At 40.0% G+C, this 144,179-nt stretch overlaps 1 long non-coding RNA gene across 1 annotated transcript; it reads left to right on the top strand.

The window, feature by feature from the left end:
* Positions 1-68,205: 68,205 nt before the first annotated feature.
* On the top strand, positions 68,206-140,298 carry LOC144454461 (uncharacterized). Its single transcript, XR_013482854.1, has 3 exons — positions 68,206-68,362; positions 86,544-86,667; positions 139,891-140,298. It is a non-coding gene; the product is annotated as an uncharacterized LOC144454461 (long non-coding RNA).
* Positions 140,299-144,179: the final 3,881 nt, after the last annotated feature.

Below are 144,179 nucleotides of genomic sequence, written 5' to 3'. Positions count from 1 at the left end.
TAATAACAGCACGTACCTCACAAGGTCTTTGTAATGATCAAATAAGATAATAATTGTAAAGCACTTGGCACAGTGCCTACCACATATATAAGTAGCACAGCAAAGTCTATATAAATATTAGCTAAATATTTATTATTATTATTATTATTATTATTGTAAAAAGATTCTTCCTTCCCACCAGGTGCTAGCCAGTTTAAAGTCCAAAGTACTCCACTGACTTGTCAGAAAGAAGTATTCTTTCTACATGCAAGTCAGAAATCGGAAGTCTGTGAGCTGTTTTCCTGGGCATTTTTGTGGCCTTACACTAATAATCCATTGTTATTTATTAAAGAATAATTAATTAAAATAGAAACCTACCAATGCCTGCCTAAAGTGAACTTCCACTCTGCCCTTTCTTGCTGCCAGGATATGGTGGCCTCTCCAGCAGTAGCCTTTTGCTATGATCCCAGAGTCTCTGTCTTCTTCCTTATGGCAATGAAGGTCCCATTGAACCTATTCCAACTGAAAGGCTCATACTTGCTGCACGTGTGATTTGTAGTACTTGTTCCAAGTGGAAAAAATTTCCATTTTGAGCTCAGCTTAAAATAGAATCTGAAATACCTTACTCTCAGCTCACCATAACTCTGCTATTGGGTTTCAGTATAGCCTTAAAGAGATAATTTGAATGTTCCTGGCCTCCGTTTCCTCATTCATAAACTGAAAGTAACAGCACTGACTTCCCTTAAGGAAAGGTCTATGAGATCAAATTGTGGTCATTCTGCAGTATCTCCCAAGCAACAAAGGAAATTAATTAAAAAGATAATCTAAGAACTAGCTTATTCCCACAAAAAAAATGATCCTTAGTTGGCATGGTGTCACTATGAAGAAATATCGAGATATAATCTTTGTAATATTTACAACAGTAAATCAAAGATGTATTATGGCACCACCCACCATTTCCTAATTAGTTGGAAGTATCTTTCTCATGGCTGTATTCTTGTAAAAGTAGTGAATTCCCAATAAAGCTACCCCTGCAAAGAGTAGGTGGAACTAAGTGATTGGTAGTAAACTATGGATATGAATGGGATCCATCATAAATTAATTTTATAGAGATATTAACATAGCTCAGTCAAACATATCAGTCTCCTCCATTCCATGTAAGTCCTGATGAATGAAGAAATGAATGAATGAATGAATGAATGAATGAATGAATGAGCATTTATTAAGCCAGGCACTGTGCTAAGTATTGGAGACATGAATAGAAAAACCAAGGCAGTCCTTTTCCTTAAGGAATAATAGTAAAAACAACATAAATAATGGTATTGGTGTGAATGGAACGGTATTTTGGTCAGGGCAGTCTCAAGCATAGTGAATGTAATCATAGAACATTTGACAAAATGATAAACCATTTCCAGGAATACTATTATTGATTTGATTACTGTTCCTGGACCTTGTAGTGGAAAGAAGAGGATTGTATCAGCTTGGTGACATCTTGTGAGAATGACCAAGTGACAGGAGATTAGGTGAGGCTAGAAATGGTGAATGATCCCTGGTCAGAAGCCAAGGGACCCTCGATGGTTAAGTAGAATGTTGATGAACCTGATTTGTGTGAACAACATTTGAGCAGCTTAGATTTCAGGTTATATAATTTTTCATCACTCCTGCCCAATCCTATCTCTGCTTTCACCTTTACAGGGTAGCAATTAGGCAATGAATGTTATTGAGACATAGCTCAGATCACTGAACGATCAAATGCTTGGCTCTCAAATGTTTTTGCAATCTGGTCCCACTGACTCTAGCTAGCCCGATTACTTCCTGTTGTGCAATTCAAATCCAGTTCCAGCCAGAATCTCCTTAGGCTAAACCTAAGGCTGTGAATAATCTAGCTGTCATCTACCTACCAGCCTAATCTTACATTATTCACCTTTAAATGTTTTATATTCCAGTAAATTTGGTTTATTAGCTGTTCTTAGAGCTCAATTTTCTATCTTCCACCTCCATGCAGTGGCATAAGCTGTCCTCTTACCCGGAATGTGCATCCTTCACTTCTTAGAATCATTATCTTCCTTCAAGAATCAGCTCAGAAGTCACTTCCTCTCCAAAGTCCTTCCTAATCTTCCTAGTTGTTAATACGTTCTCCCTCCACAAATTTCCTTTCATTTACATACCTGTGCATGTCTATCCCCTCAGCTGGTGTAAATTCCTTGAGGTCAGACACTGTCTCATTTTTGTCTTCGCATCCTCTGTATGTAGGGCTAGATTGCCTTTGAGAAATTGCACAGTATTTTTAATGATCCCAAGCTTCTCTCTAAGACAAAGGCTCATCTTTTTGCAATCAATATTCCTCCAGAGATATTGTCATGGAATACCACAGTCTTCAAAGAGAGAGTCACAAGTCGCCCAAACAATAATGGAGGAGTAGATAGCAGGTGCGAGGAGCATGTTACCAAGTCAAGTCAAATGAAGGAGCACTTACTAATCACTAATGCGCTAGCAGTGTGCTTATTGCTGGGGATACAAAAAATGCCCCCCAAAATGTCCCTACTCTCAAAGAGCTCACAGTCTAACGGAGGGGACAACATGAAAACAAGTACAAACTATATGTGGGATAAATTAGAGATAACTAATCCACAAAGAGAAGTCACTTGCATTAAGGGGAATCAGGAAAGGTTTCTTACAGAAGGTAGAGTTTAAGCTGATACTCAAAGAAAGCCAGGGAGGCCAGGAGATGGAGATGAGAGAGGAGAAAATTCTAGGCATAGGGAGAGCCAATGAAAATGCCTGAAGTTGGGAAATGGAGTACCTTATACAAGGAATAGTAAAGGGTCCAAGGTCACTGGATCACAGAATAGGTAGAGGGGAATAGGTATAAAAACACTGAAAAGGGAGCCAGACTATAAAAGGTTTTAAATGCCAACCAGGATTTTATATTTAATACTGGAGACAAATAAGGAGCCACTGGAGTTTAATGAAAAGGGGTGCTGGAAATCATAGCAATAGCAATCAGAAGGGGAAAAAAAAGGAAAAAAATAGAAGGAAATCAGAATAAAGAATGAGGTAATAACATTATATCTTTTTTTCAGATGATGTGACAATCAATATACTTGGAAAATCCCAAAGATTCAACTAAAAAGTTAGTTGAAACAATGATTTTAGCAAAGTAGCAACATAGAAAGTAGTCCACATAAATCATCAGCATTCCTCTATATAACAGACAAAACCAGGAAAGAACAGATAGTAAGAGGCACCCCATTTAAAATAACTCTAGGCAATATAAAATACCTGTAGTATACCTGCCAAAACAAACCCAGGCATTATATAAGCAAAATTGTTTAAAAAAAAAAAGAAACTCATACAAAAAACTTTTTATACACCCGCCCAGACTCATACTTTAGGAAGATCACTTTGACAGCTGATGGACTGGGCATGAGGTGGGAAGACCAACCCATCAGATTCTTACAGTAGTCCAGGTATGAGGTGATGGGGGGCCTGGACCAATATGGTGGCAGTGTCAAGGCAGAGAAGTGAATAATTTCACAAACAAAAAGGATTTCATTTTAGAGTGTATGACCTAAAATCAATGGGCTGGTTGGTCATGGAGCAAGAATGGGGGATAATCAATGTTCCATTGGTTTCTATGCCACATCAAGAGAGGTAGGGGAAGGCTCTCAGCACGCTAGATGGACTTTCTGTGGGAGATTTAAAGGGAAATGTGGACAAGAGAGACACAGGATATAAAGGCATGGATGGCTTGTGTTCTGCACCAATGGAAACAGAACTTATAATATTAAGTATCAAAGACAGGTTCCAATTCAAATCTCTCTTGGCCTTGGTTCCAGTGATCTTTCCACTAAACCATGCTGTTTCTCAACCTATAGACTAGATGGGAAAATATTTGGAGGTAGAGAGGCCAGTAGTTCATGAACCTCATACTTTAAGAAGCCATGACTTCATCATCCTTCCACTATTGTAGATCATGGCCCTACTAGGCCCCAGTCAATGGTCATGAGTTGTCATGGCCAAAAAAATTAATCACCTGAAGGCCAGCCTTCAAGTGATGAATGAGCCTCTCTGAACTTAGCTAAATCAGTCTTCAGACAGTCATCCATCACCAGGCCCATATTTGAAGCTTTTCCAGCTTGGTGGGACCTGCCAAAGCTTGTGTTTCTCTGGCATAGACTTCAAGAGCCCAGGGTCACCTCTATCCCTTAACCAGGTGTCAGAGAAGAACTTTACTGCAGGGTTGAAGGGAATGAAAAATGTGGAAGTAAACAAGTCTGCAGCAGTGATTAATTACTCAAAAAGAGAGTGACAAAAAGTTGGAAATGTATTAGAAGTTAAAAATGTAATCAAGGCTAGGAGAGGTGGAAAGATGTAATTTGTGAAACAGTAGTTTGTTTTCACAGATTATGAGAAAGATTCAGTATTTTATTGTATTTCAAAATTTTTGTGGTGGGCAAGGAATGCCTCGGAGCAAGTCCAAGTCGTAGGAACTATATTCATAAAAGTTCTTGGGCTTTTTCCTTCACCTCTCCCTTCTCAACATCCCTGTACCTTCATCCTCCTAACCCATACTCATAAATTCTTTCCAAGACAAAAAAATATTCTTGCAAGACTCAAAACAGAATTTATCATGCTTTGTTCTTTGTCAGCCCTCCATTGATTATTAACTCACTAAATATTTACCGTAGCTTTTTCAAGGCAAGAATGATATGAGTTCAGATCTATTGGGCCACACCACTAGCATAGCAAGGTGTGTTACATTCTGCCTTTACTCACTGACTTTAAAAAAAAATCTCAACTTCCACTGCCCCTCTTTTAAAGCCAAATCCTTTTCCCTTTCCTTGTATTCTGTACTTCAGCTTTCTCACACTTAAAAAAAAAATCGATCAAAACACATATATTGGGGACTACCGGCCAGAAGAGGGAAGTTTCAACCTGGAATGTTGAATCATAGGGAGGACTTACCAAGAATAAACAAAGTACCCCCCAGTGCTTGTGTGAAGTGTTGGTTATCAGGCCTAGGCAAGAGCCAGGATGGAATGATATGATCCCGACCCTTGTATGTCTACCTGTATATTCACTGGACCTTTGAGATTCCCTCACCTTGATATTTTGAGAATAATAATAATAGTTTACTTCTTTTTCACTGTAAGTAGTTGATTGAGGGCACAGAAGATGTGATCACGGGAGAGCCAGCGGGGCCAGCCAGTGATCTTGTGGTTCAAGTTGAAAATATTTTATCCTCAGACAGTCTTATTGGGTTGTGGCAGGAAAAGTGACCAGAGGGCAACTCAAGAAACTTTCTATTTGACAGTGCCCCAGGAAACTGCCTCCTACCTGTTTACCTTCATTCTTCACCTTCTTTTCTTTCTGCCACTACATATTTGAGTTCTCCTCAGCACCAGATAGTCAGGAATAACCTTTTCATGATTTGCCATTATCTGCCTGTCTATTCATTTCAGAATAAATCTTGTGGTGAGGGAATCATGAAATATATATGGCTAGTAAGCTATTTCTCTTTTTAGGATATAGCCCTTCTACTCATTTTAAGTTTGGAGAAGCCTAAAATGTTAATGGAAACTTTTTTTTCCTTTCCTAAGGCCAACCTGGAACAGGGGTAGTGACCACCAACACTACATCACTATGGCCATGAAGTAGTAAATTATAATGAAGGACATGTAAATCTAATTTAAAGTCTTTTGAGAGAAAATTTTCCATTTCATTTAAGGAGGGACAATTGTGACTGACAGTAAAATAGAATTCCAGAAACTCAGAACAACCTTGAATGGAGATGGAGTGGGTGTGTATGAGGAGATAAGTTATAAGAAGGGTCCACAGGAGGCTAGGGTCAGCACAAGAACACTGAATGCTTAGGAGAGCCTTACCCTGGGATATAGGTAATTACAGAATCAAGTGAGCAAGGTAGAGAACCAAACCAAAACAAAAAGTGGGCAGAAGTCCAGGTTTGAGGCAGACTGGCATGCTAGAGATTAAGACCCTTACCATGTCCCATGATCTGAAGTGAGTCAAAGGTCCAGAGATCAAGGTAGCAGCTGGATTTTCTGAGGCCTCTCACTCTGCAATAAAATTATTTATTCACGTTAAAGAGATGATTGAGTATATGTAGTGAGGATGAACAAGGGTCATGGAATATATGAGCCTGAAGCTCAAAGGAAAGATCAGAATATTCATGGTTTCCATTGTAAGGGTAGGAAAATGTGGATGAACTAGAACACCAAAATAGAAATGAGATAGACCAAGGTAGCTTTGGTTTATTGAGAGAAAATCAAAGTTCTAAGACCAAATCAAAGTGGAGAAGGGAAGGAGCAAATAGGTAGACTAGTCCAAGGAAGGCAAGTGTCTAGAGTCCTGGATATCAGCCCTGGTCCTCAGGAACCATAGTCATCAGAATCCAGGCATGATTTAAGTCCTGGGCTTTTCACTTAGATATCTTCTTGCTGAATACGGTTGGCTTTGAGCTAACAGGTGCATATGAGAAGTAATAGCCACACTGAGCTACAATTAGGTACAATAGTCCACTTTAGTCCTGGAAAGCAAATGATGAAATACACTTTCCTCTTCTTGGTTAAGAGGTGCAGTCTACAGGATGTTGCTCTTGGACATGGTCACTTTGTCCATTTTTATTTTTTTGCCAGGGAAGTTTCAGTGAAAGGCCAGGGTATCAGAATACGCCTGTAACATAAAAACAGGCATCGACATAATTTGAAAAGAAAAAGGATTTATTGCAACAACTAGGAGAGTAGGAGCACCATGTCTTCAGGTTTCTGTTGTTTGTTCTTCATTTTCAAAGAAGACCAATGTCTAATTCTTACTTACAACATCTGTAATGTGAAAATGTTTAATAAGAATGTATATGTATAGCCTATATCAGATTGTGTGCCATCTTGGAGAAGGATGTGGGGAGGGAGGGGCAGAAAAATTTAAAACTCAAAAGCTTATGGAAGTGATTGTTGATAATTCAAAATAAATTAATTTAAACAAAGAGAGGAACCAGGAAAGGACTTTTCAATTTCCTCCTTTCATATTTTGGAAATTGAAGTTAGGATATTAGGGACTAGATCTGTGTAATCATTAATATAGGGGACTCCCAGGTGAGAAAAATCTCTTCTACAGATGAAAGTCATCAGCATCTCTGTATCTCATAATCTTAGAAAGCCGCCCAGAATGATAAGAAGTTATCTGATTTGCCCATGGTCACACGGTTAATAAATGTCACAAGCAAGATTTGAACCCAGGACTTTTCTCTCTACTACACCAACCTGCCTTTCTTGTTAACCTTTAAAAAATATATTGTTAATCTTTTAAAATAAAAAAAACAAAGAAGACCAATGACATCACAGGGTGATGTCTTGACTCACATGTGAACTGAATTTAAGTGAGGCAGAGGTGCACAAAGTCACCAGCCTTACTCTCTTTTCCAGAGTCATCAAAGTCCAGGGGCAAGACAAAAGTCACTGACAGTGGCCCAGTATGCAGTGGATGACTAAGCTCTAAGCATTCCACAATCCCTGCTTCAGGTGCCTTAATGGCTGTTGGATTAAACCATTCTCATCCGCCCATTCAGCCAATGGCAGCCTTCACTTACTTGGGATAGATGTCCTGCTAACTCACCAATGGATTTGAGGCCCGTTGGTTGCCATAAACCTGGTTTAATCTGCCTGCTGACACAGTTTACCAGAGCGTGGCCAATGTGCATACTGTAGCTTCTTGGAGCCACAATTAAGAGTTGAGTGTAGGTAGACACCAAAGGTGGGTAACTTGTCTCTGCGTATTCACACAGCGAATACACAGTGAAGGGGAAAATCCAGAGGAGATGTCAGAGAAATCATAGGATGATAAAATGGTAGAGCTGGAGAGGCCTTAGACATCATCAAAGAGCATGTTACTGGCAGTGCTATCTTAGGCCTATACAGCGTTAAAGCTAAAAGGGACATTTCTGATCATCTAGTCTAGGTGAGGAAACTGGGGTTCGATGAGAAGTGACTTGATCAAGGTCACCTGGCTATTAGAGAATCTACATCTCTTATTCTCATTTCAAGCACATTTTCCCATAACAAGACATCTCCCTTTCTGCAAGAGGAAGGATATATATTCCCTAGTACAAATGGGGAAAAAAACACTGAGATGCTCAATTCATTAATTCTTTAAAAATCATCCCAACTCCCAGGGTAGGAAAACATAAAAATGGCAATTAAGCTATGCTATGATGGAGATATTAATAAGGGAGCTATCTTGAGTGTCATTATCATATTCTGTTGCATACATTGTGCTCTTACTGACTGTGCCTCCCTGCTTTGGGTTTTTAGGAGCCAACCCCTTTTAATTCTCTAGCCCAACAGGATCATCCTTCCTCTTATTGGCCTGTTGAAACTCTCCCTGGAAGCTTAAAAATACTCCACTGAGCCCAGGATGAAGCCCGGGTCAAAAAGCCTGGTTGAAGCCTGCAGTTTAATAGTCTTGACAATAATCTATGTCCTTTTTCAGTGTCCCAGGGAGACATAATGATATTAATAGTGACAGCAGCAGGCACTGCAACCATTGCTGAATTACTGCATATCTCCCATCAGAATAGTCTGGTTCAATGAGAAAACCAGAGACTGCAAAATGCATCAATTACTGAGGCCAATCGGGATGGCTGAGAGAGAAACCTAAGGGGGCACCGTTTTTTTTTTCTTATTGCTTCATCTGCCATTGAGAAGTTTATTAAAATTATATATAATAGAACTACGTGGCTGGGAGATACTTTGGGAGGGAGACCCATTAGATGATAGCTCTCTTCCAAGTAGAACAGCCAACCTAACCCTTTCCAAAAGGGATATAGAAAAGTAGATTCCAGCATTTGAAATTTTTTCTTCCTGTTTAACCTGATTACCTCCTGCTGCCACATAAGTCCATTTGGGATGTTTCCAAAATCAATGAACCATCTGGTCACCATGTTTTACATAAAAACATTTCATGTACTCAAAGGATCCTTTTTTTAAAAAGTCTTTTCCCTTCCTCCCTTCTTCCTCCTCCACCTCCAGTATTCTTGTTTATGGGCCAAAAAAGCACTAGTTTCTTTGATCTTCCCCATGTGAGTTAAAATCTTAAAATCTTATTTTTGTAGGAGTAGAAACAAGAACCTAGAGAGTAAAATGACTTATTCAGGGTAGTACAGGTTTCCTCACTTCCTTCCCAGTTATCTCTCCATTATACTTCATTATTTCAACTGCTTTGCAGTATAATTAATATATTTATGTCTCCATGGCTTGTGTCTCCAAACATTTCCTACCATTGTGACTTGCATATCACAGAATTATTTGTTAATCTAATGATGATAGAAATCACCATGCCATGGAAAGAATTTAAGCCCCAGATGATGTACTATTTTATTTCTAATAATATTTGATAGATAAAACTCTGGCTGAGCGAAGCGATTCAGGTCTGGATTCAGAGACCCTTAAATAAAAGTCTCTTATGCTTCAAGTTAGCATTTATCCATTTTTATGAAAAGAAATGCTTTATCCTTTCAATGAAAGTGAGCAGTCTTTTCAGTCTCTTATCTCTGGAGCACAGTCATGGGAGCTCTCATTTTGCACATTATAAGATATTGATAATTTCACTGAAGGAAGATACAGCTTAAGAAATAAATATAAATGAAACATCTTTATGTAAAACATGGTGACTAGATGATGCATTGATTTTGGAAACATCCCAAATGGACAAAAAAAGGTAATTCTCCTAAATTTGATGCCCCCCAAATCGGAAGTTAAGTCTACCTGGAGACCTTGCTATTTAAGAGAATCAACCATGAAGCATGAGAGGTAGTATGAGGTAGGCAGTGGAAAAGAGAACTAGACTCAACCTCTAGAAGACCTGGGTTCGAGACCTGCCTCTGACCCCATACTGGTGGTATGACTCTAAGCAAGTCATTCAACCTTTCAGTGACCTAGGCAACTCTCTAAAATTATAAATAACAGAGTAAGAGCTCATTTACATTAGTAGAGACTTTCCATACACACACACAAATAGAATATCAAGGGGAGGAGGAAAGGAATGATCATTTAATAGAGTGCCTTCTATATACCAGTCACTGTGCTAAGTGATTTACAAATATCATCTCATTTGATCCTCATGACAATCCTGGGAAGTAGGTGCAATTATTATCCCCATTTTACAGATGAGGAAACTGAGGCAAAGAGAGGTTAAGTGACTTGCCCCAGGTCACACAGTTTGTAAGTTTCTGAGGTTAGATTAAACCCAGTTCTTCCTGACTCCAGGCCCAATGCTCTACCAACTGTGCCACCAGCTGTCTCTAACAAATTAAGACTAAACAAAGACTATGATGAATATTCTTCCAATTATAATATAAAATCACCATGTCATAATGAAGTCTGAAATGGAGTAGGAGTCAGGAAACTTGGATTTGAATCCTGACTCCACCATTTCCTAGCTGGATGACTTTGGATATTACGTCTATTTTAGAGCCTTGGTTTTGTCATCTGCAAAATGTGGATCATGATAGGTGCACTATTATGTCACAGTGTTAGTAAGAGGTAAATATATTACAAATATACAAAGGATCACAAAAAGGTGAACTATTAATATTAGTTTGCTATTTAGATGCTTTATGATTTCATTACTTTGGTTGTTCATAACAAAAAGATTCCAACCCATTCCTACCTATCCACACTCTTTTCTGTGTCCACCCAAAAGTTTGCTGCATTGGTTCTACTCTATCCATTTTTTCCCCCCGATATCATAAGAATGTCAGTGTAACCCTTGGGATGTCCATGAGTTACCCTTCATTCTTGCTATACAGCCAGTCCATTTCCATTTTAAATCATACATTCCAATGGTATCCCTTACTCTAATTCTTCAAAGCTCCTTGCTTCCTAAATGTTGTCATCTACTTGTATCCACCATGCTCCTCTCCATTTGTCCCTAGTAACCTATAAACTGTGGGCAGCTAGGTGGTGCAGTAGATAGAGTGCTGGGCCTGCCTGCTGTCAGGAAGACTCATCTTCCCGAGTATAAGTCTGGCTTCAGACATTTACTAGCTGTGCGACCCGGGGCAAATCACTTAACCCTGTTTGCCTCAGTTTCCTCATCTGTAAAAGGAGCAGGAGAAGGAAACATCAAACCACTCCAGTATCTTTGCCAAGAAATAAACACAAAGAATAAACAAAAATTCCAAAACTTACTTTCAAAATAAATATATAAGCTACAAAAGAATAGGCTATGGGAGATACTACTAGATGGTAATTTGTATGAAACAAAGTTTTGGGGAATTTCAAGCTCAATATGAGTAAAGAGTGTAAAATAGCAGCCAAAAGATCTAATGTGGCCTTGAATTTTATTGATAGAACCATTGGGTTCAGAATAAGGAATGGGATACATCTGCTGCAATTTGCCCTGGTCAGAACACATATGGAATATAGAGTGATTTAAATTATTAAAGCTTAAGTTTGCACTATGACTTTGGAGACTCCCTGTATATGTTCAGTTCTGGGCATCACATTTTGGAAAGACTTTGACCGATGGAATGTGGCCAGATGAGAGTGACTAGGAGAACAAAAGAGGAAAAAAAAGTATGGTTTACAAGAATCAGTGGAAGAAAGGATGTTTTAGCCTGAAGAAGAGAAGATAAATTTTGAAGCACAGGGAGGTTGTCTTCCAATTTTCAAAGGGCAATCCTAAGGAAGAGATACTAGAATAATCCAAGAGAAAAAACTGGAAACAATTAGTGGAAGCCACAGAGAGATAAATTTTGTCTTAATGAAAGGAAAAAATGTCCTTAGAACTAAGCAATCATTCCAAGATTGAATCGGTTATGTTGGGAGATGGTGTGGTGGATTCCTAATTATTGGAGATCTCCAAATGAAGATTAGATGACCAAAGAACTTCATAGAGCTCCAGTCTGAATGGAACTCCAAGGCCATCTAGCCTAAGCTAGACATGAACTCTTTGCTCTTTAATATACCCAACAAGGAGGCATCCTTCTTGTCATTTATGCTCTATCCTGTTCAGATATGGCTTTTGAGATCATTTCTAATACTGAGAATCTTTGAATAAGTGCAGGTGACAGAGAAATAATGCTCTAAGAGGTTTGAGGGGAAGGACAGTTACACTCTTAGAGATGTTAAGAGAGGAGAGATTAAGGAAGGAAGAAGTGGATGAGGTAGGAAATACAATAGAGGGATCAAGAAGATGAAGACTAAAGAAGGATCCTTGTATTTTGTGTTAAGGAAATGGCAGGGGATCTCTAAGAGTCAGTGTGACATACTGGAAAGAGCATTGGCCTTAGACCCTGAAGGGCTGAGTTGGGTGTCTTTGAGTAAGTCACTTCAATAAACCTCAGTTTCCTCATCTGTAAAATGAGGATAGTAATACTTGTGTCATCTACCTCATAGGGTGGCTATGGCAAAAGTATTTTTCATAAACATTCTAGATACATATGAACTATTATTAATTCTATGATTTTGAGAGAGCCATACCAGCCAAATGGTAAGGATTGAAACCAGATTTCCAAGGATTTCTTTCAATAAGTTAATGGATGATAAAGAATTGGTAGCAGTGATCATAGATAGCACTTGATAACTGACATGAAAAAAGGTAGAGATTTGCGCAACCACAAATCCAGGGGATGACAGGGAAGGGCAGGCTGCAGTCTAACTCTGAATATGACAGATTGCATGTGGTTAACTTCCCTACTACAATGGAGAATTATTTTCTAGCTGATTTAAGATAATTTATATTCCGTTCATAACAGAAGACAGAAATCATTGTAGTGATGTTTAAAACAATATTTTAGGGTGATAACTCAATGAACTCTGAAGAGTAGCATTTCTTGAGAAATTAATTTGAGGGGTACAAACCTTTGCTGACAGAGTTCAGCAGGTTTCAAATTTTAAATACCAGAACTGTGATTAACCTTGCCAGAGATGAAATGGCTGACGTCAAACAATACCAAATTATACCCCTGCTTGACCTGCTATTCTCCTGAAGGCTCCCATTACTATAGAAACCCATAATCGTTCAGTAGGCACAAATTGAAAGCATTTAATAAACCTGTGATTATAATGTGCTACATAATTAGACCTTTGATGAGAGTTTAAAATAATGGGACTCATACCAAGATGGAGCCCGGGCCACTACAAAGGCAGAAAGCACAATTAAGAAAGCGCTTTGTGTTAAGTTTGTGGTTGGTGGTACTGAATGAAGTTTCTGACTCTTTCTTGAGTGTTATTACAAGGGTCTCTCAATAGATTTAACTCATATACACGATATTAGAGAATAATCCCACTAGATGTCAAAGACATCTCAGAATGACAAAGTGCTCATGTACACTGGGGGTGCATGATAAAGACTTTTAATTAACTAAAGGAATAGATTTGGCCTTACATATATTCAGCCCTATAATAATATAAATTCCTTACAGTATAAATCTAGAAATTAAAGTAGAATATTTTATAGACTTAAGTAGTACTTTTTAGGGTACTTTACCCTTGAGGGGGTAAAATAATATGTGTAATACCAACCGGGTAAGTGATTTACTTAGTGGATATACTTGGTGCAGGAACTTGCTGACCACTTCTTTATCTTTCTCCATCTTTATATTTATCTATATCTTTATATTTATTTATATCTTTATCTTCATATCTGTCTCTATGTTTATCTGCCTTTGTATTTGCTATATCTCTATGTTTATCTATATACTCATATTTATTTATATCTTTATTTCTATATTTATCTATATCTTTATATTTATTTAAACCTTTATCTTTATATCTATCTCTTTATGTTTACCTATGTCTTTATATTTGCTATATCTCTATGTTTATCTGTATATTTATCTATTTCTTTATTTTTATATTTATCTATTTCTTCATATTTATATTTAAGAGATTCTTTCCGGTCCTCCAGTGCTCCAAAGATCATTGACTTGGCAGGTGTGCTGCAGTTTAAGTAGATCCTGGAATTAAGCGAACACAGTGGACCTCAAGTTTTAAAGGAACTTTGTGGACATATTCCTTTATAACTCAAGTCCATTTCAGGTGATGAAGGCAAAATGGTGGATTAGCAGGAAGATGCACCAGGGAGCTTCTCCCCATCTCCCTCCAAAGAGATCTAGAAAATGCACCGCAGTGAATCTTGATCAATAAATCCAACAACAACAACAACAACAAAAACCATAATGAGTTATTTTTTCTAGGCCAAGTTGGCATAGAGAGGCAGATAGAAAGGTCTAAGGACACTGGGAATGGAGTCTGGCCAGAAGCATAGAGAAAAACAAGGTAAAAAGAGGACCCAGATGCAAAAAAAAAAAACAAAAAAACAACCACTTGATCTTTCTGGGGCTCTTTTTCCTCATTTATAAAATAAGAGTCTAGACTAGATAATTTAATATAAGGTTCTTGTCAGCTCTAACATTCCGGTTTTTTAAGTCTTCTTTCTAATGACATTCCTGAAAGTCTTATTATCTGAAAGGGCATCATGGAGTATCATTTGAAAATATAATCAAAACTGTTATCTGGATAATCTTTGGATATTTCTGTAGTCAAGAGCTTTGTAATTGCAGAGAGGTCTATTTGTTCCAGTCAGTGGGTTTAAGGAGAAGGAGATTCTGCTAAGGGTTAGTCCTTAAGTGCACTTAAGCCAGAAGTATACAGTGAAAGCAAGAGAATTAGCCTTATAATCCTTGTGGGGTTGCAACAATTGTTGGTAATTCAAAAGGCAGTAGAGAGACTTATAGAGAATGCATAGAAGCTGCAGTATGTCATCCATGGCAACTTGGATGCAAAATGTGGTGCACAATATCTGAGTCAAAAAGTGTTAGATTAGAAAAGTTGGGAGACCCAAGTAAGAGGAAGTGATAACATGTGGACAGGCTGCATGGTACACTGGGACCCATGCAATGACAAAAGACAGGAAGGAGGAGTTCTATCACATTGGATAGAGGTCCTCTGGTGTATACATGGGCAAGGACAAGAAAGCACAGGATTAGAAGAGGAGGATGGGGGCTGTGAGCTCCATTATTGGGGGGTGGAGGTGGGATACCAGTATATGACCATGGGATTCTTTAAAGTATGAGAGTACAGGTACACAACCTATAGACAGACTTCTTGATAATAAGACTGCTTTATAATGACATTGGTGGTGCAATGGATAGAGCAATGGTGTTGGAGTCAGGAAGACCTGGTTCAAATCTTGCCTCAGAATCTTGATAGCTGTGTGACCTGGGCAAGCCTCCTAATCTCTCTCAGCCTGAGTTTCCTCATCTGTAAAATGGGGATAATAATAATACCTATCTCTCAAGGTTATTGTGAGGCTCAAAACAGATAATAGTTATAAAGTACTTTGCAAACTTTAAAGCATTATATAAATGTTAGCTATTACAACACTCTAGCAGTTCTCACTAATGAACCTAATTCCACATCGCCGTTACTAATGCATTCTGCTGGGCACAGTATCAAGAGATGAAAGGAGCTTTCTCCTGTTCCGTGTCTCTAGTCACCCCTCCACTCATACATCAAATCTTGCTATGGCTTCTTAAGCATATTCAAGCAGTTTTATATTTTGTCTATATCACTATTATTTCAAGAGGAGGTGCTGCTTCAAGTGCCAGCCTAAGTATAAATATGAGTTTCCCAAGAATTAAAGGCATTCAAAGTGGAATGGAGTGCCTTGTGAGGTAGTGATCTCTCTATCACTAGAGGTCTTCAAGCAGGTGTGGTAGGATCCATTTGTTGGGGATAATGGAGAACAGAGCCATGCATCAGGTATCAATCAGATTGGACTAAATTACCTCTAAAGTCTCTTTTAGTTCTTAAATTCTATGGGATTTGCCCTTATCTTATAGAAAATAGGGCTAAATGAATAGCCAGATTAACTGCCAGGACAAATGTAAATCCACTCTTAGAGACACTTTCTGATAGTCATTCCAACCATTCTGATAGTCATTCCACAGGCAATGATTGGATAGAGGAAAAGAGGATATTGTTCACAGATAATTAGACAGAGGCTTATCAGAGTCCTTCTCCCAAATTGTATAGTATTTCCCATGCTTTTAGGATTAATAAAATATGTGCTGGCTTGAGGTTGGTAGACAGAGAAGTTTCCCCAAGATTGTGACCCAATAGTTCTGAGCCAAGTCCTCTCTTGGGTAGGCAAAAGAGTAGCAGCATGATTTCCTCAGTATGTTTGATGCACACTTCCCACGGGACTAGTTATCAGATGCAGATGCAGAAACTCCAGAGTTTAGGTCTCTGATCATTGGTGGAGTGTGGAATACAGGATCTGATAGGAATTAGAATGCAAGACGGTTAGTGTTTTCACTGTCTTAGCTGTGTGGCTGCTGATGGGGGGAGGGACTCTATTCTCATCTAGCTACAGTTAATCCATCATAGTTAATCCCTAAAGGAGCCATACCACCATCACAGATTTTACATGCCCTCTTACCTCTGGAAGTAACTAACTAACTAACTCTCTCTCTGTCTCTTTCTCTCTGTCTGCCTCTGTCTGTCTCTCAGTCTTTGTCTCTCTGTGTGTCTCCTGTCTCTCTCTGTCTCTGTCTCTCTCCCTGTGTGTCTTTCTCTCTTTCTCAGTCTGCCCCTTTCTCTCCATCTCTGTCTCTCTCTGTGTCTCTGTGTCTTTCTCTGTCTCTGTCTCTCTCTCCCCTCTGTCTCTATTTCTGTATCTGCCTGTCTATCTGTCTCTATTTCTGTCTCTTTCTCCTCACTTCCTGTTGCTACCCCTCAGTCCTAGTCCCTGCTGCTCTGCACTCAGAATGTGAAACAAGTGGACAGAGTTAAGGGGGTGTTATATCTGTATAGCATGTAGCTATGACCATGAGAATTGCTGAGGTTTCTACAATGTTTTTGAAACAAAGCATGAATCAATTTCATGTCTCTTCCTTTTCATGAGGAGACAGGAAGGCAATATAAGATATGGAGCTTCCAGGTTAGCTCTCATTCCTGGGCTGGGAGACAAGACAGAAAGATGAACTCTATTTTAGAAAAAGTTTCAGCCTTTGGAAAGACCAGGTTGAAGGACAAATGGAATATGTAATACGTGTTATTAACAAGTAATGCTCCTGCTTTATTACCTTTTACACATACTAATTAAATTGCTTAGTAAGACGTGATGACTCCAGGGTAGGGGGTATCTGGGTGGTGACTGTGAAGAGGAAGGTTACAGTTGTGGAATGGAGGCTAAGAGGTTTGATTGGTAGACACATTCACATTCTTAGATTAACTATCAAAACCCAAGCTAGCGTAACAGTGGGGAGAAATACTGTATGAGTAATAGCCAGCTGCCCTTAAGGTCTTGACTGAAGGTACAGGTAACTTGGCTAATATAATGCCCCTGGTGCCTACATATCATTGATTTCAAAGCCATGAAATAGATCACACTAAGATGTATGGTGTAATGAAAAAAATATTTGGAACTTGAATGCAGAAGACCTGGGTTCAAGATATAACTCTGACATATGCTAGCTGTGTGACATTGGTCAAGTCACTTCCCCTAATCGAAGTCTTAATTTCCTTATCTACAAAATGATGGTGTTGAACTAAATAATCCCTAACATCCTTTCCTACTCTAATATACTGTTATTCCATAAAACTAGATCAATAAATGAGTGTTTCTTGAAAATAGCCACAGCAATAACAATAAAAACCTGAATGACTCAAAAATTCTTTTCACAGCAGAGGAAAATAACATGGACAGGTACGCTGGAAATGTTCTTGAGGTTCTGAATAATAAATGAATGAATGGAAGTCATTTTAGATGCTTACGATGTGCCCAATATTATGCTAAGTCCCAGGGATACAGAGGAACAAAAACATTCCTTGCCAGCCATCAGCTTACATTCTAATTAGATAGCACATAAAGGGGAGTAATGATCAGGAAGGAGTATTTTGGCTTGGAAAGTTACAGAGATAGTGAATGGAGTCATCAGAGGATAGATTTATGCACCATTTCCAATAGCAGAAGCACCATTGATTTGCTGATTATGGCTCCAGAACTAAAGGGAGCCGGGGGAGATGGAAGTGTGGCAGCAAGGCACAGTATTCCTTGATGTTGGCAGAAAAAAATGTTGTGGACATAACATGAGACATGGCCAGAGTAGTTTGTTTTGATAGAGTGGACCACATGTGTGGCACTCACCAATAAGGACCTGGGACCCCCCCTGGAGAGTTCTGGGGCTGAGATGGTTAAGTTTCCCAGGGCATGGCCTCTGGTTCTCCTCTGCACTATACTGTATTCCCATCAAGGTCAATGAGAATTCAATTAGAATCATACCTCTGAGACTAGAAAGGACCTGCAGAGGCTCCAATGCTGTGGGTATAGTGAATGCTCAATAAGTTTTTTATCTATATTTAACCTTGGAAATCATTTTTAAAACTTCAAAATAAAAATATGGCAGATTGCAAAGTCTGTACAGGAGCAGTTATGGTGTAAAGGCTAGGGAACTGGCCTCAACAACATGGAGACCTGGGTTAATGTCCCTTTTCTGACTCATACTGGCTGGGTCTCCCTGGATAAGTCACTTAACCTCATTGCTCTAGCCAGCAGTGTCAGACTCAAATAGGAATGGATACTTTGAGCCTACATATTGACTAAGAAAACCACAAATTAACATTGTCTATATTTTATTGTATTTTTATTTCTTTTATTATTTCTCAGTTCTCAATTATATTTTATCTGGTTCAGGCCTTTTGGTAGTTTTGCTGCTAGATGCAGCTGGTGGGTGATAAGTTTGACACCTCTGTTCTGGGCAGCTCTCTAAGACAGAGCTTCTTAACCTGAGGTTCATGGACCCCCAAGTGATCTGAGGTAAGATATCAGGGGATCTGTGCATTTAAGTTGGAAAAAAAATCACATCTCTATTTTCACCAATCTCTAACTGAAATTTAGCATTTCTTTCAATTATGACTTTTTTAAAAAAAAATATTATTCTAAGAAGGGTCCACGGGTTTCACCAGACTGCCAAAGGGGTTCATGATACAAAAATGATTAAGAACCCCTTTTCTAAGACTGTAAGTTGCAGCAAAGGTGCTGACCTGAGTTGGTAGGAATTTTCTCATCTGGGAGTTCCTTACATCAATTAAATTACAGATCCAGTCCCTATGCTACAAAATTTGTATTTGCCCCATCCTGGGTAACAAACCCACTCCCTCTCCCTTTCTCTCTCTCTCTTATGTTTTCCTCCTTTCCCAGAAACAGACTTAAACAAGCAATTAGTAGACCTCAGGAAAGAGATCCTTTCCTAGTCAGGACTGCACATTAGGCCAATATTTTATTTGTATGACTCCCCAGTAAATGCAATACTTAATAAGATAATTATACAAAATCTTCAGAGAGGAGATTATGGCCCAGCGTCTTGATCCTAGACTGTAATGACTAAACTCTGTACTCTTTTCCACAAAGGGACCTCTCTTCCTGATGATCTGCTATCCATATGCTTTTTCCTGTGGCTCCCATCCAGGGCCTGACTCTCTCCCTCCCTCTCTCTCCTTCCTTCCTTCCCTCCCCTCCTTTCTGTCTCTGTCTCTCTCCCTGCCTCCCCCCCTTAGTCCCTCTTTCTTCTCTCTCCCTCCTCTCTTTCCTCTTTCCTCTCTCTCCCTTCCCCCTCTCTCCTCCACTTTTCTCTCTCCTCTCTCTCCCTCTGCCCTTTTCTCTCCCCCCCTTTTTTCTCTTCCCTTCCCTTCCTCCTTCCTATCCCTTCTCCCCCCCGCCTTTACTCTCTGCTTCCTTCCTCTCCTCTCATTCTTTCTGTCTGTCTCCCTCCCACATCCTCTCTCCCTTTTCTCTTCTCATTTTCATCGTTGAGGCCTCCTCCTTTTCTTCCTCCTCCTTTTTCCTTCTCCTCTGGTCCACAATTGCCTTGTCTACTTTAGGTGATCAGGCACCACCTTAGAAGAAACGTATTTTGCCTTTTCCTGAGGACCCTATTAGAGCCTTTGAAATCCTTCCTCCCCTGCAAGACTCCCTCCCTGGGAAGGTCTGGATGGGGTTTCTATTTGTTTTCTTTTGAGAGCCACACACCCAGGGAAAAGACAATGTACATATCAGTGTTAAAAATGTGAGCACGAGTTATAGGTCCTTGGAGAAGAAAAAGGTGTTCTAACTTGGTGGCCAGTTTCCTGGATTCCTTCCCCTTGGTCACCCTTCTTCTCTGCTGTTGCTCTTATTGAAAAAGTTTCCAGAGTGTTTTTGGTTTTTGCCTTAGGAGGTGACAGAGCACTTCCACCCAGTCACACTCCAAGAAAGCTGATCCTAATCTCATTACTGTTAACAGTTCTGGGACAATGGGCAAAAAGGAAAAAAAAGTGTTAAGTGCTTCCTCACAACAAGCCTTTTGGTTTGTTGGAGTAATAGCTTTCATTCAGGAGCCTTATCAGTTATAGAATCATTCAGGTGAGAAGAGCAGCCTTTGAAAGGTGGGAGAGAGTAGAAGAAAGAATTTCAGTGTTTCTATTGGGTCATCTTCATTGGTAGCATGTCTCTGCTCTGCTGGATGAACTCTGGGCAAATCACTGAACCTTCCCATGTCCCTTGTTCTTTCCTTCATTCTAGTGCTATAGACACAATCGACGATTCAGTAGCACACTAAACACTTGTTGAGCTGCTGGCATGGACAGATGGATACCTGAGTGTTCTTCCTTTCTGCTATCTTTTTGTTCTCTACACCTAGAGCCATAGGAGCATAGATGTAGAGTTAGGAGTGACCTTGAAGGTTAGCTAGTCCAACCCTGCACATTACAAAAGAGGAAACTGAGACCCAGAGAGATTTAGTGATGAGAACAGCAATAGGCATTTGTATTTGAATTTTCAGAAATAGTTGTCCTGATGACTGCCAGTCCCAGGATCCTTCATGGGAAGGTCTTATTTTAAATCAGATGATTGCTTGCTTTTCTTAGTAGAATCTGAGGCCTCTGAAATTTCACCCAGGGTCTGCTTCTCCAGGCAGGTATATTCCCAAAGCTAATGGCAGATACATCCCTGAGGCAGCTTTAGGGACAAATGCAGGGAATGTATAAAGTTGTTGTAAGGCTGAATTTTAATCCCCCAAACACACTTCAGATATTCCCTTCCTTATCCTTTGGTAATTAATTAATGAACAGATCTCTGGTGAGGAAAGGGTTTTTCCCTTTTCATGGGTCCCCCCCCCACTTTTCATGGGAGGGAGCTCCTTGGCAGTATTTATCCATATTCATATGTATTTTGAATAAGACTCACAGCCCCAGATATTCCAAGTTAAAGGGTCTCCAATTAATTTGTTCTGGCTTAGTTTTAGGCCCTTGTGGAAAGATGGATATGAAGTTTACTAGAACTACAGAAAGAAGAGGGAAAATTAAGGAGCAGAAAATTAGGGTCTTTTGTCTTTACATTATTATTTACAAGTACAATGGGAGACTGTCAAGGAGAGCCCAGTTGTGTAAACCTACACTGGGGACCGATATGGATGCTTGGTGAGCCTGCTTCTGGGCATGATCCACAGAAGGCCTTGATCTCTACTTCGAGTGTTGTTTGGCTGCTGAGCTAAAATTGGCTGTGTGTGCAGAAAACATGCTCCCTGGCCTGGCCTTTCATTGGCCAGTCCCTCATTACCCTAGTCAGTGGATTTCTGTGTAGGAGCACAGAGCTTGGTGTCTGACCCTTGAGTCCAGGCTAAAGCTAGTTGGCCATCATTTGGGACCCAGAGGAACTGCCAGTCAGTTCACTCCAGTTGAACTAGTTGCTTTGATACTCCAAGCCTCCTTCTGAATAGAGTCACTGGCTGAAGCAGATCTGAGTTGAGAGAAACTGAGGTCTGCTGCCCTGAGTAAATGGGAATTTTGATATGGTGACAGGGCAGGAGCAAAGGGAAGAGTAATAGGGGAGAGAGGCTATTGTCTAGGAAGGCAGGCCTGGACAGCACACAGTAGTGGGAGGCTCCAGGAAGCCAGAAATTATTAGGATGGCACTGAATACCTAGGGGGAAGGGGAATGGCAAAGAAAGCGAGGTAGGAGAATGTTACAGATCTGCTTTGAGGGCTTCATTATTTTGCCTAAGGCTGGCCCTGAAACAGAACGTAGAATTCCACATATATTTGATTTTGGGAATGAGTCAACATCTCTAAAGGCAGCTGTTGTTTATAAAATAGCTGCTAATGCTAGATTTTGTGATGACCCAGAAGTAAATGAGAACGTTCTCTTACCCAGACAGTTGTAGCAAGAGGACCATGTTCCTGCCTGGAAATCTCCTAGAGCAGAGATGGGGAACCTATGGTCTCAAGGCCACATATGGCCCTCTAGGGCTGCACTTGAGGACCTAGAGGGCCATATGCAGCCTTGAGGCCACAGGTTCTCCACCCCTGTCCTGGAGCGATGCCCCTAGAATATACAGACAGCTCTCTTGTACACTCTGGTACAGCTGCTACTTTCAATTTGACTCATTCTGGAGTCAAAGCAAAGTCTTCTCAGCTATCTAGGGACAGGTTTAATAATGACCATTTTTCATTTTTGATTTCCTATTCTCCTGTGTCTTATAAAACTTCCATTCTTTTCCAACTGCTTCATTCGGACTATCAGCTGCTCCTATTCAAGAAGCTCTCAATTTGACAATCCATAAGCAGGCTTTAAAACCGAGTGTCTCCCCATTACTGTCTTGCAGAGAATCATTAAGTTGTAGAATTGGAAGAACTCTCAAAGGTGATCTGTCCCATCTCCTGCCCAAAGCATGCGTTCCCTCGTCAAAAGTCCCTATAAGCAATCATTCACCATCTACTTAAGGGAGAGTTTTCATTGTTGTATAAATTAAGTATATTATTAAGAAAAATAAGTCTAATTCTTCTTCCATATGGCAACCCTTCAAATACTTAAAGAAAAACAATCATTTCCTCTAAGTCTTCTTCCTTCCATGCTGTCTGAGCATTCCCAGTTCCTCCAATGGATTCTCATGAGGTTAGGTATCCAGTTTTCTCACCATCCTGATTTTACTCCTTTGTTCAAGTTTCACCTTGTCAATGTCCTCTATTAATACAGTATACAGATCTGGATGGTATCTGACAAAAGTAAAATAATCAGTAGGACCATCCCTTTGTCTATTATGGATATTTATTTTTCATCCAGATTTATGATTTCATTGGTATAGAGGAAAACTACCGATGAGGAAACTCTCTGAGAATGCAAATCATCTCTGGTCTTCGAGCACTGCCTAGGGCACTGAGACCATAAATGACTCACCATCCAGCCAGTATGCTTTAGGAGAGGGACTTGAAGCAGGATCTTCCTAAGTGAGGACAGATCTCAGAGTTGTCTGCAGGACCATGCCTTTATAATCATAACTGACTTTGCTACTATATTCTAAGGTTTACAAATCACTTTTCCCACAATAATCTCAACAGACAGTCAGAATAAATATTATTCCCCAAATTTTGCTAGTAAGGAAACTTAAGCTCATAAAAGTGAAGTGACTTTCTGGTGGTCACACAAATAATTAATGGTATAGCTGGGATTTGAACCAAATTCTCCAGAATCTCAGTTTAGCTTTAGTTCTTTGTTTAAAAGTCAAGTCTCCAGATTCTCCTGCCTTCACTCTCTTTGTACAGATTGCTAGATTCCAAAATACAGCTTTGATCTTGTCATTCACTTGAATGAATTTGGAAATTGGGGTTGGAGCTAATTAGAGAAAAAGTTTGGCATTTATTTTTGTAAGTTCTGATTATGTTCCAGAACATACCCTTTTGACTGCCTTTGAACCCAGAGAGAAAGTGAATAAAGAAATGAACCTGTGGGGTGTGGGGGTAGGGTAGGGTGAGGGGGATGATGGTCCTAAGTGCACCCCATAGCAACAGAACTTTATATACATTTAATATGCTTCTAGCCTCGCACTCTGCACACCCACACACCATACTTCATCTCATTAATTGGTGAGTCTGTCAGCATATTTTTGAATCTTAATTTTGTCACTCAATATATTAGTTTTTCCTTGTAGCTTCTTATTATCCACAGATATAGTACATGTACTGGCTCTCTCAATCATGTGAGGATCATTTGAAATAACTGGAGATATTTAAGCAGGAAAATAAAAGACTCAAGAGGTTCCATCATTGTATGGGAAAGACTGCTCTATGGAAATAGGATTAAATTTGTTCTGTTTGTCCCCAGAAGGCAGAATCAAGAGCAATGAATAGAAGTTGTAAAGAGACAACTTTAGGCTTGATGTCAGGGAGAACCCATTGAAAGAACTGGGAATGCTCAGACAGCATGGAAAGAAGAAGACTTAGAGGAAATGACTGCTTTTCTTCAAGTATTTGAAGAGTTGCCATATGGAAGAGGGATTAGACTTATTTTTCTTAATTACATACTTAACCAAACTTCCTAACAATTAGAACTTTCCAAAAATGGAATGGGTTACTTTGGGGTGTATTAGTGTAGCACAGTGCCTGGTACACAGTAAGTGCTTAATACATGCTTGTTCCCTTCCATTTCCCTTCGCCCTCCTTGTGAGTTTTCAAGTAAAAGCTGGATGACCACTTGACAGATGTTATGAAGAAGATTCTTTTCGGGTATGGTTTGACCTAGATGGTTGCTCAGGTCCCTCCCAAACTCAAATTCTGACATTCAAAATCTGTGATTCTCTGATCTAAATCCTTGATAAACAGGTTGAACAGAACAGGACCAAGAACAAATCCCTTGGGGCAGATAGGTGGCACAGTGGATAGAGCACCAGCCTTGGATTCAGGAGGACCTGAGTTCAAATACAGCCTCAGACACATAACACTTACTAGCTGTGTGAACCTGGGCAAGTCACTTAACCCCATTGCCTAACCCCCCCAAAAAAAATAGAATAAATCCCTGTGACACTCAGGTTTGTTTGTTTTTTTAGTCCTCGATGTCACTAGCTAGCATGACTTTGAGTAAGTTATTTAACCTGTCAAAGAGGAAAAATACCTGTGTTCATCACAAAGCTGTGGTATCAAATGAAGTAATGCATGTGACAATGCTGGCTTTTTAAAACCCGAAAGACTCCTCGGACATTAAATGGTTACTGTCAAATAACACTTTGATGATGTAAAAGGTTAGAGAATCCAGGATTACATCTCTCGTGAATTTTACTAAGGCTTAAAAAATTAAGGAGGAAAGTTCTCTGGGCAAAATGTGCCTTGGACTTGATTGAATTGATGTGTGAAGAAACTTGAGAGATGCAGCTAAGGTTCCCTGACCCTTAATAAATTGTTCTTTCCTTTTTAATTTTATAGATGATCAGCGTGACCTCAGAGGACTTAATCACAGGGTCCTTGAAAAGAATCAGGCTCTTTCTTTCTGTGGCCTAGAAAGAATGTTTGATTATCACAAGTAGATGCACGCAAGCAGCTTCCAAAATATTAGAAATCCCAGGGGGATTTCTAATATAATTTGCCATGATTCCAGGACCCCTGTTTTTTTCACCCAGAGAAGGCTAAATGTTCTCTAATGTGATGAATTTATTAGGCATGAACTACTTAAGACAAGGAGAGTTTGACTTTAGAGAAAGGAGAAAATGCTTGCCTGTAACACTGGAAACTCCAAGAGAATAAGCCTAACCTTTCAAATATTCATTTTCCTCCTCTATAAAACATGGGAAAGAGCTTTTGCTCTGTCTGCCTCGAAGGGTTGTGTAAGGAGGCAATTTGGAAAGCTTTTTAAGGGTTATTCTCCAATTCTCCACCAATGACCTCTTGAAAGGTCCCTTTCAACTTGAAAGCTAAGATCCTTTGATCCAGTAGATCTCTGATCTACAGTTGTCGCTCAGTCACTTCAGTCAGGTCCAACTCTTAATGACCACATCTGGAGTTTTCTTGGCAAAGATACTGCAGAGGTGTGCCATTTTCTTCTCCAGCTTATTTTACAAATGAGGAAACTGAGGCAAATAGGGTTAAGTGACTTGCCCAGAATCACACAGCTAGATTTGACTTCAGGAAAATGAGTCTTCCTGACTCCAGGTCTGGCACTCTATCCATTGCACGGTTTAGCTGCCCTGTGACATGCAGAGACAGAGATAAGAATTCATCTGTACCTGCCCATCCTATTCCATTCTTGTCCCTGCTCTCCCATCACTCTACCACAAGGTCACCACCAATGTACCCTAGGCCTTCCTCTAGAGCTCTTGACATAGAGTGGATACCAGTGTGAACCCTGTGCTTATCATGCTCTCTCATCACACCAACCGTGAAACCAAGTCCAACATAGACGTGATTTATTCGTATTTATATCTGTTGTTGTTTTGCTAAATCTCACTTGGCTCCCGTGAAATCCACCTACAAAAACGGGAGCTCATTCTAGCTTTGGTGACATCTCTTGGTGCTCCGTTCCTTAGGCCTAGTAGGTGGAGCAGAACCCACTCAGACCGTGCTGGTTTTTCTCACATTTGACTGAGTTTCAAGGAGGCAGGGGAGAGGGGGGAGGGGAGGGCTCTGGGCAACCACATGTTCTGAATAAACATCATCATCATAATAGCAGCTAGCATTTATATACCACTTCAAGGTTTAAGCACATGTTCTGTATATTCTATCTTACTAATACATCCTCACAACAATCCTGGGAGGAATATGCTATTGTTATCCTCATTTGACAGGTTAGGAAACTGAGGCTGAGAGAAGTGAAATGATTTGCCAGGGTCACAAAGCCAGTAAGCGTCTGAGGTCAGATTTGAATTGGGTCTCTCAAGTACGACGTAGTCTCCAGAGCGAAATCACGACCTCTTTGGAAGGAAGGAGAAACAAGCCTTGAAAAAGAAGCCCTGAGAGTAAAAACCCCCACTTGAAGACCATGACAAAAAGCAATACAAAAAATGATCCCCCTACACAGTGGCTTATATATTATCACTGGGAGCCAGTGAGCTCCCTGGGACACTTTATCAAATAGCAGCGAGGTGGCCTAGCACATAGAGCCTTGGGCTTCAAGTCAGGAAGACCCAAATTCAAAATCTGCCTCAAACACTTTACCAGCTGGGCAACCAGCCTTGGTTTCCTTACCTATAAAATGGAGATAATAGGAGCACATACCTCAAAAGGCAAGGATCACTTAGGATAACATGTGCCAAGTGCTTTGCTAACTTTACAACACTGTATGCATGTCGACAAAGATTAGGCATCAGTAAGTCATCGTTAATAATGATCACACTTTTAAAGTAGTATTATAAGGCAAGAGATTTCTATGATCAGAAGAGAAAAAGGCGACTGACTTCAAAATAAGTCGAATGGCTAATATGCAGAAGGGCATGTAGGTGGAGGAGTGGTTAGAGCCCTAGGCTTGGAATGAGGGAGACTCATCTCCCTGAGTTCAAAACGAGCCTCAGACACTTATTAGCTGTGTGACCCTGGGCAAATCACTTAACCCTATTTGCCCCAAGTTCCTTATCTGTAAAATGAGCTGCAGAAGGAAATGGCATACTCTAGTATCTTTGCAAAGAAAACCCCAAATAGGATCAGACAGATTCAGACATAACTGAAACGACTCAACAATACGCAAAGGTCAAACGACTCTAGTTGCCAAATGTGTCAGATGGGCATTATTTTTTATTTTGAAGTGCTGCTGTATGGGAGGAGTCTGGAACTGTGATTCCTTAGTGGAGTAAACTCCCAGTGAAGAAATCCCCTTTTACCCATGCATGTTGGTAATTGCACTGAAATATAGTCCCAGAGAGTTAGCTGGGGTGTTGTGATGTTAAGTGACCTGCCCAGGATCACACAGTTAGCAGACGTCAGAGACAGGACTGGAATCTAGATCTTTCCAAGTCCAATGCAAGCTACCTCCCCACTGAGCGATGTTGCTGCTGTATACAGTAGGAACTTAATGATGCTTGTTGAGTGAGTCATATGGCAGCTGACCAGTCATCCTTAACTATGCAATCCTGCTTATTCGAGGGGAATAAAGAAATGGTTTTCTCCATAATAGAATGTACAGGGTGTATACACAACTTGTATAACTATTTGGCAAGAATTGATAAGCATGTTTTGACTTTTAAACAAAACTGAATTGACTGCTTTGACCCTTTTCAGTGGAATAAATTGATAAAGCTTTATTCAAACTAGTTTTGCATGTAAACATACCCAGCAAAATGATCAGCCTTACTTAATACAATATCAGACTATGAGATAATAATACCTCACATTTAGGTAGTGCTTTAAACCTTAAAATGCGCTTTCATAGATGTTGTCATCTCATTTCATCCTCATGACCCAGGGCGGGTTTTATAACCCTCCTCATCTGACAGATGACAAGACTGGGGTTCAGAGAGGTGAAGTGATTTGCTGCAGGATGTACAGCTAAGCAAGGGCTAGGACAAAACAGCAGCAAGAGTGACAACAAAACCCCACGTCTTCTGTTACGTCTAAGTCTGAAGTTCTTTTTGTTACGCTTCAATACTATCTGTGAGAAGAAAGGAAAGGGCTTTGTTTTTACAGCTGGTATTAGCTCTTTCTCAGCTCCTTTTTAAAAAGTACTCTGACCAGTTGCTGTATGGGCAGCTAGGTGAGGCCATAGTGCATTGAGCTCCAGGCCTGGAGTCAGGAAGATTCCTCTTCCTGAGTTCAAATCTAGCCTCAGACACTTATTAGCTGTGTGACCCTGAGCAAGTCACTTAGCCCCCTTGCCTCAGTTGCCTCATCTATAAAATGAGCTGGAGAAGGAAATGACAAACCATTCCAGTATCTATGGCAAGAAAACCCCAAATGGGGTCACGAAGAGGTGGACAAGACTAAACACCAAAAAAAAATGGAAAGTTAGATGATACAGTGGACAGAGCTTTGGGCTTGGAATCAGGAAGACTCATCTTCATGAGTTCAAATGCAGCCTCAGACACTTGCTAGCTGTGGGACCCTGAGCAAAGGACTGTAGATCTAAAACTGGAAGAAACTTCAGAGGATATCTAGTTCAACCCCCTCATTGTACAATTGGGGAAACTGAGGTCCAAGGAGATTGAGTCACTTGTCTAATGTCATAGGTAGGAAATATCAAAGGTGGAATTCTGGGCCAGGTCTTCTTCTTCTGGACTTAGTATTTATTCTGTTATCAGTCTGACTAAATGACTCTGAGCTCCCTTCTTCAAAGGTTCCATGACAACATACTTATTCATTTTCTGATTCCATTGTGTTAGGGTGGATAATGCCCCCTGATATGTTGGAAATAGGCTTGATTAACAGTTCTCCCTTTTTAATTTCAATAGATTGATCATGGATAAAAAGCTGGGACATCAGAGGTCATCTATCCAGCTTGGGATTCAGGCTCTGGGGAAGGGGTCAGCCTAGGGCCAGAGGATAATGGATGGAATGGGCATCAGAGAAGACTCCTTCTCTTGCAGATGAAGAAACTGAAGCCCAGCAAGGTCATATGGGTGATTTGCCCAAGGTCATACAGGTGATTGGGAGAAAAACCACAATTAAGCTCCAGGTCCTTCGACATCAAATCCTATGTTCCTCCCCCCAAACCCACACTGCCTTCCATAATTTCCCCAGAATTGTGAGTGAAATTGCTGGGAGGGTGGGGGGCAGGAGGAAGCAGCTTATTGTGTTGTAAGTGGTTTCTGCTCCTTAAGCCTGAGCCACAAGGGACACCATTGTGACTTTTTCTTTAAAAAAGTCTCCGATTTAGAGTAAGGGACATCAAATGCTATTTGACGCTGGGGTTTGTTTCCTAGTCACGAGCCTGGAAAATGCATTTGATTTTCCTTAACTATTAATGAATGTAAATTTGCCAAGAAATCTGCATGGGGCCAAACATAAAAAGACCCTGGGAGTGAAGTTGGTATTTGGCTGCAGCAGATGAAGGACAGATTCCAATCAGCAATTAAGTGAATTGAGAAAATAAAGCTGCAGGTGTTTGCCAGTGGGTTGTATACATCTTAACAGAATTAAAAGGACAGCATGCAATGCCCTATTGATTCATTTCCACGTTACCTTTAAATCTGCCCCAGTGTACACGCCACACCATCCATATACAGTGTTCTGGAGGTGTCTCAGCAGCTCACACACTGGAATGGTTTCCAAGGAGATGCTATAATGAAGCCTATCACCCTCTTAGAGGAGTCAGGCATCTTAATAAACAACACTGAATCACCTCCCATCTACTCTAGGCTGAACTCTTGTCCCTTTTTCTCCATTGCAAAACACTTGCTTGGAAAACATGGGTTTGTGCCAGGACTGGGCTGGCTCCAAATCTCAGTCAAATCTGCACTTCAGAGTAATAATCATTCCTGGTGATGCAGTAGCCATCTATGATTATGAATAACAAAGTGCTCAAGGATGGTCTGCACCAGCAGCATCCAGGGTCTCTTCCTCTTCACCTCAAATTTCCTGTAGCCTTCATTCTGATCTTTCTTTTGCCCAAAGCCCACTCTGCCTTAGATTCTAGTGCGTCTTTCCTTAGTGTGACACCATGGGGTCCTGGAATCATTGGACCTGGGTTTGAATCTTCCCTCTGATACTTACTACCTGTATAATCCAGCTGTGTAGCAAGATGGTACAGTTGCTAAAGCATTGAGCCTGGAGCAAGGAAGATCTGAGTTCAAATCTAGCCTCTGATACTTACCAGTTGTGTGGCCCTGGGCAATGGTTTTAAATGCATAGAGTTACAGAGGAAACAAATTATACTGAAATATAGTTGTCCAAATACTATTATTTTTAAAAAGTTCACAGATCCCAAGTTAAATCCCCATGACTTAAGGACATTCATGGAGACTTAAGAGAGAATTGGGGAGAAATCAAAGTGTTTTGTCAAGCTTTTAGGCTTATCACTTATATAGGAGATATATGACCTGCTATAAAAGCTTAATGGGCATCTAGGTGGTATAGTGGATAGAGTGCCAGGCCTGGAGTCAGGAAGATTCACTTTCCTGAGTTACTTATTAGTTGTATGACCCTGGGCCTGTCACTTCACCTTGTTTGCTTCAGTTTCCTCATCTATAAAATGATTTGGAGAAGGAAACAGCAAATGGCTCCAATTTGCCAAGAAAACTCCAAATGGGGTCACAAAGTGCCAAACATGTCTGAAAAACAATTCATTATATATTATATTGTAATATATTATATATTTTTATATATTATATTATAATATCATATATTAGTTAGCTATTATTAAGTAACTTAACCTACCTGGGCCTCAAGTTTCTTCATCTATAAAATGACAGGGTAGAATTAGTGGTCTCTTAAGTTTCCCTCCTGATCTAAGTATATGATCTTTCCCCCTACCCACAGATTGTACGTTACCAGAAACCAAGCTGTTTTTCTTCTCTCCGTCCCTAATACTAAGCACTGACACAGAACATTGCCTTAATTTGTTGAATGTAATTTATTTTATTCAGGATGAAAAAAGCACACCAACCAAGAGGAGGTGCTTGGGTAGCACCAAGGTAGGTTTTTTCCCACAAACTTCTCCAACAGATGTTGAAAAATACCTCCCACCCTCTGCCTGTAATAGAGTATGACCATTTTTGCCCTATAAACTTTTTCCCTCTCATCTTCAATCGGCATTCTTCAAATATTCAAGTTTCAAGGGAAGGTCAGAGTGGTTGAGTTTCCCAACAGCTGTTCAAACCTTGACACTTACAAAGAAAATCCTGGCTCTCTTCTAAACTCCAGCATGCGACCTCAGAGCTTGATTGTTTTAATAAGCCCCTAAAGCTGGATTCTCATCGCTTGTAACTTCAACAGTCTCCCTCTTGGATTCCAGGGCTGTGGTTTCAGAAGACAGACTTTTGAGTTTGCTCACAACAGGCTTATGGACAAGGATAAGTCAGGGGCTATCATTTGGGTGGGGTTCCAAAAATCATTGAAGATTGGATGATAAACAAGTGAGCAAACCTCTCATCCAAAACTTGCCTCCATATAGTCAAGGAGATGTTTATTTTCTATTTTAATTTGGCCTGTATTATACTGCCTATTAGTACCTCTGCAACTAGGAATTCTGGTACCTTGAACAAATCCAACTGTAGGATGCAATGGAGACCTTGAGGAGAGATTTCTGCCTCAGTCTCATGAAGGCATATCAAGAGAATGGGTAGCTTGTCTGCCAAATGGTATGGTAGAGGAAAAAAAACACATCACTAGCTTTGAAGTCAGAGGATTTGACCACCTGTTAAGTCATGGATAAGGCATTTCTATCGTTCTCAATTTCCTCATCTCTAAGATGAAAAGGTTGGACTAGGTAGGGCTTAGTTCCTTTTCAGCTCTAAATCTGTGATTGTTGACCCCCAAGGCACCAGAGACTGGGAAGTAGTAGTGACAAAGGCAGAACCAGATGAAGGGGAGGAAGGGGGGGGAGGTACTACAGCAAAGAGACTCTGGACATGGCAGCTCAGGTCTCAGCAGGCAAGCAGGGGATGGTTGAACTGCTGGGCTCAGGATCAGAAGAATAAAGCAAGCCACATGAGTCATGGACTGAAAGAAGCATGCCCCCTCCACAATGTCAGCACCCGGAGATAAAGGCCAGGCTACCCTGTCCTGGTTAGAGCTCTACCTGCTTGTCTCAGACTTTTCTAGTCTCTGAACTCCTATAATCCTGGCTATTGACTAAAGGAGTCCTACTCATCTAACACTTAGCAGGGGTTGGCTTGTATTGTTAATTATCTTTTGTGTGTATATGAATGGCTTCTTTTTAAGCTCCCTGCAGACAGGAACAAGGCTGATGCCTCTTTATATCTCCTACCCTGCTACTATTTGGCATAATTGTAGAGATTTAGGAAATAACTTCTAGCTGATTGAGAAATATTGAAAAAAGAAATAACCAGAAAGTATTAGTAATATATGACCTTTTTATAGTTATTTAAGGTTTTCAAAGTGTTTTTTTCATACATTATCTCATTTAACCTTCATAAGAATCCCAAGATATAAGTACTATCAGTATCATAAAAACCCATAGATGATATAAATGGGATTTAGTGGCTTGACTATAGTTAGAGCTAGGACTTGTCAGAGGTGGGAACGAATCCCTGGTCTGTCTTACTCCAGGCCTAACACTTGTTTTATTATATACTGCATTGTCATGAGAAAACGTGATTGGAGTGGGCAGGATGGTACTACGCGGAAAAGGATGCCAACTATCGCCATCTAAACCTAGAATGAAAATATGAAAATCTTCACCTAGTAAAAGGGTTTAGGAACCTGAATAACAATATTGATAATAGAATTATAATAGAATGTAAAAGTTGAAAATAGAGATGAGCTATTCCTGCCCCCCTCATTTTATAGATGAGGCATCTGAGACCCAAAGACATAAAGTATTTTACCCAAAGCAACACAGAAAGTTTATGGTAGAACTGTGATTCTCACACCAAAAATTAAACTCATTTTCTTTCACTCAAACCTTTCCCTTTTCTTTAGTTCCCTATTAATGTCAAGAGTTCCAAAATCGTCTCAGTCATCCGGGCTTGCAACCTAGCTGTCATCCTTGACTACTCATTCTCTCTCACCCTCCCCCACATCCAATTAGTTGCTAAATCCTATTAATTCTGTCTTTGTTCCATCTCTCCTATATGTACCCTTCTCTTCTGTGCCACTTCCACCCCCTGGTGCAGGCCCTCATCACCTTATGCATAGACTATTACAATAACCTGCTAGTGGGTCTGCCTGCCTCAAGTCCACCCTTCACTCAGTGATCAAAGAGATCTTCCTAAGGCATGAGTCTGTCACATATCCCCATTTAATAAACTCCAGTGGTTCCCTATTGCCTCCAGGATCAAATATAATTTCTTCCATTTCTTTCTAAGTTTTTAATGATGGCTTTTGTCTTTTACTTCCTCATAGTTTTCCCCACTATCTTTCCCTTTCCATCTCCCAAAGAGCCAACCACATAATAAATACTGTTTAAAAAGAAAAAAGGGAAAAAAAATCAGCATAACCAATCAATATATTGAAAAAATCTGAAAATCTGTGCAATGTGCAAAACCTCTGGACCTCCCCTCCATGAAACGATGGGTTAGGAGTGTCCTCTCATATTTCTTCTTTTGAGTCACACTCAATTTTTATAATTTTGCTACGTTCACTTTTGATTTTTTGGCATGTTGTTCTTTCCATTTACATTGTTGTAGTTACTGTGTAATGTTTTCTTGGTTCTACTTATTCCACTCTGCATCAATTTAAATAATTCTTTCCATGCTTCTCTGTATTCATCACATTCATTTCTTATGGCACAGTAATATTCCATTGCATTATTGTACCATAATTTGTTTAGCCATTCTTCGATCGATGGACATCTATTATGTTTCTGCTTCTTTGCTATTACAAAAGGTGTTGCTATAATTAAATATTTTGGCATATATGGAGACTTTCTTCTTTAATGGTTTCCTTGGGGCATAAGTATAATAATGGAAACCTTGGGTCAAAGGATATTGACATTTTAGTCCCTTTGCATAATTCCAAATTGTTTTACAAAATGGCTGTAACAACTCACAGTTCCACCAACAATATATTAGTGTGCTTCTCATCCCACAATCCCTTCTACATTGACTATTGTCATTTTTGTCAACTTTGCCAATTTGCAGGGTTTGAGGTAAAATCTCAAGATTATTTTGACTTGCATTTCACCTATTATTAGTGAGTTGGAGCATTCTCTTTTGAAAACTACTTATTCACATCCTTTGAATGTGTTAGGCATTTGAAGTCCTTTATAACCTGGCCTCTTCCTCCCTTTCTAATTTTCTTATATCTTGCCTTCCTCCACATACCGTGTGATCAAGTGACAATGGTCAAACTCAATACTCCATGTCCAGAATTTTATTCCTCTTCATCTCTGCTTTCTGGCTTCCCTTGCTTCCTTCAGGTCCCAGCTACATCTCATCGTCTTCAAGAAGTCTTTCCCAGTAACCCTGGTTGCTAATGCCTTCCCTCTGATATTGTCTATCTCTATCTTGTTTGCATACAGTCGTTTGCATGTTGTTTCCCACATTTGATTGAGAGCACCTTCAGGGCAAAGACTGTTTTTGCTTTTCTTTGCATGCCTAGCTCTAAGCACAGTGCCTAGCACATAGCAGGTGTTTAATAAATGCTTGTTAAAGCAACAATGTTCAGTGATCAACTATGAATAACTTAGCTCTTCTCAGTAATACAATGATACAAGACAATTCCAAAGGATTCATGATGGAAAATGCTATCCACATCCAGAGAAAGAACTAATGGACTCTGAAGGCAGATTGAAGCATACTTTTTTCACTGTATTTTTTTTTCCTTTTGGTATGCTTCTTCTTTTACAACATGACTAATATGGAAATATGTTTTACATGATCGCACGTACATAATCTATATCAAATTGCTTGGGGGGAAGGGAGGAAGGGAAGGAGAAAATTTGGAATTCAAAATTTTTAAAAAGTGACTATTAAAAATTGTGTTGGCATGTAATTGAAAAAAATATCATTTTGAAAAATAAATGCTTGTTAACTTGACACAGTATAGATATTGGACATTCCTGAAAACCTGGATTGATAATAACCCTTTTTGTAGGGTAACCAATACCTGTTCTAATTTCTGAGTGAGTCAGAATTTATACAAGCAATAGTGTTTTTTTATTAGAGTTTACAAAACTAATTTTCTAAAACTAATTTTTTCCTGGGTATTTGCTTGTAATTTGGTAAATTGCCACCAGGTGGATAGTAATGCCAATACTACATAGCTTCTTAGTGAAAATTCCTAGGTTCTCTATAGATATGGGTAGGGAAGGAGAAAGTAGGTTTTCCCTAGATTATTGTAATAACTTCCTAACTGGGCACTTGGCTCCTAGTTTCCTCCTGTCCAATCTATCCTTCTCACAATTGCAAAATATTAATAAAACAGAAGTGTAACTATGGCACTTCCCTAATCAGAACTCTTCAGTGACTCACCATTTCTGTCATAATAAAATGTAAGATCTTTAGCTTAACATTTAAAGCCCTCTGCAATCTAGTTCTCACTTGCTTTTCCAGACATTTCATGTTGTAACTCCTCTCCTTCTTGGGCCCTTTCAGCTCATATTGGGCTATTAGCTGTTTCCCAAACTTCCATGTCATCTCCTACCTCCATCCCTTTATCCAGATTGTCACCCATGCCTGGAATGAACTCACTTCTCGAATGCATGTTGAAGAGTTCCTAGCTTGCTGCAATGCACAGGCTGGGTGAAGTACTTCTAAGGATCTTTAACTTGCCTCAAGGCTTAATTCAATTGTCACCTCCTACATGAAACCTTTCTACACTAGTTCTTAATGCTCTCTCCCTTTTCAAAAGAACTGGCTTTGGGGTACATATTGAATAGACCCCTTAGAATGGAAGCTATTTGAGTCCAGAAACAGTTGGTTTTTTGTCTTTGTATGCCCAGCACCTACTGAATTTCCTTGGACAGAGTAGCAGGGGTAATATACGTTTGATAGTGATGGTGTGGTAGATAGAGCGTTGTACAAGGAGTCAGGAAGACCTGAGTTCAAATCTGACCTCAAACCTTACTAGCCGTGTGACTTTGGGCAAGTCACTTAATCCTATTTGCCTCGGTGTCCTCATATGTAAAACAGGTGTAATAATAGTACCTACCTCCCAGGATTGTTGTGAGGATCAAATGAAATAATAACTGTAAAGCACTTAGCACAGTGTCTGGCATTGAGTAGGTGCTATATAACTGTTAGTTATTATTATTATTGAATCAAGCTGAATACAGGATTGAGGTACTATGAAAGGAAAAAAGAAGGGTCATGTGGAATCTTAATAGGAATATATTCACAATAAGAATATATTTAATAGATTTTTCCTTCTGTATGTCACAGGCAGGGGAGGGGTGTTATATAATCAATGTCACCTGATATCTGGACCTGTGTAAAACTTATTGCTCTCGTTGCAATGCTGTGGGAGTTCATTGGCAGACCCTCCTCTCTGGTCAATGAGGATTTACATAATTTCTTGTTTCTCCTTTGGAAAAATCAGAGGACCAAAGTCATGCAGTGCTTGGATACCATTTTTCACTGCTCTCTTTATTAAAAGCCCCGTCTTGTAGAGGTTCACGTTGCTGTTATTGTTCAGTCATTTTTCAGTCACAGCCAACTCTTGATGGCCCCCTTTTGGGGTTTCCTTGGCAAAGATACTGAAATCATTTGCCATTTTCTTTCTCCAGATCATTTTACAGATGAGGAAATTGAGGTAAACAGAGTTGAGTGACTTGCTCAAGGTCACACAGCTAGGAAGTGTCTAAGGCCATATTTGAACTCAGGTCTCCCTGCCCCCAGGACCACTGCTCTCCATAGGGTCTCTCAACCTCCCCCAGAATAATACTTTTCCAACATTGGACTGGCTTTCTGCTTTAAACAAAAAACAGTTCTCCCAGATTTGCCCATATTCTCAGTTTGTTCTTTCTGAGTAAATAGGAAAGGAAACAATGGTCATTTTGCCTTTGTATCCTCAATGCCAAGCACAGTGCTTTGCACATAGTCAGGGCCTATTAAATGCTTGTTGTCTGGTTGACTGATTGAAATATATCTATGGAAATTTCCTATTCACATGGACAGCTAGGTACAATTGACTCAACATATCAGGGATGAGAACCAGCTATCTATTGTAGAACCTGAGTGCCCCAGTTATAGCAGCACCTGGATCCTTGGCCCTGTTTCCAGCTTAGTGCCTGAAGCTAATTTCTGGGGAACCTGCCATCCTCATTTCCACCATCATCAACTGCTATGGACAGGTAAGTAAGCCTAAGTGCCTGAGGAGTAACCTCACACCTAACCCCACCTCCTAGGTACTCTGTGAGCCAGTGACACTGGGCTCCTTGCTACCTCTCACTCACAACACTTCATTCCCCAACTCCAGGCATCTTCACTGGTGTCTTCTGTTGAGTTGAGCCTGGAATGTTCTCAGTCCTCATCTCCTTTCTTCCTCTGGCTTCCTTCAAGTTCCAGCTAAAATCCCACCTTCTATAAGAAGCCTTTTCCAACCCCTTATGATTCTATTACTTTTCCTCTGTGGATTATGTCCAGCTAACTTGCATATATCTTGTTTGTATGTAGTGATTTATATGTTGTCTCCCTCATTAGATTGTAAGCTCTCTGAGGACAGGAACTGCCTTTGCTTTTCTTTGTATCCCCAGTGCTTAGCACACTGCCTAGCACATAGTAGATGGTTAATAAATGTTTATTGACTGAATGACTGACACTTTCTCCTTATTACTACCATCCCTCCTTTTCAACTGGTCTCCATAACTATTAATCAGATCAGCAACCCTTTTGGAAATACCACCCAGCAACTGTTTCTGCAGGTGCTGTATCTCCTAACTCTAGAGTAATCAGAACTTTTTCAAGACCCAGAAGAGGAAGTCCTTACCTCCAATGTCCCTGTAAATTATAAATTGGTTTAACATTGGAAACAAATATGATTTTTTGTCAGTGGAAATTATATTAAAGAAGATATTACAATGTGCTTTGCCCCTGTGCCGTAAGGACCACCGAGTTTTCCTATTTTTCCTACAACTGAACTGTCCTACAGGTGCTGCCTACCCTTATTAAAATGTGAACACCTTTAGAGCAGGATCTATATCTCCAGGGATTTGTGCAATGCTTTGAACAGAGTGAGCATTCAGTAAATTATTTTCAGTCATTCATTCACTCATTCAATCATTCATAGGAAGTAAAAATAAGCCCCAAATTCATATTTGTGAAAGGGGATTGGTATAATTTAAGTATTGCATTCATGTCTACATTCGTTTCTTTTTTTATATATAAATTCATTTATTTTTAGTTTTCAACATTTACTTTCACAAGATTTTGAGTTTCAAATTTTCACCCCATGTCATCCCTCCCCCTACCCCAAGATGACATGCATTCTGAATATCCCTTCCCCTAGTCTGTCCTCTCTTCTATCTCTCCCCCCTTCTCTTATTCCCTTCCCCTTCTATTTTCCTGTAGGGCAGGATAGACTTCTGTACCCCATTCCCTGTATTTCTTATTTCCCAGTAGCATGTGAAAACACTTTTTTTAAACATATGCTTTTAAAACTTTAGGTATCAAATTTTCTCCCTTCCTCCCTCCCCACCCACTCTCATTGAAAAGGCAATCAACTCAATATAGGTTATACATGTGCAATTATACAAAACACTTCCATAGTAGACATGTTGTAAAAAACTAACTCTATTTCCCTTAATCCTATCCTGCCCTCCATTTATTCTATTCTTTGACCCTGTCCCTCCTCAGAAGTATTTACTTCTGATTACCCCCTTTCCCAATCTGCCCTCCTCTCTATCATCCCCCTGCTCTCTTGTCCCCTTCTCCCCCTATTTTCCTGTAGGGTAAGACAGCTTTCCATACCCAATTGAATGTGTATGTTATTCCCTCCTTAAGCCAAATCCTATGAGAATAAGATTCACTCATTCCCTCTCACCTTCCCGTTTCTCCTCCACTGTAAGAGCCTTTTCTTTTCTGTTTTTTTATTAGACAATTTACCCCCCACTACCTCTCCCTTTCTTCTTCTCCGAGTATAATCCTCTCTCATCCCTTAATTTTATTCTCCAGATATGACCCCTTCATCTTCAACTCACTCTGTGCCCTTTATCTATCTATCTATCTATCTATCTATCTATCTATCTATCTATCTATCTATCCATACATACATACATACAATTTTTTTCCTCCAACTACCCTACTACTGACAAAGGTCTCATGAGTTATAAATATCATCTTTCCATGCAGGAATGTAAACAGTTCAACCTTAATAAGTCTCTTATGATTTCTCTTTCCTGTTTACCTCTTCATGTTCCACTTGAGTCTTGTATTTGAAAGTCAAATTTTCTATTCAGCTCTGGTCTTTTCATCAAAATGCTTGAAAGTCCTCTATTTCACTGAATGACCATTTTTTCCCCTGAAGGATTATACTCAGTTTTGCTGGGTAGGTGATTCTTGGTTGTAATCCTATCTCCTTTGCCCTCCGGAATATTATATTCCATGCCCTCTGGTCCTTTAATGTAGAAGCTGCTAAATCTTGTGTTATCCTGCTTGTGTTTCCACAGTACTTGAATTGTTTCCTTCTGGCATCCTGTAATATTTTCTCCTTGACCTGGGAACTCTGGAATTTGGCTATAATATTCCTAGGAGTTTTCCTTTGGGGATCTCTTTCAGGAGAGATCGTGGATTCTTTCAATTTCTATTTTGCCCTCTGGTTCTACTATATCAGGGCAGTTTTCCTTGATAATTTCTTGAAAGATGATGTCTAGGCTCTTTTTTTGATCATGGCTTTCAGATAGTCCAATAATTTTTAAATTCTCTCTCCTGGATCTATTTTCCAGGTCAGTTGTTTTTCCAATGTGATATTTCACATTGTTTTCTAATTTTTCATTCTTTTGGATTTGTTTTACAGTGTCTTGATTTCTCATAAAGTCACTAGCTTCCAATTGCTCTATTCTAATTTTTAAGGAAGTATTTTCTTCAGTAACTTTTGGACTTCCTTTTCCATTTGGCCAATTTTTCTTTTTAGGGCATTTTCTCCTCATTGGCTTTTTGGACCTCTTTTGCCATTTGGGTTAGGCTATTTTTTAAGGTGTTATTTTCTTCAGTATTTTTTTGGGTCTCCTTTAGCAAGCTGTTGACTTGTTTTTCATGATTTTCTTGCATCACTCTCATTTCTCTTCCCAGTTTTTCCTCTACTTCTCTTACTTGCTTCTCAAAATCCCTTTTGAGCTCTTCCAAGGCCTGGGACTGATTCATATTTTTCTTGGAGGCTTTGGATGTAGGAGCTTTGACTTTGTTGTCTTCTTCTGGTTGTATATTTTGATCTTCTTTTTCACCAAAGTAAGATCGAATAGTCTGACTCGTTTTGCACTGCTTGCTCATGATCCCAGCCAATTACTTGAGTTTTAAACTCTTTGTTAAGGTAAGAGTCTGCTTCCAATGTGGAGAATGTACTGTCCCAAGCCTCAGGGGTTTGTACAGCTGTTTTCAGAGATACTTGTAGGGACCTGTAAATTTTCAGTTCTTCCAAGGTGGTATGATAAAGAGTGAGGTGTTTACTTCTTTCCTGGCCTGTGACCACCAGCACTCCTTTCTGTCCTGTAACTGTGAGGAGGATTTACTCTTCACAGCCACTACAAGCTCCACCAAGCCAGTGCTCCTCCTCACCCCAGGACTGCTGCCCAGAACTGTGACCCAGATCCAAACACGGGCAAAGCAAGAGATTCCTGCCTCAGCACTGGCAAAGAGATCCCTGCAATCTCCCTCTGATCAGCCAATTGATTCCCCCTCAGTCTGTGGGCCGGTAGCTCAGGAGGCAGCTGCCCCGCCAGGGCTATGTTCTTGAGGAATGGAGCTGAGACTCGCATTCTTCTCTCAGCACCGCAGAAACAGACTTTTCCCACTGACCTTCTAAGTTGTCTTTGGTATTCGTGGATTGAGGAGTCTGAAAACTGCCACAGCTGCCCGCTATTCAGTCCTCTAAGTCCTGCTCCAGGTTCACTGAGGCCTGTGCGCCCACGCCGCACTGCGCTCCTCTTTCAGCCTGGCATGATATACCTTTCTGATCAATCAAATAATCTGTCTTGGGCTGGAAATTTGTTTCACTCTGTCTTTTTGTGGGTTCTGCTGCTTTAGAATTTGTTTAGAGCCATTTTTTTATGAGTATTTGAAGGGGTTTGGGGGAGAGCTCAAACAAGTCATTGCTCTGCCCCTCCCTATATTCATTTCTCTGATGACAACAGAACCCCCTGTGTTAGTCTGATTTGGGATTTCCAGGGACATTGCTAAAGGGTCAGATCTAGCTGACTTATAGTTCATCTCATGCAATGGGTCACCCATAGCCCAAGGGAAGAAACAATTCATTTAATAAAAATGTATTCAAATACTCCCAAGTAAAATGATTGGGGGGGGGGTGTTAAAAAGCAATCCAGGAGAGTAAAAGCAGATATAAGTCTTGGGAAAGGGGATTAAACCCAGTCAGCAAGAAGATTCCCTGGGCTCTGAGAAGCTTCTTGCCAAAGTCCTAAAAAACACTTTTATATTCCTGCACAAAGGACCCTCAGCTGGGTCTCAGGCTAATGCACCCGGAGGCAAAGTTAGCCCCAGCTGACCCAGCTCTGCACTGTATGTTTCTTGCTCACAGCAGTCTAGGCTGGTGTTGTGAGACTGTGGGAGGTTGACTCACACCTCCCTAGTTCCATTAGCATCCTTGCCCTATGAGATTTCTTGAATAATACACAGATCACTGATACAGAAAAGGTACAAGAAGTTAGATATGTTTTTGGTCCATCTTAAAACCAGTTGTTAGGTCCCCATCTTTGTCTGACCTGGGAAAATAGGACTGCACATTCAATTATTCCCAAAAGGTTAGCTCTATCAAGACAATTAAAAGCCCAACCACCAGATAGACCACAGGTCCTAGGGGTTATGAGATATTATACTGAGTCAGACAAAGGAAGCTGGAGTCTCTTGTAAGTACATCCAGGTTAAGCAAAACTGAACATAGGGGTCAGTGGGATTTTGGGGGAGTGAGAAACAACACTCACATCATAACATCTCTGTCTACCTAGAGAGGTGGCATGTTGTGGTGGAGTCAAGAAGGGCTGGCATCAAAGCTCATTTCACATACTTATTATCTGGACTCACCATTTCACCTCTCTCAGTTTCCTCATTTGTAAAATGGGGATAATAATACCTCTAATCTCTAGGTCACAGTATTATGAAGATGAAATGAAATAATAAGTCTAAAGTGCTTTGTAAACTTAAAAGCAATATATAGGGTCAGCTAAGTGGTGCGGTGGATAGAGTGCCAGCCCTGAAGTCAGGAGGACCTGAATTCAAATCTGCCCTCAGACCAAACACTTGATACTTACTAGCTGTGTGACCCTGGACAAGTCCCTTAACCTCAATTGCCTAAAAAAAGAAAAGCAATATATAAATGTCTGCTTTTGTTACTATGTCCAGCTCCAAGATATGGATGTAACCACCCTCTTGAATCTAAACCACCTCTGAGAAGCTCTAGACCCAGATGAAGAGGGGGACCGTGGCTCCCTTGAGATGGTGAGATGAAAAACATCAACAAATAAGTGAGCAATAGTGACTTCCTAATGACTAATTACTTGAGATGGCTATGTCATCTATATAAAAATGAAAATTGATGGAAACAGTTGGAGTTACAGGCAGCACAAATTGGATGAGGATAATTTTGATGTCAAAATAGATTTTTCAAATATAGACATCAGCCCTGAACGTAACAGAAAATTTTTGTCAGCTTAGGTCAGTGGCCATTTGGCACTGAGCTAAATCTCCCTGAGTTGAAGATGGATCCTCTACCAGCAGAGTTCAGGATGAGGGTGTATATGATACCCATGGGAGCATCCTCATGGATGAGGCAACTTGTCTGGTAGATGTTCTTCAATTTCCTCATTTGTAAAGTGAGGTGAGCTTTTTAATGCCCTATCCAGTTAGGAGCTGCTGTGAAGTTACGTAATACTTGCAAGGAAATAATAATTATCATTTTGTTCATAATATTAAAGGCTTGGGAGTCTGAGGGCCATAGATGTAGAATCTTCAATGACTTCTCCCATAGGGGAAAGGAATAAGGATTTATGTAGCACTTACCATATGCTATACACTGTTAAGCACTTTTTACAGATATTATCCCATGTAATCCTTATAACAACTCTGAGAGATAGGTAGTATTATTATCCCCAATTTGCAGATAAGCAAACTTTGGCAGACAGCAGTTAAGTCACTTGCCCAGAGTCACAAAGCTAGTATGTATCAGAGGTGAGATTCGAACCTAATTCTTCCTGGTTCCAAAGCCTCTATCCATTTCACCACGTGTCTCACAATAAGACAGAGTATTTCTAATTCATTTCAGTTCACTTCAGTTCAACCAGCATTTACTGAGCATCTGCTATGTACCAGGTACTATGTAAGGTTCTGTTCTACAAAAGTAAAATGAAGAGTCCCTACCCTTCAATAATTTGCATTCTGCTTGGGGAAAGCAGCATGTACACACGTAAATGTAGCAGTGACTACCCTGGTTCCCCATTGCCTGAGAGCCAGCTATGTTACATTTTATTCCCTCTCCAGGGTTCTCCTGTGTCCTTAAGTGAGGTCGAATATATCACAGAGTCTCACAAAGTTCTAGCTCCAAAGTCTCTGATGGACTCTACACACACTCTAGTCTTCACGGCTTCCCTAATGGGCTAATAGCAACACTGGGCCAAAATATGGTTTCCAAGTTCACTGTGGTCAAGTCTGGGTCAGGTGATGACTCCACTGCTTTTGCTTAGAACTGAAAAAGACAAACAGACCAGAACAAAACCCTCAAAGTGACTTGCCCAAGGTCACATAGCCAGTAAGGTCAGATTTGAATTCAAGTTTTCCTGACTCCAAATCCATCACTATCTATTGAGCCACCTTGCTGACTTCCTATTGTATCTCTTAAGTATATATGGAACCAATATAAGGAAAATAAATGCAAATATAGACAAGGTAGTGTGAGAGGGAGGGCGCCAGCTGTTGGAAGAAGGTCAGTACAGATTTCATGAAGAAAATAGTGCTTGAGTTGCAAAGTAAGAATAGTCTTTTTAAAAAATATATACAGTACTGATAGGGTGAAGAAGGGGAGAGATTAGAGGACTGTAATTGTGAAATTAAATAACCACAGGGTGTTAAAACCCAGGTGTTTGGAAATCACTGGTGTGATTTGTCCCAGCAGAGATTCCTCACACCTTACAGTTCCACAGGGAAAGACTCACAAAGGAAGAAGAACTGATGATGTCCATCAGGGGACATACATTGAGGACCTCGAAGATCTCTTCATTTGATGCTTGAATATTAGTAAATTTCTTTCAAATGCAGTTGCTTATCTCATTTATGTTGCATTGTAGTGCTGACATGGGGAGAATCTCATCTTGGTAACCCTGGGGATCTCTCAAAAGCCATGCTGCAGGAAGATGTGAGAAAGTTCCACAAAGGTGGAAATTGGATTTTGGTGGCTGGGTCCAAGGTCATTATTTCATTTTTGAGCTGTGAAGTTATAAAATGGAGGTGGATGTCAAGGTTATCTCAGGCACCCCCCCCTTCCTTGGGCCATCTGGGTGCCTGCCACTTCCAATATCAATGCAGTTGAGTTCATTTTAGTTTTGAAACAGAAAGCTTCTCTTTAAAAACAAGTCATGAGATATTTCATAATATTCACAGAATTGGCTTTAATCTGACAAACATGATGGGCCACATAGTTTAGGGAACCCAGCCGGATCTCCAGATCAGTTCATTTTTTTGGAGCAGTAAAGAAACAAATTAACCATATATCTTCTCATGCACGATGCCATATCAACAACAATCAGAGCAATAAACAACACTTTTTGTACCCGAGACAAATGTTACAAACCACATCTGGAGTAAACAGCACCAGCGTGCCCTCAAGGGAGGAGGAGTGGGCATAGGAACTGCCCTGAGCAGGAGCAGGAAGGGTAGAAGGGACACCAACATGGGACTACTGTTAGAGAGGCTGGGGGAGTGTAGGGAGAATTAGGGAAGACTGAAGGGTAGGATGGGAGGATTTCCTTGCAGTTTACTATTTGGTGACTTCCTGTTTTAATTATCTTGCTGACTAGGTGCTAAATGGCATTATATCTATACCACTGGAAGCTCTCTTCTACACTGGAAAAAGTACTGCTTTGGGAGTTGGAAGGCATGGGTTCAAAATCTAACTCTACCTACGTGACTGTAGGCACATCTCTCAACCTTTCTGGACAGCTAGGTGTCAAGGAGGGTAGGAGTACCAGGCTTGGCCTAGCCAGATTCATCTTCCTGAGTTCAAATCTAGCCTCAGACACTAGCTGCATGACCCTGGACAAGTCACTCAAGCCTGTTTGCCTCAGTTTCCTCATCTGCAAAATGAGTTGGAGAAGGAAATGGCAAAGCAATCCAGTATCTCTGCCAAGAAATTTTAAATGGGATCGTGAAGAGTGGGACATCTTACTTTGATATCTTGACCATTCGTACATCCAAATGAATTTTGTTATTACTCTTTGAGCTCAATAAAATAATTTTTGGTAGTTTGATTGGGGTGGCACTGAATTGTTTAACGTAGGTAGAATTGTCATTATTATTATATTGACTCAGCTCACCCACAAACAATTACTATTTCTCTAATTATTTAAATGGGACTTTATTTGTATTAAAAATGCTTTGTAATTATGTCCATGTAGTTCCTAGATTTCTCTTGGCAGATATACTCCCAGGTATTTTATGTCATCTATGGTTATTTTGTATTTCTTATTATCTCTTCTTACTGGGATTATCTGCAATATATACAAATATATACAAACGCTGATGATTTGTGGGGGTTATTTTATATCTTGCTGCTTTGCTGAAATTGTTAATTGTTTCAACTGATTTTTAGGTTGAATCCCTAGGATGTTCCAAGTATACCATCATATCTTCTGCAAAAAAAAAAAAAGATAGTTTTATTTCCACATTGTCCATTCTGATTACTTCAATTTCTTTTTCTTCTCTTATTGATATTACTAGCATTTCCAGTAGAATGTTGAACAATATTGGTGATAATGGGCATCCTGGTTTCATTCCTAATCTTATTAGAAAGGCTTTTAGCTTATCCGCATTACAGATGATGCTTGCTGGTGGCTTTAGGTAGACATTTCTTATCATTTTAAGGAAGAATCTATTTATACCCATGGTTTCAAGTTTTATTTTTAGTAGGAATGAGTGCTGTATTTTGTCAAAAGCTTTTTCTGCATCTCTTGACATAATCATATGATTTTTGTTACATTTCTCCTCTTTTAAGAGGGCAACAGTATCTTTCAAGGATAATGGCAACTTCACTCTGCTCCACTCAGGGTACAATGGTAATATCCACCTCAGAACCTGCCCAAGAAACTGGGCCCAAGTTTCTGGAGACACGGCCAAGTTTGAGGCTGAATTAGAGCTCTCCAATTCTAATCGTCTTACTATATACAACCTAGTTCTTTCTGTCTTTTTTCCAGCAAGGTGACCAGTCTCTTCAAGAACTGTATCAGGAAATGGATGAACCAATTGTGGTGTATAAGATATATAAGAAATGACAAATATGTGGGATTCAGAGAAGCTTAGGAAGATGCATGCAAAATGATGCAGAGTGAAGAAAGCAGAACAATATACACAAGGTGTAAAATAACATAAATGGTAGCAGCACTGAAAAGAAGTCAAATTCCAGTGAATTACAGTAAGACATCTTGGAGCAAGAGAACTGATAAAGAAAGACGTTCATACTCAAATTAGTGATATTGAGACTATGGATGGGAAATGCGGTACATACTATTATAGCAACATAGATTTAGGGCTGGAATGGATCTTTGAGATTATCTAGTGCAGGAATTCTTACCCTTTTTTGTGTCCTAGTCATCTTTAGCAGTCTAGTGAGGCCTATAGATACTTTCTCAGAATAATTTTTTTTAAAAATTCATAACTGTTGGGAGATGGGAAGGGAATAAGCATTTTTGGTGTTGTTCAATCACATAAGTCACGCCCGACTCCTTGTGACCCCATCTTGGGTTTTCTTGTAAAAGATACTAGAGTGGTTTGTCATTTCCTTTTCCAGCTCATTTTACAGATGAGGAAACCGAGGCAAACAAGATTAAGTGACTTGACAAGGCTCACACAGCTAGTAAATATCTGAGGTCAGATTTAAACTCGGGAAGATGAGTCTTCCTGACTCCAGGCCTGGCACTCTATCCCCTGTGTCACCTAGCTGCCCATTTATGAAGCATCTACTATGAGGCACTATGCTTGCTAAGCACTTTAGAAATATTATTTCATTTAATCCTAACAAGAAGCCTGTGAGATAGGTGAGGACATGATAAATTTTAATTAGAGGTTAGTGAAAATAAAGACATAACTTTTTTTTCCCATCCAAGTTCAAAGGTCCTCTGAAATCTATTCACTGACCCTCAGTTAAGAACCTCTCTTCTAGTCCACCCCCCCCCCAATTCTATAGATGAGGAAAGTGAGATCAGCAGAGGTTAAATAACTTCCTCATAGTCACACAGGTAGAACATGATAGAGCCAAGATTCGATCTCAGGTCCTCGGACTCCATATCTAGAGGCAATCACTGCACCTGGACTGTCTTTTTGTTTAAATGTTTTTACTTGTTACAAGGAATGGAGGGTTCATGGGGGAGACAAGGGGAGAACTAGGAATAGGGTATTTAGGGGGAAATTACTACAGTGTAAAAATAAAAGGCGACAATAAAACTTTTTTAGTGTTTGAAACAGGGGGTGGTTTATAACCACTTTCTAAATGCTTCTCCTACCCAACTGTCTCTTTAGGAAATTTGATATATAAGATATATATATCCCATGCAAAAAAAGAAAAATTCGCATTGTCCAGCATTTACAATATCTTCCTTCTAGAATATTCTACTCCTATCCAGAGATTCCAATTCAATCTGCAGGATCTGTTTAATTGTATCCTCATCTCTGTCTAATGGTATTTTCAAAGGCAATAATGCTTTATGTGACCCTGCTTACCAAACCTCAGTCTACCTATATGCAACCTGCCTGCACTGTCCCTAGTCCTGCTGTCTGGATCCAAAGAGAAAGAATCAAATTCCTCTTCTGAATGACAACCAAATGCCAACTTGTTTTCACAAACTTATGGAAAGCTATGAGATCCCACCCAGTCACCCCAAGCCTTCTTTTCTCTAGGCACAACATTTTACAAGGCATGATCCTCAGTCCTCTGGATCACTCTCCTCTGGATGTCCCCCAGTTGTCAATGTCCTTTTTGATGGGGCACTCAGAACTGTACACAAAACTCCAAATGTGATTTGACAACTGAATTTGAATTCTGAATTGTCACCTCCTTGATCTTGACTGTGTACCACTTCTAATGCCATCTAAGCTGTTGTTAACATTTTGGCTCCTTTTTTTTTTGCATTATTGACTAAAATCCTTAGACTTTTTCCTTTCCTATGTCCCTCTAGTTACCATTAGTTACCACCATCTCTCTATGACTCTTTTACTGTCTCTTCAGCCCTCCAACGTTTACCATTTTCCTTTAACAGTAGAAAGGAAAAGAGAAAGGAAAGAAAATTCCAGCACGGAGTATGGCTGTAATTACATCTACTAAGGATTAATCTGCTCTAGGATCTCATTGTACCCACCAAGCCCTAGCACACCTTTAAAAAATTATTCATCCCCACAGCTTTCTTATATAATCTAATGGCATATAAGAGTCTAAGATTTGGGGCAGAAAGAGATGAAGGGAAACTGATGAACACAGAACGATTTTTCAATCTTTTATCCGTACTTACTGCACCTTCAGAAAAAAGTGTCATTTTTTTGGAAAAGGATATAAGATTTTTCAACAGAAAAATATATTAAAAGTAAAAAATGAAAGCTCTCTCCTGAATATGAATGTGTCACCCAAGCCTTTTATCTTTCGTTCTCCCCCCTGAAAATAATCCAAAGCAAAATTCAAAAGTGATTATTGCCAAGGAGATGCCACCCCTGGAGCATTGCAATGAGACCTCAGGACTTTAAAACTCAGTATTTATGACGAGAGCTCCAGATCCAACTGCCTTTGTCCACAGTAATGAGAATTTGTCTAGCCCTTTAAGAACTGCAAAATACCTTGATCCTGAAAGGTGACTCCTATACAAATGTTTATGACCATTTTACAAAAAAGGAAACTGAGACCCAGAGAGATTAAGTGACTTTCCCATGGTCATTTAACCTAGTGTCAGAAGCAGGATTTGAACCCAGGTTTCTCCTAACACGAAGTCTTTATATTACACTTTTCTTATGCAGTACAGCTCGGTTTGGATCCCTTGCCTTCATAATCTTTAAAAAAAAAAATTAAGTTAAGAACATGGCTGTTTATAGGGGAAAATTGCGGAGTTTCCCCATGTTTTTACTAAAATAAGACACCTTAGCAGGTGCTGGGCAGGTACATAAAATATAGGATAGCATCTTCCCTCAGGATCTTGCATTCTGTTTGGAGACACAGACCCACATGGGAAGACAATTACAAATAGAAGGCAATGTATATTAGTAGATTGTTAAAATAGTAAAACAACAACCTCAATAGCAACAACAAGCCATGTCTGGGAGTCAAGAAATCTGCTTAATAAAAGCCAGAATGTACATAGCATTTAAAGGTTTGCAAAGCACTTGACAAATATCATTGCACTCCCTCGCTACTCTTGTGTCTTGAACTCTCTTCAGTCCTATTCATCCTCAAAACCTGTCTTCCAGAAAAGAATATGTTATAACTAAAACAGCTTAAATTTTGTATGACTTTTGACAGATTATAAGACACTTAGACATGTATGATGAATATGTATAATGCAGATTGTTTCCAGTTTTCTTGTCCTGTCCTGTGATGATTTCTGTTCGTACAAATGTCTGTAAGGATCTAGACCCATTTACAGTTTAAGGGGTGCTATGGAACTGTGACCAACTTAAAGTGCTGAGGCTGTTTTTAGGTATTTTGTTCCCTAGGTTATTATTGGTTGGTGGAGAGAAGTGGGAGTGGGAAAGAAGAGAAGGATGGTAGGTGGCGTACTGGGCCTATTAGCTGCTTGGATTAAGTATGAAGTGTCAGAAGGCCTTCTCCTCTCCAATACATCATAACAATTAAAGCTCCATTGGGCTAATTCCTTTTATTTTATGGGTCTACTACTCTCCAGGAGAACTGAGAAAACATTGGGAAGAAATTTCAGAGAGGCAAATGTAAGCTTAATATTAGGAAAAATTTCCAAACAACAAAGTAAGGGAATTCCAAATAATTAGTGTCATCCACAAGAGGAATGAGATGCACCATAAGGTAAGGGGTCCCCCTCACTGGAGATGTTGTAGCAAAGGCTGGGTGATCACTTGTTGGCTATGGGACAGAGAGGATTCTTGTTCAGGTATCAGGTATAAGTGGGACCAGATAGTTGCTAAGGTTCCTTTAAGTCTTGAGAATCTGTGATTCTGCCATCTGTACAAAAATCTTGTGAGATCAATAGCATGCAAAGTACTATTTTATAAGCGAACAAACTGAAGGTCAGAGAAGTCAGGTGACTTACCCAAGTTTATGGCATCAATAACAAATGGATCTGGGCATCAATCCTAGTTCTTCTAACTCCAATCCAGTGTTCTTTCTACCAAGTCATTACTAGTGGCTGCCTAACCCACATTTGCTGAAGGCTAACCCTAGCTCCCAATGGATAAAGAGGTTTTCAACTGTCAGTGAATGAATGAATGAATGCTTGGGTATTTGAATGAATGAATTGAAAAATGGAGGAATGGAGAAATAAATGAATGGATAGATAAATGAGTGAGTGAATAAATGCACGAATGGATGGATGGAGAAAAAAGCATTTATTCAACTCTCACTACATGCCAAGCACTGAGTTTTCAAATAGAAAAAGTAGGTCATTCCTTGCCGTCAAGAAGCTCACACTCTAATTTGGAAAAACAACATATAATAGAAAGTTCAGCTACAAGAAGAATGGAAAGACGTGGAAATCCAGAGGGTTCGGTGTTTATGGAGATAGAAAGGACCAGGAGTCCGTAGGTTAAATCACAAGATCAGATGGTAGTGCTAAGGGCCTGCAAGGCATAGAGGCATGGCAGACACTAAAACTTGGAGGACTTTGAGAGGCAATGTTACAGCAAATAGTGAAAAGAACTGGGGACTCAATCACAGGATCACAGTAGGATTTAGAACTGGAAGGAATCTCATAGGCCATCTGGTCCAACCCTCTCATTGTATTATAGATGAGGAAATTAACATTCAAGGAGGTGAACTAACTTATCCAAGGTACCACAGGCTGGGAATATCAGAGGCTAGATTTGAACCCAGATCTAATACTCCATACTGCTTCCATTCTGAATCATAGTAAGGCCACAGAGCCACATTTACAAAGTAGCATTAACCAAGATAGTACAACATGATGTCTTAACACAAAAGTTGGAGGTCTTGTTGGGCCAAAACTCACATGTGAAGGAGCCATCCAAAGTTCAAGGGCAGTAGTATGAATGTCCTTGTCCCTACTGCTTCCATGGTAGGCAATTGGCTAATCAGCAAAATGTACCAATGCTGACAAAGCCTGGAAGCTCCCATGGCTCCCTCCTTTCCTCACTCTAGCTACCCTTAGGACCATGCACGATACACAACTGAACACAAGTAAAGAAGAATATGGGCCAAATGTCTATTTCTTAAAGCAGACAGATCAAGGAGTCAGAAGAGCCACAGAATTATTCAGTGTTGGTAGAAAAACATCTTAGAAAAATGCTTAAGTCAGCCTGTCCTCCCACCTTTTGTCTTAAGTCTCTTTCTGGGCTTTTCTTTTTTCTTGCCTTTCTCTCAATGTTTCAAATGCCTAAAAAAGCCACTTTACTTACAGTTTCAATTTCATTCTTATTCATATCTGAAAGTAAATCCATCATGTATGCTTAAGGAGTCACAGTGTTCCAGGAAGGAAAAAAAGGGGACAGAAAATAAATTATTTAAAAGGCATTCATTAAGCTACCACAGTATTTATAATATGCATTATTAATTTTATAAAGAAAGATGTTATTTTAATTTATGTGGATAACTCAACAACGATCTAGCACCAATCCCATAAGAAAGGAATATTTGCCTAGATAATCCTAAGTATGGGAGAAGCTACAGAGCTGACCTTAAGAGTCAGAAAGACATATACTGGCTGTGTGGCCTTGGTCAAATCATTCTCAGTGCCTCAAGCAACTCTAAGTATAGGTTACAGACTAGTTGTCAATCTACAGCAGCCAGAGAAAGGTTCCCAGAGCTATGCTAGTGCCACTTCCAACAGTTGAATAGAGCCCATTGATAAAGTTTTCATGTGAAAAAACCTTGGAAATCGGCAAATGTTACAAATCAGGATTTGATTTATTGTTTTGTGGATTTTCCAGACTAAAGAAATCAATGGAGAAAATATAAATGATAAAGTTTAAATGTAAAAGTGTGTTGTATATACACCTCCCTACCTCCCACTTGAAGCTGGTTGTTAAAAGTTTATCAGCACACTAATGAAGTTTCCATACCAGGGACTCCCCCTACATGGATGAAACCACAGGTCTTGACAAAAAAAAATCACAAATAACAGATAATTCAAATATAACGTTTCACTCTAGAATACATTTTTGTTTTTATGTTTGAGTAAGGATGTGTCTACCTCCAGTCTTCTCTTAGATTGTAAGCTCTTTGTGAGTAGAGATGTTTCAATTCATTGTATTTGCATCCCCAGTGCACAGAAATTAAATAGGATGATGGTTCATTGATTAGTTGATCCACCCTCCACATGGTTGACAAATGGATATTCCTAAAACATGGATTCTGAGTACATTGTCCTCTCTACTCAAAAACCTTTAATGAGTTGTTATTGTCTGTAGGATAAAATGCAGATTCCTCAGCCTAGCATCTAAAGCCCAGCACTGGTCCTCTTTGGGGAGGAAGGATGAATAACAACAACAGGAACAAAGCCCATCTCAAGCCGGCTCCCACCTTACCTTTCTGATCTTAACTCATAGTATTCTGACGAGCATTCTAAATCTCTGTTCTGGTCAAACCGACATGCTAACTGCTGCCTGTACACAACATTCCATCTCTTCAGATACTTCCCCATGTCTGGAGTGCATTTATAGCTCCTGGGTGTTACTGTCACATCTGGCTCTTGTTTTTCTGTAATTTTTTACGTGACCCACACTTCCAGCCAGAAAAGGGGAGGGATAGTTAAAGACCTCATAGACTGCCCTGTGACCACCCCTAGGGCCAGCTTTCTCCTCTAGTGCCTTCCCCTAACTCTCTCTTCCTTCCTTCCTCTCTCTAGAGACTGAGGGAGAGGGAGAGGGAATACCTAGTCTCAGGAGCCTAATAGGTCACCACAGCCGGCTATTGAAATCAATAGAAATGAAAGCCAAGCTCATGGTCTCAGGATAGACAGAGAGCTCCAAATTTCATTCTAATAATGTCCCTGAGACTTTAGCTTTGTATAGGATTAACAACTCAGATAATATGACTCACAGGTGGTCTCCTTGACCTTCAAGCCAAACTGTCTTAGCTTATGTATTATGTGAAATGTAAAACTGTCTCCGAGTTGCCCCTCTTCCCTGAGCACACTCTAATGGCGTGTGTAGACGTATTCAGTAAAACAGTGGAGAACACAGTAACAACAGCAACTATTGCACAGTGAAATATGAATGTTACAAGGGAGAGAAACTCCAGGAGAAAAACATCTTCATGTGCAGACTGAGAGGAGGGAAGAGAGGAAGAGATAAGTCAGGCGGAATCTCTTTTTCACACAGATGAAAAAGAAACAAAGTCCACTTTTCACTTGTGCTTTGCCCCTGGAGCCACTTTTTGCAGACTGTTCTCTGTAGGAAAGGATCTGGTCTCTGGGCATCTGCTCTCTCTTTTATCTGGTCCCTCTTCTACCTGTGTTTCTTCCTCTTCCTGCTTCCCTCATCTCTCAGCTAAATTTTGTGCAGCAAAGGCAGGCTCTCTGAATACAAACCTGGCTCAGCTGTGGCCACGTCTTTGCGCAGGCAGCTATTTCATTAGTCCCTGGAAGCTTGCGCCAGAGGCTACATATTCCCTTCTCACATTGCTCTTTATAGCCTCTAGATTCCTTCAAAGGATAGTTAAGGACTCCTTCATGAATCTTTTCCCCATCCCCCACCTATCATTGACTGTCTCCAAATTACCTTATTTTGTTTAGTTTATATCTTGTGTGTACATTTTTTTTTTGGCAAGGCAATTGGGGTTAAGTCCAGAGTCCAGAGTCATACAGCTAGTAAGTGTTATGTGTCTGAGGCCACATTTGAACTCAGGTCCTCCTGACTCCAGGGCCTGGGCTCTGTACACTGTGCCACCTAGCTGCTCCTTGTTTGTACTTTTTAATGACTTATATAGGTACCTGTTGTCTCTTTGAATAGACCTGTACTTCTTGAGAAATGTTTCACTTTTGTCTGTATGTATCAGATCCTAGAACACATAGTAGCCACTTAATAACTGCTTGTTGATTGACTAACCAAATGTTGCTGCCTCATGGCCTTAGAATGTAAGCTCCTTGAGGGCAAGATTTTTTTTCATCTTTGTTGCTATATTCCCCAGCACCTCAAATGGTACCTGCCAATAGAAGGCACTTAATAAATGTTTAATCAGGTGACCAGATTTCAAATCCCAGCCTTTACTAACTATATGACCTTGGACAACTCACTTTAGTTCTCTGGACCTCTTATCTCATCTCTAAAATTGGGGATAAAAATACTGACACTACCAAAGTGATTGGTGTTCTCATGAGGAAAACATTTCATAAACCTTGAATTGTTCTACAAATGTGAATTAGATAGAGAAGCAACTACAGCATTGTACCTGGAGTCAAGATAACCTGAATTCAGATCTCACCTCAAACAATTGCTAGCTGTGGTAACCTGGGTAAGTCACTTACATTCTGCTTGCCTCAGTTTCCTCATCTGTAAAATGGGGGTAATAACAGGATTGTTATAAAGGATAAAATAAGATAATATTTGTAAAGTACTTTGCAAATTTTAAGGTGCTATATAAATATTATTATTATTACTTCCATATTCTGAGAATTCACTTCATTTGGAATAATAAAGTGACACTGTGAAGCAAGAGGGAGAAACTGTACTTATGTCCACCTTCTCTATCCTCCCTCCCGTTCCACTGCTTCCAGCTCCCTGCTGTATTCTAGGAAAGGACAGAATCAATCCTGACTGATGAAAAACCATTGCCCAAATACAGATACCTTCTCTCTCTTTCCAAATTGGCTCTTTGTCTAAATAACACTTTTTCTGAAGATTAGGAAATAATAGTGTTTTGTCATAAAAGGAAAGGACCTAAAGTTTCTTTCCCTTCTAGTCTCTGCTGAGATTCAGGTCAAAAATTAAAAAGAGACTGGAGTTATGCCAACAAAGAAGTTACATGTTCTGAAGAGATAATAATGTCATAAAAAAATTAAATAGAGCAAATGAGCAAAAGTGGCAACATTACACATTCTCTTCGTCCTAAAGCTTCATTGACCCTAGACCAGAGGATATAGTCTGATCTGTACCCTGAAGTTTTAAAAAATGAATTCTAAAGAGTTCAGAGGAAAACAGGATACAAAGGCCTAAAATGCTCCAGGGGAAATAGGCGGAAGAGGGACAGCAAGCTCTTATATCTATATCTATCTATATCTATATCTATATCTATATCTATATCTATATCTATATCTATATATCTATATCTATATCTATATCTATATCTATATCTATATCTATATCTATATCTATATCTATATCTATATCTATATCTATATACAATTAGAAACAAGTTCATGAGAGGAATGGGGAAGAGAAGAATGCTCTGTACAAGGTCCCTGGCAAGGCATCCTCCAACCTTTGCTTGAATAGCAAGGTGAAATCCACTATCTCCCAAGAGAACCATTCCACTTTGGGAGAACTCTAATTGCTAGGAAGTATACCTTATATACCGATACCAGTCTCTCTGTGGCTTTCACCAATGGATGGCTTCCAGATTTGCAAAATCACAGAATTCACAGAAGCTTGGATAAAGCTTCATTGGTGATCTAGTCCAACACATACTAAGCAGAATAAATCAAACACTTCTTTCAAACATTTGAATATCATGTCTATGCTAGGTCATCTCCTCCTGGGTAAAAACCTTATTTCTTCAACCTTGTCCTTGCATGATAGGCCCTCAAAGCCCACCTGACCATTGTCTTCTGAATGTTTTCTAGCTTATCACTGCCCTTCCTAAATATAGCTCTGAGTACTGAACAGAGGACTACTACTGCCCTTGTGCTCAGTACTATCACTTTCCTAACACAGTCTCAAATCCTGTTTACTTGTTTTGGTTGCCTAATCAGACTGATGACTCATACTGATCTTGCAATCCCCTAATAAAAGGTCTAGATGTTTTTCACATGAATTCTTTCAACCATACCTTCCTCATTCTATACTTGTGAAGTTTTTTTTAGTACCACTATAAAATTTTACATTTAGATCTCTTAATTTCATTGTATTAGATTTACTCCATTGTACTAAACTGTTGAAGTCTTTTCTGATCTCTGCCATCCAGTGTGCTAAGCTATTATTCCCACCTTCATGCCCTCTTCAATTTTGATAAGCACAGTATTCACAGATTCACCCAATTCATTGATAAATATGTTGAATAGCACAGGGCCAAGAACAAATCTGAGGGGTTATTTCCGTAAAGCCCTCCCTCCATAATGATATTAACCCAATGTTGAATTCCCTTTATATTTAGTCACTAGACAAGTTCCAAATATGTCTCTCTACACTATCATCTAGCCCACATCCTTCCATTCTGTCCACAAGGATAACATTAATTGTTGTTGTTCAGTCATGTTTGACTCTTTATGACCCTATTTGGGGTTTTCTTGGGAAAGATACTAGAGTGGTTTATAATTTCCTTCTCCAGCTCATTTTACAGATGAGTAAACTCAAGCAAGTGACTTACCCAGGGTCACACAGCTAGGAAGTATCTAAAGCCAGATTTATTTGAACTCATGAAGATGAGTCTTCTTGACTTTAGGTCTAGCACTCTATCCATTCTGCCACCTAGCTGCCCATTGAATGCTTTGTTGAAAGCAATTGCCTTATCATCCCTCAGATGCATCACTCTAGTTAGTTACCCTGGCAAAAAAAAAAGGCAATAAGTTTGGTCATACAGGACCTGTTCTTGATGAAGTTATTCTGTCTTAGTTATCATTCTGTCCATTTCCAAATTCTCACATACTATTTCATTTCCATCATGAAATTTTTAACTTTTCCAGGAATAGGCATCAAGTACCCTCACCGCTAACTCGCAGATGCCATCCACTTCTGTTTTTAGAAACTTAGGACATTTGTCCTTTAATCTTGTCACACCTTTCCCCTTCTCCAGAGTCTTCCACAGATCACCAACAGCAGCTTAGTTATTTCACATTAGTTATATCACAGCTCTTAGTTATTTCAGGATCCTACTAAGTCATTTGAACTGATCTGTGAACATGAGCTCACCAGGGCAGCCAGGGACCTGCTCACTATCTTCTAACTCATCTTTTCCACAACTTCGTGTTAAAATCTGTGTTCTAGTCTTCCCAGTCGGAAGATAATTCTCCTTGGCATAAAAAAAATCCGGGTGCAAAATGAAAGTTGAGTTTTTCTACCTTCTCATTTTCATCTAATATCATTTCATCTCCCCAAAGTAACAGACATCCATTTTTAAACCTTTTCCCCCAACAGTAATAATCACTCTCTTTTTTTTAACTCAGATTTTTTAAAAAATCATATATAGAAGACAGAAGCAAGGACAAATAATGAAGGCTGAAAACAAAGGAGTAGCACAATTCTACAAGAAAAGTATCAGAAGGGACAAATCTCAAAATGAGCTGAAATAAGCTATGAATACAAAAGGAGGGGGAGGGGATTTTTTTTTTTCTGGTATAGAAATATTCCCGGTATAGAAATAACATAAGTAAAAGCCCAGAGTCAGATGTGTTGGGGGATGGGACATGGTTCAATTAATAAAAGTTATTAATTCAATTAATAAAAGTTCAAGAAATACAATACATAGAAATTAGGGAAGACCTCTCCCCATCTCAGATGCAAGTAGACTATTTAGAAGGGAATCCATCCCCCTCCCCCATGGGCTACTTACAAGAACACCAGTTTGGGGGCAAAAAATTCGGGAGACTTGGCAAAGAAAGCAAGAAATGTGCTCTCCCCCTGAACCTCTGAGTCTGAGCTCTCCCTCAGGGCAGAGAATGGATTCTGTCTTTGATTAACCTTTGCCACTAAGGGTCTCGCATAGTCCCCTGCATTGGATGGTTATTCAGTAAATGTCTCTCAGAATGCCTTCATCTGGCAAGAGAACTGCTCTCCTTCTATTTTCTACCCAAATCCCAGTGTATAAAGTGACACCTCATTAACAGGATATTAGTTCATTCAATATCAGGTTTAAATCTGAGCAAGTGCGATTCCCCAGCTCACCAGATAGGAGTTTCTTTTTTAAACTGTCTGCTCAGCTTGAAGTAGTCTAGCCCAGTGGCTGGCCTGATGAGAAATTTAAATCTTTGTATAAAGAAAGAACAAAAAACATCTTTTGTAAAAGGTTCCTACCGTTCTGGTAGAACATTAGCTTTGTAACGGGAAGCTCCATACGAGAAAGCAGTTCCTGAGCAGTAGCTGTTGCTAAGAGGAATGCTATTATCCATAACAATCCTAACTCCATTTATGTAGAACTCTGAAGTTTACACAGTACTTTCCTCACAGCAACCCCATAGGTAGAAAGCAGGAATATTATTCTTCCCATTTTACAGAGGAGGAGAGCAAGACAAAGAGATTTGGAGTGATTTCTGCAAAGTCACACAGCTGGTAAGAAACAGAGATAGTACTTGAACCCACATTTTTCTGAGGCCAAGTCCAACGCTCTCTGCACCAGGCTGCTTTTCCAGCTACACAAAGTCAGTAGCTACAATAAGAAATGCCTATGAAAAAATATGATGCTTAACCGTTAAAATTTAAAGTAGAAATTACACATAGCCTTTAACTAGAAAGAAATTTATCGTGGTGGGGGATAGATAATAATTTTATTCTTTGTCCTTTCAAATTCTGAGAGAAAAGATGTTAAGGAGATGAAATCGATACAACATCCCATGTACAGCACACTGTCCCCTGCCTCAGAGTCTTGGATAAGTAACCAGTGATGTTACAGCTGCTACCTGTATGTCCTTCAAAGAAGTTCAACTTAATTCAAGAAACATTAGGTGCCCCCTATTTACGAGGTACTAAGCTAGATGCTGGGGAACGAAGGCAAAATAAAGCAGTCCATGTCTTTAAGAAACAAATGGTCTACTTAGGGATACAACATGCAGGCAAATAAGCAAATACAAATATATAATACATATTTATGTTGCGTATAAATATAAATTATATATTACAAATTATATAATACGTGATAAACTATAAATTATATAAATATTTATATATTATACAAATTCTATATATCATAATATATAACATAATAAATTATATATTATACATAAATATATCATAACATATAATTCATATAATAAATTATATATTATATATAAATATATTATACAGAGAGAAACAGGCAGATAGACATATGGATCTAGACATAGATATCAATATCAATCAGTGGGTGGGGCAATAAGGAAAGGCTTTGTGTAGGGGAGGGGACATCTGAGCTGTGCTTTGAAGGAAATATAAGGGTAGAGTTGAGTGCTACTCAGTCAAGTCACCCCCATCTCATTTAAAGTAAGTGATAAAATCTTCAATCAAATAATCATAATCTTTAGACTAAGTGTGCAGAATTCATTTGATGATGTGAAATGCTTCCAGACAGAAATCTGTTTAATGGACTAGAGACTTGGTCAGACCCTCTGGGTCCTATATAAAAGCGTCAAGTTAGCTGGAATCCAAGAATGTTAGAATTTAAAATAAGTTTTATTTTTAAGGTAAAGAAAAAAAAACCCTGAGTAGGAACTCCAGGTGAGGGTGAGGGGCTCCACTACTACGGCCTTGACAGAGTCTCCTCCCTACCTCCCCTTTGGCTGGAGATGGATCTTCTGTCTTTGAAGAGTCCAGAAGATTTGTACCTCCCATCTCATCAGCATACTAGCATCATGCCCCTGGGACAGCAGCAACTGGTAGCAGTATTTTTATCAGGGGCCAAGGAAAGACTCTCCGTACTTAAAAGGGATCATATTGTACCCCGTAAGTGTTAGAAAAGGACTTTCTGCACTGAGGCACTCTTACCTCTTTGCTGTGTGTTCATTTCCCACTGTACTCTGCAGGTATATCTAGGGGAACGTGTCACAAACTTTGGGAGAGTGTTTTGTACCAAGTGTTTTTACTATACTACTTTTGTACTATGATTTAATGCTATTACTTAAGCTATTTAAGGCTGACTGACTAAAGGATTCTCAATTTATGATCTTGAGGAGAAGCACACTGGTGGGGTCTCAAGCCAATGGTATTAAAGACTCTTCCCCAGCCCCTCAGGGGTACCTCTAGAACTCAGAGGGAGAAATGTAGGTTTGCTTCGTGCCCCTCCCAGAGATTCATCAAAATACATACTCCTTCTTCAACTCTGCCTTGTAAATTCCCAACTGGTTATTTCTTCACAAGGGCATAAGAAGATAATCACTTTTTCTTCCCTTACTGACCAGGTACATTCAAAAAGTCTTTTGTTTGAAATAGCAGAAATAGCATCCTTCTGTGGAAATAACAGAACCTTGGAATTTTTAGAGCTGGAAGAAACCTTAGAAAATATTTAGTAAATGGTTTCTTAGCCTTATTTCAACTTCCGCTCTCACAGATGTCTCCCATTATGAAATAGGGCTGCATTTCCCTCTCAGTGCTCTAGGGGTACCCCTGAGGGGTTGGTTGATGGAGGTAATTTTCTAATGCTGTTGACTTCTTTGTGTCATGGACCCCTCAGGTAATATAGTGAAGAATATGAGTCCTTTTCCAGAATAATGTGGTTTTTAAAAAAAAAATAAATCATAATTGAAAGAAATACTAAACGTTAGCTAAAGGTTGGTGAAAATAAAGATATAACTTTTTTTTTCTCATCCAAGTTCAGAGGCTTCCAGAAATCTATCAGTCTGTGGACCTGAGGTTAAGAACTCTTGATCTAGTGCAACTTTTTCTTTATTCAGTTGAGGAAATTGAGACCCAGAGAGATAAAATTACTTTCTCTACTATACAGAGCTAGTTAGGGTCAGAATTGGCCCTGGGAGTGGGAGGCTCCTAACCCCTGACGTAGCCGTCTTCCCCTGACACCATGATGACTTCAAAGTTGAAGTATATGATGGGGGATTGATGCCTTGAATTTCTAATTAGCAAGATTTTCTTGCACATTATGAATGGATAATAGTGTGCTAACATATTTTAAAACACTAAACATTATTAGATCTGGCTGCTGCTGCCTTCCAAACCAGAAACACTGCTGATTATTGTGTTATATGTAGCTGCATAGGTCAGATCAGTGAGGTTTCCTATAGAACTCACTGTACTCTTCTATGTCCTGAGCCTCATTGCATGGGGAAAGAAATGGCAACCTTAGGTATTAGATATATTAACCAATCAACATTTATAAACACCTACTATGTTCCAGGCACTGTGCTAAGTACTGAGGATACAAAGCAAGCTACATATAGGATTAATAGAAAATAATTAATAGAAGAAGAACACTAAAATTGAGTGTAGTCTCCCAAGGGAGCCCAGTAAGGACATTGTATGCCATGAGGGAGATAGAAGCAAAAATTGGATCCCTTAAGCAGCAGTTCCTTTATGGTCCATATCTTTGGGGTGGAAAGTATCTTGTATAAGAAAAGGAAAATGATAAACGTTAGAGAAGATGTGGGAAAACTGGAATACTAATGCATTGTTGATAGACTTGTGAACTGATTCAACCATTCTGAAGAGTAATTTGGAACTATGCCCAAAAGGCTATAAAACTGTATAGCATTTGATCCAGCAATATCACTACTAGGTCTGTATCCCAAAGAGATCATAAAAAAGGGAAAAGTACCCACATGTACAAAAACATTTATAGCAGCCCTTTTTGTAGTGGCAAAAAATTGGAAATTGAGAGGATGCCCATCAATTGGGGAATGCTGAACAAGTTGTGGTATACAAATGTAATGAAATACTAATATGCTATAAGAAATGATGAGCAGGGGGAGCTAAGCGGCGCAGTGGATAGAGCATCGGCCCTGAAGTCAGGAGGACCTGGGTTCAAATCTGGCCTCAGACCAAACACTTGACACTTTACTAGCTGTGTGACCCTGGGCAAGTCACTTAACACCAATTGCCTAAAAAAAATAATAGAAAAGAAAAGAAATGATGAGCAGATGGATTTCACAAAAACCTGGAAAGACTTACGTGAACTGATGCTGAATGAAGTGAGCATTACCAGGAGAACATTGTACACAGTAACAGCAACATTGTACAATGGTCAGCTATGATGGATTTAGCTCTTCTCAGCAATACAATGATCCAGGATCATTCTAAAAGACTCATGATGGAAAATGTTATCCACATCCAGAGAAAAAACTGTGGAGTTTGCATGTAGATAGAAGCATACTATTTTCACTTTTTTTTGGTTTTAGTTTTTTCTTTCTCATAGTTTTCCTCTTTTGTTCTTATTCTTCTTTCACAACATGACTAATGTGGAAAACGTTTAATATGCTTGTACATGTATAACCTTTATCAGATTGCATGCCGTCTTGTTGGAGGGGGAAGGGGCGAAGAAAGTGAGAAAAATTTGGACCTCAAAATCTTATAAAAATGCATGTTGGAAACTGTTTTTCCATGTAATTAGAAACAAATAAAATACTATTGAGTGGGAAAAAATCTTGTATAAGAGAAAGACAGAGACATAGTTATTATTGTTTCTATAACTCACAAGGATTGGCACCAGAAAAAGGTTCAAAACTCACTGCCTTCAATCATGTAGTGGAAAAAAAAATCTTCTAAAGCTTTTTGTGTTTAAAGTCAAATCTGTGGAGCAGGTAGGTGGCATAGTAGATAGAGCTCTGGCACTGGAGTCAGGAGGACCTGAGTTCAAATCCAGCCTCAGACACTTGGAACTTACTACCTGTGTGACCCTGGGCAAGTCACTTAATCCCAATTGCCTCACCAAAAAGCAAATAATAATGATAATAAAGTTAAGGCTATTCACTTTGCACATTGGTCACAGAAATATATTGGAGCTTTTCTCTAACACTATTTTCCCCATATCCAAATGGAGAATAAGGTAGCCCTACCAGTAGAACTTCAATAGTGCTTCATTACCAACACATCTAAATGACCTTATCATAAGGCCATTTTATCTGTAAGAGTCTTACGGCATGGATGCTAAGGATAATGTCTTAGTGAATTTTAAGGTCATTAGTATAGAGGAATTTATCTATTAATATAATTCTGTTACTGATATTAACAACAGATGGAATGTAAAAGAATAAGCCCTAGAGACCCTTGCTTATTATATTTTAATTTGAGTTTAGCTAATAAGTGAATACTCTTGGCTTATAGCTATGCCTGACTCATGTTACAGTTGTTTCACAGCCAAGTACCGTTCAAGATGACTGACTTAGAGTTTGGCCAGATTATAGTTTCAGAGTGTACTGAGCAGAATTATGTGGCAGTGTTACCTTCAATGGTCTATCAGCTTTTTCCCTTCCCCCTTTGATATTTCTAGTATTTTCCTGAGGCTTCTCTAAGCCTCAGCATAATTTATATCATCTGGTACCAAGGGAGGGAGGGATAAAGAGGATAGAAGGCAAAAAGGACTGCTAGGTGGCACAGTGGACAGATTTCTGTCCCTAGAGTCAGGAAGACTCATTTTCCTGGGTTCAAATCCTGCCTCAGACACTTACTAGTTGTATAACCCTGGGTAAGTCACTTAACCCTGTTTGCCTCAGTTCCTCAACTGTAAAATGATCTAGAGAAGGAAATGGCAAACCACTCCAGTATTTCTGCCAAGAAAACCCCAAGTGAGGTCATGAAGAGTCCAGCAAGACTGAAAAATGCCTGAACCACGTAAGACAGGAAGACAACAAGAAAGGGAGAAGAGTGTCTTTCCCTTACTGTAAAAGACTCAATGGGAAGTGCCGATCATGGTAAAGTGGGTAGAGGACCTTGCTCAAGTATTGAGACTGGGAAGAAATAAATTGAACTAAGTCATCCTAACTTAATTATGGGTGAGAACCAGGAATGTTTGTTTAAGAAAGATGAGTGGTTTGGGCAGCAGGATTTATGGAACTGAGTAAAAAGAAAAGAAATGGGTTAAATGACTCAAAACATTCTAACCCTTAGTCTACCTGAAAGAACAAGAAAGATGTCAAATAGGCCAGAGGCATGTTACATTTCCTGACTTCTTACACATTATTCTGCTTTACATGTTCATGGTTCAGTCACATTGGCCTACTCACTCTCCTTTACACACAGCTTTCCATACTGACTTTTCAAAGACTTTCTCCCATATCTGGAATGCCCTTCCTTCACCCTTCCATCTCCCAGAATTCCTCCTATCCTTCAAAGCTTAGCTTAAGCACCGTATGCTAATGAGGCCTTTCCTGCTGCCCCAGCTGCTTTTCTCCCTATTTAATCACCTTGTACTTATTACATATTTAATATGTATGCATATTTTGCATCTACTTGTACACCTACATGTTTTTCCCTTGATAAAATATAAGCACTTTAAAAAAAAAGTATGTAGGTTCCTTGAAGGGAGGGACTACTATATCATTTTTGACTTTGTGAAGCTAGAGATATAATCAAGTCCCCCCAGTAAGCTACTTGATGGGATTACAGAGGGTAAGGATCAGATAAGGGAGGTAGTGGGGTGTTCAGTTTTGACCATTTTGTATCTTGTAAAGAATGCAAGTGGCTCACAACCTGAGTGACAGATTACTATAAAGTGTGTGATGGGATTGGCCTATTTACAAATTTTAAAGGAAGTAGAAAGAAGCTTTTATGCTTCTTGTTCCTTTAGAAAATATGAAGAGGCTCCTCCATCATTTTAATTATGGGGTGATTGTCCATTGGCTGTCTGAAGGACAAGTGGGCTTCAAAAAGCCAGCCAGCTCTGCAGGCACATACTCCCTTAGCAGTGAGTTGAGACAGGAGGATCTCAGCCATCTCTGGCAAGAAAGAAGAGAAAAGGCTATGGTGGGAGAACCCAGATCTTGAGAAGTAGTCAATTTTACTCTTGTCCCATGAAACTCCTCCAAAATCCAATGGGAATAGGAGGAAAGGGAAGTGATTTCTCTCTCCTTCCTCACCAATTTCATCAATAATATTCTACCACAGAGTAACTCCCCCAGTGGGACACTATGCATTAAGCAGAGTCCAGACCCAGGGAATCACCTTTAGAATCAGAGGTTGAGCTGTGGACAGGAGCAAGCCAAGGGAACTCAGATAAGCCACATGCCCAGCAGAGACGTTACAGGCAGGGGGAGCAGCACGAGGTTCCTTCAAGAAGAGCAAGGATATTGGGTAGCTAAAGAGCTGGAAGTGTAAGTTTCCTCGTCCATGTGCGTTTCTTCTCCTTGGTCAATACGTGTCTTACTACTACTACTACTGCAACCTACGACCACGACTACGACTATGACTATAACTACTGCTGCTGCTGCTGCTACTACTACTACTACTACTACTACTACTACTACTACTACTACTACTACACTGCTGCTATTACTGTTGCTACTGCTATTGCTACTGCTACTACCACTACCACCACCACCACTACTACTGCTATTTCTACTTCTACTCTATACTATTATCACTATCACTATCACTACCACCATCACTACTACTACTTCTACTACTACTTCTATTACTGCTACTACCAAACTACTACCACCACCACTACTACTAATGCTGTTGCTACTATTATGACCACCACTACCAAAATTACCACTTCTATTGCTACTGTTACTTCTCCTCCTCCTCTTCCTCCTCCTCCTACCATTATGACTACCACCACCACCATCACCACTATGGCTACTGCCACTACTGCTTCCGCTAATGCTACTACTGCTATTGTTTCACTATGACTACTACTACTATTACTTCTACTACTACTACTACTACTATCACCATCATCCCCACCACTATCGCTACTACTACTACTACTACTACCACCACTACTACTACCACCACCACCATCATCCCCACCACTACCACTATTACTACTACTACTACTACTATCATTACCACTATCACTACCACCACTTTGCGAATTAGGTGCTGTTTCATCTGCATTTTACAGATAAAAAAAATTGAGAAGAGGAGAGATTAAGTCACTTGCCCAGAGTCACACAGCTTGTAAGTATTTGAGGCTTTAGGATAAGAATTCAGGTCTTTGTGACTCTAAGTCCCATGATCTATCTATCCTCTGAGACACTGAGCTCTTCCCATCCCAAACACTGGATGCAGAAGCTTTATGGGAGGAATATTTCATTACTGCTATTCATGCTGTGCTCCTTCAGTAATGCTTTCACTTTGAGCTAATTGTGTCAATTGGCTAACTATTAAAGGTTAAAAAAAAGTCAGTAAGGGCTCATGAACTAAAGTGTTAGAAGGATGTATCCACAGAGTACCTTTAACCTGAACTAGTAGCTCCCTGTCCCCCAAGGAATTTAACCCATGAGTTCAAGTTAGGGAAAGTGATCCCAGAGAATGCATTGTGTCTTTGATGCCTGACACAGTGCCAAGGCATATAGAGCTTAATAAATATTTGTTGGTTAATTACTTGATAGGGACTTCATCAGTATGAGTACTTTCTCCACTAACACAAATCACAGCTCCTCCATACTCTAGTAGATGATTTGTTGAGCAATTTCAGCCAAAAATATTTGTCTAATATCACCTAGTGATGAGACTCTCTGATCTTAGCAAGCCTGGTCCTTAGACAATCATTTGTCTTTGGACTCATACTCAAAGTTTTTTAAAATTTAAGCTAGCACATAGCTTCAGAAACAATAATAATCACTGATACCCAAATATTGCTTTCCAATCTGAAAAAAAAATGTTTTTGCTCTTTAAAAACCAAAGAATCAATCAATAAGTATTTATTTAACACCAACTGCATGCCATACTGGGCACCATGCAAGGTGTCAGGGATACAATGACACAAAATGATACAATCTCTGTTCTCAAGGAGCTTATATTCATTATCTTATTAAATCCTCCCAACAGATCTGTCCCCCAGATCATGGGACTTAGAGTCACAAAGACCTGAATTCTTATCCTAAAGCCTCAAATACTTACAAATATTATTACCTTTAATTTAAAATGAGCAAACTGAGGCTGAAGTAACTAGTTCAAGGTCACAAATCTAGTAAACATCAGACTCAGGATTCAAACTTGACTCCAAGCCCAATGGAACAAGTTTATCCCAGCAAACTACCTCTCTGGTCCTCAGTTTCTTCATCTTTAAAATGGAGGTAATTACAGATATTATCTACCTCACCAGTTTTTTGTAAGAGAAAGACTTTGTAAAATGCTATAAAATCAGTGTGAGCTGTTGTTATTGGGGTAGTCTACCTACTGACCTAAAGCTTGAAGAATCTCTAGGGAGAGTTATTGACAGACTTAGGCCAGGGCAAGTTTATTGGCAGCCATTCCTGCTCAAGAATCGGTCATTCCATCCTTGTTTGGAATGATGAATGGAATATTTGTTTCTCTGAAAACCGTTGCCTAGCAGCACCTGATCATGCCCATAATCTGTCATATGCCTGAATCCTGTTATTCATCAGTAGTAAAACTCATGCCCGTACTCATAAGGCTGTCCAGGACAAAGAGGAGAAGGAGTCAACCTATTTACTTTAGTCTAGAGATTGTCTCACATGCTGGTTGTAAACCTAATAAAAGGTGAGTGTAGAGATAATGAAGCCTGATGTCAAAAGCCCTTCACAAACTGACCAGTCATGATCATAACAAGTGATCTGGATAAGTTGATGATGACTTTGGGGACACTTCTTCCTCTAGTGACAAGACAGTACAGTGGTCAACAAGGAAGGAGGGGGAAGAATTGGGTCATTTCTCTTTGTCCTCAGGCCCAAACAGTGCAGAGTCCTCCTGTTGGAATTAGCTTGCTTTGTATTCTGGAGTCAGGAATCTTAGGGTCTACAGTAATAACCTGGCTGATTTGTAGGACTGAGTTGGAGGCAGCTTGTACCTGGCTCACAGAGCATTTATACTTCGGAACCACAAATTAGGTTTTCTTTGTTAATTGTCTAGACCAGGGGTCTGCAAACTACATAGGGCCTGAACCAAATCTGGCCACCACACAATTTTTTACAGAGAATGTGTTGGGGTTTTTTTTTCCGTTTTTAAATAAATAGCTGGATGTGGTTTTCAGGCCATAGTTTGTGGACCCTGATCAGGACTTAAGAAAGTAATGGGAAAATGTTAACAATGTAGATTAAATTTAAAAGTATGTTATCTGTACATTTTTCCCCTAGAGAACAGGTTGTTAAACGTTTATTGGCACACTCCTGGTTGTTTGGGATAGGAAGGAAGGAAGGAAGGAAGGAAGGAAGGAAGGAAGGAAGGAAGGAAGGAAGGAAGGAAGGAACAAAGGAATGAAGGAAGGAAGGGAAGAAAGAAGAAAAGAAGGGAGAGAGGAAGGGAGGGAGGAGAATTTATTAAGTACTTGCTATATTTCAGGCAATGTGCTAAGTGCAAGAGATACAAATACAAAGATGAATAAAGATGAAAGAGAATTGACAATATTTTAAATACCTAATGAATGCCTTCCCCTGGGAGACAGGTGACTTAAACGTATATGTCCTGTAAATAAGAAGTCACCCTTGTGAACAGAAAATCCTTTGAGCTTTGTAGGCCCTTACCAATGGTGACAGGGTTGTGACTTGAGGAATCAATGATGGGAAAGAAAGTGGTTCTGCCAAAGCAGTGGGGCCACCTCCATAGCCCCCCATTCCCTACCAGATCATGTGTTCCTCTGATGACTTTTTTTTACTTTCAAGGCCACCTTAGATGCTTAATTTAGCTTGATTTTTACCATGGGTGAGAGAGGTAAGTGGTGAGGTGGAGGAGGAGAGTGGAGGACCACAATACTCAGTGTAATTAGACCTAACCAGCCCTACAACTTAGGAAGATCCCAGCAGGCTTCTCATGTATTTCCCTAATGGTAGTAGTTGAGTAAATGCTTATCTCTACAGCCCTGTGTGAATGTAATTTTTAATACCCTGATTATTTGGCTCAGTGTTCTTGTCACATGGGAGGTAACGTGGAGAGTCTAGTCAGATCCCTTCTCCTTAGCTCTCTTCACAAAGCCCAAAATAGGACAATAGAAAGAACAGTGACTTTGTAGTCAAAGGACCTGTGTTCAGATCCTAGCTCTGATGACTTACCACATATGTGACCTTAGGTCAGTAATTTCCATACATGATAATGTTCTAAAAATCCTTTAATGGAGGCTCAATCAATTAACAACTGCCCAATTACATGACATATATATTTTCCTCTATGATAAAAAGCATGTGTACATTGGAAGCATTATAAAGTTGTTTCTGCAGCAATGAGGAGCTTTTGGGGGCAAAGTTATCATTGTAGTTATAAGCACTTAATGAATAAATCTGAAAGAATATTATGAGTTGTATGTTAAACTACCCTGGGGTTTGCCAACACATTTTGTTGTTGTTGAAAGATATTCTCGAAACAAAGAAACCTTGAAAATCCCTGACCTGGCCAGTCACTTAACCTCTCTAGACCTCAGTTTACTTATCTGTATAATGGGGAGGGATTGCAGATTTAGATGGCTTTTGAAATGCCTTCTAGCATTTCAAAAAAAAAAAGAATCTATGATTCTTTTCCTTTTTTAGCCTTTTTTTCTTAGCCCCAGACTCTCCTTATCTCCAGGGCAGGATGAGAGGAGGACCAATCACTTTGTGCTAAGCCCTTGAGGGTCCCCTCCATCCCTTTCTCCAAAGTCAAGACCTCTTGTGATCAGATTCCTTTGTTTCACAAAGGTTCTATGTGAGGTTCATTCTTACACTCTTGCCAGGAGAAAATAATCAAGTTTCCTAAAGCAGTCACCGTTTCGAAGCCTTCTTCAATTTAAAGCCACAGGGAGGAAGTAATTAAATTGAATAGAAGTCCTGGTATTTAAAATGCTGATATACATTGGGATCTCTTTTTTTGTAATTCTTTCCTTCTTTTCAGTGTATTTGTGAACAAAATTAATCACAAGGCTTTTTTATGGTGGCTGCTGACTGAGCTTGAGTTGAGACTGAATGTCTTGTGTGGAGAGAATCTTCAGAACTATTCAAATAAACATTTAAAATATTCCATCTAAATGCATAGAGTCTGCCATATCAAGATTCCTCCCTTCTGGCAGGACTGAGGCACCTGGCTGAATACCTGACCAACTCGAGGAAGTTGTGCCGGGAACAGAGCATATGAAAATGAACCATTCTTATTCCAGGGGGTTTATAAATAAATGTAACAGTGAAAAGAATCTACCCAAGTCAGCACACACTGACCAAAAAAGGGCTGTTTGACCTTGTTTGCCTATAAAAAGATTTATATAATGGTTCTGTCAGTCACCTGTCCTGCCCTCCCTCCCTGTGTGTCATCGGAGCAGCTGCTGTTGCCTTGGCAAATAAATATGTTGCTCTTTGGCCATCTGTATCCAGTCAGGATGATAGCTGACTGAGCGGCTTATTCCCCTTGACTGGGTTGAATCCAGAGGAAGCCAGGCTTTGTTACTTCAGTCTTTTGGGTAAATACATCCAATCCACTGGTGGTGTTCTCAATGAGAAAATTACCATACAGACGACTACAGTCTTTCCACGTAGCTTCAAAAGCTACTTATACACGTTCTAAATCACCATAGACAAAGCCTATTTTCCTCAATTTTTCATTTATTGCATGAGAGATACCAGTGATTTTTTTATATCTTAAGTGGTTAAAGCAAAGTGCTAATGTTCTCTCCTATAGGCCAGCATAATTCCATAAGCACCTTGAGGACAGAGATTTTTCATTTCATTTTCGTCTTTCTATTTCTGACACCTAGCATGGGTATTTTTCAATTTTTGATCCCCACTTCTGTTTTTATAGGCATAGGAAATGTCTGGTGGAGAAACTCCTTCTATCAATACAGATGAACAATTGTTCTGAAAATTATAGTGTTAGAGAGTTGTCCAGACCAGAACACCTAGAGGAGAAGTGGCTTGCTTAGTCAAATAGTCACCATGTCTCCGACACAGTGCTTAAACCCAAGGTTTTCCTGACTTCCTATGAATGTGGTGACCAAAACTGAACACAACACTCCAGATATGACCGGATTAAAGCAGAGTACTAATGAATCATCGCTTTCTTGTTCCTGAAAGCTATGCCCCTCTTAATTCAGCCAGCTTAATATTTGGAGGGACTGGGGGCAGAAGACAAAGGGAGAAAGGCCTTGCCTAGGCAGAGGCAAGAATATACTGTCACATGCTGTAAAAACATAGACATGTTTCATCGTCATCCCAATTATGTGCTAAGGAAATCTCTCTCAAATTGTAGTAAATTCTTTCTCCCCACCAGACCAGGGGAACAAGCCAGTAGGTCTTATTAATCCTCAGACTGGCACGTATAGAAAATGTCATGATATCAAAACACAATGACTTACTACGATGTTCATGTGTATAATGGCCTTGTGATTCCAAATCATGTGTTTGAGTTGTCAACTCCAACTAAGATAAGCTAAGTTTTATTTCTTTACTTCTTCTCTATGTCTCTCACATCTGTGGCCATTCTATCCCTTCCTTGGCCTCTGCCCTAATCCAGGCCTTCATTGCCTCACAGTGGGCACCTAAGTGGTTATCCCACACTTCCAACCCCTTGTCCTTCCTGTCTATTCTGCATACAGCCACCAGATTCACTGTACTAAATCATCACTTTGATCATATTACTTTCCTATTCAAAACCCTTCCATAATTCCCCATTGTGGTCCCGAGTGATGTTTCCAATCTCGGCTATTACTTCCCTTCACCTACTCTATACTGCAGCCAAAAGAAAATACCAACCATCCCCTTGTAGCCATACTCCTGCTACTCTGGAAATGTTCTCAACTTTGAGTTCAAAATAACTCAGTTAAATCTCATGACTCCAATCATTCTGAGTTTTTCTCCTTCCCAGGCCAATTGAGTTACATGACTCTGTAGCTCCTGAATCAGAACAATTTACTGAAAATAGAAAGGCAATGAAACACCAAGTCATCAAACAGCAGATAATATCTAGCACTCTCATCAATTTTACATCTCCTTTATCCCCTTGAGGCTGGAATCCAATCTCTCCACACTCTTTGTGCCTCTTCCACACAATGGGAGGGGAGCTCCAGAAGTTTGCTTTTCCCCTCATCGACTCCTCTGCCTCACAACATAGTGAGAGAGGGAATGGCTTAGTCAGTAAGGAGGATAACAAAGAATTATTGTAGACATCTTGGGCTTCCATGATTGTCATACATGCCCCAGATGCTCCTGACAAGGTGCCACCATGCTGCTCTGCTCACTCCCGGACCATCTATCTCTTTCCTCTTCTTTTATCAGGACCTTCCCCCAGTCCTGGGTCTAGAGGACTGGGATTATTTTTCAGTTTGTCTTTGTATCCTGATGACTAAATATTGTGTTATTCACTAACACTGAGCACTAGGTGCTTAGTGAATGCTTATTTTAGGAGATTTGGTTGACTTGATGTAGGTGAATGCTTCACTGTCTGAGAAAAAGTCCTGAAGGGGTCACCTTTCCTTCTCTTTTGACATTTTACCAACTTTTTCCACTTCTGCCATCTCTGTCATTCTCCACCCTTCCCCCCCTCCATCTTCCCCTTTCATCTCTCATTGTTTCTGAGCCATTCCCCAAAGGGAGACTTTCCTATGCCAAAGCATCATGAAACATGTAGTTCCAACCAATCTCCCAAGGAACATGTCTTTCTAGTCCTAAAGCATCATGGGAATATGGAAAACAACACCTTCAAAAAAGTTCAACACATAATATGAATATTCCTTGTGTTTCTCTGCTGACAAAACTTTATGCATTTTGGACCCTTACCTTAGATGGAATTTCCTTCCCATTCACCTACCTCATAATCTTCACTCCTCTTCCAAAGTGATGTCTCTCTCATCTGAATTCTCAAAGCCTTTCCTCTTAGTTACTTATCACACACCACCTTGTAATATAATTATTTATGATATAATATCTCCTCTACTAGATGGTAAACTCCTCGAGGGCAGGGATTATATCTTATGCATCTTTGTATCTCCTTCATCATATAGCAGAATCCTTTGTTCATAATAGGGATTCAATAAGTGCTTTTTGAAAAATGAATAAATGAACTCTGTAAGTGCAGACAACACCTTTATTGTCTAAATTTCCATTTGCCATTGTTCTCATTCATTAACCTCTCCCTTTTTGCTTTAAAGACTTCCTTCATTTGTTATTCTACCACATGATGAGAAATATGATAATGGCTAAAAGACAATGGACGCTTTATGCAGGGCCTCTGGTGTTCTATTTTCACCACAGACCCAGCCAGCTAAAGAAACAGAAGCTAACTCAGAAATCCCATCCCTGGAATGCCAGGCCCCTGTTCCTAGGATGGTGCCATTGTGAGAAAGCAAGGTAAAGCAAGCCTAGCTTTGTGGATTCTGATCCTCTCTGCCACAGGTCCAGGAGAGGGGGAGAAGAGATGACAACTTAAACTCAAGTGCAAATAACTTTCGGTGTGAAAAATGTGCTATTCCAGGAGTTCCCAGAGAAGACTTCAAGCATCAGATTTCTCCTTCCCAACCCCCCTGAAAATCTGTGATGGAGACATGGACTATTATTAACCTTCTCATGCTCTACTACATACTTCTACTTTTCATAGTCTACTAGAATGTCTCCTGGTCTCTGATCGAGTGAAGGTAGGAAGGAAAGCTCTTCACTGATGTTCAAAGGCAGAATGCAGCCTCTCCTCTGATGTAATTCTTCCCACAATGTGCATGGATTCCCAGGTTTACTTCAACTGGCTCCTCTACTTGGTATTGGTGGAAATTAATTCTTTCCAATCTACTACTTAAGATGTATAATGATGAGAAGGACAGGGGAAAAAACGTTCACATGACTGTTATTTAAACAGGTGATACAATGGGAAAATCACTGGATTTATCATTCAGTCAACAGTCAACTAGCATTTATTAAGCACTTACTATGTTCCATGCACTATGTCAAATTCTAACAATACAAAAAAAGGGAAAAAATAGTCCCTGCCCTCAAGAAATACATATTCTAATGGAGGAGATATATAAATAACTAGGTCCATAGAAGATTAATGTGAAAGGGGCATTTAGAATCTGAGGTCCCGACTCTTCCATTGATAAGCTATGTGCCCATGGAGGTCTCTGACTCTATCTGTGCCTCAGTCCTGTCATCTGTAAAATCAGAGTAACAATACCTCTCCCAACCTGTGTAAATTTTTGTGAGGATAGAATGGGATAATCTTTGTGAAGGACTTTGTGAACTATAAAATGACAGAACCTTCCCTTCCTGCCCCATTACTCCCACAGAAACCCACCCTCAAAGATCCTTACCTCCCTCCCCTCTACTCCCAAACAAATGGAGGAAAATGACTCTTTGTCCACTATGGTTGGTTGATCCAATCATAATGATAACTGTGGTTGAGTGGACAGAGTGCTAGACTTGGAGAAAGAAGATCTAGCTTCAAATCCTGCCCCAGACATTAGCTTTCTGTCTCTGGGCAAATCACTTAACCCCCTCAGCCTCAGTTTTTCCCCTCATCTCTAAAATGCAAATAATAATAATACCCACCTTACAGGGCTGTTGTGAAGATTAAATGAAATACTATTTATAAAGTGCTAGGATGACATATAAATACTAGCAATGATGGTGTGATGAATGCAAGTATCTCTGAGTATTTAGAATACTACACATACTGGAGAAAGCCACAAAGGCTTTCCTTAGCTTTACATGGGCTATGGGGCTAGAACCTGACAGAGCATAACCTTCAAGAACCCAGGATGGGGGCAGCTAGGTGGCACAGTGGGTAGAGCACTGGCCCTGAAGTCAGGAGGACCTGAGTTCAAATCTGACCCCAGACCAAACATTTGACACCTACTAGTTATGTGACCCTCAGCAAATCATGTAACATCAGTTGCCTAAAATACAAAATAAATAAATAGGTAGGTAGGTAGATAGATAAACAAATAAATGAATGAGTGAATAAACAAACAAACAAACAAACAAACAAATAAATAAATAAATAAATAAATAAAGGGGGGCGAGGTGGTGCGGTGGATAGAGCACCGGCCCTAGATTCAGGAGGACCTGAGTTTAAATCCGGCCTCAGACACATAACCCTCAGACACATAACACTTTACTAGCTGTGTGGCCCTGGGCAAGTCACTTAACCCCAATTGCCTCACAAAAAAGAAAGAAAGAAAGTGAAGATATTGTTAGAAAAGAAGAAGAAGAAGAAGAAGAAGAAGAAGAAGAAGAAGAAGAAGAAGAAGAAGAAGAAGAAGAAGAAGAAGAAGAAGAAGAAGAAGAAGAAGAAGAAGAAGAAGAAGAAGAAGAAGAAGAAGAAGAAGAAGAAGAAGAAGAAGAAGAAGAAGAAGCCAGGATGACTTTCATGGCCAAATGAGGCAATATCACCTGAAGTCATCATAGGATCACAGAAAGCCATAGATTTAGAGCTAAAGCTGGAAGGGAAGAGAATGAGCATTTATTAAGTGTCAACCGTGTTAGGCATTGTGCGAAAAGCTTAGTCTATACTCCCCGTTTTACAGATAAAAAAACTGAAGCCTACAGAAGTTCTGTGACTTGCTGAAAGCCTCATATGTAGTAAATGACAGAGCTGGAATTTCAACTAGGGTCCTTTGTAAGGGCTCTGACATTATAAAGAGAAGAGGCAAGGAAGAAACAGATGGTAGAACTTTGCCATCACTACCCCTAAAGTGAATTTGTCTCAGGCATAATTTCACTAGTCATGGTTTTAGCAAGAATGGAGGGGGAAAGCATTCTGTTGTCTTCTCTTCCCACATCTTCAGAGGTAGTTAGTTTTCTGATGAGAGGCAGACTGATACTGAAAAAGAACACAGAATTTTGTCAGGGAACCTGGATTTACATCCTAGCTTGGCTACTTGTTATGCAACCTTGGGCAAATCATTTCATGTTTCTGGGCTTCCATTTAGTAACCTATAAAATGAAGAAATTGGACTAGATGATCTCTGAGGTACCTTTCAGCTTTGAATCCATAGTATAATCCTAGGATCTTTGGATCCGAGTACCTTCTAAGATACCTTTCAACTTTAAATCTATAATCCTATGAACCATTTGAAAAAAAAAATGTTGAAACCTATACATAGAGCAACTAGGTGATACAGTAGATAGAGTGCCAGCTCTGAAGTCAGGAAGACTGATCTTCCTGAGTTTAAATCTGGTCTTAGATGCTTACTAGCTATGTGACTCTGGGCAATTCATTTGACCCTGTTTGCTTCAGTTTCCTCATCTGTCAAATGAGCTGGAGAAGGAAATGGCAAACCACTCCAGTGTCTTTGCCAAGAAAACCCCAAATGGGGTCATGAAGAGTTGAACATGATGAAAAAATTACTGAACAACCAAAAAAAAAAACCCAGTACAAGCTAGTAAGAATGACAAAAAAAAAACTATGAACTCTCATTTTTGGAAAAGCTTTTGGAAGGTAAGCCTACCGATATACTGTTGGCAGAGCTACAAATTGGTTTGATTATTCTGGAAGACAATGTGGAATTATGACAAAAACCAAATATTCAAAGAAACATGGAAAAATTAAGTATTAAGTATTAAAGAGTGAAGATAGCAGGGCTGAAGGAACAATGACTACAACAGTATAAATAAAATTAACATGGAGAAACAACACAGTTCTGGTCAATTACAATGGTCAATGTTAGTACAGGATAAGTCTCTTCTTTCTGTTAGCATTCATTGAATTAACTCATTTGGGGAAGATGTACTTTGTAAGGAAATTTTAATTATTACTAGAAACGGTCTTTTGTGCCAAAACAAAACGTATTAATAGATAAATGTTAAAAGACTTATTTAAAGTACAATACCATCCAACTTAAAGGACACTGTTGTTGTTTTTGATTATTGTTATTGTCGAGAACTGTGATTTCATCAGGTTTAAGAAACTCCTTCCATCAATATGGCAGATCACCTTCAATTTATAATCTTAGAGAGTTGCTTGGAGTCATGAGTGAAAAGACTTGCCCATGGTCACACAATTAGTATATGTTAGAGCAGGACCTGAACCCAACTCTTCTGTCTCTCAAGCCAGCACTCTCTACACTATACCATACTGTGTAATGATCTATTATAGAATGTTGTTGCCATTAATAATGTCATAATATATATTAACATTTAACATATTTTTTCAGGGATTTTTAAAAAGAAAATTTATTTGAATGTCTTTATAATTCTGTCTCCCCCTGCCCCAGCTCATATTTCTTCTATATTTGTTTGATCAAATCCAACTGTTCTTCCTAACTCCATCTTTTTGAATTCCAATGCCAACTGCTCACTGAACATGTCAAGAGCTGAGGTGGTAGACCAGCAAGACAATCGTTCTACCGGAGCTTATGAGAAATGCCATCATATTTAATCAATTTCTACCCTATGTAATGTCTACCTTCTAATGCTTTCAGCAGGCATCATGACAAGTTCTCTGAGGGTCAATTTTCCCTTCACCATTTTTTGCTATTTTATAAAACAATAATGGACAGCTAGGTGGTGCAGTGGATAGAGCACTAGGATTGGAATCAGAAAGATTCATCTTCCCGAGTTCAAATCTGGCCTCAGACACTTACTAGCTGAGTGACCCTGAGCAAGTCACTTAACCGTGTTTATCTCAGTTCCTCAACTTTAAAATGAATTGGAAAAGGAAATGGCAAACCACTCCAGTATTTTTGTCACAAAAACCAGTTGAGGTCACAAAGAGTTGGAAAAGACTGAAACAACTGAACAGCAGCACAAAAATATTACTCATAATCCTCATTCATACACCTTGCTAATGTACCTTTACTCTAGACCATTATTGTCTTAGGCTACCAGTTTTCTTCACTTGACAAGGAGATGAAGTGTTTGCTGACCAAGGTGGTTTCTGGGTTCTTTCTGCTGCTTCATTGGAGTTCTTGTTTTGCATCAATTAAACATCTCTAAGAGAAATGGTAATAGAACCAGTGTGTTTACTTTTGTCAACTTCATTTTAAATTTTTATTTTTGTAAATGGCTTGTTTAAACAGATTGGATTGAAACTATTGTAATTGTATACAGGATCTTCTCCAACTTTATCTTTTCTTCTAATTGGGTATTGATTCCTGAGTGTTAAGATAAAGTCAGTTTTGTTTTTTGTAATGCTGTTCAGTATTTTCCACATCCAGGACCTTCTGACTTTCTGCTACAAGAAAATATTCATAAATTTCTGAGCACAAACTTTTGGCCTTTTTCATTTATTGATTGCAAACTACATCTTCAGCATGTTTGTCTCCATCCTCCCTGGTGCCTACTTTTGCACTGGAATCACCAATTAGCAAGTAAACTATACTTATTGGATTATTTTGGAAAGTGTAGTAAAATTCTTTTTAAAATTCTTTTTCTTATCTTCTGCCACAGGTGTCAGTATACAGGCTACAATCATCTCCATGGTAGTTTGTTTATTTATGCTCATCAAAGGTACGCAAAGTGAGATGACCAAGTGTCCCATGTAGTAAAGTGTGTTGTTGACTTTGGGTGAAACCAACACCCCTAATTCCTATGTTCTTCTGTCTTTGAGCCATCCTTAGTCATAACTTTTTCTTATGTCTATCCAGTCATCTAGATTTGAAAACTAGATGTCATTCTAGACTCTTTGCTTTTACCTCCCATATCTAATCTGTTGCCAAATCCTATTGATCCTACCTTCACAACATCTCTCCTATTTGACCCTTCTCTCTTCTGACATTGTAACCCTACTGCAGACTCTCATCACCTCATATCTGTTCTAATGCAATGGCCTTCTAGTGGTTTCCTTGCCTTGAGTCTCTGCCCTCCCTAGTCCATCTTCTGCTATGTTACTCACTAGCCCAATTCACTGAGTTCTACTGGCTCCCTATTCCCTCCAGGAGAAAATATAAAATTATCTGTTTGGCTCATAAGGAAGTCTTTCACCTACTTTCCAGTCTCCTTACACGTCATTCTCTTTCACATACTCAACAATCCAGTGACATTGGCTTCCTTGCTCTTTCTTGCACAGGCCATTGTTTTCATTGGCTGTCACCAATGCCTGGGATGCTCTCCCTCATCATCTCTGCATCCTGGCTGCCCTAACTTCCTCAAATCTCAGCTGAAATACCATTTTCTTCAACAAGCCTTTTCTGAAGCAGTTTGGCATGGACCAACATCTCACATCACATGCAAAAAAATAAGGCCAAAATGGGTAAATGATTTAGACATAAAGACTGAAATCAGGAGTAAATTAGGGAATGTGGAAAATGTGTTTGTCGGATCTATATGGATAAGGGAAAGGTTTATGACCAAATGAGATAGAGAGGATCATTGGAAGTAAAATAAATAATTTTAATTACATGAAATTAAAAAGGTTTTGCCCTCTAGGTTCTCAAGTGTGGCCCTTTGACTGAGTCCAAACTTCACAGAACAAAGGTCCCCACTGCGTCTAGTCTGACTGGCTAAGTAAGAGAGCAGCTTCCCAGCTGGCCTTACTGACTCCAGTCTTACACCCTCCCTCTTTAATCCATCCCGCACAGGCTGCAAGGATACTTTCTCTTACTCCTCACCCCTCCCTCAAGGCTACAGGTTCCCAACCCCTGGACTAAAGTGTTTCCTGTGGGCGTGGAGAAGGGAAAAGAATTGAGTTTGAAGCATTTTTCATCACTACTCATTGCTATCGCTATAAGGGCATGTGGCTACAGGAAGAGTTTACTTCTTGCCATCTCTTCCTGGCCCAATCTAGGAAATCTCTGGCAGGTCCTAGTTTGTGGGATAATGAGATCGTATCCTTCTCCACACTGACTACATTGTGTGTTCACTCGACTGCCTTTTGTCTCTACCTATAAGACCCGTCTCTATTTCCCCCTTTTACTATCTCCCTGGCTGAAAAGAGGCAAGTAGGTAGTACAGTGAATTAGAGTACTGGGCCTGGATTCAAGAAAATCTGAATTGAAACCTAGCCTCAGATACTTCCTAGCAGTATGACCTTGGATAAATAATTTAACCTCAGTCTACCTCAGTTTCCTCAACTGTAAAATGGGGATAATAATAGCACCTACCTCCCATGATTACTGTGAGGATTAAGTGAGATAATATTTGTAATGTGCTTAGCACAGTTCCTGGCACATACTAGGTGTTTAATAAATGTTTATTCCCTTCCCCTGAGCCCTGGAGAGGTTCCTCAGGGAGGTGACATAGCATAATGGATAGAATTCTGGTTTTGGATCAGAGAAACAGAGTTTACATTATGGCTGTGCCACTTGCTACCAGTATGGCAGTAAGCAAGTAACTTAACCTCTCTGGTTCTGTTTCTTCCACCATTAGTGAAGATATAGGATGAGGTGAAATCAAAGGTCCCTTCCAGCTCTAAAATCTCTATAAATTGAGGTGGCCTGAAATCTGTCCTTTTCCATTAAGATGCTTTAATTCTTATTCTTCAGACTCCCCTTAAGTAAAGCGCAGTTGGTATGATGAAAAAGTAGTCCATCAAGTTGGCATGTTTTTACTGATATCAGGCATAGCCTTTGGAGCAAGTGGAGTAGGTGGCTGCCTCAGATGTCTCCCCTATAAAACACACACAGACATCTCCACTACCACTCTTCTCTGCTGATGCCTGAAATTCCACATTGAAAGACTAATCCCTTTGTCTTCTCTCACAATGTAAATACTTCAAATCACCGTGGCAGACAAAAAGTAATTCTTTCAGAATGGAAATCTCTTCCCTAGTGGTGAACAATGGCTCTATGATTTATGGGCCACCAGTAATTAAGAGCACATTTTTAAAAGATGATAATATTCTCTTTTTCTTGCTTTGGGTATTTGTTAGGCATCAAACATATTCTGATGAAAATTCTGCAGCTACTCTTCCAGACTTTACATCTAGGTAACAGAGACAATGCAAAGCAAAAGTATTTAAATTGTGTTTATGGATTAGATACACCCAATATCCCCTATTGTGAAACTATTAAGAGCTATGGCTTATTTTCCTTTTCATTTTAGTTGTTATCAAGATAGAATGTCTGAATTGAATGAGAAGCAAGGTAGGGTAGGAAACACCCTACCCCTGTAACCCTGTAAAAAAACACTAAAGATGCACATTTGTAAAGCAAGGTGGGGAGAAGTGGGAAAGGGTAGGATTAAAAATATAAGTGGAAGGGTTACCCTTAATGAGGGGCCAAGGGCAACTATACATCTTCCTCTGACAGGAAGGCAAGAGGAAAGACTCAGGGCCATTTTAAGGTGAAGAAGAGAGAAAGTGAAGGAAATCACATTGGATGCCCTTCTTCTCAATAAAGTAGAGGGCAAGGACATGTGCTGGGGTGGAGGGGGAGAAGGCATTAAATTATAATGGCATCAAAATAATTATTACAAAGTCTTTCCAAGGATGATGCATGTCAGTCTCATGTCAACCCAGACCACTCATTTAGAGCACTTTTAAGGTTCCCTAGGATTTTTCCAGGACCTTTATAGCCTTGGCAACTGACCCAGGTGAAGAAAGTGCCTCTTCAGAGATGAGCAAGAGCCTTTGAGATCTCTTATCAGCTTGAAGTGGAGTGGGCAGGTGAGGCTTCAGCAGCAGCAGTGGCAGCAGCTAGGCCTCCATTTCCCGAGTCATTAACTGAACAAAAGCCACAAAGGATCTCTCTTGGCTGCCATGACTACAGGCTTCTCGGAATTTTGGAGCACTCATCCTGCTGCTGCCTTCTTCACCTTTCTTGAAGGCAGGGGTTCTTAACCCTTTTTTGTATCATGGTTCCCTTTGGCAGTCTGGTATAGCCTCATGGACCCTTTCTCAAAACAATGCTTTTAAACACATAAAATAGAATGCATAAGATGACAAAGGAAACCAATTACATTGAAATAGTTATAAAAAAAAAAGTTTAGGGGCAGTTAAGTGGCACAGTGGATAGAGCAGTGGCCCAGGAGTCAGGAGAACCTGAGTTCAAATGCAGCCTCAGACACTTGACACTTACTAGCTGTGTGACCCTGGACAAGTCACTTAATTCCTATTGCCTTGCTAAAAAAAAAAGTTTAGAGATATCAAGTTAAGAATCTCTGCCCTAAAACTTTTGCTGCTGATTCTTGAGACTTCAACACCATTCCTCGGAGGCCTTTTCACCCTGAAGACTCTTTCAGCCCCTGCACTCTTCTTACCCTGGAACATCCCTCTGTCCCTGCAGCCATCTTCTCCCACAGGCCCAGGCCAACCATGCTTTGTTCCTTTCCTAGTTCTACTTCTTACTCTCTGAACTTTGCCCTCATGTCCCTCTCAGCTCCCTTTCATGGGTTATCTCCCTCAACACCATTAGAATGTAAGCTCCTCTAGTTACTGGCCTGTCTAGTTTGCTTGTATTTGAATCCTCAGTGCTTTGCATGGTCCCCAGCACATAGTTCATGTTTAATTAATGCTCATTGACTTGACTAAGGATCGCCCTTGCCCCAATACCTGGCTCCATCTTGACCCTGATAGGAACCATATAACCTTGCAATTGCTTATCCTCTGCATCTGTTCCTGGTAACTATCCAAAAGTAGGAAACAGATTTCATATAAATTGTCCATAAAACTTGGTGAAACGTTGAGAGTGCCCAATGCTAGCTGCTCTAGGAATGACAGTAAAGGAACACCAGGAGTTGACAGAGGGTACAGAGAGGAAAGTGAGGGAAGACTCAGTGACTTTGTCTGGGGCCCTGGTGTCCCACCTTCTAGGTGCAGTCCCCTCCCATTCTGCCTCTGCTCCATGCTGCTTTGAGAAGCCAAAAGGAAGAGCAAAGGCTGGAGATCAGAGAGGGGGCCATTTGTAGGATTGCTGCATCTTCCTCAGACTGCCTCCTCAGTCCATTTAACACTGCTCCATTTAGGGCTGGCCAAGAACAGAAAGGAACAGAGGTCTCCACCAGCAACTGGAAGACAGAAAGGGAAAGGGCTGACTCTCCTCAGGCCCAGTTTGCACTGCATCTTGTATCCTCCGTCCAGAGCTTTGCCAGACTTTCTGCTTCTGCTTCTGATGATCCATGCTAGGGGAATGTGAATCAAACATCCTCTAGAAATTGTGTTAGTTAAACACCTTTGTCTGCTCACTGAAGGACAGTCACCAGGAACACAAAAAGCAAACCTTGCATGTCCTAGAGCTCTTGCTTTGAGTAAGCCATGTGCCAGGGACGGGGGAGATAATGACAAAACAGAACAATAAAACCTGGTCCCTGGCTCCAAGGAGCTTCCATTCTGCTGGACAGTGTGGGCTGTTTGAAGATACCATATTTAAATAGAAAAGAAAGTACCAGGCCATTTGAGGCATAAGAGAATAAAAACAATTTAGGAGATGAGGAAAGGCTTCCAGTAAGAGATAGTATCTGACAAATTGATAAATAGAATTATGTATAGAATGATTTTACATACATACACACACATACACATATACACATTTGTGTCTAATGCCAGTGGAGGGGGGGAGGGGAGGAGGAGGGAAAAGAAAAAAAAGAAATTTACATAATAATTTTAATATATGTTTAAATGGAATAGCAATTTGTACATAATAGATTTGCAGTTTCATGTACAATCATTTTTTAATTGTACTATGTTATGGAAATGCTTCTTTTATCCCATGAAAAAAATTCTTTTAAATCTTTTTAAAAAGACATAGTATGAGCTAATCTTCGAAAGAAGAGAGGGAGTCTAAGCAGAGGGAAGGAAGGAGGACATCACATGCAGGATACAACCTGCACCCAGCCACCTGATGTCATTATCTTTTGCTATGAATTTGATATAGTATAAAATTTGGTTAGCCTGGGGTTCTAAGCTTTTATAGGCTCATTTAATTGTATCATTTGAAAAAAAAAAAAGGAAAAACAACATAGTCAAAGCCCCTTAAACAAGAGATAGCTAATTAAGAAGCCAGTTGGGGGTGAAGAGGAAGGGGACAAAGAAGCCTGTAGAAGAACCACTTTTTTCTCCTATTACATGAAATGAATGTTTGAGCACTTTCAAGGACTACCATAGTCACTCATGTCACTTTATTGGGATAATTTTCAATCTAATTACTCTCATTTTAATCACATAATATAGCACTACCATTTGCATCGTAGATAGATTGTGACCTTTTTTCTGTCTGTCTCTTCCAATGACTGGGGATATATATCTAGATATATAGATAGGTAGGTAGATAGATACACACACACACACACACACACATATATATATATATATATATATATATATATATGCATATATACATACATACATACAGATAGATGGAGACATAGATTTTTTTTTACAGAGAGAGAGCTACCAATCCTTGGTAAATTGCTCATTAGCACATGTCCTTAAAGCAAAATTATGTCTCAGTAAGGAATAAGATAAAAAGAGTGGTTCATTAGCTATTTGCACGAGGAAGACAAATAGGAAAATTGGTACAATTGTTTCCCTCATAATTCAAATCAGCGAAGCACTGAAATATAAAACTATTGAGGGAAAAGTGATTTGGGTGTTTAATTTCCCAGGTGATGGCTCTAATTTCCTTCTACACTTTGGCACCACTAGCAGGACTGCTATTTTGCTTGAATTGGAGGCTGTTTGAGGTAAACACCCTCTGTGTGTGTTGACACTGCCTTGGTGTCAAGCAGAGCTGAATAGATTTCATGTAGATTAGGTTGTCACTTCATCAGGACTGAGCCCTAAATTTCTCTGCCTGTGCCCTAAACAGGGAGATTTGCCCACTGTCCTGCATGGTGCCAGTGTTTCCAGCAGATCTTTTGGGGCCAGGACATTTGCAGAGCCTGGTGTTGGAAGAAAGCAGGAGAAGCAGTACCAGGGAGTTTGGGCCTTCCTTTTCCTCATAAAAAGCAAACAATACAAGGACAAAATTTTGGGGAAAAGAGAGTTTGTCTCTGGGTGCTCTAGCTTCCCTGTTCTCTTCCCTTCCCCTGATCTCCCTCTCAGATATTCAGCATCTTCATAGATCATAGATAAAGAGCTGGAAAGGACCTTAAAGTCAACAAATTTCAAAGTTTCCATTTTTATAGACGGGCAAATCGAGGCAGGATCACACAACTAGTATCTGAAGCAAAAGCCAGGTGTGATGGCACACAGTTAGAAGCATGCATTCCCTGCTACTGTAAAGGGCAGAGAGATGTGGATTGCTTGAGTTCAGGAGTTCTGAGCTATAAAAGGGCTAAGGCCAAATGAGTGTCTGCACTAAGACCAGGACAAATATAGTGAAGGGAGCACTGGCCTACCACAGGAGGAGTGAACCAGGCTAAGTCAAGAATGGGGAGTGGGCTGGTGAGTAGCCACAGCACTTCTAGTCTGGGTGAGATTAGGGAGACCCAGTCTCCCAAAGCAAACTGAGGCAGGATGTGAACTCACATATTCCTGACTTCAGGTCGAATGCCATGGCCACTGCACCCTAGTGCCCTCCTTGTATAGACATGTTCTCAGATCCTTCATTCATATAGAAGCAGATTTTTACCCACAGAATTGCAGAATGCCATCACCTTGGGGCTGTACTGTTCTAACTGGTGAGAACTAACTGTATCTAGACACCCCTGACCATGCAGTAATCAAATTAAAAAGTCAGCATTGCTTCTGGAGAGGGCATGTCATCAGATTGCCCGGAGCTCCACTCACCACCCCTCTACCTTTCCAAATGGAAACTCTCTCCCTTGACTACCACTCCTCCACATGTGTTGTCTCCCCAATTTGGATGTAAGGTCCCTATTGGCAGGGACTTTCTCTGTTTCGCATTTACATCTACTTAGCATAGCACAATGCCTGGCATGGAGGAGGTACTTAAGAAATGATTTTTCAGTCCTTCACAGCACTTTGTGGAGCACCTCTCATCCTTAGAGAGTAGAAAGAGCTAAACTTGGAGGAAGACTCCATTGGAAAGAAAAAAGGCTTGAGAGGAAGAACTTGAGAAAGAAGAAAAGAAGGTAAGATCACTTGATAAGATGAAGCAAGAGATTAATGAGAGAAGAGAAAGAAAATTGGGTATGACAATGAGGTTGTAAAGGGGTGGCTACAAAACGTATTTATGAACAAATTAGAGTTTGCAGTGTTTTACATACTTTCGTCTATGAACCTCACCATAATCCTGTGAAGCAGATATATGTAGGTACTATAAAATTCCCATTTATAGATGGGAAAACTGAAACTCTGAGAGGTAGAATGACTTGCCTGTGGTCACTTACCTTTTCTTCTTGTCCAGAGCTGTTTCCACTCTACTGTGCTATCTCCACCACACACGTCCTTCATTTGATGATGGACATGTAAAAACCAACCAATGTCAAATCACTCATCCGTCCCCTTGCAATGACGGCAGTGTAGCCAATTAGGACTCAAATCAGTGTGAGAGAAAAGCAACATCGTGTAAGCCTCTGATGGTATATATACTAGAACCCCGAGGGAAAATGTGGCCAGCCTAGCCCAGAGCAGAGAGTGAGGCTCGTGGCATACAGGGTACTTGAGAAAAGAGTTTTGTACACTTCAAAGTTCTACATAGATGTAAACTCTTACTATTATTTCTCAATCTAACTGATAGTTAAGGCATTTCAGTTTCTCTTGGGTTAGAAAAAACCCATCATTGCTCCAAAGGGCAAACAAAGTGCTTCTTTCAAACATGACACCATTTCCACTCTTAAGAAAAGTACATAGTTAAATTGTGTCCTTTTCGGCAAAAATTAAACATTCAAATAGTGGTAGTCAAAAACTCATTCAGAATTGCATAGGATCTCTTTTCCCTATCCAAAGGAAGACATCTGAGTCAGCTCGATTAGCAAGACTTTCATCTGGAAAAATAGACACCTGTCAGAAGGGATTGGTAACTCTCCAGAGTTTGAATTTCATAATACATTATTAGTTATTGCCTTGGAGGAAATCCAGTTCAGAAAAGTGACCTCTGTTCACAAGTCCTTATTTGAGTCTTAGCTGCAGGTTTTTGACATATTCATCCTCAGAGCCAGATCAGGAATTTTGATATGCTACTTTGCAAGATCTCTTATCCCCTGGATGTTTTTTAATCGCTCCTACAACTCAAGGGTTACAGAAAAGTCTGTTGACTTTTCTACATAGCATATGCAAAGCTACAGTTCTATGCAGAATATTTGTTTTCACATTGGGAATTCACTGGTAGGGTCACCTGAAAAAGAAACATTACAGCTAAGGATGACTATGCAAAGGCAAGAGGTCCGAGCAGGGAAAAGTAGAGCTCAGCACCCTGTTAGTGCATTTCATTTTGAGAGTTGTCTCCCTGGGTAAACCAGAGGCATTTTTTTTTTCCTTGGCCTCTTCTTGTTTCATTTTAACTTGTTCACTGACTTAAAATACAATATAGGATAGAAATAATTCATGCCAGTAATAAAGACTGTCTGCATGATAATACGTAGAGAAGTTATGAAACAAGGAAGAATAAATCTTGATTCAGAGACTTTTGACAATTTCCATACAGCATCCAACATCTGAGTGAAAACTGAAAAATCCAGCTGCTCTCAAGTACCTGGATATTTGGTGTCATATGAATGTATTATGTTTCATCTAGATGCTAAACTTAGGATATACATAGTTATATGAGACAGTTAGGTGGTGCAGTGAATGGAGCGTTGGGCCTGGAATCAGCCTCAGATCCTTACTGGCTATACTACCGTGATTAAGTCAGTTAACCTCTTATGCTTCAGTTTCCTCCTCTTTAAAATTTTGTTGTTCAGTTTTTTGTCCAGTTGTGTCAAACTCTTCATGACCACATTTAGGGTTTTCTTGGCAAAGATATTAGAGCAGTTTTCAAAGTAGTTTTCCATTTCCTTCTCCAGCTCATTTTTACAGATGAGGAAACTGAGGCAAATGGAGTTAAGTGACTTGCCCAGGATCACACAACTAGTGAGTATCTGAGGCCAGATTCAAACTCAGGAAGATGAGTCTTCCTGACTCCCTTCTTGAGCACTCTATCCATTGCACCACCTAGCTGCCCCCATCTTTAAAACAGGAATAATAATGGTACCTATCTCCCAGGGTTGTTGTGAGGATCAAATTATATATTATTTGGGGGTTTATTGGGGGGGTTATCTGGAAGATTTTTATTTTCTGAGTTCATTCTTACCTATGAAGAATTGAGAAAGAAAATAAATTGGTAAGGCCCTTGTCCATTATAGGGCTCTATCATGTCCTTTTTAAAAAAAAATATTTTCCCCCGATTACATGTAAAAACAATTTTTAATTTTTTGTAAGTTTTGAGCTCCAAATTCTATCTCTCCCTCTCTTCTTTCTTCTCTTCCTGAGGCAGTAAGTAATCAGATACAGGCTATTCATATGCCATTATATAGTCATTTTATGCAAGAAGACAGAATGACAGAAAGAAAGAAATACAGGAAGGAAGGAAGGAAGGAAGGAAGGAAGGAAGGAAGGAAGGAAGGAAGGAAGGAAGGAAGGAAGGAAGGAAGAAGGAAGGAAGGAAGAAGGAAGGAAGGAAGGAAGGAAGGAAGGAAGGAAGGAAGGAAGGAAGGAAGGAAGGAAGGAAGGAAGGAAGGAAGGAAGGAGAAAATAGTGTACTTCAGTTTGTATTCAGACAGCATCAGTACTTTCTCTGGAAGCAGAAAGCATTTTTCATCATTAGACTCATTGTATTGCTGAAAATAGCCAAATCATTCACAGTTCCTCATCATACAATACTGTGTACAATGTTCTCCTGGTTCTGCTCAATTCAATTTGTATGAGTTCTTTTATGTCTTTCCAGGTTTTCCTGAAATCATCCTGCTTGTCATTTCTTGTAGCACAATAATATTCAATTAGGTTCACATACAAAACTTGTTCAGCCATTCCCCAATTGATGGGCATCCCTTCAATTAACAATTCTTAGCTACCACAAAAAGAGCTGCTATAAAGATTTTTGTACAAAAAGTTCCCTTTCCCCTTTTTTTCTTGATCTCTTTGGAATACAGACTTAGCAGTGGTATTGCTGGATCAAAGGATATGCACAGTTTTATGGCCCTTTGGGCATAGTTCCAAATTGCCCCCCAGAATAGTTAGATCAGTTCACAACTCCACCAACAGGGCATTAATATTCCAGTTTTCCCACATCCCCTCCAACATTCATCATTTTCCTTTTTTGTTATATTAGCCAATCTGATAGGTATAAGACTGTACCTCAGAGTTGTTTTAATTTGCATTTCTCTAATCAATAGTGATTTGGAGCATATGGTTCTATAGATATGACTATAGATAGCTTTGATTTCTTTGTTTGAAAACTGCCTGTTCATATCCTTTGTCTATTTTAAATGGTATAATATTTATAAAGCACTTAGTATAGTGCCTGGCATATAGTAGACACAATAAAATGCTTGTTCCCTTCCCATTCTCTTGTGAATACTCATGAAATATATTTATTTTATATTCTATTAAAAATAATTTGAGTGGTATAATTGTAGTAAATGTCAAAACAAAGGCAAGAAACATATTAGGAAGGATTTATACACTGAATGTGGACTCACAAGTAAGCTGGCTTTGTCCTATACAGTATCTTAAGAAAACTGTATCCTTAAGCAAGGAGTTCTGCTGTATTAAGTAAAGATTCACAGATAATAAAAGTGATGATTGGCTATCTGTATAGGATAAAACTGGTGATAAAGCTTTTTTCTTTTAACTTTTGTTTTATTGTTGAATGGTTTCAAATTAAGAAGAAAGGATAAGAGTCTTGGCTTTTTAAAAATCAGATTGTATTATTCACCAGGACAAAGTAAACCTACAGGAGTGAATTAGGAGTAACTAGGGGGAAAGAACGGTGTATTGGCTTAGGCCATGTAAGGGGAATGTAATTCTCAGATTATGCAGCAAAGACATTTGGAAAAGGTAAATTGAATTCTGTTTAAATGGCAGATAAATTTTAGCCAAGAAATTGGATCAATCATCTTAAAAGATGCCTAAACTGCCCTTTAGATGGAAGAAAGATAATTCAATATTTATAGAAATGTGAACAGCTAAGTTACTGGCAAGGTGCTTCACTGTACTTAGCAGTGATTTTTTTTTTTAACATTTGCTCTGAGATTCTTTGCAACTGTTAAGTACAATTGATGAATTTTTGTTACCTCAGTAAACAAATACGTGCATTCTATATACATGTACATGTACATACATATATGATGTACATATTTTGAGATACTTGTCTTTAATTGCTTGAAAGGATATCATGTGGAAGGGATGACATTCTTTTGGCCTCAGACGACAGAACTAAGAACAAGTAGGTAGAAATGGTAAAGCGGTAAATGGAGATGGAATAAAGAGATGAAATAAAGAAAAACTTTCCAAAATTTCAAGTTATTCGGATGTAGAATGCAATGCCTTGGAAGGTAATGAGTTTTCCCCTCACCAGAGAACCCACCACATCACACTGTTTGTTCATATTGAGTTTGCAGTCTCCTCAAATCCCCAGATCTTTTTCAGACACATTGTTGTCGAGCCTCTTCCATGTTGTATGTGTTAATTCAGTTCTTTAAAAGACTTTACATTGGTGCCTATTGAATTTTGTTTTATTAGATTCAGCCCAGCATTCTAGACTGCCAAGATCTTTTCGGATCCTGACACTGTCATCTAGTGTGTTAGCTACCCTTCTCAGTTTTATATCATATTCAAATTTGATAAGCAGGCCAACTCTGCTTTTATCCAAGTCACTGACAAAAATGTTAAACTGATAAACCACTCAGGGCCAAACACAGATCATGGGGAAACACCACCAGAGGCCTCCGGCCACCTGACCTTGAAGGATCAATATCTATTCTTTGTGTCTAGCTATTCAACTAATTCTGAATCCATTTCATTATTTTTTTGTTGTTGTCAGTTTTAGTATAAGGATTTTTTTCTTTTATTAAATATCCACATTCTTTCTTTCTGGATCTTATTATTTACAGCAACTTTTAAATATTTTTCATTAGACCTTACTGCATTGTATTTCTAGCAAATCTAAATGTTTCCTTTGAAAAGCCAGCACAAGAACAAGTGATTTAGGGGAGCCTGTTTTTTTTTTCAGCTTATTCTACTTAGCTTCAGTAGGTTTTTTTTTTCCTGCTTTTCAGACCATTCTTTTCTTATCACCTTTAACAAGGGTGTTTTTCACCTTTGCATTCTTTTGAATTCTGAAATTTTATCTATACTTTAAACCTCTTTGCTTTGTATTAGTACAAAGGGTCGATGGTCATTTTTCTAGGTCAATCCCAAAGCTTGTTGCCAACCACCACAGTTTATTTCTGGGCCGCTGGAGTTAAACTCTCCTGCAAGCCCACATCATTGGCATCCCAGACTAATTTCACTTGAATCAACATTTACCCCAATGCTACAGAGAAGCTAAATTATCATTTCTATTATCTCCTACTTGCTATGTTTCTTAAATTAATTTTTTTATTCTGACTTTAGCAAACACTACATCAAAATGAGCACTTCCATATAACAGCAGAACAGAAAAAGAGGATTGAACATGAGACTGTGGATCTCTATTACAAAGTACTTTATTTTCTTTTGAAGTATATAATAAATACACCAAAGTTGTCCTGCCTATCTTTGATTCCTTCTGTTCTTTTTGGAGAATATTTTAAAAATACTTAAACGACACTTTCTTTTCTTTTCTTTTTCTTTTGGTAGCCCTATCCCTAAACCTTATTTCTTCCTCCTCACCACCCCTATTTTTTCAATGGAAAGAAAAACAAAGCAAAGACAAAGAAAAATAAAAACAAAATTCTTCAAACAAATATGAATCAACAAGTGAAATAAATCCCCACATTGGAGGTATCTGAAAATCTATGTCACATTTTGCATTTTGAGTCCATTACCCTTCATCAGGAAATGAGCAGCACATTTCATCATCAGTTCTCTGTAATAAAAGCTTGTTATTGCATTGATCGGAGTTCCTGTATCTTTCAAAGGTGTTTGATTTTACAACGTTGTTTTTATACAATTTGTCCTCTTGATTCTGCTCACTTCATTCTGCATCAGTTCATGCAAGTTCTCTCCAGGTTTCTCTGAAACTAGTCTTTTCATCATTTATTATAATTCAAATACCATAATTTGTTCAACTATTCACCATATTCACCTCCTTAATTTCCAGGCCCCTGCGGTAACAAAAAGAGCTTGATATAAATATATTTTTGTACATATAGGCCCTTATCCTCTTTCTTTAACATCTGTGAGACATATGCCTAGCAGTGGTATCACTGGGTCAATGATTCCATATAATTGCATCATTATCATGTCTATAACCCTCCACCTTTTCCACAGGAATTGTATGGACATTTTTCTCAATTGGCCAGAAGCATGCATAAAGGCTCTGCAAGTGTCCTGTTGTACTTTATAAAGTGGTTTAATAAAATCTGGGTTAATTGTAGCTACAACATTCCCTGATTGTACCAGTATAGTAACACAATCAGAGAAGGAAAGATAGTCTGGAGTAGCCTCTTCTTGATGAAACCATACTGGCTCTTTGTAATCCCATCTTCCTTTTCTGAGTGCTCACTGTATCTCTTTATTACTGTTTTATAATTTTGCCAGGAATCAAAGACAAACTCACTGGCCTATAATTTATAGGCTCTGTTCTGGTTCCTTTCTTGAAATTCAGGACATTTTTCCATCTCCCGTACTGTGGTACCACTCAACCACCATCATCTTTCAGATACCATGATGGCAATCACATTTTTCAGGCTGGGTATTTTGTTTTCTTGTTTTTTTTTTTTCTTCTGCATCTAAAGGATATAGTTCACTTGGCTAAGGATATAATTCATCAATGGCTGCATAGGGTTGATAATCAAACTCATGTAGCAGCTAGGTGGTACATAGACCTGGAGTCAGGAAAACCTGAGTTCAAATTCCACCTCAGGGACTTACTAGCTGTATGACTCTGGGCAAGTCATTTAATCTATGCCTGCCTCAGTTTCCTCATATGTAGAATAAGGATAATAATAATAACAACTACCTCCCAGGGTTGTTGTGAGGACTGCATACCTTAAAGCATATTATAAATACTAGCCATCAACTATGAAAGTTGATGAGATTGTAAAGAGAATATGCGTACAAATAGAAGAAAGAGTCTTGACATAATCCTGGGAGACACTCATACTTAGAAAACCAAAGGTCTAACAAAAACAGGGGGAAAAAAAGTACTAGAAGGACCAGGAAGAGTGTAGTGTTATGGAAGCCAAGGGAGGAAAGTGTCCAGCAGGAGGGCTGGTCAAGAGCCTTTAAGAAATCATTGGTTTGGGTTTGGGCTTGGGCTTCAAATTGGGGAGTAGGGAGAGAAAAAGGAGGTAGCAGCATGTTCGGACAGAACTAGAAGGAAACAAAGAACCAAAGCTTGTTCTGTTTGTCTGTTATTTGTTAGTGTATTTGGCTGTACCCCGTTAAGACCTAAAAGTTTTATATTTTGCTCTTTATTTTTATGCTTATTTGACTATTTCTTTTGTTGAAAGTTATTAAGCCTAATTTTTAAAAATTTAACAGATAATTGGCAGTCTTTGAAGTAGTAATTTCTATAGTCTGGTGGCACAAGAAACCAAATGGTGGAGGGTTAAGGAGTGAGTGGTAAAGAGATGGAAATAACTAGCATAGATGCCTCTTTTTCAGATGTTAGCAAAGAAAGAAGGGATGTGGGATGATAGCTTGAGAGAACAAAATGAAGGCTTTTTAAGGATAGAGGAGATCTAAACATTTTTGTGGGCAGTGGGAAAAGAGCTAGTAGACAGGAAGAGATTGAAGGAAGGGGAGAGATGGATGGCAATAATTAGTAAGGTGCGAGCTCAGAGGAAATTGGAAGGAATGGGATTTGAGGCATTTAGGTGAAACAGTGGATAGATTGTTTGACTTAAGAGCCAGGAAAACCTGAGTTCAAAGCTAGTCTCTGATATTTGCCAGCCATCTGACCTGGGATATAGCATTCAACCTCTGACTTCATCAGTTTCCCCATCTGTAAAATAGGGATAATAGCACCTACTTCAAAGGATTCTCAAATGGATCAAAGGAGTTTACATTTCTAAAATGCTTTGCCGGTCTTACTACAAATGCTCACTGCTATCATTGTCAGGGCACAGGTAGAGGGTTGGCCTTAGCAGTAAGGAAGGTCCCTTTGATTTTAGAGGATGGAAGAAGATTTAGATGGGTTTTTTAGATGTAGAATTGGGAGCTGAACAGGTTTTCACAATAAAATTGAAAGGGAATGAGGATGTTTGAATACTGAGAGTTCAAGGAGAGATAATGTTTAGAATAGCCTCTGCAGCAGATGTGAAAAAGGGATCAACCAGGAAAGAATAAAAGGAGGTCTGTACAGCAGCGGAGGCCCAGCTGAGATTAGATAACATGAATTTGTAGGAGGCCCAAAGAACACAGTTGGTATGGCAGCCTGGGAATAGGGGTGGAGAAGGCTGATGAGAGTAACTCAAGTATATTGGCAGGACATCGAGGATAAGGGATCAAGGGATTTAAGAGTAGGGGATGGTGCATATTGAACTAGTTAAGGAGAAGTTCAAGACACTGAAAAAAATGAGGCCCCAAGCAGGATAATGAATTTGAGAGAACAGCAAGGTACTGAGGGTCTGAGCATTCTCATTGAACAGTTTTAAGAGAAGTGAGGCAGAGGAAAAGACGGAAGAATAATACACTATCACCCAAGAGAGAATTTGCATCCAAGATCATGACAGCTGCACGGTTAGGAGCGTATCTCTAAGTTCAGTGACTGAGAGTAGAAAGAAAAAAGGAGCGACCCGCGCTAGAAAGGCTGGCGGGGGACAAGGCATCTTCAAGGAGGACCGGGGCTTCCGTGAGCCCCCGAAACTGCCAAAGACATGAAGAGTCGGAGATGCAGGAGAACGGAAGAGGACAGAGACTGAGGAGGGGTAGGACTGAGCTACGTACGGACAGAGTGCTGGAAGAGCTCACAGGGAGAACGGGACCCTTCCTCAGGCGACGGCGACTCTGCGTCACAGGGACAAGGGGATCAGGAGGCGGGGAGTCCTAGCAAAGAACGAGAGGGCAACAGCAACCACAGCTGCTGCAGTCGGATGTGCCATTTGGTGAAGGAGGGCCCTAATTTCAGAAAGTACATGACAGACAGAGCTACTTCATTCCTCCGTCCCCCTCCATCATAATCGCTGATGTTAAGGGTTTTCTCCCATCTCATATCGACATAATCAGAACCGCTAGAATAAATGAAGGGATGAAGAGATGGAGGGGGAGGGAATTAGCATTTATATAGCACCTACTATGGGTCAGATTGTGCATCAATATGGTCTCATTTGATCCTCACAGCAACCTTATCAGGTAGGTGCTGTCATTGTCCTCATTCTACAGTTGAAGATATTGAAGAAAACAGCAGTTTGGTGACTTGCCTAGGTGCTGAGGCTCCATCTATTGTGCCACCTAATCGTCTTAGAGAATTTCCAGGAGCAGAAGTCTGTTAGACCATAACTCAGTGTTAGAAGAATTAAAACTATCCCTTGCTAAGATGAGGGATAGGGCAGGAGAGAGGGAGTGATGTTTTGGGAAATTTTAATATATGATTTTATCAAAAACAAGTGTTTGATATTGAACTTAGACACTAAGGGACACTGCCAGTAAACCTCATCTAGGACTGGCAAGCTTCAGTTTCATCACTGCCCCACTTGGCGGAAAAGTTCAATTAGGTCACAGAGAACAGGCTAGCACAAACTTCCTAAGGGAGCACCTCCTTATTGATCTCTGTGATTGTAACAATCAGAAGAGGAAAATCTGCCCTCATGTCCTGAGAAGGTTCCCACCATGTCCTCAAGTTTCTGGAGGAGACATACCTTAGCCCAGGATTTATATGTAGCCTTTAGACTAGAATCTGCTGTGCCGTGCTCATGTTTTGACAGAGTTCTTAGGGAATTAAACACACCACCCCTGGAGTCACTTGCAGGCGCTATTAGAATAAGTAGCCATGGAAAGTTTATGCTGTGGTGTCAGTAGAAGAGAATGTACTTTACGGGTCTAGCGCATAGGCTAGAAGTAAGCCCTCCACTGAGGCTCCACGTCTGGCAAGTTATGCTAGTAACTGTTCTATAACCTAGCCTCTCTTCTGGGAATTAGATGTTCTATTTTCACATTCATTGGCTTGTCACCCCCACCCCAGCTTCTATGTGAGCAAGTATATTTCTGGCAGGGTTTCCCCAAAAAGGGGGAAAGAATAAAAGGTACTCAATGTGCATATGAACTGAGTATGACAGACAATTTATTCCTACTCAAATAAAGTCACAATAAGCATTAGAGACCTGTAGCACGCATAACTGAATAACCAGAACAGAATTCAGTAGCTCAATTATTATCACTAGCACAGTGAGCTAGGAGGCCAGTATTGAAGCCTTATTGGGACATACGACAGTTCCTGCAAGCTTGCTAATTAGCCGCTTAACATCATACCTCTACACTGGACGTTGTCCTGATCAAATAGCTCAACTTGATTATTGTAGTGACCCTTGTCTCCGGTCAATTCCTACTGCCACTGAAACCAAAGACCTACTGAAAGAGAGAGGAAAAGGTAAGCAGGGCCCACAGACTAATCCCAGAGTCCTCAATTCATATGATGATCATATGAGGCCATGTCAAGGGCATCCATTGCCATTACCTTGGAGTAGAGAAAAGCTGTCCTACACTCTTCACTGAAACCACATCTTGCCACCTAGTGTACAGAAACCAAGAAACCTCTCCAGCCAGAAGCTGTCCCTTCTTTTACTAGATGGGGATCTAATATTATCAACTCTTAGGGCTCAACAGCCTATTAAGAGCCTCTCAGTGGATGTATCATACATGACAGAAAGCCAGGTTTTCAGAGCTCCCACGTCCACTGAAAGCAGGCAGGGAGTATCTGTTCAAGCTGTGAGAAGGCCCTATAACATGGGCTTATAGGGGACAAAGGGAAGGGGCAACAAAAACTTCATTAGGGTTAAGACTATGATTTAAGATGGCTACAAAAATGCTTTTTAGCTATCAAAATGGCACATGTGCTTGAAGGGTTTCTTTCAATGTTGTGAATACAAAAGTTATTCCCTTCGCTATTTCAAAAACAAGCAAATTATGTTTTTCTAAATGCATTTTCTAAATTATCCAATTTCTTGTGGGAGGTCACTTGAGAAGATATAGATTTTAATGCTTCTTAGAATCAAAAATGTCATCCATGTGGGCATACTGTCCAGTGGTCAGATTGAATCCCATGCAAGCTGTCACGTGTCATGTGACTCATCTATAACCACCTATTAAACCCTCCGTCAAGTATACATACCATGTGCTGGGACCCTTCTTCTAGGAATTTTAGAATTTTGTGTTTCCAGAATAGCATTCAGGCTATTCCTCTATCATCCCTTACTCCTGCTACATGACAGGTCCTGCAGTCAAAGAATATTGGAGTCATAAGGGAATCCAGGAGCCATTGAAACAAACCCAAAACAGAAACACAAAATGGGAGGTGGCATACATGTTGGATATGGGGTCAGAGGGCATAGGTTCAAGTCTCAGCTCTGCCACTCATTACCTATGTGACTTTGGGCCAGCTCACTTAAGTGGCATCAGTTTCATCATCTACAACATTAAGAGGTTGGACTTGATGCCCTCTAAGATCCATTCCAACTCTAAACCTATGGCACTATGGCAAGTGTTCAGTAAACCTCAAGCCGAACACTTCTCCAGGTAGGAAACCTTCTATCCTTGGAAGAAGGGCAAATGAAAACAATGATCAACCAGGTGTAGTGGTTCATGCCTATAATCCCTATTTCCAAGGAGGCTGAGGCTGATGGATTGCTTAACTTCAAGAGTTCTGAGCCATAGTAAGACTAAACAGATCAGGTGTGTACACTAAGTCTAGCCCTAATATTATAACCCTGACTCTGGGATTAGGTGAGACCAAACTGCTCTAGGAGGGGCAAATGGTCCGAAGGTCAGAAATGGAGCAGGTTAATGTTCCCATGTCATTCTGTAGTGGGATCTGGACTGCAAATGGACACTATACTTCCAGTCTGGATGAGATAGGAAGACCCATTCAAGACAGAAACAGAGACAAAGAGACAGAGACAGACAGAGAGACAGAAACAGAGAAATACAATAATATGCATCACGGAGTGCGCATGAAACGGAATCTTTGTACTTGATACTAGGAAAGCCAAACACCGGAAAACAAAATGTCTATGATCAACAAGAACCTGCAAAAATGTGAAGGGACTCTCTCTCTCTCTCTCTCTCTCTCTCTCTCTCTCTCTCTCTCTCTCTCTCTCTCCCTCTCTCTTCCCATCCCACCTCCCAATTCTGACTATGAACCATGCATGAACTCCAGGTTCCTTCAGCACTAACTTTGTAGGGTGTTTTGCCGAGGAGGTGATGGGTTTACATTTCTCTCATTATATTTCTGTGCCAGTATGAAAGATGAAAGAGAACTTTTTCTATTAGGCAAACCCTAACCCTGTGACCAAAGTTCTTTCATCGAGTGAGCCAAATGGTCCCTTTCCAAATTCCTGTCTGCTAGCACTGTCCTGTGTCCAATGATCAGCAGAGTTTCTTGCAAGCACCAGCTTTCCAGTGTTCTTCTCACCTATTCACTAGTTTTAGTTAAGGCATTTCTTGACCACTAGGCAAAAAAAAAAAAGATAGTGGTTGCCTTGGTGGTGGGGGTAGGGGTGGGGGTGGGGTCTATTGACTTAGTTTTGTGAAGTAACCCAAGGGTTTTACCCCAGTGGTTTGACCCCTCCGACACACCTAGACCCAGAATCTCCTGTCTAAGTCATACATAAAATACATTAGTGTAAAATCCCATTAACACAGAGAGAGGAAGTATAGACACCACTTTTCTGGCTGCATTCAAAGCTTAGTGAGAATCAATAACCCTTTTAAGATTACTATGGAGCCTGTTAGTCTGGAAGTCCCCCTGAGTTGTAAATGAACTCTACCTGAGCCTGGAGAATTCGGTAACTACCTATTGCCAAGGCCTGGGATCCAGATGGAATATACTTCCAGGACTGAGGAGGGGCAGGGGTGGAGAGGAAGAGATCTTGATTCTACTTCCTTATGAAAGGGGAAGAATGACTTCTCAGAAAACACGGAGTTTAGGGTGGGGTTAACTCCAAGGACAAGGTTTGGAAGAGAGGACTGAGTCACACAAGAGAAGAGGAAATAAAGTCTGGTTCTTGGTAGTACTGCTAGGATTCATAGATAAGTTCTCTTCTTCTGCATTCCTATATTGCCAAGTAGTAAAATCTTCAAAAAGTAACTTTTTTTAAAAAACAGTCTAAATAATAGTCATAGCTCATAATTATATAGTGCTTTAACGTTTGCAAAGTACTTTGTGTGTATTGTTTCACTCAATCCTCACAACAACCTTGAGAGGTTCAGTAGATGCTAATAGTATCCGCATTTTACAGAAAAAGAAACTGAGATTCAAAGGAATTAGGTGGATTACTCAGTTAAGTGTCTGAGCTAGAATTTGAACCCAGATCTTCCAAACTTCAAGTATATCACTTTACCCACTACAGCACTCTGTTTCACAAAGTAAAACTATATACATTATTTCCTGAGAATAGGGCAAGGGAGAAAAGGAGATGAATTTCATTCTCTTATTGTCATTCACTTTCTGCCTGAGAGGTCAGACCACCAAGGCTGGTGGAAATCCAGTTCAGAGAAGAGAGACAGTGGCAGGGAGAAACCAGAAGAGGAGGCCAGAGAGCCAAATCCTGGGGCTTGCTGGTGGAAAGGATGAGGTCAAGGCACACAGTAGGCCTTTGGCATCATGCCTCCCTTCAAAAACTCTTCTCCAGTCCACCTTCAAAGGAACTTTGATGAACTGGTAAGCCTACCTGGGTGAAAAATTTCCATAGAGCAGGAAACTGGAGTGAGGAAGCTTGCTTTCATCAGGTAATTTAACGTAATTCTATTTGGGTTAAATGGTTTGCTTGTGACAGCAGTAGATCACCCAACAGGCATCTGTGTTTTTCTGATGAGGATTATCCAGTCAGTTGGAAAATTGGCCTAGCCCATGTTACCAGCAAATGTGATTACCACAATCAAAATAGTCATTTAATTTACTTGAGTGTTCTGCGTGTCCTCCTGTATCCAGAAGTATAACACCCAGCTCTGAGGAAATGATGTTAATGTGTATTTATTGCATTCCCATTGAATGTATAATATGTCTGCTGGGCTTCCCTTGGGCACTGAGAAAGCCCATGAAAAGTATTAGGCCAAGTTCTGAAACCACAAACACTAATAGGAGGCCTCCCACGTGCTCCTGCTTGCTAACACATGGTGAATAGCTATCTCCTATCTTGTGTCCAAGATTCTCTGTTGCTTCCATGAGTCTGTCAGGCATAGGCTATTAATTCCTTTTTTGTGACGACTGATTAAAGTTGGCCCATTGAAAAGTGAAAACAGCAGGTACATTAACTGACTGTATTTTATACATCATGCCAAGCAGCTTGCCTGACTGACTTTTTTTTGTCCATTAAGGTAACTGGATTAATTATTTTGTCATTGTGTAGACACACCCGAGACTCAACACTGTAGTGTAGCTACTGGGAATTGAAGAGACTTGTTTGCATTCCAACTATACCTGCACAACTCCATGAAGGGATGACCTGGAGCCATCTTGGACCTGCTGTAGAAAGCTAATCGTTAATTTTTAGCTTGAGCATTTATACAGCAAGAATGGTCAAATGCTACATATCAGGGCTTGATTTATTATTTTGTTGATGGTCTAGACTTAAGAAGGTGATGCAGCAAATATAAACAATGAAGACTAAACTTAAAAGTGTGTCTTGAATTGTTTTTGGAGAGTTGGTTGTTAAACATTACCAATACAACCCTGATTCCATGGAACATCACATTCAAACCATTTTGGTTTGTCTTATCTATGGGGATGTAAAAAGAAAAACTGTTGGTTAGTTGATGGGATTTTTCATCTTTTCTACCAGCTATTTTAAAGCTAGGAAGACTAGTTTTTATAGGAAAAGAATAAATCCAGCCTCCTGCTCCACACCATGGGTATCATGTTTACTGGAGGACCAGAGCCTCCTACTTGAGGATGGAAATAGCCTTCTAGGGGTAAGTAAAAGCAATATGATGCAATGATGGATTGAAGGGCATTGTTTAGACTAGTGCACGAACTCACTTGGGTATTAATCTATAGAAAGAGTTTTTAATCTAGACTTGTAGTTTTTGGACTGGGACATTAAGTTTTCCTTCGTGTCATCTAAAGTCTCTTGAGCTAGGAGCAAGAAAAAGCCATAGCAGAAATTAGATCATGTATGGGAACATATTTGGTAAACTGTAAAGCTGCAACTATAAGGTGTAGTTGTTGTTATTCTAAGAAAGCCTTCCTCCAGTCAGGGCATGGAGACAACTTTGGATTCCCAAAGACAATGGATTATAAGCTTTTCTGAGTCCTACCAAGATGAACAGCCTTTGTGTATGTGGATTTAGCAACAAGTCGATAACCAATGTGCTTCAGGAAGGTGCATTCATAGAAGTTTGGCCACCAGCTGACAAATATTTTTAGCTCTAACAATTTATCCCATATTCTACTAAGCTAAGAAGGCATTGTAATGTCTGTCAATAGAGGGGTTTAGCCATAAATACATAATCATGAATCATAGAAGCAAACATTTGGAGTCTGAAAGGCCTTCAAAGGCTGTCTAGTCCAACTTTCTAATTTTATATGCATCAGAGACTCAGAGATATCAAGGGTCTTGTTCAAAGCCACATATACAGTAAGAAGCAAACCACTGGATTTGAATCCAGGTTTTCTGACTCCAGATTCAGGAATTTTCCCACTGAATAACACTGCCCCTCATTGAAGCCTGTGGCCAATTGATCCATGCCTCCCTCTTATGTTGATATAGTCACAGAAAGCAAAGGACACTTAACAGAGGCAATGAGGTTATTGATATGTTAATGAGGTATTCAGCTATAAAGATGCCTCTGTCCTCATTGAGCTCTTCATTTCCTGTGATTGAATCCTGAACTTTTTGGAGTAGGGGGTTGGGAAACCAACTCATAGCAGAAAAGAAAGCCAGTGATAGATTCAAGAGAGAATTCGTGGCAATTGGCCAATGAGAGCCAAGCTACAGACTAGCAGACTTTAGGAGGCTAGCTGAGCAAGCCGCCTAGCTGAGATGGTAGGCCTGTGGGAGGGTTGTGTGAGGACCTCACAAGAGAGAAACAACATTGGGGTCCTGAAGTCCCAGAGGTAGGAGGTGCTTTGGCCCCATGTGCTCCCTACATGTGTACCTCACTCCCACTATATACTTTGACTTTATACCCATTCTTCCTACAGGTGCTGTATTTGTGGGACAGTTTATACCCAAGGTTTATGTGGGGTGGGGATGTTTTGTAACTACTCTTTTTACCTTGCCATTTTAACAAATGACTATGCTTTGAGCTAATTACATCTACTGGCTCACTTTTCCAGAGAAGTGCATTACTGGGAGCTCAGGGGCTAAAATTTTAGGAGGCCAAAGACAACTGACAACCCTTGAACTTGAAGGTAGCAGCTGCTGTCTGGGGACCCAACCAGTAAGCACAAGTTCAATTTTGGGAGATAGCCCACAGGGTATGTTACACAAGCATCATCATTATTGCAACTTTTTATGGATTTCCCAAACCTAACATAAAATCCAGCAAGAGCTGTGATCTAGGGTCCTACCCTATATCACTATCCATGTGGTAAAGCTATGAGGAGAAGCTAATAAAACCTGTAGAGAACCTGAAAGCCCTCCGTAAACAAAAGCTGGCAAGCTCCCAGGATCAGATGTCTGCAGGCCATACAGATTTCTTATTTTTCCCTCCTAGAGAACACACTGTTGGGCAATTCCTGATCTCACCCCTCAGCTTCACATTTCTACTCAAGGTAGCAACTGCTTACGTGACAGGCAGCATGATGTAGTAAAATGACTCTGGACTTGGTGTCAGGAAGAACTGGATTGAATTTTACATCAAATACACTACTAGCTGTGTGACCCTGGAAAGTAATTTAATCCTTCTAAGTCTCACTTTCTTCATTTGTAAAAGAAGTGGTTGTCTCCATGACTTCTGACGGCCCTACCAGCTGTAAGGCTGTGATCCTATAATGCCCTCTTTCTTTGAGGAAACCCAGGTTCCAACCATTTTCATTACCTTTTGGTACTTCTTATTCCTCTGCTAGTGGTTGATGCATGCCTTGAACCTGAACTGGATTATCTACTGTGATCAATGAGAATTAAGGCAGTAAAAAAAAGTAGCAACGTATGATAACTCCCCATGAATGTGGGGAGTACCACCATGAAAACCCAGGCCTGTCAGCAGAAGAAGCCTCAGCTGGAGCAGATTTTGGATAGAAAATGTTTGTCTACAAAGCCTGGTGGAGGTTTTTAGGGAGAGAAACCTGTGATCCCAAGCCAGTTTGGTCACCCTTCCTGAGAGAGTTACAGGCAGAATTATGGGACCCAACAGTTTTATGGCACTGATTCAGATGTAGTTCAAGCATCAGCCTTGCAGTTTTACCACAACGTTAACATTCGTAATCAGGCTAGCTACTTGCACTAGTGACTAGACCAGGTTATTTCTGAGAGTGGTCGACCCTCTGCTGACCACCCTTCAGTGGCCAATTTATAGACCTGTCAGGAACTTTGAGAGACCATTGTGGCAGACTCCCAATTGCTGGGCTGTCTGTTGTGATAGACATGAAGCAGCTTAAGTGACAGAGGAGGTCAGCTTCTACCTTGCATACGGGCTTCCTGAGGCTGCTGGGAGGAAAGTGCTTTTTAAAACTAAAAGCACTGTGTCAATCAAACAATCCATCTGCAGACATTTATTATATGCTTAATAGGTGTCAAGCCCTGTGCTAAACACTAGGAATTCAAAGAAAGACCAGAACAATCTCTGTCTTCGATGAGCTTAACGGGGGAGACAATAAATAAATACAAGGTACACAGAGATTAGCTCTGGAGGGGAAGGCAACAGCAGCTGGCTAACATAGAAAGTCCTCCTGAACAAGACTGGATTTGAGCTAAGTCTTGAAAGCAGTCAGCAATTCTAAGACTTGGAGGTGAAGGAGAACATTCCCGAACATAGACGAAGATGTAATATTCTGTGTGAGGAACAGCAGTTAGACCAGTCTGGATGGATCCTAGAGTGTATAATAATAGCCAGTGTTCATATAGTGGCTTCAAGGTTTTCAAAGCACTTTAAAGCAGCTAGGTGGCACAGTGAATAGCATGGTGGGCCTGGAGTAAGGAAGACCTGAATTCGAATCTAACCTCAGACACTTACTTCCTGTGTGACTACAGGCAACCTCTTAACTCAGTTTTTTCATCTGTAAAATGAACTAGAGAAGGAAATAGCAAACCATTCTAATATCTTTGCCAAGAAAACCCCATATGGGGGTCATGAAGAGTCAAATACAACTGAAACAACTGAACAAAACAAAAAGATGCCAAAATAGTTAGAAAACTACCAGACTCCTTAAACTAATCTTAACCCTTTAACAGCTCTGGACAACAATTCAACTGCACCTTCTCACTGACCGATGAAAAGCAAGTGTCTCCAGACTTAGGCAGTAAATCATGGTGGCAGTGGTCAATGTCACAAGAAAAGGATGCATGCTTCCTTGCTCTGGCATCCCTCCACAGCTTCCTGCCTGGACCAGAGGGACATTTTTTGCATCCATCAAGTTACCTGAGCACTCTTCAGAGCACAGGCCCCAGGTTGTCTCTTATCTTAGGACTGCCACTTTCACTGCCTTGCTAGTCAAAATAGACATCATTGCTACATACCTGTTACTGGGGAAACCAGACTTTAGAGCCTTACCTTCAGTGTTACATCTCATACCAACAGAACAATTGACTAACTAGCATAGGCCCACTGTGAGCAAGTCTTTAGGGTGAATTCTTTGGGTCTCACCTTGAACTCTCTTAAGTCTATGTGGGGCTATGGTGTCAAACTCAAATAGAAACTGGGCCACTAAACCGCACATCAGGATTTCTATGGGACAAATATTGACTTAGTTTTTAAATATATTATTATTGTATTATAAATATATTATTAAACATGATATATTAAATATAAATATATTTTAAATATAGTAGTAATGAAAATATTTTATATTATTTAAATATATTATTATCTGTGTTTTAACGCATCTTTATTTATTTTGTTAAATATTTTCCAATTATACTTTAACCTGATTCAGGCCATACTTGACAGTGTTGTGGCCCTAGTGGATTGTGTGATTGATATCTCTGGGATGGGGGCCAGGCCATACATCAACCCTACCCTGACAGCTCTATTTCACAGCAAGTTGGTGTTTTGGGAGCCTGACTTTCTGAGACTGACTTTCTTCAGATTCAAATTACACTTCGTACTGGTTATTTCTAGCTTCTCTGAAAATAATCCTTTGCCTGCCTTGCCTCTGGCTCTGGTAATTGTTTCTAGATTTTCAGATATAATAATAATAATACCTAACATTTACATAGTGCTTTGAGATCTTCAAAGTGCTTTACATGTTATCTCATCTGTTCCTCACAACAATCCTATAAGTTAGATGCTTTTACCATTCCCATTTGGTGGGTGAGAAAACTGAGACTAAGAGAGGCTGCCCAGGGTCACACAGCTAATAGATATCTGAGGCAGGAGTTGAACTTGGGTCTTCCTGAGTCCAAGTTCAGTGTTCTATTCAGTATGCTACCCAGCTGCCTATGAAGCTATTGCAGGACTGCCAGGAAGGGCTGATTAAATCCAAGAAGTGGCTTTTGTTGTGAGATTTTTAGAATGCTTTGAACCAGTTGAATCTTAACCCCTTTTCGACACTGATTTCCCCTTGTTTTCTAGTAGCTCCCCACTGACTACCTCAGAGACCTGCAAAAGATAAAAATAAAATGGGAGGCAGGAATGAATTTCTATACTGCTGAGAAAGAAATAGTGGGACCGGGGGATGCTGGAGCCAGTGCTGACCTGCTCAGTTGTTAAACTTTCATCATGACCATTTACACCTCAGAATCAACTCTTGCTAAAATGCAGGATTTATTGTATTGATAAGTATTCAGACTTAAGAAAGTGATGGAGAAAATGTTAATAATATAGATTAAATTTAAAGGCGTGTCATGTATTTTGGGAGAGCCAGTTGTTACAGCATTTCCCATTACATCACTGGCTACGGATAACATCTTTCTATGGTTTCATCCAAGAGAGATGAATCTGTCTGGGTACAGGAATAATATGTAAAATGATAACGTTAGTGTTAATAGGGGAATATATGTGTGTGTATACATATAATGGGGGATAGATAGATAAATAATGGGGGATAATTATAGTGTTACCGGAGGAATCTGAGAGGCATGTAGTAGGTGTTTAATGCCAGTGTATAGCTCACAGCAATAGGGAGGGACAGAAAGTAAATCTAAGGAAAGAAACCCTGTTTTCTAAAATAGCCAAGTCTCCCTAACCCGTTACATTTTGTATTTCCCCCAACGGAACCAGAATCCCTCTTTGTTTCTCCCCACTTTGAGAAACTGCTTCTCTAAATTCAAGATCATGGCTTAGTGGTTTCATCATTTTCTCTCATTGTAGTTGGAGCTGAACAGACCCCAGGTATCAGTTGTATTGTCAGAAAAAAATTCTTTTTGGTCCCAGCTACTCCACTGCCCCCCCCCTTTTCCAAAGAAATCCTGCTTCTAAAGTAGCAGCCAGTAATTGAGCTAAATTTCATAATGACTGACACCTGGTGGCTTCCCCCTCCCTCAAAAAAAAAGGCACAATGAACTCTTTATGATAAGAAGAAAGCAAGCTGAGGGCATTGAGGCTGAAACTGGGGGAGCTCTGTGCTCTGGGAAGTCACTGTGCTTCCCAGAGATTGAAATTTCCTTTTAAACACCAGCGTAAAAGGTCCAAACTGTCTTTAACAACTGTCCCTCATGCTTGTGAATATGCTGAATGGGACTGAAGGACTAATGAGAGCTCCCTAGTAAAAGTAGCCTTTTGTGGGCTCTGTCGTTATGCTCTCTTCAAACGTAAATCAGGAAAATGAGGTTCACAAAAATGAAAAACAAGCATCTTCAAATATAGGCCAACAGTTTCAAGCCTTCCAAGATTTACAGGTTGTGTTGAGAAGCATTAGGCATATTGTGGCAAGGCAAGCAAATTGATGGGTCTGTGATGGAAAGTATTTTAGATTAGAGGTAAAAAGACTCGAGGTCAAATCCTGGCTCAGACCCTTCTTAGGTGCATGACCTTAGGCAAATCATTTAATCTCTCTATGCCTTGATTTCCTCTTCTGTAAAGTGGGACTGTTAATAATAAATAGCTCATAAATTTGACATAAGAATTTAATTTTTTAAAAAATGTGTAAAGCACTAGATAAAGCATCTTGGCATGCAGCATAGACTACTGGGTTCAGAGGAAGGAAGACCAATACCCAAATTTTACTTCTGACATTTACTTAGCTCTGTGATACTAGGCAAATCGTTTAAACTGTATGGGCCTCAGGCAACTACTCAGATGTCTCAACTAAGCCATAGACAATGTTATGTGTGTTGGTGGTGAATGGTCCCGGAGAACACCCCAACATCACAAATCTTTCCCCTGTTGGGATGGATAAATGTAAGGCATTATGATATTGCAATGAAACCTTTCCTTAAGGAGTCTATTTGTACCAACACTTAATCCTCTCAGACAAATTTTCTTATCCTCTTCACCTTCTATTCCACTTCCTCTTCTTCGGAAAAGGGAGAGTAGGAGGACTTGCTTAAACAGCAGCCACCTTTGTCTTTTATGACATAGCCCTGGTGGTTTTGACAGTTGCTACAATAATGAGAGACCCAACTGGAATTTGGGTAGGAAAGAATGACCAAAGAAGTGAATGAATGAATGAGTGAAAAAACATTTGTTAAGGACCTACTATGTGTAACAGATGATGCTGAACACTGGGGATAGGAATAGAAAAAGAAGACTGTCTCTGCTCTCAAAGACATCACACTTTACTTGGGGAGAACACATAAGTGAGTTCAGCTGTAGGATGAATTAAAAAGGCCTAGACGTGGTCGTGAATGCAGGTAGCAAAACCCAGTAGTTCTTAGGGTGTATTAGGGTTTCCATACTGCAGGATGAGGCCTGGAGGGGACTGACCCACCAGCACAGAAGAGAAAATGGACCTGAAGATTAGAGTAGAGTGGGGATTCTGGGTTTCCCAGAAAAGGGGTGGGTATGGGAGACAGGTGAAGGAAACACTAGAGGAAGTGGATTTTAGTAGGAGAATTTGAAATAGTAGAGGTCCACAGTGGGAGTGGCACGGAGGAGAACCCCTAGCAGGCTGAGTCACTCACCACCTTGTCAGCATATCTGGAGTTAGGTTAGAACATAATAGTAATATTATAATCATGGTATAATATTAATAAAATAATAATCATAACATAAAAAATAGCTAGCATTTATTAAGTACCTACTGTGTGCTAAGCACTGTGCTAAGTGGTTTACAAATATCTCATTTGGTTCTCACAATAACCCTGGGAGGCAAATACTATTATTATCTCCATTTTACAGTTGAGGAAACTGAGGCAAATAAAGTTTAAGTCACTTGCCCAAGGTAGTGAGTGTCTTCAGGCCATATTTGAACTTCCTAACTCCAGGCCCAGTGTGCTCTGTCCTCTGTACCTCTTAGCCGCCCTAACATGAAGTGTTTCTCTACCACTCTCATTGCTGTCACAGAAGCAAGAAAGCAGCTAGCTGAGAGATAACCAGGGATAGAAGAAATGAGATAGTAGCAAATAGATGAGGTTAGGACATAAGTCATTTCTTCCTGCCAATCCATAATGTATCTTAATTATTTCTGTTTTGGTAGTGAGTTTAGGGGGTAGACTCAATCAATTATTGCACATGTATATAGTGACAAACAGATAACATTTGCATATTATTGACATGGAAAACCAGAGGTAGTGTGGCACGGTGGATAGAGAGCTGGCCTAGAAGTTGGGAAGATCTGAGTTTAAATCTTGCTTCTGACACATATCAGCTACGTAGTCCTGGGTAAGTCACTTAGAGCCTCACTGCTCAAGAAAACTATCTTAAGACTGCAAATTACTAAGCAAGTGCTGATCTGCTTCAGTGAAGGGACTTACCTCATCTGGATGGTGCAGTGGATAGAATGCCAGGCCTGATGTCAAGAAGAACTGAGTTCAAATGTGACCTCAGACACTTACTAGCTGTGTGACCCCAGGCAAGTCATTTACCCTGTTTGCCTCCATTTCCTCATCTGTAAAATGAGCTGGAGAAGGAAATGGCAAACCACTCCAGTATCTTTGCCAAGAAAACTCCAAATGGGGTCACAAAAAGTCAGACCCAATGATGCAACTGAACAATACCAACAAATCAGTGAAGTCACAGGTCTAACACCTCTCCCATCTCCCCCCCCCACGGAAAAAAATATTCATGGTGTTAAATAATATCAAAGGGGGTGGGGAAAGAGTGGAAAATAAGCAAAGAAGTGCAGAGATGAAAGCTAAAGAACAAGAAGCAATGGGTGAAGTAGAAAGAAAGAGCATGGGACCTGGGGGCAGAGAACCGGGTCTTAAATCCTAGCTCTACTACTTACTAGCTTTGTGACCATGGACCAAGCCACTTAATATCGCTGAGCTTCAGTTTTTCCATCTGTAAGATGAGGGTAATCATACTTACTTCTCCGATCTACCTCACAGGATTGGCTTAAAGAACTCCCTTCATAAAAACCTGGAAGGATTTACATAAATTGATGCTGAGTGAAATGAGCAGAACCAAGAGAACATTGTACACAGTATTAGTAACATTGTGAGAAGACTGACTTTGATAGACTCAGCTCTTCTTAGCAATGCAATGATCCAAGACAATTCCAAAAGGCTCATCATGGAAAATTCTATCCACATCCAGAGAAAGAGCTAAGGAGTCTGAATGCAGACCAAAGCATACTATTTTCACTTTTTTGTTTTTGTTTGGTTTTTTTATGATTTTTTTTCCCTTTTGTTCTGTTTCCTCATTCACAACATGACTAATATGGAAATATGTTTTATATATCAGTTTACTTGCCATCTTGGGGAGGGGAGAGGCAAGGAAAGGAGGGAAAAAATTTGAAACTTAAAATCTTTCAAAAACTGAATGTTGAAAATTATCTTCACATATAATTGGAAAAAATAAAGTACTATTAAAAAAGAGCTCCATAAGTCACAAATATGAGTTATTAAATGTGAATCAGGACTGCATCCTTAGAGATTAAAAATGTAATTTTAAGCCCCAAGCTAAGCTGATAGAGGAAGAGAGAATTCTGAAGTTAATTATTAGCTGATTGGTTGGAAACAAGACTGCTACGGCAAGACATGGAAACTTGTTTTATTTTCCACACTTGGGAATAAGTGTCAAAGGCAGCTTTACCCAACACTATCCAGTGGAAGAGAAAGGAAGAAAAGGTATTGAGGGATCATGTTGGAAAGAGAAATTGGAATAGCTGAAGACTGATGTAATACCAGGCCCACTGAAGACCAATCTCATTTCTGTAACTGCTAAGTCCAGAGAAAATCATGGCACTGATGCCATTATGTTAGACGTAGAAATATAGAAAATACATCTAAGGGAAGGATGCTTGCAAAATCTGAAAACTGCTGTGCATTTGGTTTCAGCTGCAGAAAACTGAGGGAGTCTCAGGATAAAGCCCCTGATCTCATCTTGCAGATATCCAGAAATATAGGCTTTCATTAAAACGAGGCTTGGAAAGAGGCAAATGGGAAGCAGGAGGCTTGCTCTCTCTGCCAGAACTCTTTCCTGGAGAAGAGAAACACTATAAATAGGTTCTAAAAAGCAAACAATTTGGGTGAGTTTTTGGTCTTTTGTTTTTATATCATAGTCATTTCTGAATACACTTACACAAACAGAAAGCCAGGGGTATTGTGAGGTTTATGTGAGATAATTGGTGTAAAGCACTTTGCAACCTGAAAGTTGTTGCTGTTGTTATTATTGTTGTCGCTGTTGTTGTAGCAGCCTACAGTCTCCAGGCTTCCAGTCTGGTGATGACATCATTCCCTAAGGCTAAGCCTTCCACTGCACTCCTGTTGGAGCTGAAACAATGTTTATAGGGCAATTCAGGTGTGAGCTGGTAAACATTTAACAACAGGGCTTCCAGGAAAAAATAAAAGTATGCCCACACCCTTTTAAGTTTAATTGGCATCATTCACACTTTCTTAAGTCTAGATAATTAACAAAGCAATAAATCAAACCTTAGTTTATAATGTTGCTGATGCCTGAGGTGTAAATGTTCAACAGTGAAAATTTAAGAATTGGCTGACAAGCCCAACACCCCTGCAAAAAGCCGAGAATTCATCCATCCCAACAAAGAAAAGTAGTTGAGGACAATAACTAATACAGTGACCATGTCTAAAAATGTAGGCATCACCCTGCCTCTCTAATCCTCTAGCCTCTCTACCTAAAAAAGGAAAGTATGCTTCGTATATTTTCTGGGGCAAAGATAATTTATTACAGTTACTTGGAGTTCATCATTCACTTAGTGGTCTTTTTTCTATGTTATATTCACTGTATATATTATTCATCTGGTTCTGTTTGTTTTATTCTTTATCAGCTCATGTGAAATCTTCCCATGGTTCTCTGAATTCCTTATGTGCCTCATTTGTTGATGCATAGTAAAATTATATTACATTCATATATATGACTTGTTCATTCATATCCCCAATCAATGGACCCCTGTGCTTAGCTGTGGTTTTGTTTGTTTGTTTGTTTGTTTGTTTTATTGTGATCAAGTCTTCCCTGCCATTAGACCTCCATGCTGTGATCTGAGGAGCCTTGAAAAATCTGCTTGTTCAGAGCTATCTCTCCCAGAGCCTGCCATGGCAAATGAATTCCTGCCACTATAGTGATTCCTTGAGGCAACTCCTAGAGATAAGAGCATTGCAAAGGGGTGAAGGGAGAGCCTGGATAAGTACATTGTTAGAGAGCTTGTTTGATTACTTTAGTGGAAAAATAATTTCCCTCAAACCCAGTCCAGTGGATCAAATAGAAAGTCCTTTGCAACCTTGTCCTGCTTGTGTTTCCAGTCTTCTCACATCTTACTTCTCTCCAAGTGCTCATTGATTCCAAAATACCAGTCTTCCCGCTTTTCCTTACACATATTCCATGTCCCAACTCCATGTTGTTTCACTGGCTGACCACCATGCCTGGAATGCTCCCATTCCTCACCTCCCTTTACTCAATTCCATGGCTTTCTTTAAATCTCAGCTTAAATTCCACCTTCTGTAGGAGGCCTTCCATGGACCCTTCTCCCATCCTGTTGTTAGAACCTTTCTTCTTGAGATTACCTTCCATCCACACTGTATAATATCTTGTAAGTGAATAATTATTTTCATGTTGTCTCTTCAAATTCTATGCAGTGATAGGGTAAAAGTACTCATTTAATGAAGTTTCTCCCTAGATTTCTTGATTATTATTCGGTCTGGAGCAAACTGGACTGAGCCTAGAGATAGGGGGAGCAATGAGATAATATTGGGTATGAAAAATTCCCTCACAATTAATATGGGGAAAAAATTTGCAACAAGAGGAAGTGTGGTGAGCTGCTATGGAGGTCTCTGAAAAATACATAAGAATCCTGTGTGTCATATGTTGACTTAGAAAACCCACATATTAATATTATCTATGTTTTCTTGTATTTTTATTTATTTTTTAAAATATTCCCCAATTACATTTTAATCTGGTTCAACCCATTCAGGAGTGTTGCAGTTGATGGACTTTGTGTTTGACACCTAATATAGAGGATAGAGAACCATCAGCCTTGGACCTGGGAAGACCTAGGTTCAAGTGCTGCTTATTACATATACTATCTATGGCACCATGGAAAAGACACTGGGCACTGGGCCTGGAGTCAGAAGGACCTGACTTTAAATCCGGACTCAGACACTAGCTGTGTGACCTTGGCCAAGTCACTTAACCCTGACTGCCTCAAAAAAAAAGTCACTTAAATTCTCATTGCCCCCAGGAAACTCTTTTAAGACTATGAGTTATAAATGAATTGCTGATCTGCAATTGTAGAAGAGGGAATTGGCACAATACAACATCCCCAAACTGATAAAATCAGTCCAAACCAAAAACAACACACACACCCCAATCTGAGCGTAAAATGTGGGTTTGAGGGTGCAGCTCTGCCTAACTTACTTCATTGTCGCTCAAGAATGAACTCAAAATGGAGTATGATAATTTAGGACTAAGCAAGACCTCCATTAATTCATCACCACCCTGAGCTTGATCAAAGAGCTTACCACAAAACTTAGAGATGTTTTTAGAGGTCTTTAGAGATGATCTAGTCTAACCTTTTCATTTTACAAATGAAAAAGCAGAGGCTCAAATAGAGGTCATTAACTAGACTTAGGATCATAAGAGGTCACCGAAAGAGAGGATATAGGAGGAGAAGAAAAGGGGGCAACTCTACTTCATAGGTGGTGAAGTGATTAGGGCACTGGGCCTGGAGTCATGAAGAGCTGAGTTCAAATCTAGTCCCAAGCACTTACTAGCTGTATAGCCCCTGAACAAGTCACTTAACCACCATGTGCCTCAGTTTTCTCAACTGAAAAATGGGGATAGTAATAACACCAAACACCAACTCACAGGATTGCTGTAAGGACCGAGTGAGATAACACTTCTAAAGCACTTAGCACAGTGTCCATACACATAGTAGGTGCCTAATAAATACTTATTCTCTTCCCTTCCTTCCCCCAAGATGGATGTGCCTAGGGTGTGATCTTATGAGTTTCAAAGATCTCTTAAGTCTTATGAGTGTGGTGGCAATAGCTTCCATAAGAAAGCTGTAAGATGCAAGATTTCAATGTAAGGTTAGAAAAGACTTAAGCAGTCCAGTCCAATCCCTTTATTCAATAGATGAAGATGCTGAGGCCAAGAGAAGTAAAGTGATTTTGCATAAGAATATGCAGCTAGTAAGAGCCAGGATACCAAGCCTGGGCCAATTCAATTCCAATTTTTTGACTATAAATCTAACACAACATTGTCTCCCCTTGTCCATTTTCAAGTTGTGGCAAATAACTAGAATTTCATAGTTAGGTAAATTAGTGACCCCATAGTGACAGATTAATAGATTCATGGTGACATCTCATTTGCACAGCATCTTGATCTATTCTTGAGTTTTAATTTCTTCAACTAAACATCTTCCTAATCCAACAAAGAAATTCACTATGATGCCTGGATAAATCCTCTGAAGTTTGTGCATAGTCCTTCTAATTCATACTCCTTGAGGAAACTGATATTGGCAGGATTTACGTTTTCTCTCTGACTCACTCTTGTGTTAGAGCTTGGAAACCAACCTCTCAGGCTAAAGATGTAAGTTTCTTTTTTTCAGACGGTTCCCACCTGAACTTCTTCTTATCTTAGACATCCCTACCCTAGATCAGTTCATCAGTTGTTATATAAGAGCATAAGAAATAAGGTAGGTGGCACAGTGGATAGAGTACTGGGTTTGGAATCAGGAAGACTCCTCTCCATGAATTTAAATCCAGCCTCAGACTCGTCCTAGCTGTGTGACCCTGGGCAAGTCACTTAACCCTCTTTGCCTCAGTTTCCTCATCTGTAAAATGACCTGGAGAAGGAAAAGGCAAACCACTGTGGTATCTTTGCCACGAAAACCCCAAAATGGGGTCAAGAAAAGTTGGTTGTGACTGAAACGACTGAACAACAAAATAAGAAATGCCAGTATCTGTTAGGAAGAATTTTAGAGCTGGAAGGGACCTTGGAGATCTTCTAGCCTTTATTTTATGGATGGAGACATGGGGGTATCACAGATGTGACTTGCTCAAAGTCACACACACACAGCAACTTAGTGGCAACTCAAACCCACAAGAGACAGCATGGCATATAGTGAAAGGAGTGCTAGGTCATTTAATACCCTTGGCCAAATGACTTTGCCTAATTGCACCTCAGATTTCTCATTTGTAAAGTGACAAGGGTGGACTAGGTGATGTCTAAAGCCTCCTTCATGATCCTATGATTGCCTCTCTTTTCATTTCCAGGTCTCTTTTTAAATAGATTGCTCCGTTATTCTCCAGCTGTGGATTCAGATCCTCTTTGATTCTTAGAGTAGTTCTATCTCTCCGAATAATTCAATCAATCAACAAGCATTTATTAAGCACCTACTATGTCAGGCATTATGCACATAGGTGTTTAATAAATGCAAAGACAAAAGTAGAATGGTCCCTGTCCTCAAGGAACTTACATGCACAGACATAGGTATATTCAAAATATGAACAAAATAGATACTAAGTATTCTGGAAGGGAGAACAAAAGCACCTGGGGGGATTTGGAAAGGCTTTATGGAGAAGGTAGTCCCTGAATTGAGCCTTGAGGGAAACTAGTTATTTTAAGGAGTCAAAGCTTTCTAATTGCTTGCTTCAGTATAGAATTCCACTCACCCTGCTGTTGTTCCATGTCTCTCCTAGACGTCTTAATTTAATTATCACTCTTGGTTCCCTGGATTTTTTGTTCCTTTCTCACCAACCCTTTGGCCGATGTGCCTAACCCTCTAGTCTTCTCGCCTGAGTTGCTAATCCATTACCTCCTCAACTTAAGCCCTTATCTCCCTGGAGCCTACTGTCTGCCTGTTCTTCCTTGTTTTTCCTTACTCCCATGGACTGGACTGGACCATTGGCCCCCCTTAAATTATATAAGCGCTCTGCTCCTCCCTCTCTCCAGACCAGCCTCTTCTTCCATCCAGGCAGACTACTGCCCTTGGCCCATTCCAGTCTATTTTCTCCTGTTGTTACTCACGTCCCAGAATCACAGCCACATTGGGTTAGGCCAGTCACCCCTCAAAGCCAGGATTATGTCTCTGATAGCACCAAGGGATATTGTGTGTGAGGGTACAATTGCCTCCTTTGGCATCCGATGAAATGGTTAGGGGAGCACACCACTAAATCTTGAGTTTCCCTTTGGGCATATGAAAAATGTGCTTCCTCTAATTGATTATCCAGAGCTTCCTTAGCCCATGGTTTAGTTTTCTTTGCAGTTTAAATATAAGTATTTAGCATTTCTGGAGTTTTGCCTATAGGTTACAAAAACTATGCTAAACATTGTGATCAGCTTGTTTTTACCTTACATTTAGAGGGACATGCATCCCTCACAAAACGCACATGTGGTTTTCAATTTCAGGAGTCTTCCAGGATGGACCCACAAAAATACGCTATTTTTAGCTACCATAGTATGGAGACAGCTTGAGTTGAACAGAAGACTGCATCTGAAAAATATCAAGTTGCTCAGAAACAGCACATCCATCCATCCATTAATCTAACATTTATTGAACATCTACTTCAGACCCATTAGTTGTTACAGGGGGGAAAGCTATAGAGTCAGAGAACCTGGGTTCAGATCTTGCCTCAGATGTTTTTGCCCAGTGTGGCTTTGATTAATACATGCAGATCTCAGTTTTCTCATCTATAAAATAAGACAGTTGCACTAGATGGCCCTAAGGTCCTTCCCAGCTCCAGTTCTGTGATCTTATGATGCTTGGCCTCTCACCTAGACTATTGTAACAGCTTCCTTTCTGGTCACTCTGCCTCCTGTGGCTCAGTTTTCTCATCTGTGGAATGGGGACATTAGACTCAATGGCCTGTAAGGTCCTTTCCAGTTCTTACTAAATCTAAGGTTTTTGCTTCCCTTGAGGAAGCTGCCCTTGACAGACTCACAGACCTCCAGACCTCTCAAACTTACAATTCTGGACTTGTCCATCTCAAAGTTGTCCTCTTTGCTCTTTCTCTCCAGGCATTATTCATCTCATTTTACAAAGGAGGAAAGTTAAGTTTAGAGTAAAATTAAGTGATTTGCCTCTCATCATATAGTTATTCATTATGGGAAGTGAGATTTTAACACAGGACTTCCTGGTTCCAACAATACCATGCTATGTTATGCTTTGTTATTTAGTTATTTGAGTCACATCTGACTCTTCGTAATTCCATTTGGGGTTTTCTGGGCAAAGATACTAGAGTGGTTTGCCATTTCCTTCTCCAGCTCATTTTACAGATGAGGAACTAAGACAGACAGGGTTAAGTGACTTACCCAGGACCACACAGCTAGTAAGTGTCTGAGGCTATATTTGAACTCATGAAGATGAGTCTTCTTGAATCCAAATCCAGGGCTCTATTCAAAGCACCACCTTGCCGCTCCCATGCTGTGCTGCTTCACTTCAAAAGACAATTTGTAAGGGAAAAAAAAAAACTTCTCCAGGATCCCAAGCCTTGAAGGATTGGGAAATTCCACTCCATGTCTGGCATAGACTCATAGATAGAGCACCATGGTGTTCAATGAGCCAAATGTGCTATAATTTGATCTAATAATAACTCACATTTTTATAGACCTTTAAAGTTTACCAAATATTCTCCTCCAAACAATAACTCCATCAGATGGAGATAAATGTATTCCAGTCCTTCAAAGACTCTAGGACTTTTCCTCATGCAGGTCCTCCCTCTGCCAACATAGATCATACACCCCTCCATGCCTTGGGAGGCAGATTTTAGGAGCTATTGTACATCCCCTCCATCACCACTACCCCCTCTTAAAAAAAAATTAAAAGCATCATTTTGCAGCCAACTTCTCCAGAAAGAGTTCCTCCAAATTTTGCTGTGTTGATCCTCAGACAACAGACATGGAACCCATCCCCCAGGCCAATACTTTTAGCCCTTCCAGTATCCCCCCATCTCCATTCAGTTGCTGTATTTTGCCCATTCTACCTCCACAGCATCTCTCCCATCCCCATGGCCAGTATCCTCATTCAGGCCTTCATCACCTCTTGATCACATTATTGAAATGGCCTCTGGCTTGGTCTCTCTGCCTCAAATCTCTCCCCTCTCCATATCTGCTCTTCACACAGATGCAAAAGTATTTAAAGTGCAAGCCTGATTCTTCTATTTAATAAATTCCATGAACTCCCAATTATTGTAAGGATCAGATGTGAGCTCCTTTATTTGGTCCCCCACTTACCCTGCCAGTCTTGTTATTCATTACTCTCCTTCACACACACTTCAGTATAGCCAGACTGGCATTCTTTCTTATATGATACTCATCTCCTACCTCTGGGCCTTTGCATTGGGTTCCTCCATGCTTGGAATGAACTTCTTAACCTCTGCCTTTTAGAGTCTCTGTTTTCCTTCATGACTGAGGTCAAATGCTACCTTCTACAAGAAGTCTTTCCTGATCTTCCCAGCTGCCAATAACTTCTCTCCCAAATTATCTTGTATGTACATATATATATTTTGACATATCTATCTAGGCACATGTTGTACTCCTCACCCCATACCCACCTCCTATACATTGTAAGCTCTATAAGGGCAGGCTGTTTCACTTTGGTCATTGTATCTTCAGTGCCCAGCACATAGTAGGTGCTTAATAAATGCTTATTAGTTGGTGGATTGATTGGAACACACAGAACTTGTACTTCACTAACCTAGCCCTCAAGCACTTTGACTTCAAGTCTCCTTGAGGAGGACATTAACAGAGAAGTGGACATTCAGGGAAAACTTAAAAGGAATGGAGGAAAGAGAAAGGAAGGTATAGGAAAGTAAAAGGGAAATGGTTATATGTTAATAAAGAGATGCTGCCCTTACTTGAAATTGTGACCATGCTTCATTGAAGTGGCAGCCATTATGTAACAAAGAATAAAGTTTAAAATAAATAAATAAAATAAAATAAAAGTGCCCTGGCTTTGGAGTCAGAAGACCTAAGTTTAAATCTTGGCTCTGCTAGTTACAAGCCTGAGTGGCCTTGGATAAGTCACTGCTCCTTCCTGAGCCCCACATGTAAAATGAAAGAGCTGGAATAGATGGTCTCTGAAGTCCCTTTGTGCTCTAAATCCTATGGTCCTGAGTTCAGCTCTTTCTTCATTAAGTCACAGAGAAGCAACGTCAGGTTGGGTTTTGGAAAGTAGGGGGGTGCTTGGCAGTTTGCTCGGCTGAATAAAGCCCATGACTTAGTTATAGAATAATGGGAAGGAGCTAGGTTCAGAGTCTGTCTTCCCAGGAACTGTCACAATGGCAGCTGCTCGGATTTTCCTGTTTCTGGCTCTCCTCAGAGCAGGCTCCGAAGCTATAAATCAGCTGGCTGGTTTTTAATGTCTAACTCAGCTACTCCAGGGGGAAGATTAAAAATTCAGTTTTATCAAAATAGAACTAAAATCAAATCAACAGACATTTGATTAAGCACCTACATGTGGAGTGGAAAGGTGATATGATGCAGCAGTGGAGAGAGTTGGGCCTGGAGTCAGGAAGGTCTGGGCTCAAGTCCAGCCTTTGATTGGCTGGGTGACCCTGAGCATCTCCCTAAGACTATCAGCTACATAGTGATTGCTGGCCTCCATTGGTAGAGAGAATATCTTTACACTAACAAAATCACAGGTATGCACCCAAAAGAAAGTGTCAAATACTAGAAACACTGTATAAAAACTTAAATAAGACATCAAAGAATGGTGGTCTCCAACAGATGGCTTTAAGAGCCAGTGGCTATGACTGCTGAAGTGCTGTCAGAGATATGTAAAAAATGAAGAAGAAGAAGAAAGGAAGAGGTGCTACTGAACAAGAGAAAGGCAAATGCTCTAGTTTTCAAGAGAGGGAAGAGGATGAAGCCTGAAAATACAGACCAATGAGTTTGACTTCAATCTCTGACAAAATTCTCTACCTTAGTATTAAAGGGCTGGATTATGAGCCTTTGGAAAGGAGAGCAGTCATTTTAGAGACCTGGTATGGCTTCATCAAGAACAAATCAAACCCGACAAACTATTTTTGGTTGTAGTGTAACTATACTGATTGATAAAGTGAATGGCATAGATGTCCAGGATGTCTACATTTGGTAGCCATTCCATTGCCTTTGTAACATATAAAAAGTTCAAGAGACATAATTTCTGGGCAATTAATCATTCTATTAATAATGCTAACATATTATTAATAAAAGGATGGCCATTGGCCATCTTTCTTAGACCAAATGACAAATCAGGGAACCCACCCAATGCTTATATTCACTTGGAAGAGTGGGTGTTCCTGAGGGTGGAAATCAACTCTGATTGATTAACAAGTTAAGAGGGAGTGAATATTATAATGAGAGGGGACCTATTCTAATGAGGGAGTAGGGGAATGTGACTTTTGAGCACCTCATTTACTTCCAAATCACTCCCCCACCCTCCTCCCTTGGGCAGTTTAATCTAAGAATTTATCCCCACTCAAACCTGAGTAGAACACAACAGGGCTTCCCCACCTGGTCTGGGGCTGAACAAGATCCAGGAGAAAACCAATCCAATCTCATTATCAGCAATGTCCTTCAAATGCTGGCTTGGACCGGTAGAGAATAAGGTTTCAGAGGGTGATATATCCCCAATATTAAGTTAGTTATTTAATAATTATTTCTCTCATCTGGTAGATAAGATATGGAGAAAGCAGTTAGAGGCTTGTATAGTTAGGAAGATTCAGGACTAGTGGAATGATTGTATTTATAAAGTAGACATTAGGCAAAAGATGTCAGCTTGGAGAGAGATCTGTCTTTGGCCCTTTACAGGTTAACATTTTTATCAATGATTGATGAATACATAAATGACCTTCTTGTCAAATTGGCAAATGACTCAAAGCTGAGGGATGAGATAACTAATATACTGGATGAAACAATTTGCCAAAAATCTCAACAGGCTAGAAAGATGGATCAAATTTAATAATTAGTTTAATAGAAATAGATGTTAAATGCTACACTTGGGTAAAAAAAACAATAATACAAGCACTAGATAGAGCTAGACAACAGCTCATGTGAAAATGATACACAATTATGTAGGTGTTTTAGTAACCTACAATCTCAATATGAGTCAATAGTGTAATAAGGGATAGGAGATAGAAAATAGGGACTGGACCCATGATTTCATTGGTTTAGGCAATTTTCAGATGAGGATACTTCTTCTGCCAATGCAGATTGGTTCCTTCTCTGCAACCACTATTCTTTGGAACTCTATTCTAGGGAACTTTGCCCAAGGTCACACAGCTATTAAGTGTCTGAGACAAGATTTGAATTCAGGTCTTCCTGACAGAGCAACCAGAACTCTATTCACTGAGCCACCTACCTGTGGATCACTCAGCATGAGTAACATCATAAAAATAATAGTAAGAAAACATTGCTGTGATAAACCTGATGCACACTCTATCACAACTACATACAGCATTAGTTGGAAAAGTAGGCACACACTTAGAATGCACTAGTAGTAAGGTGCAGAGATAGGGAAAACATTTAACCTAAGCAACTCATACCTCTGGAACTATAAAATCCTGATATCCTTTCCCTTCTCATGATACCATGCTGCTTCTTCATCTGGGTACAGAATCTCTGCTGGGCGGGTCACTCATCTGGATTCCCTGAGCCTGTTTCTCCCAGTAACTCAATTCCCAAGAGCCAGGACTGGCCTGGCTCTCTTTCTAATTTATTTTATTTTCAATTCACAGAACAAAACAAGCATTTCCATAACATAGTATGATAAAACTGCAATCTACCACGTACAACTTGCTATTTCCCCCCAAAATACAACCGTTATCATGTAAATTTCTATTTTCCCCTTTTTTTCTTCCCCCTCTTGCCCTAAAGATGGCTACCGTTAGACACAAATAAGTATATACACATACACACACATACACATATACATACATATATAGTATGTGCATATAGGTATAGATGTATACACACACACACACACACACATATATATGATTATTCTATACATCTATTTATTCTCTTCTTGGATCATAGAGTTCATAGTACTCAAAGATGTTACCTGCCTCAACTGTTTTCTTGAGAGTGCATCTTCCATTTCTTTTTAAAGGTCCAAGGTCATGGTAGTTCTTTCGTCCTTCCCAAGGCTTCATGTTACATCAAATTTGACTGAAAAACTTATTCACACTAAATAAAGGGGTAACAAAGGGTAAATACTTTGCACTTCATTTAAAATCTTAATAAATCATTATCTCTTATCCTCCCTCTATCTTCTGCAATTTCATCAATTACTGGAGGGGAGGTCACCTCCTCCCAGTACAGTATGAATTTTTTTTTATTCAGAAGAGTTAAATGTCATTTTAAAAGCTCTTTGCTAGCATGTTAAAATTACAAAACATTTATCAACAGATAAAACTCTGTTTGAGAATCCTCTGGTTATTACTATCAAATGATGTGTAAAAAGAGAGATGTATATCTGCCAAAGGTGTTTGTTGCTGTTTAGAGGAGATCCTAGACCAAGTCCAAATAGAAAAGATTGCCTATGAATGCTGAATACTTCTGAATGCTCCTTTATGTGGATGACATTTTGCTGATCACATCAAACCCTGGGAAAACAGAGTTTCCTAAATGAGATCTGTAATAACTCAAAAGACTTTTTGTTAACTATACACACTGAAAAATCAAGTGGATGAAGATTGTAGTTGTCCAGGTTTTGTTATGGGGCTGGATGAACTACCCATACAGTACAGGGTGTGATACATATGGCATATGAACAGTAACATAGCTTGGATAGACTCTACAAATGGACAGTGATCTGGGCCCAGAGTTGAACAGGAAAAAGCAAGCTGGCTTGATTGTCTTTGGAAAGTTGCACAATGCCCTCCACGAGCCCAAGATTCTCCCTAGAACAATGTCCATCTTTTTAACAATATTCTCCTAGTGATGCTGTATAACTATGTCATGAAATGCTACAGTCTACAAATAATTAATAGTGAAAGTCATCTGAAAGGCAATGAAGAGGTACATGGTGACCATGAGTTGGCTGCAATGTTACCAAACCAAAATGGCATCATGATTGAACACTAGGGACTGCTGTGGAGCATGAGAGCCGGAGACCCCTGGCTTTCCCTTCCCCACCAGAAAGGGGTGGAATCAAAATCCTCATAGACTACTGGGCTGGATCAGAGGCAGGACTTTCTCCTCTAAAGCCTCCTAACCTCTCCTTCCTTTCAGGTAAATGGGAACCTAGTTTGCCCTCTTGCACTAGTGCTGTCATCATCAGAAGCACCATTGCTCCAATGACTCACCACCTGAGTTCATGTTTTAAGGTTCTGCTTGGAAGAGGCGCATGATCATTGGATAACCTATCCCAGGGAGGTCTATTACCCTCCCACGCCAGAACTGCAGGGACCTGGCCAAGACAATCGTGAAATACCAAACCTCTCAGAGCTGTTCTTTAAAGCACACTCTGCTCTCACATGCCACAGACAGTAGAAACAGACTCCTTTATAAAAAGAAAATCAAGGTTTCAAAGTAACATCAGCATTAGTGGACAGAAAAAGAGGAGGACCTAATTATTTTTTATTTTTCCTAGCTCTACCCTAAGGCACAGAGGGAGGAGAAAGAGGAATAGAAAAGAAGTTTCCCTTCAGTCATTGTGCTTTAAAGCCTCAGTCCCCTTTCTACTCCATTAAACCAGTCTCTATTTTCCCATCTCCACGACTGTGACTCCCACTTTTCTACCAGATAGTTGACTCCTAATCCAAGCATGAATTCTACTCACACTCCCTCTGCTGCCAGATCTTATCTTCTCTCATCCAAAACACTTCTACCTCAAATCCATGATCTCAAATTCCCTTCTTCCAGGAAGCTTTCTCACTAGTCCCTAGAAACTTGAGAGAGGAGCAAGTCATCCTCATCCTCATCACCATCATGATGCCTAACATTTATATTGTACTTTGAGGATTGGGAATCTCTTTAACAATATCACCAAGAGATTATTAGAAAAGAAGATGGGCCAATCATGTAATGACAGTGAGAGGGTAGTCGACTTTGGGACATTCCTTAAATTGTATCCTGTATGGGCAACTAGGTGACACAGTGTTATAGAGCACCAGGCTTGGAATCAGAAAGACCTGAATTCAAATTCAGCCTCAAACATTTACTAGCTATGTGACCTCAGACGAGTCACTCAACCCTGTTTGCCTCTGCTGCCTCATCTGTAAAATGAGCTAGAGAAGAAAATGGCAAACCACTCCAGTGTCTTTGCCAAGAAAACCTCAAAATAGGGTCATGAAGAGTCGGACACAACTGAAACAACTGAACAACATGAGCAATCATTTATTCTGACTCTAGACAGAAATGGCCTAGCTTTTAATAAGGTGGCAGGATGTATTGTAAGTATTCAAGTGCTAACCACCATCTATTGACAGGAAAAAAGCCCTTGGCAGTACTCAATTATACTTGTCTTTCTATTCAAATATCAGAAATGAAGACTGGATTTCAGCGCCAGCTTTGTGTAATCAGCCGTCTTTTCATAAGAACTTCCAACACCCATGTGTCAGTACTCCATTGCATGCCTGCAACGACCTTCTCTTTACTCTATGTCATGCATCATTTTGCTCAGTCCTCTCTGCTACTTGATCCATTAATTCTCTGCCACACCAGCAATTCAGATTAAACAGCCCCATCTGGATCTGAATATGTTCTGTGTCTCTCAGGGGACATTGCAGAAATCAGGCAGGAGAGAGGAGATGACACTAGCTGTTTTTCTCAGCTATTCCAGAGGAGATCACATTGCAAAGGTGTGTGGCCAAGCGCTTCCTGGTTTAAGAACTATCTTTGGTAGGAGCTCATGAGAGAGAGAATCTCACAATAAAAGAACAGCCTTTTTAACATTGACCAAGGCATTATTGTTGTTTTTCATTCACTAGGGTTCATCTACTCTGAGTGACTGTCAGTAAATGGCAGTTACTCAGGCATGGCAGGGTCTAGAGGGAGCAAATGTAAGATATGAAACCAAGTGGAGGGGGAGGATTTGAAAAGCACCATTGTGATGGGAGAGGGATACACAGGGAACTCCCACTCACCCAGTAGGGTGAGGGGAAAGTGTATTCTGGCTAATTGAATATTCTGGTTAGCTGAGAACGACCGTATTTATTGACAATCTATCCTTATGCCATGCATATGTGTAATATGCTATTTTTATGCTGCACATATTTATTTACATGCCAATTTTCAAGGAAAGCAGGATAAACAAAACCAAACTCTAAAACTGTAATAAAGGATTCAATCTTTCTTGGATGGCTCGAAAGGTCCGATAGGATCCCATAGGGCCTTGGGAGTGTGAATATGAACATCAAGTCTCATAGTATAGCACTGTAAATGTAGAGAGTATATGAAACTGGGCAAAATCTGTATTGAACTTGCTTCTAGCCTATCTTTCTAGCCTTATCTCATGCTATTCCCCTCGTTTACAATATTCTAAATTCAAGGAATCTCAAAACTGGAAGAAATCTCAGAGGCCATTTGTCCAACCAAAACCTGAACAAAATTCCATTCTAGGACACAGCTGAGAAGTGGCCATCTGGCCTCTGCCTGAAGAACTTCAGTAAGGAGGGATTCATTGACTCCTAAGGCAGTCCATTCTATTCTTAAACAGATGTAATTGACATACATATATATGTATATTCTGCCTATCTATATACACATGTATATGTATGTATATATGTGCGTATGTATGTGTGTGTATTCTCTCAGACTTAGTCAGGCTTTATTCAGTTTATCACTGCAGTCTAAATCCAGGAGTTTTAAGATGTAGTCCTTTTGTGAGCCTCTATTTTTCCTAAGAAAGAGCAATACACAGTTAATGTTTATACCCTGTTATGAAAGGGGGTGGGAAGGTAGGAAGGAAAGAAGGAAGGAAAAGAAAAAAAAGGGGGAGGGAAGGAGGAAGGAAAAGAGAGAAAGAGGGAGGGAGAGAAAAAGGAAGAGAAAGAAGAAGGAAGGAAAGAAGGAAGGAAGAAAAAGAGAGAGAGAGAGAAAAGAAGGAAAAGAAGGAAGGAAGGAAGGAAGGAAGGAAGGAAGGAAGGAAGGAAGGAAGGAAGGAAGGAAGGAAGGAAGGAAGGAAGGAAGGAAGGAAGGAAGGAAGGAAGGAAGGAAAAGGAAGGTAAATTCACACTAAATAGGATACTCAAATCAATGAGATGAATATAACTAACTCAGAGAATGGTAGAGCTGGAGTGGAAAGAGGGAGGAGAAGAGATGGGGCAGCTAAAAAACTGCCCTTCTGAAAATTATACAGAATTTGCCACTTCTTTCCTATTTATTTTTTTTCAGGCAATTGGGGTTAAGTGACTTGCCCAGGGTCACACAGCTAGTAAGTGTGAAGCATTTGGCCTGAGAGCAGATTTGAACTCGGGTCCTCCTGACTTCAGAGCCGGTGCTCTATCCACTGCGCCACCTAGCTGCCCTTGAATTTGACACTTTTTTAATATTTCTTCTTGATCGAGGTGGAGCTTATAACCACTTGGGATTTCACTGGACTTTCCAGTGCCTGATACTCTTGATGAACAGAGTCAGGTTAATGGCTGTCATTACTACCAGATAAATATTAAATGAGTAGTTTGTATTAGATGAATCCTGAAGACTGTACTAAGTGCTTTACAGATCTCTCATTTGATACACATTATAGTGCATTTTGTTACAGTGCATTTTATAGATGGAGAACCTAAAGTTAAGTGACTTGCTCAAGGTTACACAGCCAGTAAGCCGATGAGGATTTGAGCCCAGGTCTTCTTGACTCCAAGTGCTGTGTTCTATCCATTTTACCATGTTGCCTCTACAGCACAAGATGCTATATACCTTTGCATCTTCCCAACACATAGCTCATTGAAATGCTTGCTATTGGTTGAATTTTTGAGAACAGAATTGAACTGACCCAAGGACACACCTTGAAAGTTTTCTTTTTTTTTTTCTTGTGGCCGCTTTTAACAGTAAAGAATATCGTTTTAAAACAGTGTTATGGGGGCAGCTAGGTGGTGCAGTGGATAGAGCACTGGCCCTGGAGTCAGGAGGACCTGAGTTCAACTCCAGCCTCAGGCACATAACACTTACTAGCTGTGTGACTCTGGGCAAGTCACTTAACCCCAATTGCCTCACCAAAAAAAAAAAAATTGTTATGGCATCTGTGAATTCAGAAACCTGAGAACATTTTAGAGATTATAGCTTTAGTTAAGAAGGAACAGAGAGTTTGAAAGACAATAAATCAATACCCATTAAGACCCTACTATGTGCCAGGCCCTGTGCTAAGTGCTGGGATTTCAGCCTTTAGCAAAACAAATCAGAAGACCTACAAGAGTAGCCTGGAAGAATATTGGGCTGGCAAGGAAGATTTGGGATCAGACAAAAGAGAATACAATAACATGATCCAAAGAAATTATTAAAGAGGAGAAAGAAAAGATGTCCTCAGTAACATTTGCGGAGTGTGAAAGGGAGGAGGCAAAAGTGATGGACAGCTAGTTAGCTTTTAGTATTTTTTTAAGTAAAAATACCAAGTACAAATTCTAGATATTACAAATTCCCTCCATTAAAACCCCTGAAGTTTATTTAATATATTTATTATTTGTTATAGTTACCTATGTGTGTGTCTTATACTTCCTCCCCCACCAGACTGGGTGGTCTCGTGTTGGTGAGATGTACAACCTGTGTGGCCTTCAACAAGTCACTTAACCTCCTTGGGCCTCAGTTTCCTCTTTTTTTTTTTTTTTTTTTTTTTTTTTTGGCTAGGCAATGGGGTTAAGTGACTTGCCCAGGGTCACACAACTAGTATGTGTTATGTGTCTGAGGTCGCATTTGACCTTAGGTCCTCCTGAATCCAAGGCCGGTGCTCTATCCACTGTGCCATCTAGCTGCCCCCAGTTTCTTCTTTTGTTGTGTGTGATTTGTCCTTCTTTCCTGAAGAGGACCATGACATCAGGGAGGTGATTCCATGACTTACAAGTGAATTGCATTTAAGTGAGGGAGAGCTGGGCAAAGTCACCAGCCTCACTTTTTCCTCTGGAACCATCTGGGTTCAGTCAGGACAACTGGAGATGGCCCAGTTCCTCTTTTGTGAATTGAGGGGGCTGGATTAGATGACCCCCGAGGTCCCATCCCTCTCCATATCTATGATCCTAAGGGCCTTTGGCAGCAAAATTTTTTTTCTTTTGTTTGGCACTGTCCTCTGCACACTGCAGGCATTCAATAAATGTTCATTGAACCAAACTGAATACACTACATTTATATGGAATGTGCCGGGGACATCTTTCACAGGAATGCACCATTGCGAAATCGACCTGGTTCCAGCCACTACTCAGCACTATTTTAAAACTTCCCGTCCCTAACAGGGCTTTACTAAGCATGAACATGTGTCAGATGGTCAGTTATTCCTTCTGTTGCCTTAACCGCCTCTTCATGCTTGGCCTTTCACCTCAGGCATTCCTCGGTGGTTTCAGCTTTTTCAGCACCATCATTTCTCTCCTAGACCTATTTATTTTACCACTAACCATGTTCAAGTATGTGGGTTGCAGAGATGATCTGACTAAATTGCAGACTGACATTTCTCCCAAACTTCCCTCATGGCAGGATATGGTTTGCCCTCAGTTCCCTCAGCTGTTTACAGTAATTTGTTATTCGTCTGCCTCAGAAGAATCAGAAGGCTTTCTATTTGCAATTTAACCGTTCCAGAGCAGTGGGATTCCTGGGTATCTGCTACAACTAGTAAAGCTATAATTGTGGGGTCATTCTGTCACTTTTAGTGACCTAAAATCTCCAGCCACATTAAATTTACATGATATTGGTGACCCACAGGGGCGTCCCATCAGGGCTCTCGTTAACTCCTTTCTAAACTGTGCCTGATTCTGTCTAGGGTGTCTTTGTCCAAAGGTGCAGAATCCCTAACATTCATGATTTTCCTCAGATGCATGTTCTGACAAGTAGTGCAAGTTAAATACCGGGCTGTGAGTACCCCAGGGCAGAGGGAAAAATGTGTTCATCACTTCTTCGCAGGGCAGCTGGATTTCCTGCACAGGTCCTGTAGGGCTTCCAAAAGGGTATTGGCTAGGTCCAGCACATTGCCAGAGCCAGAAGTGAGCCAAGCCAACTGAGGGCCAAGGAAATCTCTCTAATCAGAGAGGACTACCCAAGCAAGGTCTGTCTTTTCAAACTCCGTGCCAGGTAAAAGGAGATCAAATCTGTTGTCATGTGAGGCTCATTTGGGAGCCACGAGACAAAATTTCAGAAGGATGCTGCTCTGACCTGAAGGAAATTAACGAAAAACACACTACGGAAGTCTGGAGGGGATGCTGACAGGGATAAGAAAGTAGAGAGAAAGTAGATAACTAGTCATACAATGATAGTGGCAGGAACTCAAGAAGGGGTAATTAGGAAACCAGATAAGGCAGTCCCTGAAACCAAGTAGCTAAGGAGGTTCACTAAGCAGGAAAGTCAAGGAGCTTGGTCCATGGAATCAGGGGTTAGAGGTCAGTGAAAGTAGAGATATTTGTAAAAGAGAAAGCTCTGCTTTGAGGTCAAAACCAAGGTCCTCTAAACCAATTCTGAGAAGAGGTCGGAACCATAAGAAGCTGACTTAAACTCAAAGCCAGATCCTTTACACAGTCACTGAAGGATATTTGAATTTACCTGTGGATTCCAGAAAAGTATGACTGATGTCAGTGATGCTTTCCCAAGGGCATTCACCTCTGTTCCTTCTAAGGCTTACATTGTGTGCTTCTTCCCTCTTTTAAAATTCAATTCAGTGGTGAAATAAACTTCTCCAGTCTTGGCGGGAAGATGGGAGACTGCAGATACAGAATGTTGTATGTGCTGTCATCCTCTACTCCTTCCTCTCCTTGGTTTTGCCTTTGCATCAGTTTCATTTAGCTATTTTATTTCATAAGAAGGCAGGGATGCGGAGGGAAGGTCAATGCTGAGAAATCATTGTGGTAGAAAAATAAAAAGGACATTAATAAAATAAAAGGATTGAATTAAAAATTAAAAAGAAAGTTCATCCAATGCTTAGTCTTCAGTTATATCCATATAACCTGAAAATCTGAAGTATTAAAAGTTCAATTTATCACCCAGCTTGTTTAGACTACATGATATAAAAAGAGTTAGGCAATGCTGAAGGGGAAAAAATCTGATTGTATGAAAAATCTCAGTCCTACTGGTTCCTTGGCACCAATGAATCCAAATTGCCCTCTCCTGGCACTGGTTCTGTTCTGTTGCCCCAGCAGAGTTTCCAGTTTCTCAGGAGGAAGTGTTTATACCTGGCTGCTGTTTTCCCCTTGTTGTGGTAGCTGGCCAGACTTTTCCTGAGCCTCTTGAAAGAGAACTCTTAGGCTATTGAGAGCTTTTTGCTCTTTGAGGAGGTTAATTCTTTCTGAAGAGTTTAAAATGTTTAGATTAGATGTCTTCCAGGCCAGACTCGCAAGGGACTTCCTGCCCAACTCCCTCTCTGAACTTAAACTCTGCCAAGGCTAACAGGATTTCTGAGATGGAAAAGAAGAAGCTGGGGAGATAGGGGACATTAGGCAGAGCCCTAAAATTCTGCCAGTCAGAGAACTGTCCATGCATGAAGGATTTAGCCTCTTCAGTCTCAGTCTTCTCTACAATTATCTATGTGCTCACAAAGCTGGTTTTTGGCTTTTCTCTGTAGCTTCACAGTTGCGAGAACCAGTTGGGCCTGATAAACATCGTCCACTGAGAAATTTTCTTTTTCATGTCGACAAAACCATGGGAGATATCTTTGACTTGGCCTACCCTTAGAAAACAAGTAGAGAGCTGAAACAATTCACTTGATAATTCAGCCCCTCCCAACATACTTTGGGTTCAATTATATGGCTGTTCAGGAGCAGCCATAGTTTTCATTCTAAAAATTATTCAAATGTAATGCTTTCTTCACCTCACTTTGGGTCATAGGATGCCAAAACTTCCAGATGAAAATTGACAAATCTATTAGTCATTTAAGAGTTTTGTCTTAGCCGTCTACTACCTAGACAAACCTGCCTATCCAGGTAACTGATTCTGTTTCACTTCTTATCCCATTTTTGACCTTAAATAAACACAGACCTTGAATAGGTAGGTGATGTTAAAAAAACAAATCCATATTTGTCTATCCTACTAGCAATGGTGGCATTGGGGGGGAGGGGGTTATATGTCCACTGGATGTCCCTCTGTATCTTGTCCTGAAGATACTGGCAGTGGACTATAGGGTATGTGGGAAAACATCATGTACAGCCTTTGTACGTTGTACAGACAGCGTATGTTGTATAACTCAACTGGAATGGGATGGGCATCCCTAGACCAAATTTCTTAATTTTTCAAATATGTGTCTTCTCCCACTACATCAGATGATAACTGATGTGAATGTGGTGATTGAAAGGGGAGATATCAAGGAAGAAAAATGTATTTGTAAATGACTACATTTGAATCGATATGGCTATCTCTTAAAGAGGTTTTTCTTCATCCTCCCAGTTACTAGCATTCTCCTTTGGGCTCCTTATCCCTAAGAAATTACTTTGTTTATATTATAAGCCTGTATAATTTTTGCACTTATCTATGACTGTGTTTTTTCCCCCACTAGAAGAGAAGTTCCTTGAAGGTAGGGAAAATTTTGGCTTTGTCTTTGTAATTGCACAATGCCTGGCACAGTAAATGATTAGTAAATGTTTATTGAACTTAGGAAGTTTAATCATCTTCACTGAATGCAGAAAGAAGGAGGTTGCCTAGTATCAGAGTGACAGGGGGAGGGTTTGGCATTTTTTGTTTGTTTTTGCTTTTGTCACTCTGTTTTCTAGTAGGTTAGGGAGCTCTCATCACATCCTGGAAGGGAAAAGGGAAAATTCATTTAAAAAAAAGTAGTAGATATGCTTTGTATTGTTATATACTTTGTATTGTTTTCAATTCATAAGTTTTTCCCTCAACTTTTTTTTAGTCAAGAGAATAAATTCATTTCCTATTTATGGCCTGATATCCTCACTGTGTTCCTACAACACTGGGAAAACAAAGTATTCATAGATGACTCAAGTGCTTAAACAGAGTGTACTGTTACATATAAATTTCATATAAGGCTAGGTAATGGGATAGGCTAGAAAGTAAGGAAACCTAGAAAGAAAGCAAAACTGGATTGTCAAAGAAGGCCTGAAGTCATGTGTTTGGGGAAATGTCACTGGCTACAGGTTAGGCAGATAAGGAACTTAATATTTACACACACAATCAATCAACTAACAAACATTTGTTATCGACTTATCGTGTGTCAGGCACTATGCTAAGTGTTGTGGATGCAAAGAAAGGCAAAAACAAGGTCCTGAACTCAGGGAGCTCACCTTCAAATGTAGAGATATGGCAGCCAAAGTTTTGGAAACAGAAGTTTTGGGAAATGCTGGAGGGATGTGAATTTAATTTTTTATAGACAACATGATAGTCATTTCTTCATTATGTGAGCTAATAGAGGACAATGAGTAATGGTGTGTAATGGTGTGGATAACTCCCAGATTATTTATTTTTAATTTGATGCAATCAAAATTGTCTACTATGTGCAAAGTATTGTATTAGTGATACAAAGATGAAAATAAAATCGTCCCTGTCCTTAGGGTGCTTATATTCTAATATTAATAGCTAGCATATATATATTATATATATATATATATATATATATATATATATATATATATATATATATATAGGCTTTAAGAATTGCAAAGAACTTTACAAATATTTTCCCCTTTTTTCCTTACAACAACCCTAGTAGGTAGGTACTATTATTATCCCCACTTAACAAATTAGGAAACTGAGGCAAACAGATGTTAAATGACTTGCTTAGGGTTACACAGCTAGGAAGTATTTGAGGTCGTATTTGAACTCAGATCTTCCTAGCTCCAGGCCTACCACTCTATCCCCTATACCACATAGCTACTCTTCTCCTCAAGGAGATACAACATGCTGGCAAAACAGTAAGGACTGTGCTTGGTTGACCATTAAAATCACGGATCGGTTCTGAAAAAAGAAATGTATGACACTGTACTCAGTACTGGTGGTACAAAGACAGAAATGAAAGAGAGACAGTGGGGTATAGTAGATAAGGCCCTGGACAGTCAAGAGACCTTGGTTCAAATCCTACCTCAGTGGAGTGTGACTGAAAGACTTTTGACTTCTGTGTACCTCAGTTTCCTCTTCTGTAAGATGAAGAGGTTGGATTCAATGGCCTTTAAGATCCCTTCCAGCTCTAAATCTACGGCTCTATAATCTGAAATCGACACTTATATTATTATTATAGATTATTAATATATGTTATATGTAGAATATGTTATAATTATACATATACTATATATTACAAATAGATCATATAGGTAAGGTGAATACAGTACAAGGTAATTTTGAGAGGTAGAGGCACTAACCATGGAGGGCAGTGGTTATTGGCCTTTATTCTCAAAGAGGACCAAGATGACATCACTGTGCGAGAGTCAAGTTACAGGGTGTCTGACTGTGGCTGATCAGAACAATACGAGCTCGGAATGTTCTACCACAGGTTGGGCACAAATAGTTCATGTGAACATTTGGGGCAGATTCTCTAAATTCGCGCATCTCACATTTCTTTTGAATTACTTCAGTTCTGCTCTGCTCATATTATAGAGTGCCGTACCTTCTCTCAGGTGGGCACGCCAGGCTGAGTGGTCCTGTGCCAGTGTCTCCCACGTCACATAATCAATTTCAAAATCCTTTTTTTTTCTTTTTAAGGCAATTGGGGTTAAGTGACTTGCCCAGGGTCACACAGCTGGTAAGGGTCAAGTGTTTGGTCTAAGGCCGAATTCGAACTCAGATCCTCCTGACTTCAGGGCCAATGCTCTTTCCATTGTGCCACCTAGCTGCCCCATCAATTCCAAAAGTCTTCAGAGAGACCTTGAAAGTGTCCTTGTATCACTTCTTCTGAGCACCACGTGAAGGCTTGCCCTTGTGTGAGTTCTCCATAAAGTTGTCTTTTTGGCAAGCGTACATTTTACGTGGGAACAACATGGCCAGCCCATTGGAGTTGCACTCTCTGATGAAGAGTTTGGATGCTTGCTAGTTTAGTTCAAGAAAGGACCTCAGTGTCTGGTATCTCATCCTGCTGGGTGATCATCAGAATCTTCCTAAGACAATTCAAATAGAAGCGATTCTGTCTCCTGGCATGGCGCTGGTATTCTGTCCAGGTTTCACAGGCATACAATGAAATCTATCAGTCTAATACCTCTTCTCTCCCACATTTTCCTTCAGAGCCTCCCAAACACTGAGCTAGCTTTGGCAATGCCTGAGGGAGAGGGGGTGGAGAGCAGGAAAGGCATTCTCCAAGAGGAGGCCCTTCAGCTTTGAAGGAGACTGGAGATTCTAGAAGCAGAGGCAAGATTCTAGAAGGGAGTCCAGAAATGGGGGACAACCTGTATAAAATCACAAAGACGTGAGAAGGATTGGCATGAGTGAGGGAGAATAAGAAGGCCAGTAGCATGTGAAGGAGATTAATATCTAATTTGTCTGGAAAGGTTGAGAGGAACCAGATTGTGAAAGGCGTTAAATGACAAACAGAAGAGTTTGGACTTCATCCTAGAGGTAATAAGGAGTCACAGAAGGACTATTATAATCCCCATGTTACAAATGAGGAAACTGAGGTTCAGAGGTTGAGTGGCTTGCCTAAGATCCCACAACTAGTAAATACTAGGGCCAGGACTAAAACCCAGGTCCTTTTATCTTCACATTTAATGCCCTGTCTCTCTACTACCCCAAAACAAAAGCCAACATTTTAAAAAGTGGAAAACAGGGTCATATATCTCTAAATAATATATAGGTTTGGCAGAATTAAAATAAATCTCTTGTATGTTATGTTAATAACTTACGTATTGGCCATCACTTTTAGAATGGGAATATAAGCAGGACTGGAATGTGGGCACCAGAAAGTGACTAAAAGAAATCTGTTTATCTATCGCCACCATTATTTATACATATTATATTAACACATATTAAAAACTCCATATTATATCCCCTATATATTATATGTACACATTAGGTAGGCATATATATTTATTTATTTATGTATGCATGTATATATACACATACACACACACACACATATATGTATATATATGTATACATAGCTATAGATATATACCACCCACATAAATGAAGGGTTTTTATCTGCTCCATTTTATATACTCTTCATGGCCCAGCATAAAAAAAAAATTATTGTTATTTTCAAAATGACACATGTTGGTTACTAAGAGTCATGGTAGTCGGACTCTTGAAAAAGGAACTTCTTTCCCATTGTTAATCTATATGAGAAAGTGAGGAAGACTCCAGCCCCCTTTTTGGAACCTTATTTTTCCACAATCTTTCTCTTCCTTGGTATTCCAGAAAGATGCTGGAGAAGGAATTTCTTTCTCCACTATCCCCAGTAGCAATGGTAGCTTGTAGCAGAATGCACACATCCAGTGAAAGACACAGGCTTGCCTAGTCGAACAAGAGACAGGAGTCCTCAGACTTCTCATTTCTGGGTGTCTTCTTTTGATTTTGTTTCCTTTTCTGAGCATAAGTCAGAGACTAGATCCTAACAATGGATGCTTCCAATTTGAGATTCCTCCATGGGAAATCATAAGATTAAGAATTTTTGAGTTCCAAACTCAAGCACCAGCTGCCCTGTGGAAGGAATATTTCCTCAATAGAATGCTCCTCACAAGAAGGTATTACAGTCAGAATCATCCTGTGGCTGGGGGACTAAATCCATGTAATGAAGAATCAGGAAAGCAATTCCTTGACTACCCTCCATGGCAATTACTGTGAATCACTTAGACAGTACTGATCTGAAGTGAATGGGAAATGTATTCAGAAGTCCCAGAAATGCCTTTTAATTAGACTAATGGATACAGAGGACTATTTGAATACTTTGTGTTCCTGTGTTTATTCATATGCACTTATAAATCCTTTGAATCTTATGCAATTTCTGTGATAGCATGTGAGAAGAGACACAATTACCCACTTTGGGGGAACTCTAAATAATAAGCATGTTTTAGAGACTTCTGTGGAATTGTCTTTCAGGCAATGAACCAGAGAAAGAAATTAATGTTGCCCAAGGTCCAGAGGACTCCCTTCCTAACACAAGGAACTCTGGGCTCACATGGTTCAACCCTGTGGTTTTTTTTTCCCCCTGGGGCTTATTAACAACTCCCTCTAGATTTAAAAAAAAATCTAAAAGTAAGTGTGGTTCATATTTAAGGTTTTCCCCCAATTAAAAAGAAGTCCACCTTTGTTTTAGAAATTTTCCTGGAGAAATATAGGTTGGGGCAGGCCTGTAGGATTGAACCCTCATCTCCCAGAGGGAATCTCCTTTTCCCTAATATTAAACTTTATGCCTTCATCCCTATTTATATCAAGTGTATCACTCCTAAGACCTTCTCCTTCTCTACCCCTTCCTTCCTTCTATTTCATTTTGTGCCTTCTTCCCCATTTGTCCAATTGTATTTTTTGGGACCTGTTTTCTTCAGTGTGCTTTTTTTCCAGTTGGCCAATTGTATTTTTTAAGGACTTGTTTTCTACAGTTAATTTGTGTCCTTTTTTCCAGGGTATTGACTCTCTTTTGCATACCTCTAATTTTTCTTCTACCTCTCTCATTTGGCTTTTTATTTTATTTTGATTTTTTTTTTTTGGCTAGGCAATGGGGCTAAATGACTTGCCCAGGGTCACACAGCTAGTAAGTGTTATGTATCTGAGGCCAGATTTGAACTCAGGTCCTCTTGAATCCAGAGCCAGTGCTCTATCCACTGAGCCACCTAGCTACCCTCTTATTTGACTTTTAAAATCCTTCTTGAGCTCTTCGAAAAAGGTTTTTTGGCCTTCAGACCAGTTCATATTTCCTTTTGAGGTTCCAGATGTGGGTTTGTTGACAATGTTGTCTTCTTCAGAATTTCTGCCTTGATCTTCACTGTTCTCATAATATGAATCTTTGGTACGTTTCTTTTTGCTCTTGGTGTTTGCTTATTTCCTGGCCTTTAGAGAGATTGAGCTTTCCTGCTGGGAAGCAGAGGGCACTGACCCAAGCTTCTTGTGTTGGGAGCCTAGGGCCTGGTCACTGGCTTTGTGTGCTGGGGCCTCCAATATTGGTAGTTGGAGGCTGTAGGGTTCTGGCAGCTTATCTGGTGTTGGGCTAGAATCAGCAACACTGGAACTCGAAGGCAACTCTAGGTTGCCTGCTTTTCCTTCTCTTCGCTTTCTTCAGCTCCTTTCAGATGGATGTTATAGGGTATTTATCCATCTGGGGAGTCTTGTAGTGCTGCTTCCCTTATTTTTACTGAGGCACTAGGAGAGCCGGTTGCTGTAGAATGCCGAGGCACCTGGTTGTTTTCCACACTGGTTTCCATTGGTTTCCCAGCCCTCACTGAGGCACTTGGGGGTCCAGGTGTTGGTGTTTGCCTGCTCTGCCACCTGGGTTTCAGGATCTCCTCCTGGTACACTGAGGTAGGGCTTTCCGCTAGCTTGCTGGGACTCCTTCTGTTCTGTACTGCTTCCCTTCCCCCAGGGCAAGAGGGGCCTTTTCCGTTAACCCCTCAAGCTACCTGGGCTACAGGACTGCTGCACCCTGTCTGCCTTCTGGTTCAGCTGTTCCAGGGTTTTTCCTTGGATGATATTTTCTGGGTTTTCAGAGGTTAATATGGGAAGGTAAGAGTGGCTTACCTCTTACTCTGCCATCTTGGCTCTCTGTCCCTTCCTTCCATTGTGACCTTTAGAACTTCAACTTGATTATCAACAAACTTTTGACTCCCTAGCAATTTTCTTGCATTTACAGAAACTTGCTCTCCAGAATATAGTACATGCCTACTCTTCAGAGTGGGTCCCAACTCAGGCCAGTCCAGTGGTTCAGACTCAGAATTGAAACAAAATGCTAAGATACTCATAGACAATATAACACTTAGCGAAAGAAGTTAACTCAGCAATATCATGGGTATTCAACGAGGATATAAAGTTGGGTCAGTTGAATACCTCCCTTCCCTATTTCCCCCACCATTCTATATAGGGTCATGTCAGTCAGAAGGGTGTATTGACTCACAGCAGTGGAAAGTCCATTAAACCTGAGGATCCCTGACCACTGATGTGGTGAGTATGTCTTAAGTGAACAGAAAGTTATGTCCATGGTTCAAGTCTTAGTCCCCTGGGGATCAAGTCTTGAAGACAATTTCATAGCCTTTTGAAAGAAGCTTAGAGTATGATGGTGAATTTTCAGCCACACGATGGAGTCTGCCATCATGCTTCCCAACCAGGGTGGGCTAGGGAGAAGATCTCGACATACCTACCCCAGGCTCTCCTGTGCTGATTGTTCTTCTTCTCATATCTCTTAACATACTTGACTAAGAGGAATGGACCCTGCCAACTTTGTTCCCCTGCTTGTTCTTTGTTTGTTCCCCACTGCCACTTTCAGACCCTTCCTTATATCTCCTCCCTGAGGTTTACTCCATCCTTTTAGATCACCTGATTTGGATTCTTTTTGCTGTGATGTTTTGGCCTCCAGGTAAAGTTATTCTTACTCCTTCCTCAAAGAGTTCAATATTGTTGTTGTTCAGTCATTTCAGTCATGTCCAGCTGTCTATGACCCCATTTGGGGTTTTCTTGGCACAGATACTAGTGTAGTTTGCTATTTCCTTTTTTCCAGCTAATTTTACAGATAAGGAAAGTGAGGCAAACTGGGTTAAGTGACTTGCTCAGGGTCACACACCAGGTAAGTATCTGAGACCAGACTTGAACTCAGGAAGGTGAGTTTTCCTGACTCCAGACCTGGAGTTCAATACCTTTCTTAAAGTATTTATTTCCAACCTAGCCACCATCCTCATACTTGGGGACCACAATACAAATGATAATGTCCCCTCAAAAGCTCTGGCCTCCCAGTTTATCAACCTCTTCAACTCTTATGGCCTTCAGCTTGCCTCTATTTCTTAGCTACACAGAGGATTAGTCACATCTTAGATCTCCCCATCAACCCTAACTGTACCATTTCCCAATTTTGAACTCTGAAATTCCTTCTCTGTCTTTCCATACACTTTCTTGTCTTTCTTCAAGGCTCTGCTTAGGTTCAAGTCTACCATGAAGCCTTCCATGATCCTCTTGTTAGCACCTTATAATTTTTATAAAAAATAAATTTTACTTATTCACAATTTTACTCATACTACTCAATGGAATACAAGCTCATCAAAGGCAGAGTTGGTTTTATTTGTATTCCAAAGGAGACACCAGCTTTGGGCCCAAACTTCTTTAACAGGTACACAAGGAGAAAAGCCTCGTTCCCTTAAGCATCTTTGGATTTTACATAACACATCCAATCCAGTCCAGGGCCTGATTGCGGTTGCCTCTCAGCTTCCATTTTCCATCATCTGTTACAGGAACCATCAGGATCATGGAAGAAGGGGAACAGGGAGTTATCCATAAGCCACTCAACTCTGCTTACATGTTTGCTCTTCATTACTGGGAACAAGATGGACCATCTAATTCCCTTCAAGATTCTCTCCCATTAGCCTCCAAAAATGGGCCCAGACAACCAAGTACAAAAGATGTCATCAACTGGTGAACTTGGAGACCATCTACTTAATTCTTCCACTTCCATAGCAGCACCATCTGGAAGGGGAGCCAGGATCATTAAGGAGAAACCAAGGCTGTACCAACATACATTTTGACCCCTAGAAAAGTAGCATCCTAGCAAGAAACCTCTGCTCTGTGCCACAGGGAACACTGTTTCAAATGAAATGTTTAGTCCCAGAAGACATGTTGGATATTAGGGGAAGCATTTTAGAGGGCATAAGGATCAAATAAATATATAAATGCATATAAATGCATATAAAACATGTTGAAAACTTTAAAGTGCTAGATAAATGTCAGTTATTGTTATTGTTATTCTAATTTTTACTGTTGTTTCTAATACCCACCTTTAATCTTTATTGGACACTGATGGGATGAGAGAATTAACCAAGTCCCAGAAGATTAGAAATGTCCTAAGGAAATAGTGGCTGTGGGAAACAATGAGAAGACACATGATTCCCAAACTCCAGATGTAAACTTGGATTCTGCTCTTTTTACCAGCTATACCTTAAACATACATTCTGATTTTGTACCCAGTTGTCTCATTGATGGCCTCCGAGGCCTGAATCAATTGGTTGGTGTAAAGGTGGCCATTGCTAGATTCAAGACTTCTTTACAAAAATCCCTCAGCCTGTGGTAAGAGACCCAATTTACAAGCACCACACCTTGTTAAAAAGGAAATATTAGTCTCTTGGAGCATTTTTATGTATTTGTCCTCTGGATTATAAGAAGAGAGGGTGAAAGGCAAACTGGAAAACATTTGTCTTCTCTGAGACCTGGCAGGGGATGGAGAAAGTGGCTGGCAGCTTCCCACTACTCTCTAATGGGCTAATGAGGTGCTGCTCAAGTTATGGCATTCTTTAGCAAACAATGTCCCAGGGTATTAAACAGACTGAGAGGCTAGGAATATCTTGGAATGAGATGATAATGTGATTTTAATGGGAATCCTAACCCTTTCATGTAACAAGCATTTTAGGGCATGGAAAACATATCCTAATACAATGTATTGGGAAAAGCTGTGAGATGTATGGTGCATTTTTTAGAAAAGGATTTCTGCTGTCCTGGTTACTCCAAAATTGGCCTCTGAGGCATGTGACTTGGCAAGTCTCCACATTTCACTCATTTTCGTAATAGGTCTACAGCGATCAACATTTTCCATTGACCTAGAATGCCTCCCCACAGGAAGCAGACAGCCTATGGAACTCAACAATGAGCCCTAAGCAACAACAGAATTGAGACAGAAATCTTTAAGAGCAATTTTCACTGTTTACTTAAGGCAAGAGATTCTCTCCAGTTAATAAGTAGGAAGGTTTTGACATTGCTTGTTTAAAAGATTGCTATCCAGGTTCTGTGACAATACAACCAGAACTAATTGGTCAGCTGTTGAATTATAGTAGAAAGTTGAGAGCAGTCAATAAAAATAATTTCACTTATAAATGAACGTGGTTGGGAGCAATAGGGGGAAAGGATTTACATAGTGCAGTCGCACATTGATAAAAGGCCTACTATGTGCCAGGCACCGCGCTAAGTGCTGTTTACAGATCTCATTAATACTCACAACAACCCTGTGAGGCAAATGCTATTATTATCCTCATTTTACAGTTGAGGATACTGAGGGATGCAGAGGTTAAGTGACTTGCCCAGAGTCATACAGGTAGTAAATGTCTGAGGTTGGATTTGAACTCAGGTCTTCCTGACTCCAGGCCCAGCCTTCTAACCACTGTGCTACCTGATACAATAGTGTATCATAACAGAGAGAATATTAGATGTAGAGTCAGGAAAATCTTGTCTCAGACCTTACTCTGACAATTACAAGCTGTGTGACCATGAGCAAATTTTTTAACTTCTATAAACCTCAGTTTCCGCAACTGGTGGTACAATGGATAGAGTGCCGGGCATGAAATCAGGTAGACCTGAGTTCAAATCCTGTTTCAGACACTAGCTGTGTGACCTTGGACAATCATTTGACCCTTATCAACCTCAGTTTTCTCAGCTGCAAAATGGGTATAATTAATAGCATTTATGTTGCATGGTTATTGTGAGGATTAAATAGGATAATATTTGCAAAAGCGCTTTTTGGTACTTGACATGTAAGTAGGCATTTTGTAAATGCTTATTCTCCTCTCTTTCTCTCCCCCACCCCACCATCTATAATATGGGGATAATAATACTTGTAGAATCTCCCACATGGGATCGTCATAAGGTTCATGTGAAATAATGTCAAGTGTTTTCCAAACTTTAAAGTTTGTAAATGTCAGTTTTTATTATTATTATAACAATAATAAGCTAAAATTATAACATTAAATTGCACTAAGGGATATGCTTTTCCACACATTTCCAAAGAAAGGTCTATTTTTGCAGTGGATTGGGTGACTTTTGAGCATACTTTGAGTCATAAAGCATTGTGAGATCCTGGAAAAACAAGGTGTAGAAATCTAAAATGTTATTCTTCAACAGCTTTTTCCATCATTTGTGCAAGTCAGTCTCCAGTTTGCAAGCCTGCTTTTTAGTTGGCCTCCTACTTTCTCCCATATTACATGAGACTTGCAAGTTCTGGAAAGTGTTAGCAGCTCACTCATCTCCTTGTCATCCAAGAAGCAAGGTGAAGGAGCGGAAATAACATATTGCTAGGATGGGGGAAGCAGGGTCACTCGTGGGGAGACAAGGAATCAGATATTGGGGTTAGGTGCCCTCCTCCATTCCTTGCTACTGGTTGTTGGGAAGTACCAGAAGAGAAGAAGGCAGCCCTACCATCTGGTGCTAAACAGGGCCTGACATATATATATATATATATATATATATATATATATATATATATTCATATTTACTTCATAAGGTTGTAGTGAGTTTCAATGGGATATAGAATGCTTTGCAAAATTTAAAGAGCTATAGAAAGGTCATCTGTAATTAGGTGAGGCAATAGGGGCTTTGCCCCACAGGAGCAAGAGTAAAATTAGAAGACCACAACAGTAGCTTTTCAATGGCACTTTCTCTGCCATCCATCCCCAGCTGTAGCGATGTCCACTACCAGCCTCATCTGCTAATGCCCTCCTTCTTCTACACACCCTACCCCCTTACTTCAAGCAATAGAAATATGTTTCCTTCACTATCCACACCGTGGATCTTATCCCTGACACTCTTCCTCCCCTGTCTAGCTCTCGTCCTAGTAGAGATGGGAGAATCTTCACCTCAATGGTCAGGGTAGAGGCTTCAAGGTATTCCAAGGTATCCCTTCCTTCCCACAGCTGCCACCTCCCGCAGGGCATATACTGTTAAAGGCCAGTCTTTGCCTGAGCCCCAGACACCCTGGTCAAAAGACCTGGGATTTTGTTCCAACTCCAACTGGCTCTAGGACTTTAGATGAGTCACTAAAATTCTCTGGGCCTCAGGATCTTCATCTGTCAAATAAGGGTAATGATGCTAATAATGATACTTCAAAAGGTTATAATGAAAATCAAGTGTGAAAATAGGGCTGAAATAAGTTGGAAAAGTCCAATCACTGAACAAATGGAAAACATGACTACTGGACTCATCCACCATCATTGATTTTACCTAGCAGGGAGCAGGTATATAATTTTTAGTTTGGGATCCAGTCCTGGGATTTTATGGGTGCCAAAGAGTACTTCTACCAGATGTTGCTTAGCACTTAGTGAGTTATAGACTCAGAGAGTTGCATACGGCACTAACTCATGGTCCCCTAGCAAATACATGTCAGAGACAAGAATCAAACCTAGCCTTCCCAACTTCAAGGCCAGCCCTCTATCCATTACTACAGCAAAGTGTCTTAGTCACCTCTGCCTCAGAACTGGATTCAGCCCATTCTTGTCAACCATCAAGACCTCAAGCTAAAGTCACATCTTCAGTATTTTCAGTCCTCTTGGGCTCCAGCTATGGCATCCTATGTGATGTGCCCCAGGTCAGGACATGTCTGCAGTGCTTTAAGATTTCGCCCCTTTAAAGTTCTACTCTGAGGCTTAATCATGACCTGGAAGTGAAAATAGGTTTTGAAGACTTTGACAAAGAATCCTCGAGTTGGACAGTTCTTAAGAAACTGGAAAGGATTCCACCACTGGCCTGGTGAGAGATTGACACTGGA

The sequence above is a fragment of the Phascolarctos cinereus genome, unplaced genomic scaffold (assembly GCF_003287225.1).
Source record: "Phascolarctos cinereus isolate Bilbo 61053 unplaced genomic scaffold, phaCin_HiC Scaffold_726;HRSCAF=1367, whole genome shotgun sequence".
Classification (NCBI taxonomy): Eukaryota; Metazoa; Chordata; class Mammalia; order Diprotodontia; family Phascolarctidae; genus Phascolarctos; species Phascolarctos cinereus.
This window is presented reverse-complemented; position numbering and strand designations above follow the sequence as displayed.